This window comes from Oncorhynchus clarkii, chromosome 19 (genome assembly GCF_045791955.1).
Source record: "Oncorhynchus clarkii lewisi isolate Uvic-CL-2024 chromosome 19, UVic_Ocla_1.0, whole genome shotgun sequence".
In the NCBI taxonomy this organism is placed as follows: Eukaryota; Metazoa; Chordata; class Actinopteri; order Salmoniformes; family Salmonidae; genus Oncorhynchus; species Oncorhynchus clarkii.
Genome location: NC_092165.1, coordinates 29373082 through 29517260, shown reverse-complemented (window position 1 = coordinate 29517260; position 144179 = coordinate 29373082).

Here is a 144179-nt window from a genome sequence, read left to right as displayed (position 1 = left end):
AAGAGGCTACAGTGAATCACTACTGTAGTGACTCTCTGAATAACGCATGGGAAATGGTTTTGCTGTGAACTCATGAGATGCGGCATGTGTTGGCAGCAGATGTAGGCTCCGTCTCAAATGATACCCTATTCTTTATAGTGCACTACTTTTAGCCAGGGTGTTCTATAGACCCCTGATGTTCTATAGACAGACAGCAGTGGCTGTTTCCATGTCAACAGAGAATGTCTATCTCTCTCCCACCCCTGGTGTGTGTGTGTAGTTGTAGTTCCTGTCTCACGAGATCTTTCTGTCCCTGGTGTACATGGGGTTCGTGACATGGTAAGCAGTAGTAATCACCCGTAAATCTGTGTCACTGTGAGATCAAGGGAAAGTTGTGAAAGCCTATTGTGAGGGATTAGACGGTCAATACAGAGGGCCGTCTGTGTGTCAACCTGTCGCTCCGATAACACCACTCTTTGATTCACACTCCTGTTTACATTGGGGCGTGTGTGCAGGGGTCTCTCTCTGTGTGTGTGTGTGTGTGTGTGTGTGTGTGTGTGTGTGTGTGTGTGTGTGTGTGTGTGTGTGTGTCTGTGTGTGTGTGTGTGTGTGTGTGTGTTCACGCAGCTTTATCACTAACACCACTGATCGTAATGCACGCCACAGTATAACGCTTCCATAACATGTTGGTCATCACTTGGTCCTAGCTGAGCACATTTGTGATGGCTTAAAGCAGTCAAGCAGTAGAGGGAGGGAGAGGGAGTGCAAGATGGATAATGGAGACAGAGGTTGTGTCCCAAATGCCACCCTATTCCCTATATAATGCATTACTTTTGACCAGGGCCCTAGTCAAAAGAAGCAAACCATAAAGGCAAATGGGTGCCATTTGAGACACAGAGTGATACAGCTGGACTGTAAAAAGAAGCCCACTACACCCTCCTGTCTGTCTGTCTGCCCTCCAGCTCTGGCTTCCTCCCTGACTCCAGCTCTCCTCTCTAATTTCCCTTATGGTTTGGGATTATTGGATCTTTATGAGCAGGGTCTCTGTCTACTGATTTGGTCATTTTTGCCTCAATATCTGGAATGGCCAGGGGAGAGTCCTTGGGGAGGATTCTAGAATTCCTTTAAACTTATTTTGTTCTTGTTCATTTTTGCTCCTTCAACCTGGTGAAGAAAAAGGACTTGCTATAAGTATAATTCAAGTTGTTGCTCTAAATGAAAGATTGACTGTCAACATCTATCAGGGATCAAGGTAAGACCCAAGTGCAGACTGTGTGAAGTAACAATGTTTATTGTAAGCACAGGGGCAGGCAAACGACAGGTCAAGGCAGGCAGAGGTGGATAATCCAGAGCAGAGGCCAAGGTACAAGACAGCAGGCAGGCTCAGGTCAGGCAGAGGTCGATAATCCAGAGGTGGAGCAAAGTTACAGCATGGCAGGCAGGTTCAGAGACAGGCAGTGGTCAGGCTGGCGGGTACAGGGTCAGGACAGGCAAAGGTCAAAAACCAGGAGAATGAGAAAAGTGAGACGAGGGAAACCAGGAGCTGAGCCAAACCGCTGGTAGGCCCATTGAACAAACAAGATGAACTGGCCACAGACAGACAGAAAACACAAGTATAAATACACAGGGATAATGGGGAAGATGGGCGACACCTGGAGGGGGGTGGAGACAATCACAAGGACAGGTGAAACAGATCAGGGCGTGACAACATCCTTTAACAATTTGCTTTGAATGTTTGCAATCCCTGTTAATTACTGTACCGTAACAACTTTGATTGGGGAACAAGTGAAGAACTCTTAGTATTGTCTTCAGTCACAAAACCAATTAATGCATTCAGTCAGTAAAATAAAAAATAAAAAAATTGTCTTCAGTCACAAAACCAATTAATGCATTCAGTCAGTTGGGAAAAAAACAAGTGAGTCTCGATTTAACATGACCTTTTCTCAAAGGGAACTCATAGTTGTCTTTAATTGAATTAATCTTGGTTGAACCAACAGAATAATCACACACATGGTTGGACTGATATTAATCTACGTTAAATGAATCTATTTTACACACAGCAAACTGTGACCAAGTGCCACTTTTCAAAGAGAATACATTAGCAGAAATGAAAAGAAAGAAAATAGATGATAGCGTCCTTTAAACGTTCACCCTGCTGCACGAAATGCCCTCGCATTGATCTTTGTTTATTTATCTATTCATGTATTTTTTCATACCTCGATTCACTCTTCAATTTAATGTCAGTTCACATTTGGGGTCAGGGTGGATGGAATACAGTAGATAGAATGGAGTGTATTTTTGTGTGTGTGTCTGCATGATTGCGTGCGGGTGTATCCGTGTGTGTGTGGTTGATAATTGATTTGCATAGAAATCATGCGAGGTGTCCTAATTCCTCTCCCCTTTGCCTTTCATGTTATGAGTTATGGGTCAGTGAAGTCATGCAATTTATTATTTCAGTACCCCAAGGAGAATGTGAAAAGGGCACAGAATATCAGCCGAATGTTCCGGAGCCCTGTGGAATGACAGCACCCTGGAATGGTGTGAAAGCCTGGGAAATATAAGTGCAATTATGTATATAATGAAGCAAAGTTATCCCATCCAGGTAATGGACTTTTGTACTATGAAATGGAATGCATAATACCTCTTATTTTGGCCACTTGGCTTAAAGGTGCATTTGTTTACCGTCTTGTGTTTTCCTGTAATGTCACAAAGCATTCTTATCCCAGCCTCACACGGACGTTCACACACACACACTCACACACACACACACACACACACACACACACGCACACACACACACACACACACACACACACACACACACACACACACACACACACACACACACACACCAATCCTACTCAGTATCCCGGGCCCATTGGTAATTGAAACAAATCGCTTATTAATATGTTTTTAAATTAATCTGGTCGTACGACCTTGACTTGGCTGTGAGGACTGAGGAGATGGAGGTGGCAGCAGTGCCGTGACGATGTATGTATGTGAGAGAGTGTTGGCTACATTAAGGGAATGGTGGCGGAGGCCTGGCATTACACTCTACTGATCCCAGACCAGAGGGACAGTTAATAACGCCGTGCTGACACTATCCATCACTCCTAATAGAGATATTGTCATAGACTGCCATTCCCAGCCCAGGGTCACGACCAAAATTGCACCCTATTTATTATTTAGTGCACTACTTTTTACCAGGACCCATAGGGCCCTGGTCGAAAGTAGTGCACTATGTGGGAAATACAGTGAGCTCCAAAAGTATTGGGACAGTGACACATGTTTTGTTGTTTTGGCTCTGTACTCCAGCACTTTGGATTTCAAATGATACAATATCTATGAGGTAAAAGTGTAGACCGTCAGCTTTCATTTTAGGGTATTTTTATTGATATTGTTTGAACCATTTAGAAATTACAGCTCTTTTTGTACATAGTCCCCCTATGTTAAGGGACCAGAAGTACTGGGAAAAAATATGTCAAATCAAATCAAATTGTATTGGTTGCATACAAATGTTTGGCAGATGTTATTGCAGGTGTAGTGAAATTATTGTGTTCAACAGTGCAGTAATATATTAACAATACACAACAAAACACACAAATCTAAAAGTAAAATAATTGGAATTAAGAAATATGAAATATAGAACTATTAGGACTAGCAATATTGGAGTCCGGAATATAAATATATATACACTACCATTAAAAAGTTTGCTGTAACTTATACATTTCCTTGTTTTTTAAAGAAAAGCACATTTTTTTGTCAAATAAAATAACATCAAATTGATCAGAAATACAGTGTAGACATTGTTAGTGTTGTAAATGACTATTGCAGCTGGAAACATGAGATTCTTAATGGAATATCTACATAGGCGTACAGAGGCCCATTATTAGCAATCATCAATCCTGTGTTCCAATGTCACATTGTGTTAGCTAATCCAAGTTTATAATTTTAAAAGGCTAATTGATCATTAGAAAACCCTTTTGAAATTATGTTAGCACAGCTGAAAACTGTTGTTCTGATTAAAGAAGCAATAAAACCGGCGTTCCTTAGACTAGTTGAGTATCTGGAGCATCAGCATATGTTGGTTTGATTACAGGCTCAAAATGGCCAGAAACAAATAACTTTTTTCTGAAACTCGTCAGTCTATTCTTGTTCTGTGAAATGAAGGCTATTCCATGCGAAAAATTGCATGGAATAACAATTGTGTACTACCCCCTTCACAGAACAGCGCAAACTGGCTCTAACCAGGTTAGAAAGAGGAGTGGGAGGCCCCGGTGCACAACTGAGCAAGAGACAAGTGCATTAGAGTGTTTAGTTTGAGAAACAAACGCCTCACAAGTCCTCGACTGGCAGCTTCATTAAACAGTACCTGCAAAACACCAGTCTCAACGTCAACAGTGAAGAGGCGACTCCGGGATTCTGGACTTCTAGGCAGAGTTGCAAAGAAAAAGGCATATCTCAGACTGGCCAGTAAATTGAAAAGATTAAGATGGGCAAAAGAACACAGACACCGGACAGAGGAACTCTGCCTAGAAGGCCAGCATCCCGGAGTCGCCTCTTCACTGTTGACATTGAGACTGGTGTTTTGCGGGTACTATTTAGTGAAGCTGCAATTAGTCGTAGGGCCGTACGCACTAGCCTCTGTAGCGCCTTACGGTCGGATGCCGAGCAGTTGCCATACCAGGCGAAGATGCAGCTGGTCAGTATGCAGCCGTATATTTTTTTTAGGATCTTGGGAACCATGCCAAATCTTTTCAGTCTCCTGAGGGGGAAAAGGCTTAGTTGTAGGAATCAGGATGATATCGTTATGGTCAGATTTGCCAAATGGAGGGCCGGGGAGAGCTTTGTACGCGTCTCTGTGTGTGGAGTAAAGGTAGTCTAGAATTTTTTTCGTCTGGTAGAAATGAGGTAAAACGGATTCAAGTTTGCCTGCTTCTAGAATAGCATTTGTTTTGTTTTCTTATGGCCTTATACAGCTCATTGAGAGCTGTCTTAGTGCAAAACTCTAAACTGGTAACACTTGTAACGCAGACAGTCTTAAATTCAAAACTTTTCATTGTGTATTCATTTTGTTTGTAGACATCTTTCACCACATAACCATTGATCCAAAATATGAGTTTACTGTGAAATATAATGAGTACATTGATTTAATCACTAAAATACTGTATCTGATCTCAATATCAGATTAAAAATAAAATAATCATCATCATCATAGTAGTACATTTGAGTATGTATTATACATTTTTCTACTTTACAGTCACGTTTTCATTAGGTACTTCTCAAAATCTGTAGGAGACAAACATGTCAAATCTATAGGTTTACAAAACATTTAATAGATAATCAATTAAGAGCAGATTAATTAAAATGGCATCAAAGTGATAAACAAAATCTGTAATACACATTTGTAAGGGTGCATGACTGTTTTAACAGGCTGTGTATTCAGGCTGTCCATTATTTTGGAAGTAAATACAATAAAGTGTTTGCTGGAGAGATATGAGGCCTCTGTGGCCATGTTCTGAGAGTCCTGCCTAGAATCCATCTGTGTGTGTGTGTATGTCAGAAAGAGAGAGAGAGAGAGAGTCCTGCCCAGAATCAATCTCTGTTTAATGGTGGCAATCTTCTCTCTAAATAATCATCTGCCTTTTATTACAGGAGCTCACGCTCGGAGCTCAGGGGGCCGTTGCCTCAATCACTTTACAGTCCCCCTGTCTGCACTCTCTAAACTAAACCTTTCCTCTCCTCTGGTTTGGAACATGGAGATGAGGATCATTTACTGCAGTGGGCTTTTATGATGTTTCTGAGGATTTGACTTTTGATTTGTTTGCACTGTTACAAGAGCTTTATGTGACAGAAGGACACTACTTATCTTTGGAAACAAATCTGTTCCTCATTCTTTCATTTACTGCAACTATCAGAATTAGCCACGGAACACACAATACTCTTTGGGCTGCATAAGGTCAATTTAAGACTGATATATTGTTGGTCAGTAGCAATATCTCATTCAATATGACAGTGTAGAGAAAGCTCTCATCTCCGGCTTGTTATGTGTTACTGTAACCTGATGTCAATTAAGCAATGAGTTTTCCCTGTGTTCTCCTCAAGAGTGTGTTTGTCATGGTCATTGTCCCATCTGCAGCTGCATTGTTGGCAGGAAGGAGTTCCATCTCGTTATGGCCAACTGACAAATGCCAGCTTTATGAAAATCAAACAGATGACTAGCAATTTATGATGGTGTGTGTGTGTGTGTGTGTGTGTGTGTGTGTGTGTGTGTGTGTGTGTGTGTTTGCATTTGTACATGCATGCATGTTTTGCAGCAGCTTTTCCTCCCCAAAAGTTTCAGGTCCAGATAAACAGTGAATGACTTTCAAACAATGCAACCTCATAGGCTCTCTTGGAGTTACGTATTTGTTAAACTGTGTCTTAAAAGTAACAGTATTTTTTCTTGCAGTTGCATCCCAAAATGCTCTTTGCAAATCGAGGCCTTGTTTGTAAAGCTGTCAAACTGTCCCCTCTCCGCCTTTCATAGCTGCCCTTACAAATATGCCACTGTTTGCAGAACTGTCATGCCAAGCTGCAGTGTCTCTCTCTCTCTCATCTCCCGCTCCCTCCACTAAAGACATCCAGAGACATCCGTATTGACATTGTAGCTAGCCCGGCTGATTTCTTAGTTAAAATGCAGTCACAATGAATTTGTAATGCAGGGGAATGCGTGGTATGCCATGCTTACCAATGTGTGTTTAATGGTTAGACCTTAAATGAAGAGTTTGGCCCAACTTTCTCTGTCTATCAGTTTCTTTCTTAAAGGAGTGGTGGGAGGTATCAATACATTTCTCACTGATCATTTAATTATTATAGGACAATTAAAAGCTCCACCAACTGTTTGTTTAAAAATACATTATGACCTTGATTTAATTAGGCAAGTCAGTTAAGAAAAAAGTATTATTTACAATGACCCTAACCCGGTCAAATCCTAACCCGGACGATGCTGGGCCAATTGTGCGCTTCCCTATGGGACTCCCAATCATGTCTGGTTTTGATACAGCCTGGAATCAAACTAGGGTTTGTAATGACACCTCTAACAAAGAGATGCAGTGCCTAAGACCCCTGTGCCACTCGGGAGCCTGTTAACTGATACCTGCCTCTAAGTTGATCTAGATAAAAGTGTATGCCAAATGACTAAAATGTAAAACACATCTTTTTTTCAACATATTGAACAAATGGTGGTATTTCAGGAAAAATAAATTAAAGCTTTAGCATTGTAAAATAGATCAAGAATATCTGTTAACAAAACGGATGAACTTTTATAGGAAATCAACATGCTAACACGTGACTGTTTCAGTAGTGAAGCTCATATTATGATGCAAAACACTACGCGCAACATTCATATCTAAAATGTCATTGCAGTCATAATGTCATGTTGTACTAGTATGTCTTTCATCAAAATGCCATAACGTAGACCTTGAATACAGATGGTGACTGTCACGATGTCATAGGAGCGGCCATGAAGACATTCATAGTTTGGCAAAAATGATGTTGGGAAAAATGATGTTGGGAATTAACTCAGTCCTGTTTTTACTGCTACGCTGACACTTGTGTGTGCGTGTGTGTGATGTTTGTGTGTGTGTGTAAAAGGGCATGCCCACACACACACGCACACACAGTTAGACCGTGCCTCCTATTCACCCTTACAGAGGGAAATTATTAGTGAGATAGATTGATGGAGGTGGCTTCCACTTTCATAGTATATACAGAGCATTAGGAAAGTATTCAGACCCCTTGACTTTTTCCAAATGTTCTTACGTTACTGCCTTATTCTAAATCATTTTTCCCCTCATCAATCTACACATAAAGCCCCATAATGACAAAGCAAAAACAGGTTTGTAGAAAAAACAGAACACATTTACATAAATATTCAGATCCTTTACTCAGTGCTTTGTTGATGCATCTTTTGCAGAGATCACAGCCTCGAGTCTTCTTGGGTATGACGCTACAAGCTTGGGGAATTTCTCTCATTCTTCTCTGCAGATCCTCTCAAACTCTGTCAAGTTGGATGGGGAGCATCGAGGCACAGCTTTTTTCAGGTCTCTCCAGGGCATTCAGAGACTTGTCTCGAAGCCACTCCTACGTTTCTTGGCTGTGTGCTTAGGTTTGTTGTCCTGTTGGAAGGTGCACCTTTGCGCCAGTCTGAGGCCCTGAGCGCTCTGGAGAAGGTTTTCATCATGGATCTCTCTGTACTTTGCTCCGTTCATCTTTCCATCGGTCCTGACGAGTCTCCCAGTCCCTGCCGCTGAAAAACATGCCCCAGCATGATGCAGCCACCACCATGCTTCACTGTAGGGATGTGCCAGGTTTCCTCAAGATGTGATTCTTGGCATTCAGGCCAAAGAGTTCAATCTTGGTTTCATCAGACCAGAGAATTTTGTTTCTCATGGTCTGAGAGTATTTTGGCAAACTCCAAGTGGGCTGTTGTGTGCATTTTACTGAGGAGTGGCTTCCGTCTGGCCACTCTACCATAAAGGCCTGATTGGTGGTGTGACGAAGAGACAGTTGTTCTTCTGGAAGATTCTCCCATCTCCACAGAGGAACACTGGAGCTCCTTCAGAGTGACCATCGGCTTCTTGGTCACCTCCCTGACCAAGGCCCTTCTCCCCTGATTGCTCAGTTTGGAACCACCAAGACTCTTGCCAAACTTCTTCCATTTAAGAATGATGGAGGCCACTGTGTTCTTGGGGACCTTCAATGCTGCAGAAATGTTTTGGTATCCTTCCCCAGATCTATGCCTCGACACAATCCTGTCTCTGAGCTCTACTGACAATTCCTTTGACCTCATGGCTTGGTTTTTGCTCTGACACGCACTGTCAACTGTGGGAACTTATACAGACAGGTGTGCGCCTTTCCAGATCAAGCCCAATCAATTGAATTTTCCCCAGTTGGACTCCAATCAAATTGTAGAAACATCTCAAGGAGGACCAATGGAAACAGGATGTACCTGAGCTCAATTTCGAGTCTCATAGCAAAGGGTCTGAATACTTATGTAAATTAGGTATTTCTGTTTTTTTATTTTTATAAATTTGCAAACATTTCTAAAAAAAAATGGTTTTGTCTTTATGGGATATTGTGTGTAGATTGAGGAGGAAAATGTTTTATTTAATCCATTTTAGAATAAGATTGTAACATAACAAAATGTGGAAAAAGTAAAGGGGTCTGAATACTTTCTGAATAAACTGTAGATACAGTATCAGTCAAAAGTTTGGACACACCTACTCATTCAAGGGTTATTCTTTATTTTTACTATGGTCTACAGTGTAGAATAATAGTGAAGACATCAACACTATGAAATAACACATGGAATCATGTGGGAACCAAAACAAGTGTTAAAACAAATCAAAATAGATTTTATATTTCAGATTCTTCAAAGTAGGCGTCCTTTGCCTTGATGACAGCTATGCACACTCTTGACATTCTTTCAACCAGCTTCACCTGGAATGCTTTTCCAACCGTTTTGATGGAGTTCCCACATATGCTGAGCACTTGTTGGCTGATTTTTCCTCCAATCTGAAGTCCAACTCATCCCAGACCATCTCAATTGGGTTGAGGTCGGGTGATTTTGGAGGCCAGGTCATCTGATGCAGAACTCCATTACTCTCCTTCTTGGTCAAATATCCTTACACAGCCTTGAGGTGCGTTGGGTCATTGTCCTGTTAAAAAACAAATTATAGCCCCACTAAGGGCAAACCAAATTGGATGGCATATTGCTGCAGAATGCTGTGGTAGCCATGCTGGTAAAGTGTGCCTTGAAATCTAAATAAATCATTGTCACCAGCAAAGCACCCTCACACCATCACACCTCCTGCTCCATGCTTCATGGTGGGAACCACACATGCGGAGATCATCCGTTCACCTTTTCTGCATCTCACAAAGACACTGCGGTTGGAACCAAAAATGGCTAATTTTGTCTCATCAGACCAAAGAACAGATTTCCACCGGTCTAATGTTCATTGCTCATGTTTCTTGGCCCAAGCAAGTCTTTTCTTATTATTTGGGGTCCTTTAGTAGTGGTTTCTTTGCAGCAATTCACCATGAAGGCCTGATTCATGCAGTCTCCTCTGAACAGTTGATGTTGAGCGGTGTCTGTTACTTGAACTCTGTGAAGCATTTGTTTGGGATGCAATTTCTGAGGCTGATAACTTTAATGAACGTATCCTCTGCAGCAGAGGTAACTATGGGTCTTCCTTTCCTGTGGCAGTCCTCATGAGAGACCGTTTCATCATAGCCCTTGATGGTTTTTGCGACAGCACTATGAGAAACTTTCAAAGTTCTTGAAATTTTCTGCAAATACTGACCTTCATGTCTTAAAGAAATTATGGGCTGTTGTTTCTCTTTTTTGAGCTGTTCTTGCCATAATATGGAGTTGTGTTTTTTACCAAAGAGGGCTATCTTCTGTATACCACACCTACCCTGTCACAGCACAACTGCCTGGCTCAAACGCATTAAGAACACCTGTTAATTGAAATGCATTCTAGCTGTCTACCTCATGAAGCTGGTTGAGAGAACGTGTGAAGAAGTCATCAAGGCAAAATGTGGCTACTTTGAAGAATCTCAAATCTCAAAATCTCAACATTTTGATTTGTTTAGCACTTTTTGGGTTGCTACATGATTCTATATGTGTTATTTCATAGTTGTGATGTCTTCACTATTATTGTACAGTGTTGATAATATAACTATTGAATGAGTAGGTATGTCCAAACTTTTGACTAGTACTTTATACAGTAATCAAATCAAATCAAATGTATTTTTAAAGCCCTTCGTACATCAGCTTATATCTCAAAGTGCTGTACAAAAACCCAGCCTAAAACGACCAAACAGCAAGCAATGCAGTTGAGGAAGCAGTACTGTACAACTTTTTTGTGGAATATGCTTTATGGCTGCCCGAATGGGTAAGTGACATTTTGTCCAGATAAAAAATTAAATGTTGTCTTGAAGACAATGTTAATTTGCTTTGACTCTAATTTTCCATTTGTACATGTGCATTTATGGGGCAAAACAAACAAATATCACTCAGTTCATCTCCCTAAATGACCTTTCCCTCTGTCTTACTCACTGAATTGCTTTCCAACCAACCGCTCCCTATACACACAGGCACTCACACACTCAAGGCACTCACACACGCATGCTGAGTGCGCACACAAGCTCCCATTTAACCTACAGAAATACATGTCAATAAAAACGTAACTAACTGATGGGATACATAAGCTAAATTCCTTGTCAAGTGAGGTTTTAACACCAATTCAAAATGGACTGTTTGAAAATATGTAGGGAAATAAGTGTTCCAACAACAAGCTACGGTTTTGGAATAATTGCGTCCTGTCTATTTTCCACTTGGGCTACTTTGCAAACTGCTAGTGCCATTTAGAATTGGTTAGCCTAGCCTATAACCCCCGAAACATAGGCAGGTTCTGAAAATATGCTAAAACATTAGTTTGTTAAAGATAAAGAGCGTATTTTCTTCAGAATCATTAAGTCTAGGCCTACTCATCAAACTGATTTCATCACCATGCAGTGTTCAATGTGGTATTGTTAATCCATCTGGAAAATTCCAAATAACAGGCAGAATAAACTAAATCAAATGTCTGTACAGTATATCAAAAAGAAGATAGATTTTGGTTTGTAACCCTGAAAAAAAGTGTATTTCTACTCACCAAATTGAGCCCCGTTTCAAATCAGCACTCTTTGAGAAAAGCAGTTCCAGACGCGAGATGCACTTCACTTTGCACTGGCAACTTTTTTCACATATTCTGTTCTATTTTATTCTGTTATATTACATCATGTTTTTTACTATAACATAAGTGTGTCTTGACTGTGATAAGGACTCAGGAAATAAGAGTGTCTTGTCTTCTAAATTAACAAAACAAGTCTATGCCATTGCATAGCAATAGGCTTCCACAAGCAAGTGCCACTGCTGAGGTTACTGCCATTTTGAAGATTGTGTTACACGATGGAATATGACCTGTTTCAATAAATGAATCTTAAATGGAACAGGTTTTTTTATTGACTGAATTTACACTACTCAAAAAAATAAAGGGAACACTAAAATAACACATCCTAAATCTGAATGAATGAAATATTCTTATTAAATACTTTTTTCTTTACATAGTTGAATGTGCTGACAACAAAATCACACAAAATCACACAAAAATGATCAATGGAAATCAAATTTATCAACCCATGGAGGTCTGGATTTGGAGTCACACTCAAAATTAAAGTGGAAAACCACACTACAGGCTGATCCAACTTTGATGTAATGTCCTTAAAACAAGTCAAAATTAGGCTCAGTAGTGTGTGTGGCCTCCACGTGCCTGTATGACCTCCCTACAACGCCTGGGCATGCTCCTGATGAGGTGGCAGATGGTCTCCTGAGGGATCTCCTCCCAGACCTGGACTAAAGCATCCGCCAACTCCTGGACAGTCTGTGGATGGAGCGAGACATGATGTCCCAGATGTGCTCAATTGGATTCAGGTCTGGGGAATGGGCGGGCCAGTTCATAGCATCAATGCCTTCCTCTTGCAGGAACTGCTGACACACTCCAGCCACATGAGGCTAGCATTGTCTTGCATTAGGAGGAACCCAGGGCCAACCGCACCAGCATATGGTCTCACAAGGGGTCTGAGGATCTCATCTCGGTACCTAATGGCAGTCAGGCTACCTCTGGCGAGCACATGGAGGGCTGTGTGGCCCCCCAAAGAAATGCCACCCCACACCATGACTGACCCACCGCCAAACCGGTCATGCTGGAGGATGTTGCAGGCAGCAGAACGTTCTCCACGGCGTCTCCAGACTGTCACGTCTGTCACATGTGCTCAGTGTGAACCTGCTTTCATCTGTGAAGAGCACAGGGTGCCAGTGGCGAATTTGCCAATCTTGGTGTTCTCTGGCAAATGCCAAACATCCTGCACGGTGTTGGGCTGTAAGCACAACCCCCACCTGTGGACATCGGGCCCTCATACCACCCTCATGGAGTCTGTTTCTGACCTTTTGAGCAGACACATGCACATTTGTGGCCTGCTGGAGGTCATTTTGCAGGGCTCTGGCAGTGCTCCTCCTTGCACAAAGGCGGAGGTAGCGGTCCTGCTGCTGGGTTGTTGCCCTCCTACGGCCTCCTCCACGTCTCCTGATGTACTGGCCTGTCTCCTGGTAGCGCCTCCATGCTCTGGACACTACGCTGACAGACACAGCAAACCTTCTTGCCACAACTCGCATTGATGTGCCATCCTGGATGAGCTGCACTACCTGAGCCACTTGTGTGGGTTGTAGACTCCGTCTCATGCTACCACTAGAGTGAAAGCACCGCCAGCATTCAAAAGTGACCAAAACATCAGCCAGGAAGCATAGGAACTGAGAAGTGGTCTGTCGTCCCCACCTGCAGAACCACTCCTTTATTGGGGGTGTCTTGCTAATTGCCTATAATTTCCACCTGTTGCCTATTCCATTTGCACAACAGCATGTGAAATTTATTGTCAATCAGTATTGCTTCCTAAGTGGACAGTTTGATTTCACAGAAGTGTGATTGACTTGGAGTTACATTGTGTTGTTTAAGTGTTCCATTTATTTTTTGGAGCAGTGTATATGGGGCAATTTAATCATTAGGATTTGTTATCTGTAATGGTTATGATAAATCAGGCATTGTTGTGCACTGTTGGCATAGATAATACTGCAGAACTTATATTCGCACCCCCCCCCCAAAAAATGTATGCAAGTACTCAAACACTCAATTTAAAATGGGGGATGTCTTCCACATTTAACCCAACCGCTCTGAATCAGAAAGGTGTCGGGGGCTGCCTTAATCACTGTCATCAGGAGCAGTTATTTTGGGGGGTTAACTGCCTTGCTCAAGGCCAGAATGGAAGGTTTTTTCACATTGCCGGCTCGGGGATTCAAACTAGTGACCTTTCCGGTACCGGCCCAACGCTCTTAACTGCTATGCTACCTGCGCCCCATCCCTCTGAAACTGGATTCTGTACTTCCTGATGAGTCACCCCCAGGTAGTAAGGGTAGGCAACAACACATCTGCCATGCTGACCCATCACGGGACCCATCAAGGGTGCACTCTTAGTACCCTCCATACTCCCTGTTCACCCACGAATGCGTGGCTGCGCACGACTCCAACACCATCATTAAGTTTGCTGATGACACGATGGTGGTAGGCCTATTCACCAACGACAATGAGACAGCCTATAGGGAGGATGTCAGTGACCTAGCAGTGTGGTGCCAGGGCAACAACCTCTCCCTCAAAGTCAGCAAGAGAAAGAAGCTGATCGTGGACTATAGGACATGGAGACGCCCCCATCCACATTGCGAGAATGTAGTGCAGTGGGTCGAGAGCTTCAAGTTCCTCGGTGTCCACATCACTAAGGAATTAACATGGTCCATACACGCCAACACAGTTGTGAAGAATGTACAACAATGCCTCTTCCCCCTCAGGAGGCTAAAAAATATTTGATTCTAAAATTGGATCAAAAAAAAATCCTCAGCAATCTACCTACAATACCCCATAATGACAAAGCAAAAACTGTTTTGGGGAAATTTTACCAAATGTATTAAAAATAGAAAACAGAAATACCTTATTTACGTAAGTATTCAGACCCTGCTATGAGACTCGAAATTGAGCTTTGGTGCATCCTGTTTCCATTGATCATCCTTGACATGTTTCTATAACTTGATTGGAGTCCACCTGTACTAAATCCAATTGATTGGACATCATTTGGAAAGGCACACACCTGTCTATACTTTATGTCAGAGCAAAAAACAAGCCATGAGGTCAAAGGAATTGTCCATAGAGGTCCAAGACAGGATTGTGTCGAGGCGCAGATCTGGGGAAGGGTATCAAAACACTTGGTCAACTCTTTGGACTGAATCCCAAGCGTCACGTGGAAACCTGGCACCATCCCTATGGTGAAGCATAGTGGTGGCAGCATCATGCTGTGGATATGTTTTTCAGCGGCAGCGACTGCGAGACTAGTCAGTATTGAGGAAAAGATTAACAGAGCAAAGTACAGAGAGATCCTTGATGAAAACCTGCTCCAGAGCGCTCAGGACCTCCGACTGGGGTGAAGGTTCACCTTCCAACAGGACAACGATCCTAAGCACACAGCCAAGACAATGCTGGAGTGGCTTCAGGACAAGTCTCTGAATGTCCTTGAGTGGCAGAGCCAGAGCCTGGACTTGAACCCAATTGAACATCTCTGGAGAGAAAATAGCTGCGCAGCTATGCTCCCCATCCAACCTGACAGAGCTTGAGAGGAGAGAAGAATGGGAGAAACTCTCCAAATATAGGTGTGCCAAGCTTGTAGCGTCATACGCAAGAAGACTCAATCCCTGCTAAAGGTGCTTCAACAAAGTACTGAGCAAAGGGTCTAAATGCTTATGTAAATGTGATTTAAATGTTTAAAATATTTAATACATTTGCAAAAATGTATAAACACCTGTTTTTGCATGTAGATTGATGAGGGGAAAAATCAATGTAAGGCATTTTAGAATAAGGCTGTAACACTTTCCGAAGGCACTATCTACCTCAATTACCCCATACCCCTGCACATCGACTCGGTATTAATACCGCGTGTATTTTGCCAAATTATCGTTACTCATTGTGTATTTATTCCTCGTGTATGATATCCACCTTGTCATAGAACGGTCTAACATAGGACTGCTGCTCTTCACCAGCGACAATGCCATACCATCATTTACTCTGCAGAGCAAGGGAAATGTGTTTTTGAAATATGATAATGAGTTTCAGATGCTTCTGCGGGGGTGTTAGATGCACTATCAAGTTTGTGAATGATTGTGTGGACTGTGTTATACCAACAGTGTTGGTATAAAAGTTATTAGTGAAACAACTTCCCTGCACATTCTGTCTAATCATAAAAAATGGAGTCTTGGCAAAAGAACTCAGGTGTCAAAATGGAGTTACAGCGCAAGAAGTCATGCACTGTAGCGTGTTGGAGAACAAATTATGTTCCCATCCTGCCTAGCAACTTCTAAAATGATGCATCAGGGGCCTGGTATTCCAAGGTGGAATACATAGCTATTCACCGCCCATCCCAAATGACACCCTATTCCCTACATAGTGGACTATGGGCCCTGGTCAAAATGTGTGCATTATAAAGACAATAGGGTGCGCAACCAACTCCATCCCCTAGCAGCGTAGCGGCTTGTCATCGCTGGCTGGAAATGTAGGTGTGGACAGATGCTGCCTGTAGAGGTTCTCCCCGCAGAGCCAAGTTCAAGTTCCCCCAGATCCCAGACGATCCACGTCTGGCCACACTATTCCAGTAGATGCATATTGGCACATATGGGGAATGGGGCATCTGTTTTGGGGAGATGCTGGGTTATCGCATATCCGATTGCAAAATTTCCTTTCGTAAGAAACCCGGAGACAAAGTGGCACCTTAGGATACTAGATCAATAACTATTGATCAAGTGAACTTTGTCTAATGCAAATTAATGTTAGATTTAAATAATGCAGATGGGCAATGTGAAATATTGTGAATAATATACAGTATCTGCATAATCAAATATTGTTGCCCTATTATGTGGTCTGAACGTAGTGAAAAGTGTATATTTTTGTTCTGTAAAATTAGAAACCGGAAGTCCTGCCGCATGCACAGTCAGTGTATTACAGCTGTGAAAGTGTTGTGATGTATTTTGGAACGCTAATGTTGAGTGTACCAGCTGAGATTGAAATCAACATGGTAATGCTTTCAGCGATTGCACATAAAGGAAGATAGTTCCTAAATGATAGAGAGCTTGCGTTCTTATCCAACTGAACTTGCGTCCTTTCAGTCATCCTGTGAACCCCATAAATACAGTAACACAGTGTTCAAGTGTAACAAGCATTGAGGAGTAACCACCATGATATCATCCTCATTTTATAGGTTATTTGGTAGCTATTTTACAATACAGAAAATACCAGGTATTTAAATTCCCTTTAGAAAGTACTCATACCCCTTGACTTATTCCACATTTGTGACCTAAAGTGCCTTGCAAAAGTATTCCCCTTGACATTTTACCTATTTTGTTGCATTACATCCTTGAATTAAAATATATTTTTGGGGGTTTGTATCATTTGAATTACACAACATACCTAGCACTTTGAAGATGCAAAATATTATTTTTTTGTGAAACAAACAAGAAATAAAAACTGAAAACTTGAGTGTGCATAACTATCCCCCCCCCCCCCAAAGTCAATACTTTGTAGACCCACCTTTTGCAGCAATTACAGCTGCAACTCTCTTGGGATATGTCTCTATAAGCTTGGCCACTGGGATTTATACCCATTCTTCAAGGCAAGACTTCTCCAGCTCCTTCAAGTTGGATGGGTTCCGCTGGTGTACAGCCATCTTTAAGTCATACCACAGATTCTCAATTGGTTTCAGGTCTGGGTTTTGACTAGGCCATTCCAAGACATTTAAAAGTTTCCTCTTAAAACACTCAAGTTTTGCTTTAGCAGTATGCTCAGGGTCATTGTCCTGCTGGAAGATGAACCTCTGTCCTAGTCTCAAATCTCTGGAAGACTGAAACAGGTTTCCCTCAACAATTTCCTTGTATTTAGCGCCATCCATCATTCCTTCAATTCTGACCAGTTTCCCAGTCCCTGCCGATGAAAACCTCTGTACCGGTACCCCCCTGTATATTGTCTCACTATTGTTATTTTACTGTTGCTCTTTGATTATTTGTTACTTTTATTTCTTATTCTTATCCATATTTTTAAACTGCATTGTTGGTTAGGGGCTCGTAAGTAAGCATTTCACCTGTTGTATTCGGCATGTGATGAAATACAATTTTATTTGATTTGAACTGCAGCACGCAATTCAGGACTTTGCTTCATGTGGTGATTCCTGCATCTGCAGGAACCAGAGTATGTGAGCTGAACAGAGTGGAGCGACGAGCGGAGCGTGCCCAATTTGACTGGAGCATGGCGTAAGATTCCCAAAGGCTGGAGCGGCAGCCTTCTCGCCCACTCCAATTGTGCTCCAGTAGCTCTCACTTCACGAGTTCAGGGCATGCCCATCCCAGCATGAATTTCCCATTATACTCTACCTACAAGATAGCATACTCCAGGGAACAACACTGTAGTATACCCTAACCATACCATTATTTTTTTAGTTTGTTAATATATGTTCCAATCAATAAGAATGAACCTAGTGGCACTGCAGAAACATCGATGCACTCCCAACCAAGAAGCTTTAAATAAAAATTCCCAAAGAATTCATGTATGACGTTAAGTGTACTTGAGCACTGCTAGTTAATGATACTTTGGTGGTCATCAATGGACAATTATTTACTTGATTCTGGGCCGCTTTTAGCAAAGTGCAGAAAAACATTATTTTCAATACGTCTGTGGCCCATATCTCTTTCACGCTCTCAGATCTTGTGGTGTAGCTGCACTGTAGCAGGATATTTCAGGTTACAAGTTCAAATCCCATTTAAGATTAAGTCCCAAATGTGGTCACAATACATTATTTAGCATTAATTGAAATCAGAACACAGCAGCATAGTGTCATTTTATAGAAATAACACGTTTCAAGTTTTTGTTTTTATTTACTTTGATATTACTGCAACTTTAGGCAAAATGTAGACGTGTGTTCTTGGCAATAAATATATAGCTAATCTTCATTATGTCCAAAGAAATGGTAGCACAGCAGGAACTTTAGGTAGCTAGTGAGTTAAAATTCCAAGTGAGGTTGAGTCCCAAGCGTACAGCATCATACTTGTCCTTGCGCATTACCACCTTAATTTGGCTGTAAAAATACAGTATCATATTCATGGTATGCAGTGGCAATTTTTTGGCGATGGCATGGCCATTCTATTTCTAATGTTAAACATAGAAAGAATGTAGTCAGCGACATTTCCTACCATTTTGTTTAAAGTTAATCTTGCATTTCACCTGAGAAAAGTAGGCTGCACCTAAAAGTACCAGAGAAAAGTAGCTACACGTCAGTCAGAGCCTTCTGCTGATAAAACGCCATTTAGTGAATTCTCAGCCAAGTGGAGAAGTGCAACTAAAGCACAAAATCAGTCTGATGCCAAGCAGAAATTATAATAAAGAAGCATTTTAGATCTGCATTTCCAAAACACAACAAGATATTTCTTACGCGTGAAAAATTGAACTCTAGACTCCACAGACACATAGTTTGTACACATGCTGCTCCAGTGACAGTACTGTTCTTCCTAACAGACAAGCATGGGTCAAAACTTTGTTCATTTGCATAATGTCTCTTGTTCACATTTACTTGTAAATGTCCAAACTCACCAAAAATGTATTAGATAGCTCTTACCTATATATGTATAACTTATGAGATGGATTACCTGTCTTTGCAATTTGTTTATTTTCTTATGACGGTATGAAAATCTGTATACCGCCCAATCATAGTCCATAATACAGTAACACAACTCATATACACAACAGTATGTGGACACCCCTTAAAATTAGTGGATTCAGCTATTTCAGCCACACCAGTTGCTGACAGGTGTATAAAATCGAGCATCAAATTTCTGCTCTGCTAGAGCTGCACCGGTCAAAAAGTCGCTGTGAAGTGGTAGGCTACACAAGCTCACAGAATGGGACCGCCAACTGCTGAAGAGCGTAGCATCGGTTGCAACACTCAGTACCGAATTCCAAACTGGCTCTGGAAGCAACATCAGCACAATACCTGTTTTCTCCGGGAGATTCATGAAATGGGTTTTCATGGTTGAGCAGCCACACACAAGCCTAAGATCACCATGCGCAATGCCAAGCGTCGGCTGGAGTGGTGTAAAGCTTGCCGCTATTGGACTCTGTTGCAGTGGAAACACATTCTCTGGAGTTTTGAATCAGGCTTCACCATCCACCACCAGTCCGATGGACGAATCTGGGTTTGGCGGAAAGCTACCTGAAAGCTACCTGCCGAATGTATAGTGCCACCTGTAAAGTTTGGTGGAGCAGAAATAATGGTCTGGGACTGTTTTTCATGGTTCAGGCTAGGCCCCTTAGTTCAAGTGAAGGGAAATCTTAATGCTACAGCATGAAATTACATTCTAGAGGATTCCAACTTTGTGACAACAGTTTGGGGAAGGCCCTTTCCTGTTTTAGCACGACAATGCGAGGTCCATGCAGAAATGGTTTGTTGAGATTGTTGGAAATAACTTGACTGGCCTGCATAGAGCCTTGACCTCAACCCAATCAAACAACTTTGGGATGAATTGGAACCCTGACTACTAGCCAGGCCTAATCGCCCAACATCAGTACCCAACCTCACTAAAGCTCTTGTCGCTAAATGGAGGCTGTTATAGCCGCTAAGGCTGTTATAGCCGCTAAAGGGGGACCAACTCCATATTAATGCACATGATTTTGGAATGAGATTCATTCTACTTGTAGCCCTGCCTGTCCTGGAAATTAAATGGTTAAACATGTCAATGTGAGGCTAAATACAAGGGCTATACAAGCAGATAAAGAAGGCTTGGGACTAATGAGGTTAAAAGCTCATTTGACGTGTCATAGTGTTGGGTTGTGGTGTATCTTATCGACACAGTAAGGCCTAAACCTGGTTCGATACATTACCACCGTTTCAACAGTTTGATACCTGTAGACCTAAAGTATATAAAAGTCAGTATTTAAAAGCATCTCGGGGGTATCAAATCCATAGAGTCACAGACATCTGCTGCCAAACCTGTCTCTAATGGCACCCTATGCCATGTATAGCGCACTACCTTTGAGCAGAGCCCTATGAGGGCTCAAACATGTACTAATCCCAGTACTTGTGTATCTAAACACCATATATGATTTGGATGAATATAGGATTAATGCCATTCACTTGTTATAAAAGTGTGGTTAACTATCTGGCACAATTATGAGGTGAATTTCCCTAGTCTATTTGGTCCTTCTATGGATAACACAATACCATAGAGCACAACAACTCAAATTGAGGAAGGGTGCATTCAAACATGCAGGTTTGTTTTAATATTCAGAAAACACAATTAGCTCCTGTGTTGTCTGGGTTGACAAAATAATTAGTTTATCCTCTCCTTCCATTCAAGGCACACAAAGCAAGCATTTAATGACCTTCCGGTCAAATGTGTCTTAAAGACAAAAACAATGCCAAACTTTATTCATTAGATGACCTCTGTAGACTCCCAAGGTCAAAGTGATGGTCAGGGAAACAGGAGATGATGCTAGTGTCTCTGCTCACCGTGGTAAACACTGAACACTCAACATTCATGGCAACTGCTCAGCCTCCGACCACAAGGCACTATAGACGGAAGTGTGTATGGCCCTGTACATCACCGGGGCCAAGCTTCCTGCCATCCAGGACCTCTATACAAGGCGGTGTCAGAGGAAGACCCTAAAAGACTCCAGACCATTATTCCTCCTGTCAAAGACTCCAGCCACCCTAGACTGTTCTCTCTGCTACCGCAAGCAGTACCGGAGCACCAAGTCTAGGTCCAAGAGGCTTCTAAACAGCTTCTACCCCCAAGCCATAAGACTCCTGAACATCTAATCAAATGGCTACCCAGACTATTTGCATTGCCCCCCCATTCTATGCTGCTGGTACTCTCTTATTATCTATGTATAGTCACTTTAGTAATTCTACCTTCATGTACATATTACCTCAATTACCCTGTACCGGTACCCCCTGTATACAGCCCCGCTATTATTATTTACTGCTGCTCTTTATTTATTTGTTATTCTTATCTGTTACTTTTTAGGTATTTAGGTATGTGAGCATTTCACTGTAAGGCCTGTTGTATTTGGCACATGTGACAAATACAATTTGATTTGATTTGATTCAGATTGTCACGCCCTGGCCGTAGATTGCTTCGTATGTTTCTATTTTTCGTTTGGTCAGGGTGTGATGTAGGTGGGCATTCTATGTTGTATGTCTAAGTGTTGTGTTTCTATGTTTATGCCTGGTATGGTTCCCAATCAGAGGCAGCTGGTTATCGTTGTCTCTGATTGAGAACCATACTTAGGCAGCCTGTCTCTGTACCAGACAGAACTGTTTCGTGTTGGTCTATTTTTGTTATTTTGGTCGTAGTGTTCTGAGTTAAAATAAATATACATCATGAACACATACCACGCTGCACTTTGGTCCTCTTCACCTTCTTCAACCCATGACAGCCGTTACACAGATATCATTAAAACAAGGTACATTGGTGAATGCAATGTACACTAGTTACTTAGTCTTGCTCGTCAATGGGCGAAACAAGAAGGAAGGCGTGTGTTGGTTCGTAAACAAAGCAGACATTAAATCAGACCAATTCCATGGAATTTGGAACAGATTCTACTCCTTTAATACATACGTCTGCGTCTCAAGTAGGATCAAGAAGTTAATGAAATGTATGTATGGCCTTGGTATTGCATGATATATATAAATATGCCTAGCAATGGATTTTTATGAAATGTATGACCTTGTATCAATTGAGAACGGTTGACTAAGTCAGAAGATCTCAATTCTCTCCCAAGGGTCATGTAGCTGTCCAGAGCTAGCACAACAAATTCAAATTCATGTTTTTAATAATCCCAGTAAGAAAACCTATGGAAATCTAATAATATACCCAAATAAAATAAATAACAACCTGTGTCTTTCTACTAATAACCTTTGAGATTGAGAAAGATTATCCATAAAGGTTCTGGGTTCTTCTGTAAAGAACAATAAAAAATGGTTCTATATAGCCCCAAAAAGGTTTGTAACCATAGTGGAACCCTTTGTTGGTGTTATATAAACAAGCTCTCACAGTCTCAAGTCAGAATTAGCCGTTCATCCACATTTCTCAAACATCAAATGTTTTAAGTGTTAAGGTTAAGTTTAGGTACTAGAGTTGAAGTCGGAAGTTTACATACTCTTAGGTTGGAGTCATTAAAACTTGTTTTTCAACCACTCCACACATTTCTTGTTAACAAACTATAGTTTTGGCAAGTTGCTTAGGACATCTACTTTGTGCATGACACAAGTCATTTTTCCAACAATTGTTTAGACAGATTATTTCACTTATAACTCACTGTATCACAATTCCAGTGTGTCAGAAGTTTACATTCACTAAGATGACTGTGCCTTAAATCAGCTTGGAAAATTCAAGAACATTATGTCATGGCTTTAGATGCTTCTGATAGGCTAAATAACACAATTTGAGTCAATTGGAGGTGTACCTGTGGATGTATTTCAAGGCCTACCTTCAAATTCAGTGCCTCATTGCTTGACATAATTGCAAATTCAAAAGAAATCAGCCAAGAACTAAAAAACTAAATTGTAGCCCTCCACAAGTCTGGTTCATCCTTGGGAGCAATTTCAAAATGCCTGAAGGTACCACGTTCATCTGTACAAACAATAGTCCACAAGTATAAACACCATGGGACTACGCAGCCATCATACCACTCAGGAAGGAGACGTGTTCTGTATCCTAGAGATGAACGTACTTTGGTGAAAAAAGCGCAAATCAATCCCAGAACAACCGCAAAGGACCCTGTGAAGATGCTGGAGGAAACAGGTACAAAAGTATCTATAGCCACAGTAAAACGAGTCCTATACCGACATAACCTGATAGGCCGCTCAGCAAGGAAGAAGCCACTGCTCCAAAACCTCCATAAAAAGCCAAACTATGGTTTGCAACTGCACATGGTGACAAAAGATCGTACTTTTTGGAGAAATGTCCTCTGGTCTGATGAAACAAAAATAGAACTGTTTGGCCATAATGACCATCGTTATGTTTGGAGGAAAAAGGGGGAGGCTTGCAAGCCGAAGAACACCATCCCAAACGTGAAGCACGGGGGTGGCAGAATCATGTTGTGGGGGTGCTTTGCTGCAGGAGGGACTGGTGCACTTCACAAAATAGATGTCATCATGAAGATTGGAAAATTATGTGGATATATTGAAGCAACATCTCAAGACATCAGTCAGGAAGTTAAAGCTTGGTTACAAATGGGTCTTCCAATTGGACAATGACTCCAAGTATACTTCTAAAGTTGTGGCAAAATGGCTTAAGGACAACAATGTCAAGATATTGGAGTGGCCATCACAAAGCCCTGACCTCAATCCCATAGAACATTTGTGGGCAGAACTGAAAAAGTGTGTGCGAGCAAGGAGGCCTACAAACCTGACTCAGATACATCAGCTCTGTCAGGAGGAATGGGCCAAAATTCACCCAACTTATTGTGGGAAGCTTGTGGAAGGATACCTGAAACGTTTGACCCAAGTTACACAGTTTAAAGGCAATGCTACCAAATACTAATTGAGTGTATGTAAACTTCTGACCACCATCCACAACACCCTAGCAAAACCAAAACCCACTTGAAGGTAACAGCACTTACTGTTGATTATATTAATTAACAATAACTTCAATATGATTGTGTAAACTGCACAGGAAGGTGGATCCTTTTAATTATGCTATTGGACCATAAACATATTTGGCTCATTAGCTTAGATATAAAGACCCCTGTTTAAGGAACCTGCTTGGTTCTGGTACTGGTTCCGACTGACATTTTTTATTAGAAATTAAGGAAATGGCTTGAAATGCCTTGCACTGAGAGATAGCTCTGGTTCCCATGGCACAGTGTGACATAGGATGTGAAATCTGAAACCACTTGAAGCTGGGATGTCCCTCATACTATTTAATTTGCTCTTCCAACTGTCCATCAACTCCTGGCTTAACCCGACATCTCAGCCATTGACAAAGCATTGTAGCGCAGCAGGAGAGAGTGGTTCCATCACTACAGCACATTCAGAGATAATTTTAAAATAATTCATAGATTTTAAACAAAAGACACTTTCTGTTTGTCATATACTTATAATTTTGTACGCCCAATTTTTCAGTTTTTGATTTGTTAAAAAAGTTTGAAATATCCAATAAATGTCGTTCCACTTCATGATTGTGTCCCACTTGTTGTTGATTCTTCACAAAAAAATACAGTTTTATATCTTTATGTTTGAAGCCTGAAATGTGGCAAAAGGTCGCAAAGTTCAAGGGGGCCGAATACTTTCGCAAGGCACTGTATGGACAATAATACTATGAGATGAAAAGCGAGTTCCGGACGAGTTCATGAAGCCAAGCTAGAGCTCTGTGTGACATTCACAGCGGTGGGGGCCGATGTTTTGATCAAGAGAGACCTTTAGAAAATACCGTCATTTTCTCTAACAATAAACATACCTCGTGAGATATACAATGGGGAGAACAAGTATTTGATACACTGCCGATTTTGCAGGTTTTCCTACTTACAAAGCATGTAGAGGTCTGTCATTTTTTATCATAGGTACACTTCAACTGTGAGAGACGGAATCTAAAACAAAAATCCAGAAAATCACATTTATCACATATTTATAAAGCCATTTTTAGATCAGCAGATGTCACAAAGTGCTTATACAGAAACTCAGTCCTCTTCTGACTGTGCCGGGTGGAGATTATAAGAGTACATGGCAATTAAGCCCAGATTGTTCTTCAAGATGTTCAAACGTTCATAGATGACCCACAGGGTCAAATAATAATCACAATGGTTGTAGAGGGTGCAACAGGTCAGTACCTCAGGTGTAAATGTCAGTTGGATTTTCAAAGCCAAGCATTCAAGTCGAGACAGCAGGTCACACTTTACCTTATATAGTACACTACTTTTGGCCAGGACCCATAGGCCAGGCTGTCATTGTAAATAAGAATTTGTTCTTAATTGACTCGCCTGGATAAATAAAGTTAAACAAAAATTGGAATAGGGTGTAATTTGGGACACAGTCTTTGCAGCTTCTGTTACCCTGAAGAGAACCAACCTAGGAGTGTTAGAGTGTTGTGCCCATTACAGGTAGCCAAGCCAGCAGTGTTGGAGTGTTGTGCCCATTACAGGTAGCCAAGCTAGGAGTGTTATATTATCTAGAGCCATTACAGGTATGAAAATATGTTTTACTGACCTTTCTCCTCGCATTTGTAGTCAGTGAAATTTGAATCTAGATGTATTATAGCTGCCTCTTTACCAGCTCAATACAGACAATACATACATGATAGCTGATGTGTGGTGAGCATTCTGGCACAAAATGGCTGCTTTACTACACTGAAGTGGGTGCTACCCATTGGTATTGGAAGAGGTGACATTCATCCTTTTTATGTAAAGCGCTTCGAGTGCCTACTGTAGGTGGAAAAGCGCTATATAAACGCAGTCAATCAATCAGATACATAGCTCATTGTACAATCAGCCCTATACCCATATCTTGATAAGGTAATGTTTTCACACCCTAAGACAAGGACTACTTTAGGTACTATAACAAGTCCTCTGTTATAGTACAACATGTGACTTTAATACTGGCTCTCCATTGGGAAGCCTGTTTTTTCCTTTTAAATGGCGTTCCAAAAGACAGAAACAAACATTCAAGCATACAAAGACTAAAAATGTCAGCAACAAACAGAAACAAATTCAACAGCACTCACTGTTGCCCCTAGTGCCCGGTTTCCACGTGATCTCCTGACGTCCTCAGATATGAATGGATGTCGAATACGGACTTGTATCACAGGTGACCTGCCTGTTACATAGAGCCTTTTTTTAATGGTTCTTTATAGAACCTTAGGAAATGTTCTTTATAGCCCCATACATGTTCCATTTAGAACCTTATGAGCATGGTTCTTTATAGAACCTTCAAAAAAAGGTTCCATATAACAAAAAGGGTTCCACTATGTTTACAAGCCAAATTAACCTGATGTGGCACTATATAAAACCATTTGCTTTTAGTGTGTAGTCTGTTGAGCCAGTGATGAGTTTATCAAGGTCATTACACAGACTTTCTGAATATGTATAATTCTGTAATCATCCGTTGCCATGGCAAGAAATAGATGCAGTTCTTTAGTAAAATCATTGCACAGCGTGAGTTTCCCATTTAACATTTCAATAGAGCAAGGAGGACAAAACCCAAATGCATTTACTAAGAGAAAAGGCCAACCTCACTGTGGTGGGTAATGTAACCTTTACAGACACCCCAATAAATAAAATGTCAGTCGGAGAGGAAAATGTTCTTGGTTTCCACAGAGACAAAAGGAGCATTGATAGTCCATGTAGGTGTGCAAAAGAATGACACAGAAAAACAACACTACCAGAATAATATAGAAAAGGTGATTCATTAATAGTTAGTGGCCATTGGATGCATCTCTCCCTTTGTCTCTAGCTGTCTCTCTCTAGCCTAGTGGTTAAGAATCCCCAAGCCGACAAGGTGTAAAAATCTGCCGTTCTGCCCTTAAGCAAAGGCAGTTAACCCCCAACAACTGCTCCCCGGGCGCCGATGACATGGACGTCGATTATGGCACCCCCCTTTAAATTGTATGCCTTTTCCTAGAGTGACCCCAAAATTAGAAAAAGTTTAACATCGCCTTTGTTCATATTTCTATGAAAGCTGTACACCACCAGGGTACAAAGATTGCATTAGGGTCATTTTTGACCAGGCAGCTATAAAATAATTTACACAACACAAAAACCACAAAGACACACACACACAAACACACACAATGAAACATTTAGATTATGTGTGCTACTGATTGAAAACTAGAACTTTCTTGAGCATGTGCAGCATCTCCCCTCCACGACCCCACACATGACTCAAGTTCACAGACAAAATAAAAACATTTTCAGAGAAAATACACATTTCTTGAAAGCATTGTTTACTAACGGGGAATGCAGTCAGAGTCTATAAAGGTGCTGCAGATGACAGTCCCCCCAGTTCTCTCTTTGCTGAAGCCATGAGTGCACGTTTCAGTGTCCAAAAGGTCGTAGATCTGGTTTTTCAGATGTCCAATAGGAACAATGATTTTGAAGAGGAGGAGGTATCTGAAGAAGAAGATGGGGAAGAAAAAGAGAGACATTTTTGTCAAAGAACAGCAAAATAACATGGTCCTTGTCACCATATGACAACAAGGGCAGGATGGCAGCACAAAATATCATAAGGATGGGGCCCACAAGACATGCAGTTGCCCATGCCCAAGACATCGCCTCCACATTCTACATGTCCATCACACCAGCCATCGAAAAAATAATCCTAGAGAATACAAATTTATGGCATCAAGATATGGGTGGCCTGGCACACACAATCCAGCTATGCTTGGAAGATGCAAGTCTACACAGGAAAGCTGACCAGTGGAGGCCCAGGGAAGAACCAGTAGATGTGGGTTGTGCTTGATGTGACAGATGGACTTGACAAAGTCAATTCTGCCCCCCAAAGAAGGACTGTAAAACAAATACTATGTGCTGCACGTGAGAAATATATCTGCAAAGTGGTGGCTATTCAGCAGCATGATGGTCTGAGGATAGAAACTATTAGCCAGTCTTTCAGTTTTTGCCATGATGCTCCTGTACTGCTCGCATCTGAGTGATTGAAGCGGGGAGAACAGGGCATGGCTTGGGTGGCTGTAGTCTCTGATGATCTTCTTGGTCTTCCTGCAACACCTGATGTTATCGGTGTCCTGTAGGGCAGGCAGTGTGCACCCAATGGTGTGTTAGGCTGCATGAAGAGCCTTACATTCTGCGCCGGTAGAGTTGCAGTACCCGGCTGTAATGCAGCCCGAACACTGTGAGGGCTCTTGGGAACAGGCCACATTTCTTCTGCATCCTGAGATTGAAGAGTCACTGTCGTGCCTTATTCACTACCGTATCTGTTTTGTTAGACCATTTCGCTTCTGTGAGGAGTTATTGACCATGTCCACGGTACTCCTTTGATGGGGATGGGGATGTGTCTAGTTTGGTTCCTCCTGAAGTCCACAATCAGCTCATTTGTTTGGCTAATGTTGAGGAAGAGATTGTTTTCCTGACACCATGCCGTCAGAGTGCCTAGCGCCTCCCTTTAGGCTGTCTCGTTGTTGTTGGTGATCAGGCCTACTACTGTCATGTTGTAAGCGAACTTGATGATGGCGTTTCTATCAAATCAAACTTTATTTGTCACATGCGCTGAATAAAAGTGTAAACCTTACCGTGAAATGCTTACTTACAAGCCCTTAAAGTTCTTGCTCACATCGGCTAAAGAGAATTCCACACAGTCTTCCAGAACAGCTGGTGCTCTCATGCATGCTTCAGTGTTGCTTGCCTCGAAGCGAGCACAAAAGACATTTACCCCGTCTGGTAGGTTCGCGTCACTGGGCAGCTGGAGTCTGGGTTTTCCTTTGTAGCCCGTAATAGTTTTCAAACCCTGCCTCATTCGACGAGCATCAGAGCCTGTGTGGTAGGATTCAGTCTTAATCCTGTATTGACGCATTGCTTGTTTGATGGTTCGTCTGAGGGCATAGCAGGATTTCTTATAAATGTCCGGAGTAGTGTCCCACTCCTTGAAAGCGGCAGCTCTAGCCTTTAGCTTGATGCGGATATTGCCTGTAATCCATGGCTTCTGTTTGGGATATGTACCTACGGTCTCTGTGGGGACCATGTCGTCGATACACTTATTGATGATGCCGATGACTGAGGTGGTATAGGCAATGCCATTTGGATGAATCCTGGAACATATTTCAGTCTGTGCTAGCAAAACAGTCCCGTAACGTAGCGTCCGCGTCATCTGAACACTTCCGTATTTAGCGAGTAACTGGTACTTTCTGCTTTAGTTTTTGCTTGTAAGCATGAATCAGGAGGATACAATTATGGTCAGATTTGCCAAATGGAGGGCAGGGGAGAGCTTTGTATGCATCTCTGTGTGTGGAGTAAAGGTGGTCTAGAGTTTTTTTCCCTCTGGTTGCACATGGTGAAACTGATTTAAGTTTTCCTGCATTAAAGTACCCGGCCACTAGGAGTGCCGCTTCTGGATTAGTATTTTATTGTTTGCTTATAGCCTTATAGAGTTGGTTGAGTGCGGTCTTAGTGCCAGCATCGGCCTGTGGTGGTAAACAGACAGTAAAATATAAATGTAGGATAAAAAATTATCCTTCTCGTCGGACTCGATAAAGGAAAAAGCTTCTTCCAGTTCGAGGTTAGTAATCGCTGTTCTGATGTCCAGAAGTTATTTTCGGTCATAAATAACGGTAGCAGCAACATTATGTACAAAATAAGTTAAAAAAAATCATTTACAAACAATACAAAATAGCACAGTTGACTAGGAGCATGTAAATCGTCAGCCATCCTCTTCGGCGCCATCTTATCATTCATTGGAACTGTATGAGGCCATGCAGTCGTCGGTATACAGAGAATACAGGAGGGGCCTGAGGACACACCCTTGTGAGGCCCCCGTGTTGAGGATCAGTATCGAGCAGGTAATGTTGCCTACCTTCACCACCTGGGGATGGCCCATCAGGAAGTCCAGGACCCAGTGTCATAGGGAGGAGTTCAGGCCCAAGGCTTTGAGCTTTGTATTGACCTTATAGGGCACTATGGTATTGAAGGCCGAGCTTTAGTTAATTAACATCATCCTCACATATGCAGTTTTTATGTCCAGGTGGGTAAGGGCAGTGTGCAGTGCAATTGCGATTGCGTAGTCCGTGAATCTATTTTATTTAATTTTTATTTATTTCACCTCTATTTAACCAGGTAGGCCAGTTGAGAATAAGTTCTCATTTACAATTGCGACCTGGCCAAGATAAAGCAAAGCAGTGAAACAAAAACAACAACACAGAGTTACACAAACAAACGTACAGTCAATAACACAATAGAACAATCTATGTACAGTGGCAATAAATAGGCCATAGAGGCAAAATAATTACAACTTAGCATTAACACTGGAGTGAAAGATGTGCAGATGATGATGTGCAAGTAGAGATACTGGGGTGCAAAAGAGCAAGAAGATAAATAACAATATGGGGATGAGGTAGTTGGGTATTACAGATTGGCTGTGTACAGGTACAGTGATCGGTAAGCTGCTCTGACATCTGATGCTTAAAGTTAGAGAGGGAGATATGTCTCCAGCTACAGTGATTTTTGCAATTCGTTCCATTCATTGGCAGCAGAGAACTGTAAGGAAAGGCGGTCAAAAGAAGTGTTGGATTTGGGGATGATCAGTGAAATATACCTGCTGGAGCGCGTGCTATGGGTGGGTGTTGCTATGGTAACCAGTGAGCTTTACCTAGCAAAGACTGAAAGATGACCTGGACCCAGTGGGTTTGGCGACAAATATGTAGTGAGGGCCAACAAACAAGAGCATACAGGTTGTAGTGGTGGGTAGTATTTTACGAGGGTATGTTTTACGAGGGTATGTTTGGCAGCATGAGTGAAGGAGGCTTTGTTGCGAAATAGGAAGCCGATTCTAGATTTCATTTTGGATTGGAGATGCTTCATTTGAGTCTGGAAGGAGAGTTTACAGTCTAACCAGACACTTAGGTCCAATGAACATCTTTGAAAGCCTTTTTGGTGTCTGTTTGGGGCAGGTTGAACACAGCCATGGTAATAACATTTTATGACCATGTACTCCAAGTCGATGGAGCAGAAACTCGCAAGTTCCTGTACGTTTCCCCCGTCGTGTTGTGCAACTGACGAGGTATCCTAGGTTTCTTTCTCTCCCTCTCTCAACATCTATTTCCACATTTATTAAGCTTTAATGTTCAAGTTTCATTTCCATGGAGAACCCTTCCACTAGTTTTATCTTAGTTACAAAAGTTTTCCCAAAATCAATCAAGGTTACTCTCTTTCATTTTATTAATCCTAACTCATTAATTTACCTTCCATCCATTAAATGTAAATTCACATTAGAATGACGCACACAGTCCAAATTCTTATACATCCCAGTTAAAGAATGGAATTACGCTAATAAATGGGCTGTTCATGTTCAATTTCAAAGCCTGTGGTGATACCTCTCTTGCAGAATCATCTTTGACTGCGGTTAATTTCAAAATGGATATTCACTCATTTCGAATACGTCTCATCATCTAGGGCATTTCCATGGCTTCAATGGCTGTACTTAGTTAAAGGTCCTTTGCAGCTGTTTTTTTCTTCTTCTCAATATCAAAACATTTCTTAGTAACAATTAAGTACCTTACGGTGATTGTTCTCAATTAAAATGGTAAAAAAAAAAATCTTAGCAAAGAGCACTTCCTCAAGCAAGAATGTTTCTAGTATTGTCTAGGAGTGATTTGATTAGGGAGGGGAAAACTGAAAACTAGCTATTATTGGCAAAGATGTCGAACTCTCATTCTTATTGGTCTATTAACCAATAAACCGCCTGATGATGTCAGGCCAAAACTCCATTCCAAAACAGGCTGAAATTTCAGGCGGTCTATTCAAACAGCTCTCAAACTTAAAGGGCATTATCATCATTTTCACATTTTCACAGTATTATTCCAAACTCATGATGTGGAAATATATATAAAACACAAGGAAATCACTTTTTTGAATGAACTGGGACTTTAATTAGAATGAGCAAGGATTTATCAGCCGTGATGTATTCTCTGTGGTGGGACTGGGGAGTCGTGTGTTCAATCAAATGGCATATTGGGATGCAAAAACATCTTGCTTCCATCCAATCACAAATAAATTATGTTTGAAAGTATCATATTGATATTAATACCAACATTATCTAAAATTCCCCCAGAGGAGAACAATTTACACCGATGACTGTTTTCTTATTTCATTCAATAAATTGCATATTCGATCACTTTTCCTACAGCATTACCACATGGCAAATACTGTTTATTTCCCTAATTAGTTCCTCTTCCCTGTTCCCATCCTCTCTTCTCTTATCCTGTTTGTCGTCCTCTCATACCAGGTTGATCTTGTTACGAGGCGACGAGAGGTTAAGTAGATTTCATCGCTCACTAATCTGAGGCGCTGCAGACATTGTCTTTATAATACATGTGTTGTCAGGACACCTGAGGGGGATGCATACACATTCTATTATTAATGGTGGCATACAGTATGAATAATTTATAACACTCACCGTGCCACTGAGCCCTCAGCACTACCACTATAATCTATACAGTGTCTTTCAAAAGTATTCATGCACCTTGACTTATTCCACATTTTGTTGTGTTACAGCCTGAAATCAAAATAATTACAATAGATTATTTTCTCACCCACCTACACAAAACACCCCATAATGAAAAAGAAATACAGAAATATCTCATTTACATATGTATTCACACCTCTGAGTCAATACATGTTAGAATAACCTTTTGCAGTGATTACAAGTCTCTATGAGATTTGCACACCTGAATTGTACAATATTTGCACCTTATTATTCCCCCCAAAATTCAAGCTGTGTCAAGTTGGTTGTCGACCATTACTAGCCAGCCATTTTCAAGTCTTGCCATATATTTTCAAGCCGATTTAGTTCAAAACTTTAACTAGGCCACTCAGAAACATTCAATGTCGTCTTGGTAAGGAAATCCAGCGTATATTTGGCCTTGTGTTTTAGGTTATTGTCCTGCAGAAAGGTGAATTTGTCTCCCCGTGTTTGTTGGAAAGCAGACTGACCTTGGTTTTCCTCTAGGATTTGACCTGTGCTTAGCTCTAGTCTGTTTCTTCTTATCCTAAAAAAAGCTCCCTAGTCCTTGCCGATGACAAGCAAACCCATAACATGATGCAATCACCACCATGTTCGATAATATGAAGAGTGGTACTCAGTGATGTGTTGTGTTGCATTTATTATTCAGGACATAAAGTTAAATTCTTTGCCACATTTTTTGAAGTTTTACTTTAGTGCCTTACTGCAAACATGATGCGTGTTTTGGAATATTTTTATTCTGTACAGGTTTCCTTCTTTTCACTCAGTAATTTAGGTTAGTATTGTAAAGTAACTACAATGTTGTTGATCCATCCTCACTTTTCTCCTATCACAGCCATTAAACTCTGTAACTGTTTTAAAGTCATCATTGGACTTTAATGGTGAAATCCTTGAGCAGTTTCCTTCCTCTCCGGCAACTGAGTTAGGACGCCTACAGTACACCTTTATAATGACTGGGTGTATTGATACACCATCCAAGATGTAATTAATAACTTCACCATGCTAAAAGGGATATTCAATGTCCACTTATTTTCTTTTTAACGATTAGGTGCCCTTCTTTGCAAGGCATTGGAAAACCTCTCTGGTCTGATCTTGATTTCAATTTTAAATTCATGCTGTAACACAGCAAAAATTTGGAAAAAGTCAAGGGGTGTGAATACTTTCTGAAGGCACTGTAGTCATTCCGTGACCACAGGAGGAATAATATCACATACACACACGCAAGCACACACAGAGATTATATTTATAGGCCTCATGCAAACAACATAAATCTTTCATAAAAACCTGAAACTCTGGAAAAACGTTTCCTTTAACTCTGCTTGCGAGAGACCAAAGGCATCGGTATGATACGTCCAGGTATTCCATGGAGGGCCTGTGAGAGTCAGTGAGGCTTGTCTTGTCGGCTGACTTGTCATGGGACCAGGAGTCTGAGTTATACATGCAGACAAACTGAGGAGGAGCATTACAGAGGGACCATACTGCAGTCCGATAGAGGCATAAAGACACATGTAGTGGCCACGATGTAATGAGAAGAAAGAAGGGATACTTCAGCTTAGGTACAGCGCAACAAAGTCCTGTGGAGTGATTATCCTCTTTTGGATTGAGTTATTTGAAGTGGGTTTATGTCACCGATTGTGGCATAAAGTCAAGTAGGAGTTGAAGACAAATTGGAGACATGTTGGTAGATGAACTGAATACACACTGAACAAAAAAAATTATGTAACAAGTCTTGGTCGTGACTTTACTTTCATGAATTTGATGACTGTTATTTATCTAATCAATTAACTATGTTTGATTGTTACCCTATTAAATGAATCATGTAATAATCAACTAATTAGGAATTGGGGCACCACGAGAGTGGTTCTTTAAAGAGTTACCATCTCCCAAATTTAAGGTCTTAACCTATCACATCTATAAACAGTCAACTTACAGTGCCTTGCGAAAGTATTCGGCCCCCTTGAACTTTGCGACCTTTTGCCACATTTCAGGCTTCAAACATAAAGATATAAAACTGTATTTTTTTGTGAAGAATCAACAACAAGTGGGACACAATCATGAAGTGTAACGACATTTATTGTTAATACTTTGTAGCGCCACCTTTTGCTGCGATTACAGCTGTAAGTCGCTTGGGGTATGTCTCTATCAGTTTTGCACATCGAGAGACTGACATTTTTTCCCATTCCTCCTTGCAAAACAGCTTGAGCTCAGTGAGGTTGGATGGAGAGCATTTGTGAACAGCAGTTTTCAGTTCTTTCCACAGATTCTCGATTGGATTCAGGTCTGGACTTGGCCATTCTAACACCTGGATATGTTTATTTTGAACCATTCCATTGTAGATTTTGCTTTCTGTTTTGGATCATTGTCTTGTTGGAAGACAAATCTCTGTCCCAGTCTCAGGTCTTTTGCAGACTCCATCAGGTTTTCTTCCAGAATGGTCCTGTATTTGGCTCCATCCATCTTCCCATCAATTTTAACCATCTTCCCTGTCCCTGCTGAAGAAAAGCAGGCCCAAACCATGATGCTGCCACCACCATGTTTGACAGTGGGGATGGTGTGAGCTGTGTTGCTTTTACGCCAAACATAACGTTTTGCATTGTTGCCAAAAAGTTCCATTTTGGTTTCATCTGACCAGAGCACCTTCTTCCACATGTTTGGTGTGTCTCCCAGGTGGCTTGTGGCAAACTTTAAACAACACTTTTTATGGATATCTTTAAGAAATGGCTTTCTTCTTGCCACTCTTCCATAAAGGCCAGATTTGTGCAATATACGACTGATTGTTGTCCTATGGACAGAGTCTCCCACCTCAGCTGTAGATCTCTGCAGTTCATCCAGAGTGATCATGGGCCTCTTGGCTGCATCTCTGATCAGTCTTCTCCTTGTATGAGCTGAAAGTTTAGAGGGACGGCCAGGTCTTGGTAGATTTGCAGTGGTCTGATACTCCTTCCATTTCAATATTATCGCTTGCACAGTGCTCCTTGGGATGTTTAAAGCTTGGGAAATCTTTTTGTATCCAAATCCGGCTTTAAACTTCTTCACAACAGTATCTCGGACCTGCCTGGTGTGTTCCTTGTTCTTCATGATGCTCTCTGCGCTTTTGACGGACCTCTGAGACTATCACAGTGCAGGTGCATTTATACGGAGACTTGATTACACACAGGTGGATTGTATTTATCATCATTAGTCATTTAGGTCAACATTGGATCATTCAGAGATCCTCACTGAACTTCTGGAGAGAGTTTGCTGCACTGAAAGTAAAGGGGCTGAATAATTTTGCACGCCCAATTTTTCAGTTTTTGATTTGTTAAAAAAGTTTGAAATATCCAATAAATGTCGTTCCACTTCATGATTGTGTCCCACTTGTTGTTGATTCTTCACAAAAAAATACAGTTTTATATCTTTCTGTTTGAAGCCTGAAATGTGGCAAAAGGTCGCAAAGTTCAAGGGGGCCGAATACTTTCACAAGGCACTGTATTAATCATAACCTCATATCATTCTGTACAGTCGAAACCCAGGCCTTACTTATGATTCAGTACTGCACAAATTGATTTAATTATTTATTTACTAGCTAACTAAATGGTAACACAGTATAAACATACACACATAATACGTCCCTAGTGGACTGACACAATATGGCAGCTTGTTACAAAAGAGATGGGGGGCAGAGTGGGACAGAGATGTAATACTTCGGTATATTTAGAAACTACTCTCACAGTAATCATACACTTTGCACACAAACTGCCACCCTCTTTGAGTAAGAAATCATGAATGTATTTATGTGAAATGTCTTGGTTCTTGGTGTATTTTTGTCTTAACCATGCCTTCTTGGAAAGGGTGTTGGACCTTTTTGCGGCACGCTTGATAGGCTCTGATTGTCCAAAAGGGACAATATTCTACAATCTTCTAAGTATCCAGTAACTTTTCGTGTAGTCCTGAACAGAACTACAGAGTTGATTCTACTTCTTTGAAACTAGGCTAGCCAGCCGTGTCAATGGTTCCCAATGAGGTGATGAGAGTAGAAGAATACGATGGTTTGAACAGAGTAGTGGAATGATCCCACTTAAATGAGCTTTTCTAGATACTTTACTTAGGACAGCTAATCAGCCGTACCAGTGATTTTCCGAGAGGTGACTTTATCGTCTCTACTGTGTATTGAAATTCAAAGTTTAAACCACTTTTAACATGAGCTGCAGCTCAATGTTTTTTTGGTCTGATATGTTCATTCTTAACCCATCATTATATACAGTATAGGGGTGGTTCCGTCAGGCTGAGACGCTCTAGGACCTCACTAAAGGGGGCGGTGACTAGTTACTTTACAAAGTTATAGAATCCATTTACTCTTCTAGTTTCTAAGATCACATCCCTCTCTTAACTTCTTATGGTATAGGGACGGTTGCGTCCCACTTGGACAAAAAACAGGGAAAATGCAGTGCGGCAAATTCAAAAAAGTTATATAAAATCTAACTTTCGTTAAATCACACATGTAAGATACTCAATTAAAGCTTACACTCGTTGTGAATCCAGCCAAAATGTCAGATTTTAAAAAGGCTTTTCGGCGAAAGCATAAGAAGTTATTATCTGATAAACAAAGAGGGTAGCATATTTCAACCCTGCAGGCGCTACACAAAACATAGAAATAAAATATAAAACATGCATTACCGTCCATATATATCCAAATGTCAATTTATAAAGCGCGTTTGATCCAGAAAAAAACAGCTTCCAAAAAACGCAACGTCACTACAAAATATTTCAAAAGTTGCCTATAAACTTTGCCAAAATATTTCAAACTACTTTTTTAATACAACTTTGGGTATTTTTAAATGTTAATAATCGATCAAATTGTAGACGGGTCTATCTGTGTTCAATACAGGAAGACAACAAACCATGCTACTTTTCACGTCTTGCGCACTCTCAACAGTGTTACAGTTCCCAGATGGCCTACTTCTTCATTGCACAAATGAATAACCTTAACCAAATTCCAAAGACTGGTGACATCCAGTGGAAGCGGTAGGAACTGAAAACAGGTTCCTAAGAAATATCATTTGCCAATGAGAACTCAGTGAACAGACAGAGACCCCCCCCAAAAAAATTGAACGGTTAGTCCTCGGGGTTTTGCCTGCTACATAAGTTATGTTATACTCACAGACATGTTTCAAACAGTTTTAGAAACATCAGACTGTTTTCTATCCAAATATACTAATAATATGCATATCTTATATTTCTGGCATGAGTAGCAGGAAGTTGAAATTGGGCACGCTATTTATCCAAAAGTGAAAATGCTGCCCCCTATACCTTAAGAAGTTAAATGTTTGCATATCTATTACAAATAAACAGAAAACGTATTAACATAAGTATTAAGACCCTTTGCTATGAGACTCGAAATTGAGCTCAGGTATATCCTGTTTCCACTGATTACGTTTTAGATGCTTCTACAACTTGATTGGTATCCCACCTATGGTAAATTCAACTGATTGGACATGATTTAGAAAAGGCACACATCCATATAACGTCCCACAGTGCATGTCAGAGCAAAAACCAAGCCATGACGTCGAAGGAATTGTCCGTAGAGTTCCGAGACAGGATTTTGTCGAGGCACAGATCTGGAGAAGGGTACCAAAAAATGTCTGCAGCATTGAAGGTCCCCAAGAAAACATTAGCCTCCATCAGACTATTCCTAGAGCTGGCCACCCGGCCAAACTGAGATATCGGGGGAGAAGGGCCTTGGTTAGGGAGGTGACCAAGAACCCGATGGTCACTCTGACAGAGCTCTAGACTTCCTCTGTGGAGATGGGAGAACCTTCCAGAAGGACAACCATTTTTGCAGGATTCAACCAATCAGGCCTTTATGGTAGAATGGCCAGATGGAAGCCACTCCTCAGTAAAAGGCACATGATAACCCACTTGGAGTTCGCCAAAAGGCACCTAAAGACTCTCAGACCACGAGAAACAAGATTATCTGGTCTGATAAAACCAAGAAGGAAGTCTTTGGCCAGAATGCCAAGTGTCACGTCCAGAGGAAACCTGGCACCATCCCTATGGTGAAGCATGGTGTTGGGATGTTTTTCAGAGGCAGTGACTGGGAGACTAATAAGGATTGAGGCAATGCTGAACGGATAAAAGTACAGAGAGATCCTTGATTAAACCCTGCTCAGGAACTCAGACCGGGGCAAAGGTTCACCTTCCAACAGGACAATGACCCTAAGCACACAGCCAAGACAGTGCAGGAGTAGCTTTGGGACAAGTCTCTGAATGTCCTTGAATGGTCCAGCCAGAGCCCAAAATTGAACCCGATTGAAACATCTCTGGAGAGACCTGACAATAGCTGTGCAGCAACTCTCCCCATCCAACCTAACAGAGCTTGAGAGGATCTGCAGAGAAGAATGGGAAGAATTCCCCAAAATATGTATTTATTTCATTTAACCTTTATTTAACTAGGCAAGTCGGTTAAGAACAAATTCTTATTTATATTGACCAAAAGTCAACAGGCCTCCTGCAGGGACTGGGGCTGGGATAAAAAAAATAAAAAAAAAGGAATATAGGACAAAACACACATCATGACAAGAGAGACAACACAACACTACATAAAGAGAGACTACATAGCTACCCAAATACAGGCGAGCCAAGCTTGTAGCATCATACCCAAGAATACTCAATGCTGTAATCGCTGCCAAATGTGCTTCAACAAGGCACTGAGTAAAGGATTTGAGCGTTACCTAATGACCATTAGCTTGGTAGCCATTTTCTATGTTAATCTCTCTATGTTAATCTCTATGTCTATCTCTTGCTGTAGTAGATAATGTTAGTTACTGACTATTGTCGTGACGCTAGCTTACTGAAGTGTTGTTGCATAATATAACTAAATGTACGTTTTTTTAACGTTTGGGAAGTTAGCTTGCTAACTGACAGTGTCTGTATCGGTAGCTAGCTAAAGTTAGCCAGCTAGTTTCCTTAACTAGGTAAGTCTGACACTTCTTCTGGACTGTCTCGTACACTGTTTCACTCGTTAGCTAAGTTACCATGGAAAGATTTGACTTGTTCTACATCTGGGTTAATTTAATCAAGCTATTTGGCAGGCTTGCATGATTGATTGAGTTAGCTAGCTAGCGTTACTGCACTGGTTCTTAATGGTTTCTGCCAGTGGCAGCTTTAGTCAGACGAGTGAAGTTGAGGAGGATTAATGCAAATTCTGTTAGCTAGCTTACATTAGAGCTTACCTTAAATTTGATGTAGTCAAGTTATTATAGCTAGCTTGATATGTTTCCAACATTTCTTTATTGCTGTACTTAAATGCAGAGGTCAAGGCCAATGAATGGACAGCTTTTTAATGGATACACTGAATGAGTGGAACCTGTTCTCTTTGATTCCAAAGTTGAGGGACACACACACTGATGTTCATTGACCCTGCGTAAAACAGCATCTAAGTCTTCCACATTGTCATTGATAACCAATAGTACAACATTAATGGAAACTTGAAAGACAACTTCACCAGAGCCTTTTAGAACCATTCAGCCAATTTGGGACCAGATACACTTGCTTTATTGGTCATTTGCACAGATTTTGTCTGACACCAACCTGACATACAACCAAAAAATTGGGGGATGCATCCCAGCAAAGCCACTACACTACACTAAACAATGCATTAAATGAACTCTAACGGTGGCAAGTGGTGCCCACAAACATTTAGGGCCTACATGAAGTCCCAACACCTTAACGTTACCACTACCACACCAGCCGTCATCGGAGCCTTGTCTGACAGCAAAACAGTTGATTCAGAGTCATTTACTGCCTTTTTAGAAAACATAGCTGATATAACTTGCTTAAAAAATGTGGTTCATACTGACAATTGAGATGTACAATCTATGGCATAAGGGAACGACAAGCAGATAATAGGCAATCTGTAATTCGATTAACTTCTTTGGGACTGGGGGGCAGTATTGAGAAGCTTGGATGAGTAAGGAGTAAACTGCCTGCTACTCAGGCCCAGTTGCTAATATATGCATATTATTAGTATATTTGGATAGGAAACAATCTGAAGTTTCTAAAACTGTTTGAATGATGTCTGTGAGTATAACAGAACGCATATGGTAGGCAAAAACCTGAGAAAAAATCCAATCAGGAAGTGGGAAATCTGAGGTTTGTAGTTTTTCAAGTCATTGCCTATTGAATATACAGTGTCTATGGGGTCATATTGCACTTCCTTAGGCTTCCACTAGCTGTCAACAGTGTTTAGAACCTTGTTTGATGCTTCTACTGTGAAGGAGTGGGGAATGGGAGCTGAATGAGTCAGAGGTCTGCCAGAGTGGCATGAGCTGATCACGCGTGCTCACGTGAGAGCGACCTGCGTTCCATCGCATTTCTACAGACAAAGGAATTCTCTGGTTGAAACATTGAAGATTTATGTTAAAAACATCCTAAAGATTGATTCTATACTTCGTTTGACATGTTTCTACGAACTGTAATATGACTTTTGTCTGAACTTTCGCCTGGACTTGCCCGCGCGTCGTGAGTTTGGATTATGTACTAAACGCGCAAACAAAAAGGAGATATTTGGACATAAATGATGGACTTTATCAAACAAATCAAGCATTTATTGTGGAACTGGGATTCCTGGGAGTGCATTCTGATGAAGATCATCAAAGCTAAGTGAATATTTATAATGCTATTTCTGACTTTTTGACTCCACAACATGGCGGATATCTTTATGGCTTGTTTTGTTGTCTGAGCGCTGTACTCTATTGTACTCTATTTCTGCTTTTTGTGACTCCTCTCTTTGGCTGGAAAATGGCTGTTTTTCTGTGACTAGGTACTACCCTAACATAATCGTTTGGTGTGCTTTCGTCGTAAAGCCTTTTTGAAATCGGACACTGTGGCTGGATTTACAACAAGTTTCTTTAAAATGGTGTGAAATACTTTACTGTGTTTGAGGAATTTTAATTATGGGATTTCTGTTGTTTTGAATTTGGCGCCCTGCACTTTCACTGGCTATTGTTGAGGTGGGACGCTACCATCCCGAATATCCCAGAGAGGTTTTAAGACAATAATGAGCGAGCTAGGATGGACGTAGTCAATATAACTATTTATTCAGCACTTTATTCAGCGAATGAATTCAGAACATGGGCCGTTCTTACAGTGTTCTCCTTGTACACCAAGTCAGAACCATAGGATAAAGAAAGGGGGCATATAAGCAGACAATGAAAGCTCTTACAATATTCGATAATTACATTTCTATTAAACAGGTTATAGGCTACATGTGCACCACCAAGTCAGAACAGTAGGCAAAATTAAGGGGGACAATAGACCAAATTATTAGGGTGAGGCACATGGGTTACTAACAGCTTACTACACAACATACACTTAGTATTACTTTCTTAGCTACAGTATACATATCCCCCTGGTATATTACATAATTTATGCAGCAGCATGCAAGACATTTTTGAACTCACCTTGTTGCGCTCATTTTGTCATCAAACTTTGTCAAAGTCTGGCATTTTCTGGATTTATGGTGCTTTCAAGACAACTGGGAACTCAGAAAAAAACAAATTTGAATCATGATGACGTCAGTGATCTTCAGGTCGTAGCTCTAGAAAGAGGCCAGAGTTCCCGACTTACACCTCCGAGATGGATGAAAAATGTATTTTGCCAGTCAGAGCTCGTTTTCTTCCCCGAGTTCCCAGTTGTCTAGAACTCACTGAAGCCAGATTTCCCAGTTCCGAGTTAACAGTTGTTTTGGTCGCAGCAGAAATCATGCTGGATTGTTGAACGTTTATAATGTTAAGCTCGGAAAATAGACCCTTAAACCCAGAATTGCTACCACACACCCACTTCTCTGAATAGCAGGCTAGCGATTGCTTTGCATTGCTTGCAGTTAGCCACTGATTCCTTCCAAACCACTCATTCTTGAATTTGAGATTTCCAACTTGTGTAATGTTTATGTCCAATAGCCAATGAGCACTAATACATTTTATGTATGATTTATATGTATTATTTCGACATGATCAGTCCAATCATAGCTACTGTAGATATAACATGATTTGATATAATTTTGAGTCTTCTTGGATGGGCACTTCTAATGTAACTGTTAAGTTTGAGAAACAGACGCCTCGCAGCACCCAAGGGGCTTGATTTTTCTAGCTCTACCCTTAGATTTGGCAGTGATGTAGTGTCCCCATGAGGCACAGAACACTGAGCCAATCATGGCGCAAATAGAGACCATTACCAACTTCTACGCTCCCTATTTTTGGCTGGCTGCCCCACCTCCACAGAAAGCACCAGGCTAGGATGAAACACCTGCATTTTGGAGCTGCCTTTCTCAAGAAAGCAAAAAAGAGACCCTGTTTGTATGGAGGCTTTATTAACTCATTCAGGGCAGATGGCTCTGCACACAACAGACACATCACAGGCAGGGACCAGCTCATGGGCACTTAGGGGTAAAGTGCATTGTCAAGGGCACAACAGCACAAGGTAGTATACAGAGATGACGTAGCTGGTAAGCATCTCGCTGACAGATCACTCCCTGCAGTTTTCCCCCGCAGGCAGCTCGGGGGTTTGAAAATCGGCCTGCCTTTCTAACCTCAAATCTACTGCTGTCCCTATTAATTTAGCTCTTTCCTCACTCCCTTGCCTTTGTTCAACCATTTGAACTGGCTTATTAACCCTTCCATCAAAGTATGCTGTTGCCTACCCTCACCACCTGGAGGTGACCCATCAGGAAGTCCAGAATCCAGTTTCAGCGGGAGGTGTTCAGTCTAGCGATGGGGTGGCAGGTAGCATTGCAGTTAAGCGCATGGATCCAGTAACTGAAAGGTTCAAATCTTCACGCCAGCTAGGTTGAGACCTCTCATTATTTGGCTTTTCAAATCCAACCATTAGAACAGAAGGGGGTGGCGCTCGGTGTCTGTGGGTGTTTGAGTGAGAAAGACACAGAAGAGAGCCAACCAGTAAAAGCACAGCTTCCTTCATTCTTGACCCATGTGCCAACAACATCAAATAGCCATTCCAGGTTCTGAAGTCAGGAGGACTTTGAGAATTAGGTGTTTGCCGGACTAGTGATGAACTCTAATGGAAAATTAATGGTTTGTCTGGCTACAAGATAACATATTTTAAAATCACATGAGGCAGCTTTTCATAAGCATTAGAAATAGCATTGGGTGTGGATACGGTGGAACATGTGGATCTGTGTAACGGGATTCTTCCTGGGAAGGAGAGGAGGACCAAAACGCAGCGTGGTTGAAGTTCATGGTTCTTTAATAACTAGAAAATATACATGAACAAACTACAAAAAAAACTAGAAACGTGAAACCCGAAACAGTCCCGTGCGGTACAAACACTGACACAGGGGACAACCACCCACAAAATACCCAAAGAATATGGCTGCCTAAATATGGTTCCCAATCAGAGACAACGATAAACACCTGCCTCTGATTGAGAACCACTCCAGGCAACCATAGACTTTCCTAGACAACTCTACTAAACACAACCCCATAAATCTAATAAACCCCTAGACAAGACACATAAATCACCCATGTCTCACCCATGTCACACCCTGGCCTAACCAAAATAATAAAGAAAACACAGAATACTAAGGCCAGGGAGTGACAATCTGAGCAAGTGTGATTTCATTCATGTTTGTGGATATGTAAATGTTAAATTGTCTATTGTTTTTGTCAATGTACACAACCGTTCAAAAGTTTGGGGTCACTTAGAAATGTCCTTGTTTTTGAAAGAAAGTTACATTTTTTGTACATTAAAATAATATCAAATCGATTACAGTAGACATTGTTAATGTTGTAAATGACTATTGTAGCTGGAAATTGCAGATTTTTATAATGGAATATCTACATAGGCGTACAGAGGCCCATTATCAGCAACCATCACTCCTGTGTTCCAATGTTACATTGTGTTAGCTAATCCAAGTTCATAATTTAAAAAGGCTAATTGATAATTAGAAAACCCTTTTGCAATTATGTTAGCACAGCTGAAAACTGTTGTCCTGATTATAGAAGCAATAAAACTGACCTTCTTTGTGGGTTCGACTACAGGCTCAGAAACATAGACCTTTCTTCTGAAACTCATCAATCTATTCTTGTTCTAAGAAATTAAGGCTATTCCATGCGAGAAATTGCCAAGAAACTGTAGATCTTGTTGTGTACTGTGTACTACTCCCTTCACAGAACAGCGCAAACTGGCTCTAACCAGAATAGAAAAATGTGTGGTAGGCCTCGGTGCAGAACTGAGCAAGAGGACAAGTACATTAGAGTGTTAAGTTTGAGAAACAGACGCCTCACAAGTCCTCAACTGGCTGCTTCATTAAATAGTACCATCAAAACCACACACTCAGAGGAAGTCCGCCTTGTGTAGTGTATATCTGCTAGGTTGCTTGTGGGTGGCCAGAGTAGCTTACCAAGCAAGAGGGGCCGAGGCACTCTTTTTGAACTTCCAGATCCGTTGTTATACGCCTGTTTACAAATACTAGTTACATGTCAGGCTAGTCTGGTATTCTGTGCTTTTCAACAGTACTTTTTAGCCACAAAAGCAAACATGTCTCTTTTTGATTTGCAAATGCTAGAGCTTGAACAGCAAGAGCTTGAACTGCTATTACTACTCAGGACGGAGGAGAAGAAAAGAATGTCTGAGAAAATGGCAAGTTTGTCCACTGAACACTACAAGAGGGGAGATGGAGAATACACTCCAACCTAAGCGAAGCATTGACAAGGAAAGACATTTTTCAATACTTTCGGATGTCGGTTGCCAGATTTGACAACTTGCTTCAGCGGCTTGCCCGTCATCTCACACAAGAGAATTCACAGCTTGGCCGTAAGTGCTGCAGAAAGGCTGTCTGTGACCTTTCGGTTTGTGCTGAGTGGCAGCACACAGCAAATTACCTCGACAGTTTGTGCAATCTTCACGGAAGTGTGCCAGGCTAAATACAGTAGCTCATGTACAAAGCAGCACATGTTTACTGAGTGACTGTTTTAAAACAAATAACCAGACAAATAAATCTGCAGACCTTTTAGATCTTTTTTTTACTGTCACAAGAGGAAAATAGTGCAATGTAAAACAATGTAATACACAGGTGAAAAGTGTAATGAAAGGGACAATAAGAGAAAAAAACTAAGTAAACACAAGTAACATGAATGAGGAAATAAGTATTAAAAACAGGCACACAAAAACTGTAAATTACACATCCACCCTAACGTATAAATAATAATACTTTTTTTTAAAGCACACAAAAAATGGTTTTTGGGGTGAGACAAACAGGAGACGATCAACTTCCATGACACCATGACGTCGTAAATGGCCTTTGGACACTACTGCTGTTTCTGTAACTCCTGCTGTTGTTTCTTTAAGTCATCCACCCGCTGCATAATGTCAGTGTTCAAAGGATCCTCAGCTGTCTTCCTCTTCCAGCCATTGGAGCTGGGTCAGGGAGATGGCGTCAAGGTTGATGGAGTTGCCCAAAATAACTTAGTTCATAAACATCTCAATCTAATTAACACACACACACACACACAGTCTATATTCTGATTATTGAAATAACCCTACTAATAATTATGATAAGACAAGCACTGAATACTTCCCACTCTCAATTTCTCCCATCCAGAAAAGAGATGAATTCACGTGTTCTAACTAGGTCTGTGAAACATAAGATCACGAACACACACACACTGACTGTATGAAAGGACTCGGCTGCATGATGAGTATATACCATCTGGTATCTGTCTGATGTTTCACGTGAACATGAATCCAATGCAATTGTCTGACAATCAGGGGGACACATCAGCGGTAGCCCCACTTCTCGTATCCTCACCCTTTTGAAATTGCGAACATATTGGTTCCGAATCTTTCTCAATGTTTCTTTGATATCAGTATTGGAATTCAACTTTTGTGATATCTCTCTCCAGATGTTGTCTTTTGCTTGCTTTTCCAAATACAATGGCATCGAAGGGTTGTAAAGGTTCTCGTATTGTCTCACCAGCTCTCACAGACGCTCCTCCGAACTGAACATAGACATAATTAGGCTGAGGAAATAAAAAGCACAAAAAAAACAGTTTGCCAGAAGTTGAAGCGAAGTAGCAGAATGTCAATCTAATCTGTGTTTCTACCAGAAGAGATACCAGAAAAGATGTGATATAGACACAGGGGCAGGACTTCCATTGCAAAACTCACCCAATACTGCCCCTCAGTCGTCGCAAGAAATGATACGTCGGGTCTCAATTTCCAGATAGGAAAAAACTGTGTCAAATGACGGGGACGTATTGCAAGGAGTTGCCAGTTTTCTCACAAACAAATAGAGTGAGAGAAAAGTTACGTATTTACCTGATTTGTTTGATATTAATAATGCAATTATGTACTTAACAAATAGTAAGATATTTCTGTTCTACTAATGCTGTATTTTTGAAGGGATGGTCTCCACTCTAACTCCCTGCAGCTAATCTGGGCTGCAGGGTCAAGGAAATGGGTTTTACTAGAAATTGCTTAGGAGTAGAACAATCCCTCTTTGTTTCTAAATAATCCTTGCATCTGGGAGACTAAGCCGGGTTGGGGAGTAAAAGAACACCAGGTGCAGATAACCACAAGATGAACCCAAGGTGGCTTATGATATCCCCCATCTGCATGGGAGGGATGGAACCAGACAAGAATAAGCATTTTTAGTGTCAGCTGTATAAGAACCAGGATTCCTCTGTAAGATTAAGCTCTCGACAACACACACTTCAGAGTGTGTGGTCGACCAGGTTCATTATTGCAATAATTAATGGATGTTAAAATAAAGATAGATTTTTTTAAATAATTGTCCAAGACTCTCTCAGTATACATTAATTTCCACGACAATACATTGCAATCCCCCGCAGTAAGACTGTTGCGAGCATGTCTTTTTTCCCAAGTAACAATAGTGGATAAGTATCTGCTCTTGTATGTAGTGTGAGAAGTGACAAAGGGAAGCACAGTCATCTGGCTGATGTGTTCCCGTGAATTAATAGCTTAGTGGATGGATGAGTCTCCTTCCATTGCTAATATGCTCTTAAATCATTATTTATAGCACTCTTAAATTGCCTTTTATTTTGTTATTTTTAATGCATTTGTGCCTGTTTTTTGCCTACAGTATGGTATGTGGCTCATTTGCCTTTAGTTCAAGTATTGAAGCGCGTTTTGGTACGCTTTCATTCTATCACAACAATTTATTTTGAATACAAATGTTACATTTTGGGGATTATGAAAGTGCTTTATGAATGAAATACAGTTATTACTTAATAACCTCTTTGGGCTAGGGGGCAGTATTCAGAAGTTTGGATGACTGACGTGCCCAAAGTAAACTGCCTGTTACTCAGGCCCAGAAGCTAGGATATGCATATAATTGGTAGCATTGGATAGACATCTCTCAATTTCTAAAACTGTTAAAATAATGTCTGTGAGTATAACAGAACTGATAATGCAGGAAAAACCTGAGGAAAATTCATCCGGAGGTCACAGGCCATTCCAATGCTTGTCTATGAGACAAGGAATTCCTCCCAGATTGCAGTTCCTATGGCTTCCACTAGATGTCAACAGTCTTTAGAAAGGATGTCATGCTTGTTTTTTGAAAATGAGCTTGTAGTTGTAGTTTTTAAAGGTGTCTCTCATTAGGACTGTAGTCTTGTGGCGCGAGTGGATAAGGGCTCGCACTTTGTTACTAATCTCCGGTATTGAACATACTACATTCCATCTTAAGTTGTATAATTTATTTACATATTAGGGTACCTGAGGATTGATTAGAAACGTTGTTTGACTTGTTTGGACAAAGTATTTATTTATTTTCTACACCTTTTTTTCTCCCCAATTTCATGGTATCCAATTTTTAGTAGTTAGTCTTGTCTCATCGCTGCAACTCCCGTAAGGACTCGGGAGAGGCGAAGGTCGAAAGCCATGCGTCCTCTGAAACACAATCCAACCAAGCCGCACTGCTTCTTGACACAATGCACATCCAACCCAGAAGCCAGCCGCACCAATGTGTCAGAGGAAACACCGTACACCTGTCGACCTGGTCAGCGTGCACTGCGCCCGGCCGGCCACAGGAGTTGTTAGTGCATGATGAGACAAGGATATGCCTGCTGGCCAAACCCTCCCTAACCCGGATGATGCTGGGCCAATTGTGCACCGCCCCATGGGCCTCCCGGTCGCGGCTGGCTGCGACAGAGCCTGGGCTCAAACCCAGAATCTCTGGTGGCACAGCTAGCACTGCGATGCAGTGCCTTAGACCACTGCGCCACCCGGGAGGCCTTGTTTGGACGAAGTTTACTGGTAACTTTCGGGATTCCTTTTTCTGCATGTGGAACGGTGGATTACTGAATCAAACGCACCAACTAAACATACTTTTTTGGGATATAAAAGGACTTTATCATACAAAACGACAATTTGTTGTGTAGCTGGGACCCTTGGGATTGCAAACAGAGGAAGATCTTCAAAGGTAAGTGATTTATTTTATTGCTATTTCAGATTTTTTTTGACGCCTCTGCTGGTTTTGAAAATGTTTTTAATGGTGTATGCGGGGCGCTGTCCTCAGATAATCGTATGGTATGCTTTCACCGTAAAGCCTTTTTGAAATCTGAAAACGCGGTTGGATTAATGTTATGTACGCCTCTAGGAAGAGGGAACGCAACACCCTGCTACAACTCAACTCCCCGTGGAGTGAAAGATGAATGGGACTGTAGGTGCGGGTAAGGATGACAAAGGCAGAGAATTTACTGTTTACTGGGAATTTATTTATTCCTTCACACAAATTTTTGGGGGAAAGGGTCTGGACAGAACCAAAGCAAAGAAAGTAAAAGTTAGAGACCCCGCTCCTACCTTACCTGCCTACCCACTACTTACCTAATTTTTTAGCACCACCTGGTGCGCTAACCAACATACAGGGAGGGGGTGGTCCACCCAGGCCTTACCTAGTGTGCATAGACAGTAAATACTATGGGTTATGTATGCCCGCATGCCTCTTGCCTAAACACTCCCTAGGTGGCTTCCCCTTCCCGCCTGGGAACAAAACCAGAATAATACAAACAATTTCAATAGTCAAAACAATCCTTTGGACATAAACAAGACCGGCTACAAAATACTTCACAAAAAAAAGAGAAACAACTAACAGGATTTCAAAGAAGCTCTCTCTGAGCAACAACCAACAAAGAACACAATCTCTCTGAGCAACAACCAACAAAGAACATAACAATCAGCTCTCTCTGAGAAACAACCAACACAGTATATATATAAACTCTCATATAAGCTCCATCAGCTCTCTTTTGAGCAAAGGAACAGTGGTTTATATACAGCTGGAGAAGGAGTCTGTTATGGGATACAGCTGTATCCTCTGACGAGAGGGCGGGGTCAGCTCCAATTAGCAATGGGGCCGACCAATCAGCTGCTTGGGGGAATCCAGGAAGCCATACATACAAATCCACAACAACACAGAAACCGGGGAACTAACAAGAAGTTAAGCTTTTAAACGATGTAAGACACTTGTATTTTCATGAAAGTTTAATAATACGATTTTTGTATTTTGAATTTCGCGCTCTGCAATTTTATCAGATGTTGTCGAGGTGGGACGCTAGTGGCACACCTATCCCAAAGAGTTAAGTAATGAGTCTTTAGTCCATGTCCTTTGTGGATTCACCTTCAAATGTAATATTTTACACTTGTTCTATGTATATTGCAAAACAACATGATTTGTGTGTCTGTGCTGTCATCTAAGATAGCTGAAGTGTGTCACTGAATGTGAATATCTATTGACTAGCTATGGCACTGTCTGACAGATCTGTGTTAATACCACTTGAGGCAGACCGTGTTACAAGCATGCATACTTTGTTTTTCTCAGATTGCAATCTGAGTGTGCACATCAAGTTCAGCTGAGGCTTTAGTCTGATGTTTGGACTGTTTGTTTCATGAAATAATATAGATACATTTTAATAATCAATTCTATCTTATAAAATAATATATTTTGAAATAACACACTTAGACAATAATCCTTTGTTTCAATGTGCTGTTTAACAAATTAATATTATTTGTGTACATTGTGGACAATTCTCTGACAATGTATGTTCTGAAATGCAGGCAATAGATATTCATCTTTTTAAATTCAACATTGTATCTTGATTGTGTGTAGGAAAGGGGGGGATAGTAGAGAATGCAAAATTTAAATTAGGGTGACACTGAATATAACCCAAGGATTACATAAATTGCCCAGCTGCTGGGTCAATCCCCCAACCCAATGTGCTGGGTTTATGTCACAACCTAACACACTGGGTTTGTTTTAACCCAGCAATATAGTCTAATTTACCCAGCAGTTGGGTCAAACCCAATTCTGTGTTTGGCCAATATTGACCCAGTGCTGGGTTGTCGAAGTCAATCAAAATGGAGAATTTTTAACACAGCATTTCTTTATAGTAACAATAATAATTGCCATATTAGACATAACTCAAGTTCTTCATTTTTAGATACCAAAATATAAATTGTTTTCAGTGTTCTAATTTTGTTTGATTTGTGTTTTCTGATTGTTTCATTGCATGAATTCAACAAGCATTGGACGAAGTACTTCCACATGGCCTCCATTTCCAAAATATACTCAAAAAGGCAATAGTTCTGAACTGTGTTTTGAATTAGTTTTTGTTGTTTTAAATATAACATTTGTATAAATTATTTTAAACTTCCATTGGTTGAAATCTATTTCTCAGTTATCACTTGGCTCATGTACAGTTGAAGTCAGAAGTTTACATACACTTAGGTTGGAGTCATTAAAACTCGCTTTTCAACCACTCCACAAACTTCTTGTTAACAAACTATAGATTTGGCAAGTCGGTTAGGACATCTACTTTGTGCATGACACAAGTAATTTTTCCAACAATTGTTTATGGACAGATTATTACACTTATAATTCACTGTATCACAATTCCAGTGGGTCAGAAGTCAACATACACAATGTTGATTGTGCCTTAAAACAACTTGGAAAATTACAGAAAATGATGTCATGGCTTTAGAAGCTTCTGATATGCTTATTGACATCATTCAAGTCAATTGGAGGTGTACCTGTGGATGTATTTCAAGGTCTACCTTCAAACTCAGTTTCTCTTTGCTTGACATCATGGGGAAATCAAAAGAAATCAGCCAAAACATCAGAAAAGCAATTGTAGACCTCCACAAGTCTGGTTCATCCTTTGGAGCAATTTCCAAATACCTGAAGGTATCATGTTCATCTGTACAAACAATAGTATGCACGTATAAACACCATGGGATCACGCAGCCATCATACCACTCAGGAAGGAGACGCGTTCTGTCTCCTAGAGATGAACGTACTTTGGTACGAAAAGTGCAAATCAATCAAAGGACCTTCCTAAGATGCTGCAGGACACAGGTACAAAAGTCCACAGTAAAAACGATTCCTATATTGACATAACCTGAACGGCCACTTAGCAAGGAAGAAGCCACTGCTCCAAAACAGCCATAAAAGAAGACTATGGTTTGCAACTGCACATGGGGACAAAGATCGTACTTTTTGGAGAAATGTCCTCTGCTCTGATGAAACAAAAATAGAACTGTTTGGCCTTAATGACCATCATTATGTTTGGAGGAAAAAGGGGGTGGACGAACACCATCCCAAACGTGAAGCACGGGGGTGGCAGCATCATGTTGTGGGGGTGCTTTGCTGCAGGAGGGACTGGTACACTTCACAAAATAGATGGCGTCATGAAAAAGGAAAATTATGTGGATATATTGAAGCAACATCTCAAGACATCAGTCAGGAAGTTAAATCTTGTTTGCAAATGGTTCTTCCAAATGGACAATGACCCCAAGCATACTTCTAAAGTTGTGGCAAAATGGCTTAAGGACAACAATGTCAAGGTATTGGAGAGGCCATAAAAAAGCCCCGACCTCAATCCCATAGAAAATGTGTGGGCAGAACTGAAAAAGCTTGAGCTAGCAAGGAGGCCAACAAACCTGACTCAGTTACACCAACTCTATCAGGAGGAATGGGCCAAAATTCACCCAACTTATTGTGGGAAACTTGTGGAAGGCTACCCGAAATGTTTAACCCAAGTTAAACAATGTAAAGGCAGTGCTACCAAATACTAATTGAGTGTATATACACTTCTGACCCACTGGGAATGTGATGAAATAAACAAAAGCTGAAATAATTAATTCTCTCTACTATTATTCCGACATTTCACATTCTTAAAATAAAGTGGTGATCCTAACTGACCTAAGACAGGGAATTTTTACTCTGATTAAATGTCAGAAATTGTGAAAAACTGAGTTTAAATGTATTTGGCTAATTTGTATGTAAACTTCCGACTTCAACTGTAAATAATTCTGTAGTTGTTCCTTTAAACATCCTAAAGTCAACATCCCCAAAGTGTTCACATTTATCGCATGTAAATATTGTAGCTACATCAAAATCTTAAACTATTTATTTGAGAAATACCCAATCTTGGCTATTTTCTATTAGAAGCAGTTTTTTTCATGTAATGGTAAACAATGTGTGTATTTGTCAGTGAAGGGTGAAAATAGAAGGCATATATGACTAACATTTTTTTGACACCTCTTGATAGTGTTACTTTCTCCACGCTTGTCCTGGCAACGGTAATGCACACCATGTAGAAATATATTTGAGAGTGCCATTTTCTTTTTACTTTGACATATGCACTGAAGCAATTGTATAATTATTTAACATATCCACATCATACATTGTTTCCTGAAGAATACACACGTTGACAAGAACATTGAGTTAAACAAGAAACTTGTTGTGATCCACAACACCTGTCTGTGGTCAATATCAGTGTTGTGAAGTACTTAAGTAAAAATACTTTCAATTAGTACTTTAGTCAAAAAAAAATGTTATCTGTACTTTAGTATTTATATTTTTGCCAACTTTTACTTTTAATTCACTACATTCCTAGAGAAAATATTGGACTTTTTACTCCATACATTTTCCCACCCAAAAGTACTTGTTACTCGTTGACAGGAAAATTGTTAAATTCTCACACTTATGAAGAGAACATCCTTGGTCATACCTACTGCCTCTGATCTGGTGGCTTCACTAAACACAAATGCTTAGTTTTTAAATTATGTCTGAGTGTTGGAGTGTGCCCCTGGATATCCATTAAAAAATATAAAAATAAAATTGTGCAGTCTGGTTTGCTTAAAATAAGGAATTTGAAATTATTTATATTTTAGAAATTCAATTTACTTTTGATGCTTAATGTAAATTTAAAACCAAATACTTTTAGACTTTTCCTCACATTTACTTGAGTCATTTTCTGTTATGGTACTTTATCCACCACTGGTCAATATCTGGTCTTATTTTTTAACACAGAACCTGCTGGTCCTAGTTCTGTCCTAAATGAAAGCCATGTATGACACATTAGAACAAAGCTCTCTCTGTCCTCTGCCATGCTGTGTCTTTGTGTGATTCAGAAGGTGGCCAAGGGAGAGAGGTGAGAGAGACCAACATGCTAACCCCAGATTAAGGTCATTCTATACGTAATCATACAGGGACCATCTCTCAAGAGATAAATCACACAGGGAACTACATCTGTTAAGCTATATGGAATTGTTTTAAGAAGGTAATACCAAGGATCCTTTTGCTATTTGATTTAAAATGTTAAGACCTCTATAATTTGTTTTGCTTATGAACATTTTTATTTGGCCTTATTGCTATTAGCCATACAAATGCATTGAATAACAGATTCACTACATCGATCAACAGATTGTTCCCTCAAAAAACAATCTGAAATCAGTTTGTTCCAAGGTGTCTGCTCAATATCTAAAAGATTCAAGAACTTTGTAAGTTTGTTCAAGTGCAGTCACAAAAACCATCAAGCTCTATGATGAAACTGGCTCTTATGAGGACCGCTACAGGAAAGGAACACCCAGAGTTACCTCTGCTGCAAAGGATAAGTTCATTAGAGTTACCAGCCTCCGAAATTGCAGCCCAAATAAATGCTTCACAGAGTTCAAGTAACAGACACATTTCAACATCAACTGTTCAGAGGAGCCTGCATGAATCAAGCCTTCATGGTCAAATTGCTGCAAAGAAACCACTACTAAAGAGGACACTAATATGAAGAAGAGTCTTGCTTGGGCCAAGAAACAATGGACAATAGCCTGGTGGATATCTGTCCTTTGGACTGATGAGTCCAAATTTGAGATTTTTGGTTCCAACTGCAGTGCCGTTGTGAGATGCAGAGTAGGTGAACAGATGATCTGAAAATGGCGCTGGAAGAAATGGCAGCAGTTTTACGGGCACCCAACCAATTGTGCTATTATGTGTTTTTTTTACGCATTATTTGAAACTTATTTTGTACATAGTGTTTCTGCAACCTTATTTTATGGAAAAAAAAGAGCTTGTGGATCTGAGGACAGTGATCACTTACCTCGGATTAGAAAAAAAAAATGTAGTCAACAAGCCGGAAGCACAGGACATTCTCCAAACACCCGACAGGGCCAACATCCCTGTTATTTGCAAGAGGAGGAGGCATAGGTATAGAGGACACTGAGCGGGATCCCTCGTGAGGACCCGCAGGAGGCGAGTGGGAAAACTGCCGTTACCGTCAATATTACTCACCAACGTGCATTCATTGGACAATAAATTAGACGAGGTACGATCACGAATATCCTACCAACGGGAAAACTGTAATATCCTATGTTTCACGGAATCGTGGCTGAATGACGACATGGATATTCAGCTAGCGGGATATCCGCTGCAACTGCAAGGTAGAACAGCACACTCCGGTAAGACGAGCGGGGATGGTCTGTGCATATCTGTAAACAACAGCTGGTGCACGAAATCTAAGGAAGTCTCTAGATTTTGCTCGCCTGAAGTAGAGTATATTGTGATAAATTGCAGGCCACACTACTTGCCTAAAGATTTTTCAGCTATACTTTTTGTGGCTGTTTATTTACCACCAAAAGACAGATCCTGGCACTAAGACCGCACTCAGTCAGCTGTATAAGGAAATAAGCAAACAGGAAACCACTCACCCAGAGGCGGCGCTCCTAGTGGCCGGAGACTTTAATGCAGAGAAATTTAAATGATTTCTACCAAATTTCTATCAACATGTTAAATGTGCAACCATAAGGAAAACATTCTATATCACCTCTACGCCACACACAGAGATGCGTACAAAGCTCTCCCTCGCCCTCCATTTGGTAAATCTGACCACAACTCGATCCTCCTGATTCCTGCTACAAGCAAAAATTAAAGCAGGAAGCACCAGTGACTTGGTCTTCAAAAAAGTGGTCAGATGAAGCAGATGCTAAACTACAGGACTGTTTTGCTATCACAGACTGGAACATATTCTAGGATCCTTCCGATGGCATTGAGGATTACACCACATCAGTCACTGGCTTTATCAATAAGTGCATCGATGACGTCGTCCCCACAGTGACTGTACGTACATACCCCAACCAGAAGCCATGGATTACAGGCAACATTCGCACTGAGCTAAAGGGTAGAGCTGCCGGCTTTCAAGGTGCCGGACTCATACAAGAAATCCTGTTATGCCCTGCGACGAACCATCAAACAGGCAAAGCGTCAACACAGGGCTAAGACTGAATCATACTACACCGGCTCCGACACTCCTCTTATGTGGCAGGGCTTGCAAACTATTACAGACAACAAAGGGAAGCACAGCTGTGAGCTGCCCAGTGACACGAGCCTACCAGACGAGCTAAATCACTTCCATGCTCGCTTCGAGGCAAGCAACACTGAGGCATGCATGAGAGCATCAGCTGTTCCGGATGACTGTGTGATCACGCTCTCCGTACGACCTTTAAACAGGTTAACATACACAGGCTGCGGGTCAGACGGATAATCAGAACGTGTGCTAAGGGCATGTGCTGACCAACTGGCAGGTGTCTTCACTGACATTTTCAACATGTCCCTGATTTGAGTCAGGGACATGTTACCAACATGTTTCAAGCAGACCACCATAGCCCCTGTAACCAGGACCACAAGGGCAACCTTCCTAAATGACTACAGACCCGTAACACTCATGTCAGTAGCCACAAACTGCTTTGAAAGGCTGGTAATGGCTCACATCAACACCATTATCCCAGAAACCCTAGACCCACTCTAATTTGCATGCTGCCCAAACAGATCCACAGATGATGCAATCTCTATTGCACTCCACACTGCCCATTCCCACCTGGACAAAAGGAACACTTATGTGAGAATGCTATTCATTGACTACAGCTCAGCGTTCAACACCATAGTACCCTCAAAGTTCATCACTAAGCTAAGGACCCTGGAACTAAACACCTCCCTCTGCAACTGGATCCTGGACTTCCTGACGGGCCACCCCCAGGTGGTGAGGGTAGGTTGCAACACATCTGCCACGCTGATCCTCAACACTGGAGCTCCCCAGGAGTGCGTGCTCAGTCCTCTCCTGTACGCCCTCTTCACCCATGACTGCATGGCCAGACACGACTCCAACACCATCATTAAGTTTGCAGACGACACAACAGTGCTAGGCCTGATCACAGACAACGACGAGACAGCCTATAGTGAGGAGGTCAGAGACCTGGCCGGTTGGTGCCAGAATAACAACCTATCCCTCAACGTAACCAAGACTAAGGAGATGATTGTGGACTACAGGAAAAGGAGGCCGAGCACACCCCCATTCTCAAACGACGGGGCTGTAGTGGAGGAGGTTGAGAGCTTCAAGTTCCTTGGTGTCCACATCACCAACAAATTAGAATGGTCCAAACACACCAAGATGGTCGTGAAGAGGGCACGACAAAGCCTATTCCCCTTCAGAAAACTAGAAAGATTTGACATGGGTCCTGAGATCCTCAAAAGGTTCTACAGCTGCAACACATCTACTGCCTGGTACGGCAATTGCTCGGCCTCCGACCGCAAGGCACTACAGAGGGTAGTGCGTACGGCCCAGTACATCACTGGGGCTAAGCTGCCTGACATCCAGGACATCTACACCAGGCGGTGTCAGAGGAAGCCCATAAAAATGGTCAAAGACCCCAGACACCTCAGTCATAGACTGTTCTCTCTACTACCGCATGGCAAGCGGTACCGGAGTGTCAAGTCTAGGACAAAAAGGCTTCTCAACAGATTTTACCCGCAAGCTATAAGACTCCTGTGTTGTATATAGCCTTGCTACTGTTATTTTTCACTTTCTTTTTACTGTTGTTTTTTTTTCTTTACTTACCTACTGTTCACCTAACACCTTTTTTGTACTATTGGTTAGAGCCTGTAAGTAAGCATTTCACTGTTGTATTCGGTGCAGGTAACAAATAAAATTTGATTTGATTTGATCGCCGCATGTGTGGTTCCCACTGTGAAGCATGGAGGAGGAGGTGGGATGGTGTGGGGGCTTTGCCGTTGACACTGTTGGTGATTTATTTTGAATTCACGGCACACTTAACCAGCATGGCTACCCCAGTATTCTGCAGTGATACACCATCCCAACTGGTTTGCGCATAGTCGGACTATCATTTGTATTTCAACAGGACAATGATCCAACACACTTCCAGGCTGTGTAAGAGCTATTTGAGAGTGATGGAGAGTGATGGAGTTCTGCATCAGATGACCTGGCCTCCACAATCACCCGACCTCAACCCAATTGAGATGGTTTGGGATGAGTTGGACCACAGATTGAAGGAAAAAAATCAGCCAACAAGTGCTCAGCATATGTGGGAACTCCATCAAGACTGTTGGAAAAGCATTCCAGGTGAAGCTGGTTGAAAGAATGCATAGCTGTCATCAAAGCAAAGGGCGGCTACTTTGAAGAATCTCAGATACAAAATCTATTTGGATTTGTTTAACACTTTTTGGTTACTACATGATTGTATATTTGTTATTTTATAGTTTTGATGTCTTCACTTTTATTCAACAAAAATAAAGAAAACCCATGAATGTGTAGGTGTGTCCAAACTTTTGACTAGTACTGTACGTGTTCGTGAGAGTCTTACCTTTACACAGAGTGGTCAATTTTTGTTGCCCAAACTGTTCAGACTTTGCAGATAGAAGCCAACAGATTGGCTGTACCGACTTCAGATATCTCTAGTTTAAAGGATTTGTATGCAAATGTTTGTATTATACTAATTAGATGTCCGCAGGAGCGCAGACATCGACCTTTGGGGGTTTAATATTCCCGAGAGGATAATTGTCTTAGACACACAGTACTGCTGTATACAAAATAGACATTGGTCAATACATTCTCAACATAATACATACTGTACATCCAACATTACCCTTGTCCTGCGCATTGTACAGTATAGCCATATTCATAATACATACGGCACATTTCCCTTACACATTCTGTCAGTGGTGCACTAACACAGCTCAGCTTTAATTAATGCTGTCCATGTGTTTAATAGACAAGTGAGTAGACACTCTAGTGTGTACGGTAAGGTTCAATAGGAGTCGTCTTTCTCTGAAGTGGCACAATAGATATCCTCATGAATACAGAGCGGTTTTCACATTGCATTGCCATGCTTCACTATGCTATCCATTCTGTTTTCCCTGAGCCATTTTGTAATTCCACATAACTTTATGTAAACGCTATGACTCATGTGTTCTTAGGCACAGCCATTAATCAAAGGAAATATGGTGCGAAAGAGAATATGCATTTCAGCTCTTTAACATGCAATTGACCCAAGAAGAGAATACCACCAAGAAAAATTAAACTGCTGTTATGAATAACCTCTAAACAAACAGCTATTTAGATTAGAAACAGATCATAATATTGCTTTGGCACCATAATTAATACTAGTAACACAATGTTTTTGTTGTTCTGTCATTTTACTCTACTCACTCTTCTCATACAACTATGTAAGCGTTCCATTTGCATTTCGCTACACCAGCAAATTCGTCTGCTAAACACGTGTGTGTGTGTGTGTGTGACCAATAAAATTTGATTTGATTTACTATTGTATACGCAACATCAGTGTACAAGTGAGGCTTCAAGCTGTATCTCTTTTCGTTCTAGTCATTTTCTTCCATCCACTTTTCCAACCTCCATCATTATGACGTACGAAGCTAAATAAAAGCTTATACATTTTTATACATGCGACCCTCACACAGCCATTTACTCAAAGGTCGTTGGAGGCTAGAAATGACCAAGATCATAGAACAGAGAAAATGATCCATACTGCAGAAAGCACACCGCAACCTGCCTTTGGAGTAGCTACTATGTTATGATTTCATTTGCAACATACTTTTTTAACACTGCGTGATCCCTCCCTATATTAAGATAATTTAAATTGCAGCTGTAGCTGAAGATTTTATTCAGATTCAGTATTCACCTTCGTTAGTCAACCCTCTGGTCTAATTTTAATTAACTAAGTGTTTGCTTTCCAGCTTTGCAGTATGCAGATACCCTTTCTTTGCCCTCCACACAACACCCACAATTACTGCAATATCACACAGCCCATATGTGTGAAATAACCATATTCTAATATGCCTTCTTAAAAGCGGCGGTGGGTTCCGCTTGAGATAATTCAATTAATATTTAGATCATGTCTTTACATATCTTTACATTTACAGTGCAAATTAATGATCTGTTATTCATTTATTCAGATTATGAGAGTATGGTAAGACTTGACCATAAAAGATTGCATGAGCTCTTTTGGTTTTATGTCCAAATTTATGTGCTGGCTTGTGTGTGTGTGTGTGTTTGTGTGTGTGCCCCCCGCCTCCCACAACACAAGCACACACACACAAAATGCTTGGCAGTGGCACACAGCAAGGTCACATCTGCTGAAGTGAATATATTCTCTTTGTGCTTGGCTCCACTGACCGACTCTCTCTTACAGAGAAAACCAATACATGTGGTCAGTGCATTGGTCAGCTCTCCAGGCACAGGCAATTAGGCTAGAATGATGTTGAGGCTGAGACACATACACATTCACATTTGTTCCACACTCCATATTGGTTGTCATTTATTGTGCTTTTCTAACAAAGGGAGAGGAAATGGGTCAAGCTGTGCACAGATGAGTGCACAAGGCTCCTGCTCACAAAACTGATAATTATCTTCTGCTTAATGCAATCATAGGCTGTTCATCATTGCTTCAGCTGGCATCTACTGCAAGCATGCACATCACTACCTAAAGTACCTGACACTGTTGTTTCCATGGACACATCAATTACATTATGGGCTGTCAGTCAGGTTAGGTACGACAGCTACTGTAGCTCTCCTCCTGGGCCAAATGGCACTCTATTCATAGAGCTCTGGCCAAAAGGGATATATAGGGAATAGGGTGCTATTTGGTACTCAGACATTGGTTTGGCTAACAGACAACATCGCTGACTAAATCCTATAGGTCAGGCCTTTAACAATCTAAAACAAATGAATATTTTTGTTAGATAAATAATGCAGACTGAGAGAGAATTTGTCACGTTCTGACCTTAGTTCCTTTTTTATGTCTATATTTTGGTTTGGTCAGGGCGTGAGTTGGGGTGTGTATTCTAGTTTTTGTTCTATGTTTTGTATTTCTGTGTTTGGCCTGGTATGATTCCCAATCAGAGGCAGCTGTCAATCGTTGTCTATGATTGAGAACCAAACTTAGGTAACCTTTTCCCACCTGTGTGGTGTGGGTAGTTATTTTCTGTTTAGTGTGTGTTGCACCTGACGGAGCTGTTTCGGTTGTGCCTTTTGTTACTTTGTATTTAGTGTTCAGTTATATTTAATAAAATGCCGAACACGTACCACGCTGCACCTTGGTCCTCACCTTCTTCCACCAACGGCCGTTACAGAACTACCCACCACCAACGGACCAAGCAGCGTGGCAAAAAGGAGGAATGGACTTGGGAGGACATTCTGGACGGGAAGGGATCCTGCACATGGGAGGAGATCCTGGCTGGAAGGGATCGCCTCCCATGGGAACAGGTGGAGGCAGCCAGGAGAGCGGAGGCAGCAGGAAAAGGGAGCCAGCAATTTGAGGGAACACGGCTGGCAAGGAAGCCCGAGAGGCAGCCCAAAAAATGTATTGGGGGGGGGGACACGGGTAGATTGGCGGAGTCAGGTAGGAGACCTGAGCCAACTCCCCGTGCTTACCGGGTGGAGCGTCGTACTGTTCAGGCACCGTGTTATGCAGTGGAGCGCAAGGTGTCTCCAGTGCACGTTCACAGTCCGGTATGTTACATCGCAGCTTCTCGTATCGGCCGGGCTAGAGTGGGCATCGAGCCAGGAGGGATGAAGCCGGCTCAGCGCATCTGGTCTCCAGTGCGTCTCCTCGGCCCGGGTTATTCTGCGCCAGCTCTGCGCACTGTGTCTCCAGTTTCGTCTGCACAGCCCAGAGCGTCCTGTGCCTGCGTCCCACACGTGCAGGGCAAAAGTTACCAATCAGCCAGGACGGGTTGTGCAGGCTCTTTGCCCGAGACCTCCAGTGCGCCTCCACGGCCCAGTGTATCCTGTGCCTCGTCCAAGGACAAGGCCTCCTGCATGTCTCCCCAGCCTGGTGAGTCCTGTGCCTGCTCCTAGAACCAAGTCCCACTCCTGTCCGGAGCTGCCAGAGCCGCCCATCTGTCCGGAGCTGCCAGAGCCGCCTGTCGGTCTGGAGCTGCCAGAGCCGCACGTCTGTCCGGAGCTACCAGAGCCGCCCGTCTGTCCGGAGGCGCCAGAGCCGCCTATCACTCCGGAGCCGCCAGAGCCGCCGTCACTCCAGAGCCGCTAGAGCCGCCCGTCACTCCGGAGCCGCCAGAGTCTCCCTCCTATTCGGGGCCTGCAGTAAGGGTCCCCAGTCCTAGGTCGGCGGCGAGGGTCGCCACTCCAGAGGCGCCACATAAGCGGGCAAAGACTAAGGTGGAGTGGGGTCTATGTCCCGCACCAGAGCCGCCACTGCGGTGAAATGCCCACCCAGACCCTCCCCTATAGGTTCAGATTTTGCGGCCAGAGTCCGCACCTTTGGGGGCGTACTGTCTTGTTCTGACCTTAGTTCCTTTTTTATGTCTCTATTTTGGTTTGGTCATGGCGTGAGTTGGGGTGGCCATTCTAGTTTTTGTTCTATGTTTTGTATTTCTGTGTTTGGCCTGGTATGGTTCCCAATCAGAGGCATCCGGCAATCGTTGTCTCTAACTGAGAACCATACTTAGGTAGCCTTTTCCTACCTGTGTGGTGTGGGTAGTTATTCTCTGTTTAGTGTGTGTTGCACCTGACGGAGCTGTTTCGGTTGTGGCTTTTGTTACTTTTTATTTAGTGTTCAGTTATATTTAATAAAATGCCAAACACGTACCATGCTGCACCTTGGTCCTCACCTTTTTCCAACAACGGCCGTTACAGAATTAAATCCGATGGTATACCCTAAACAGCTGGTGCAATAAACCACATGCTGAGCCCTAACTGAATTGTAAAGGAACAGATGTGGGCAGAAAGTAAATGTATTGTGCAGATACACACTGTCAAAACAATGTATTTTAGCCCAAATTCTTCACAAACTAATATCATCTAATAACTGTTTTCCCCTGCAGCAGCAGACCTAAAACCAAATAGAACAGTGCACAAATAGGCCAAGAAGCATATTCATAAAGCCATCAGATGAATTGTTCTGATATTTATTCAATTGAACCTTTTATTTAATATTGATATGAATAGTGTTGCATCCCAATTGGCATGCTATTTCCTATAAAGTACACTCTTTCTGGTGGCTGGTCAAAAGTAGTGCACTATATAGGGTGCCATTTGGAACACAGTCCTGGTCTCTCCTAAAACATCCATCCGTTCCCTCTCCTGTGAAGAGAAAAGAAAATAAGCTTCTAATTAGTTTCTGCTGGCTCTGTTCTGCATATCCATGAGCTCTAATTGGCTAAAGGACATGACACAGACACCTGTAGGGCAGGTGTGGTCACAACCTTTCAGAGCACCGTCCTCTGGACATCCTCCCTAATGGACACCTACACAGCAGGAGGGCTGGGACCTGTGGTTCCAGTTGTGACCTTTCCAATATGTGTACGTCGGTAATAAATGGGCCAGTCATACGCCCGCCACACACCCAAGATGTGCGTTGTATGTTCACCTAGCGTTTGTACCTTATGATTGGCATGTTTAGTATTCATTTTGCTTCTCAATCTCTGCAAATGTGGAACTGTCATCAATTTACAGGGTATTTTGTTGTGGTATGCAAGTGAACTCCAAAAGTATTGGGGTAGTTGTTTATTTGAAATGATATCATGACTATGAGACACACAAATATCATACCACCCACCCTCAAATTTAAGCTGACAGTCTTCACCTTAACCTCAAAGTCATTGCATCATTTCAAATTGCTGGACTACAGAGCCAAAATTACCAAAAATGTGTCACTGTCCCAATATTTTGGAGCTCACTGTATGTACTGTAAGGTAGACATGTATATGGTTATAAATTTAACACGAGAACAAAGAAAGCATGTAAATGTGTGAGTGTCGGTGCATGTACAGTATATGAGTGTTTGCCTCACAATATTTTCCCTGTATTTCCATTTTTGTGTCTTCCTGCGAGACACCCTTCATCAGTACACTGTGGTGTGCAGTATAGCACAATACAACAGTCAAATTCAACATCTTGTGCTTTTAAATATTCTGAGCATCAGACGCATGGTAAATGAAGGCCTCCCGTCTGCCCCATGCTGTGTGGCTCTGAGGAGAAGCATTGATCCACAGCTTTGAAGCACTGTCCTCCACATGGGACAGGCAGAAAATAGAGATCGGGAAGTGTATCATTCTTTCTCCTCCAGGTCCAAAGTCGTCCATTATTCCAATGAGACCAGCTTTCAAAGGCCTCCACCGGCGCCCAGTCCGACGCCCTTATCGTAGTGGGCAGCAGGTAGCCTAGTGGTTAAAAGCGTTGGGCCAGTAAACGAAAGGTCACTGATTCTAATCCCCACAGCCGTCTAGGTGAAAGATCTGTTGATGTGCCCTTGACCAAGGCACTTAACCCTAATTACTCTTGTAAGTCGCTCTGGATAGGAGCGTCTGCTAATTTATTTAAATTAAGTGGTGGATAGGGGAGTGGAGAGAACTGAAGTCCTAAATATGATAATTTGGAACGGAACCTCCTTTTATTGACATTTAGACTTCACATTTGAGATGAAAAGTCTCTTTACAAAGGCACCATGTAGCTATTCCACATTTCAAATGTAGCAGCACAGAGAAATGGATTGACAAGAAACTTATATTTTTCTTTTCGATAATACAGAGATCACATAAGTTTTTGCATATTTAATCGTGTAGGTTTGTGTATCAGGCCAATGGGTGAATGAGTGATTTCCTTATAAATTCACATGTTTACTGTCCAATTGAGATTTGCAATTTTTCATTCATTTCTTATTTTTCAAGCAAATAATGAATTGAGAAATGGATTTAAAAAATGATATAAAATGATATAAATCAATCTAATATTTTAAACTAGAGGTAGGGATTACTGTGAGGTGTTCCATTTCCCTTATACTGTTTGTGGTAGTTTTTGAGATCATCCTGATCAGGGCAAGACAAAATGTACTGTAGGAAGGAGTAGGAGTTCAATTACCATCTGGCCAGAAACTACCGCCACTGTGGAGCTACATGTGTGCTAAACACAGCAGTATGAACATCTTATCCAGAGCAATTTACAGGAGCAATTAGGGTTAAGTGCCTTGCTCAAGGGCACATCAACAGATTTTTCACCACGTCGGCTAGGGGATTCAAACCAGCTACATTTCTGTTACTTCCCCGATGCTATTAAATGCTAGGCTACCTGCCGGTGTGTGTAGCCCCCCTGACTGCCTGATCAATCAAAGCCAGCTACCCAAAAAGAACAACGTGGTACTACCAATGGGTAATGTGACCACTGAAGATATGTGAAATTGTTTAATCTACAGTGAACAAGTGGTGGCACAAGGTCAGCAGGAATGCTGGACAATGTGGGAAATGTTTTGTCAACAAGACTGTCACCTGGTCAGACGTGTGGAAGATCTCACAGGCTCGTATCATCTTTCTGATAAGATCCACCTACGACACCTTGCCATGCCCTTGGAACCTGCACCAATGGTATGGCACAGAGACAGCCTGCCAGCTCTGCAGCAACACCAACGCAAATCTCCAGCACATTCTGTCAGGCTGCAAGACCATGCTGACACAGGGTCGATACAGGTGGAGCCAGGTGTGCAGGAAGTTGGTGGAAGTGTTGGAGGCTAGGAGGCAGGACAAGAATAGGGCAGATCAAACAAGCAGATCAACTTCGTCAGGCGGGGAATGGAATCCAAGTTAAGCAGCTATTGATGTCTGACACTGTTCTGGCATTCCCTAGGTATGACAGTGAATTCACACAGACTGTGGATTGCAGGGAGGGGTTCATGACATCAGTGTTGACTCAGAGACACAGAGGGAAGAATAAGCCGGTGGCCTATTGTTCCTCCCGTCTTGATGAGGTGGCGCAAGCAATGCCCCTGTGTTTGCAGTCAGTGGTGGCTGCAGCACGGGCTGTGGAGGACTCAGCCTCTGTAGTACTTTACCATGATTTGACATTGAGGGTACCACATGACGTCTCAATCTTATTATTAGAACATAAAATGGCGTACATGTCACCAGCTAGACACCTGTCTTGTATGATTATTTTGTTAATTATGCCAAATCTAACTATTGAGCGATGTACTACCTTGAACCCCTCCACTCTAATACCCATAGCTACCGATGGGTGTCCCCATGATTGTGTAGCAGAGACAGAGAAAGTAGTTCTCCCCAGACCAGATCTAACTGATCTGCCTTGGCCAGATGCTGAAATAACTATGTTTGTTGGTGGGTCTTCCAGAAAGAACCCAGATGACTCAAATGCTACGGGTTATGCAGTAGTGACTCTCACTGAGGTGCTTGAAGCTGAAACTTTACCAACTGTCCCTGCTGAAGAAAAGCAGGCCCAAACCATGATGCTGCCACCACCATGTTTGACAGTGGGGATGGTGTGTTCAGCTGTGTTGCTTTTACGCCAAACATAACGTTTTGCATTGTTGCCAAAAAGTTCAATTTTGGTTTCATCTGACCAGAGCACCTACTTCCACATGTTTGGTGTGTCTCCCAGGTGGCTTGTGGCAAACTTTAAACAACACTTTTTATGGATATCTTTAAGAAATGGCTTTCTTCTTGCCACTCTTCCATAAAGGCCAGTTTTGTGCAATACACGACTGATTGTTGTCCTATGGACAGAGTCTCCCACCTCAGCTGTAGATCTCTGCAGTTCATCCAGAGTGATCATGGGCCTCTTGGCTGCATCTCTGATCAGTCTTCTCCTTGTATGAGCTGAAAGTTTAGAGGGACGGCCAGGTCTTGGTAGATTTGCAGTGGTCTGATACTCCTTCCATTTCAATATTATCGCTTGCACAGTGCTCCTTGGGATGTTTAAAGCTTGGGAAATATTTTTGTATCCAAATACGGCTTTAAACTTCTTCACAACAGTATCTCGGACCTGCCTGGTGTGTTCCTTGTTCTTCATGATGCTCTCTGCGCTTTTGACGGACCTCTGAGACTATCACAGTGCTGGTGCATTTATACGGAGACTTGATTACACACAGGTGGATTGTATTTATCATCATTAGTCATTTAGGTCAACATTGGATCATTCAGAGATCCTCACTGAACTTCTGGAGAGAGTTTGCTGCACTGAAAGTAAAGGGGCTGAATAATTTTGCACGCCCAATTGTTCAGTTTTTGATTTGTTAAAAAAGTTTGAAATATCCAATAAATGTCGTTCCACTTCATGATTGTGTCCCACTTGTTGTTGATTCTTCACAAAAAAATACAGTTTTATATCTTTATGTTTGAAGCCTGAAATGTGGCAAAAGGTCGCAAAGTTCAAGGGGGCCGAATACTTTCGCAAGGCACTGTTTTTGCAGCTCAGTGAAGAAACAGGGGTATGGTCACCACGGCGGGTAAACCCATTACCCATGCGAAGCTAATTTTGAATTTACTAAAGGCAGTTTTATTACCAAAGATAGTAGCAATTTGTAAATGTGAAAGGGCATATGAGGAAACAAAGAGAGCGGTCAGAAAACAACACCCATACACAGAATCTCACTTGAAAGAGGAAGTTAGTATTGACACAGAATTACTGTGGAAAGTCAGGAAAGTCAGCTTAGAGCTCCGATTAAGGAAGTTACTAGATGGGTTAAGATGGGAGCCGCTGATGAAGGAGGATTTTGGCACAAATGGTACCTACCTATTTTACCTTGATACCTGGGCAGAGCCAGGTATCAAAGGGGGGATGGGTAGTTGTGGTCTAGGATAGGACACTTTGTGGCCTATTGGATAATAAACTATTAAATAAAAAATTCTAGCTAACAAGTAGGCATAGAAGTTAAAGATATCATCAGACAGAACAAATGAGAAACTGTTTGGTAACCAAACCTGTATGTCCAAGATTTTATGCACTACAGGTGAATTACAGGAGAAGGCGATTCACTCAATCCAGTCCCTGAGGAGAATAGACGGGAAGCAGCCCTGTTGGGAGGGGCCATACCAAGTATTCCCGTTGACAGCCTTTGCGTTGAAAATAGCTGAAAGAGCTACCTGGGTGCATATCACACATTGTAGGAGGGTAAGAAACACTAACACTGTCGAACAATCACAGGGGTAGGAGGAGAACCGAAACCAACAGGGTTCGGGAGTTAACTCTCTACTGAAGATTCCCTTATACCCAACCTTTCCCCGCTGTGAGCGTTCATAGAAGTGAAAGTACGGCTTGGCCTCTGGCTGATGATATGTTCTCTGGGAAAGGGTGGGGCTTTACAGGAGTGCTGGTTGGTCTGAGCTGTCTTATTGTGGGAGCAATATTCCTTAATACACCATGACCCATCCGAGAATTCAGAAGATGGTAACTTGATCCATAGTTAGACGATGAGGATTTTGTATTAACCAAGCATAAGAGATCACTTAATCTGGATAAACAGGAAGTGAGAGTGGAGATTGGGAAGGATGTCTCAGTGGAGTCCTATGTAGACCAAATGGGGTCTCTGACTCCTTGGCAGTCTAGGACTATGAGCCATTATGGAAAATATCTGTACAGGTCCTTGTGTAGTTCATGGACACAGGTCATAGCTGACACAGTGAGAGAGGTCTATATGAATCCACATACCCAGTATGGAAGGAGGTGGAGTATAGTGAAGGTAAAGGTTTCAGTTGACACCCTAGTGCCATTCCTGGAAGAAGAAGTTAGGGCAGATGATAGCTCTATAGTCAGCCAGAATACAAGCAGAGCCCCAGAAAAAAAAACAGATACTGACAGCAGAGTCGTCCTGAGCCAAGGGCTGGTGCGGATAGTGCAGACAAAAGATCTTAAGGAAGTGATTGAGGTGGAAACTGGTTATGGGGTTCTAACCTATGGTTAGAATGGTTTCAGTATACAGCCAGATCAGTAGCGAAAAAAGAATGTTAGGCCTGCGCCACAGCAAAACCTCAGTTGACAACCATTCCCTTTCCATTTGATGGAATATATGCACCCAGGGGAATGGCCGGTATGGTAAAGCTGTTCATGAGGGCAGGGAAGCCAGACAGTGACAGTTGCATTATCTATATCCCTATGTGCCGATTACAGTCAGACTTCACCCTTTCACAGTTACAGGAGGACATTATTATTGTATGGCTCACTACATCACACGGATGGGACGTAGGGGAAGTAAGAACATGCAATAGGACAGAGAATGTTACAATTGACAGGACAATGAGGGACATGACTGGCAGACGAAAGGCCTAACGTGGATGTCTAGTGGTTTGTGGAGGTGTAAGACTGTGGCCTAACCTGCCTCCCAATTGGACCGGCAGTTGTGCACTGGTGCAGTTAGGCATGTCCTTCACCCTTACCCAGAGCCAGGTAGAAGAGAGAGGAGTGCTCCACCAGGATCTTTTGCCAATAGAGTTTAAATTAATAGCATTGGAGTTCCAAGGGGGTTACCTGATTAGTTCTGGATTGGATTCAAGCATCTCATGGTGATAACTGCTGCAACTAGGTTGATGGGATGTCAGGATAGAATAGCCTTGGATATGTTACTGGCTGAAAAGGGTGGGGTGGGGGGGTGTTTCGTCCCAGAATGACACAGCTCCAGACAGATCAGTGACCAAGGCCCTGGCAGAGAACTCTGGGGTAGATAATGCTCTAACAAATTGGTTTGATAGTGTGTTTGGGAAATGAAGAAATGTCATGATCACTGTGTTTTGGGCAACCTTCACCTGTGTGACTGTGTTAGTTTTGTGCGGATGATTCCAGTGTGAAAGGTTCTCATTTCCAGGACTCTGGGGAAATCGATGACGCAACAGATGGTGAGATACGGGCCGATTCCGAACTCTGACCAGTGGAATGAAAAATACATGACTCTAGACCTAGCAGATGGATCCGGCTGGCAGAGAAAGGGGAAGGACAGGAGTTGGGGAACGAAGAACTAACATCTAGTGCAGGGGTGTCAAACTAATTTTCGTCTTAAACGAGTTCCAGAGGGCTGCACTGAAAATATGTTATATTTTCTTGCCGTCAGAAATTCCAAAGCTCCCTGATTGTCTCGTGAACTGTATGAACGTCAGCCCATTATTATTTCGACACAGTTTAGATTTGGTTTTAGTCATTTTCAAGTATATTGAGCTCGTGTCTCCCCCCCGAAAAAATAATAATTCCAAAAATAAATTTACTCAAACAACCTGCCGGCCGGATTGGAGCCCCTCGCGGGCCGAATCCAAGCTGGTTTACGGCACCATTGAAGGTGTGACAGGCAGCGATGCCCAGCAGGTAACTACTGCACCTACCTACCTGTATAAAGTATGATCTTTAATGTAGTTGTTTTCTCTTCCTCCCTTACTCCTCTCTTTGCCTCTTTCAGCATCAGCTGAAAGATGAACAGATGTTGTCATAGGGACAATTCAGGCAATTGACTGACATATAAACAGCATCTCAGAACAATCTCAACAAAAATACATTCAGTTCCATTCAATGAAGATTAATTCATATTTTCGTTAACCTGATATTCAGGCTCCCAAAGAGAACAACTCAGAACAATGTTGACAAAATTAATTACTTACAATGGAAGTGAAGACACAGCAAAATTGATGAATGTTGGTATGAGTCTTCACAATACACCCTGTACTTGTTTTTAATACTTGCTTATTGGGTAGACTTCACTAGTACTCTATAAAACACTCCATCATAAGAGTCCATGTGCTGACTGTATAAAGCCAGTTGTTAGTAAGTGTGAATTACGTCTCTGTAATCTTAATTCAGTTGAAGGTGTGTGGACTTGGAGATCCCCTTGGCTCCTGTAACAATTCAAAGGGTGGCGTAGTCTGGCACCACCTATTGGTGGCCTATTACATAAGCTTGATGACTGTCTTCACAGTGTTTCTCAAACTCGGTCCTGGGAACCCCAAGGGGTGACCATTTTGGTTTTTGCCCTAGCACTACACAGCTGATTCAAATAATCAAAGCTTGATAAAGATTGATGACTTGAATCAGCTGTGTAGCGCCTTGGTAAAAAACTAAATGTGCACCCCTTGGGGACACCAAAAACGAGTATGGGAAATGTTGGTCTATGACATCTGTTAAAAACCTGTTAAGTCTATATGGGCGCTATTTCATTATTGGATTAAAAAAAACGTGCCCGTTTTAAGCGCAATATTTTGTCACGAAAAGATGCTCGACTATGCATATAATTGACAGCTTTGGAAAGAAAACAGTCTAACGTTTCCAAAACTGCAAAGATATTATCTGTGAGTGCCACAGAACTCATTCTACAGGCGAAACCAAGATGAAACTTCGAACAGGAAATGAGCAGAAATCCTGAAGCTCTGTTTTCAAATGTCTCCTTATATGGCTGTGAATGCAGCAGGAACGAGACTGCCCTTTCTGTCGTTTCTTCAAGATGTCTGCAGCATTGTGACGTATTTGTAGGCATATCATTGGAAGATTGGCCATAAGAGACTACATTTTCCAGGGGTCCGCCCGGTGTCCTTTGTCTAAATTCGTGCGTAATCTTCAATTGCGGTCATTTTCTCCTGGGATTCAGAACAGAAAGCACACTTCCACAAAGGATATATCATCAAAGAGATATGTGAAAAACACCTTGAGGATTGGTTCTAAACAACGTTTGACATGTTTCAGTCGATATTATGGAGTTAATTTGGAAAAAAGTTTGGCGTATTGATGACTGGATTTTCGTTTTTTTTTGGTAGCCAAACGTGACGCACCAAACGGAGCGATTTCTCCTAAACAAATAATCTTTCAGGAAAAACTGAACATTTGCTATCTAACAGAGTCTCCTCATTGAAAACATCTGAAGTTCTTCAAAGGTAAATTATTTTATTTGAATGCTTTTCTGTTTTTTGTGAAAATGTTGCCTGCTAAATGCTAACGATAATGCTAATGCTAAATGCTACGCTAGCTAGCTACTGTTACACAAATGATTGTTTTCCTATGGTTGAGAAGCATATTTTGAAAATCTGAGATGACAGTGTTGTTAACAAAAGGCTAAGCTTGAGAGCTAGCATATTTATTTCATTTCATTTGCGATTTTCATGAATAGTTAACGTTGCGTTATGGTAATGAGCTTGAGTCTGTATTCACGATCCCGGATCCGGGATGGGTAGATCAGAGTTAAAATGAGAAATGATGGTTTAGCAGACATCATTGGGCAATGGAAACAGATAATTGTAGGCTACTAGGTAGTTGTAATCTAGCTAGGATGGAGGACAGCAGTGTCCTCTCAAAGATGCTTGATAAAGTAATGCTACTCGAACCCTCTGTCAGGGCTACAAAACAATGTTATACTAATAACTTATTAAAGCAGCCTTTGTTTTATGAGGTAAACACACCCTTTATGAGGGGATCAAATAAAAGTCTGTGTAAAGTCAAGGAAGGTACCAATGTTTTCCTTGTAATAGACCGTCTCTATCAATGCACATCACTGTGCATTTTTTATGAGGGTCACCATCTTCACATCCCAGTGATTTAACAAGTAAAAAAACAAAAACCGTCAGACGAGGTATCAAATAGAAGATGAGTGATTAAATCTAGTCAGACTGGGCGATGCTATATATATATATATATATATATATATATATATATATATATATATTTCAGAAGATTGCTGCTCCCTTTCAAGCCCAATTTAAAGTTAGAAGAAGTAAAAAGGAAGTAAAAGTTGTTCCACCAGTCTCCTTCTTTTGATCTGTCACAGTTAGAGCTGTTAGTGCCGTGAGATACCGTGATTAGAGAGAATTGCTCAAATTCTGAGGAATCTATAGGAAACTAAAAAGCATTCTGAAACCACCCTATGAGCAAATAGACTTATTAAGGTATGAGAGACAAGCTATCCCTGCTATGTTCAATTCTTCATGTGATGGCTTGTTATAGTACACTGAACAAAAATATAAGCTCAACATGCAATAATTTAAAAGATTTTACTGGGTAATAGTTCATATTAGGAAATCAGTCAATTGAATTAAATTCCATGGGTGGGGAGCCAGGCCTAGCCAATCAGAATGAGTTTATTACAGACAGCTGTCCGGGCGGTTGATCTCAGATGATCTCGCAGGTGAAGAAGCCAGATGTGGAAGTCCTGGGATGGTGTGGTTACACTTGGACTGCGGTTGTGAGGCTGGTTGGACATACTGTCAAATTCTCTAAAATGATGTTGGAGGTGGCTTATGTGTCACGGTTTTCTTCCTGGGAAGGAGAGGCGGACCAAAACGCAGCGTGGTTGAAGTTCATGGTTCTTTAATAAGAAAATTCAAACATGAACAAACTATTAAACAATAAACATGAAAACCGTAACAGTCCTAACTGGTGCATAAAACACAAAGACAGGAAACAATCACCCACAAAATACCCAAAGAATATGGCTGCCTAAATATGGTTCCCAATCAGAGACAACAATAAACACCTGCCTCTGATTGAGAACCAATCTAGGCAACCATAAACTTACCTAGACACCTAAACTGAACACAACCCCATAAATCTACAAAAACTCATGACAGACGGGAGACTCTGGCGGCTCTGGACAGACGGGAGACTCTGGCGGCTCATGACAGACGGGAGACTCTGGTGGCTCATGACAGACGGGAGACTCTGGCGGCTCATGACAGACGGGAGACTCTGGCGGCTCTGGACAGACGGGAGACTCTGGCGGCTCTGGACAGACGGGAGACTCTGGCGGCTCTGGACAGACGGGAGACTCTAGCGGCTCTGGACAGACGGGAGACTCTAGCGGCTCTGGACAGACGGGAGACTCTAGCGGCTCTGGACAGACGAGGCACACTGTAGGCCTGGTGCGTGGTGCCTGCGCTGGTGGTACTGGGCCGAGGACACGCACCTCAGGGCGAGTGCGGGGAGGGGGAACAGGGAGTACTGGGCTCTGGACACGCACAGGAAACCTGCTGCCACCGGAGGGCTGGTGCATGGAGGTGGCACTGGATAGACTGGACCGTGCAGGCGGACTGGAGCTCTTGATCACCGAGCCTGCCCAACAACGGTCCAGAGCCGCCAGAGTCTCCCGTCTGTCATGAGCCGCCAGAGTCTCCCGTCTGTCATGAGCCGCCAGAGTCTCCCGTTGAATGCTCCCGGTCACCCTGCCAGAGCGGCAAGGTGGAATAGCCCGCACTGGGCTGTGCAGGCGAACCGGGGACACCATGCGTAAGGCTGGTGCCATGTACGCCAGCCCAAGGAGACGCACTGGAGACCAGATGCGTAGAGCCGGCTTCATGGCACTTGGCTCGATGCCCACTCTAGCCCAGCCGATACGAGGAGCTGGTATGTACCGCACCGGGCTATACACCCGCACTGGGGACACCGTGCGCTCCACAGCATAACACGGTGCCTTCCCAGTCTCTCTCGCTCTCCGGTAAGCACAGGAAGTTGGCCGCAGGTCTCCTAACTGGCTTCGCCATACTTCCTGTGTGCCACCCCCCAAGAAATGTTTGGGGCTGACACTCGGGTTTCCAGCCCTGCTTCTGTGATGCCTCTTTAAACCGCCGCCTCTCCGCTTTGGCTGCCTCCAGCTCTGCCTTGGGGCGGCGATATTCCCCCAGCTGTGTCCAGGGTCCATCACCATCCAACTCGTCCTCCCATGTCCACTCCTCCTTGCACTGCTCCTGCTGCCGCTTCTCCTGCTGCCCCTTGGGGCGGCGACACTCCCCTGGCTTTGCCCAGGGTCCTCTCCCGTCAAGGATTTCCTCCCACGTCCAGAAGTCCTGATTGCGCTACTCCTGCTGGCGCTGCCTGTCACCACGCAGCTTGGTCCTGTTGTGGTGAGTGATTCTGTCACGGTTTTCTTCCTGAGAAGGAGAGGCGGACCAAAACGCAGCGTGGTTGAAGTTCATGGTTCTTTAATAAGAAAACTCAAACATGAACAAACTACAAAACAATAAACGTGAAAACCGTAACAGTCCTAACTGGTGCATAAAACACAAGACAGGAAACAATTACCCACAAAATACCCAAAGAATATGGCTGCCTAAATATGGTTCCCAATCAGAGACAACAATAAACACCTGCCTCTGATTGAGAACCAATCTAGGCAACCATAGACTTACCTAGACACCTAAACTGAACACAACCCCATAAATCTACAAAAACACCTAGACACGCTAAAACACATAAATCACCCATATCACAGCCTGGCCTAACCAAAATAATAAAGAAAACAAAGATAACTAAGGCCAGGGTGTGACATTATTGTAGCGAAATTAACATTAAATTCTCTAGCAACAGCTCTGGTGGACATTACTGCAGGCAGCATGCCAATTGCACGCTCCCTCAAAACTTGAGACATCTGTGGAATTATGCTGTGTGAAAGAAATTCACATTTTATAGTAGCCTTTTATTGTCCCTGGCACAAAGGTGCACCTGTGTAATGATCTTGATATGTCACACCTGTCAGGAGGATGGTTTAATTTGGCAAAGGAGAAATGTTCATTAACAGGGATGTAAACAAATTTGTCCCCAAAATTTGAGAGAAATAAGATTTTTGTGTATATGGAAAAATTCAGGGATCTTTTATTTCAGTTTATGAAACATGGGACCAATACTTTACATGTTGCGTTTATATTTTTGTTCAGTATGTGATACTGCCATTTCTGTTGAGAGGCACTCAAACACAGAGTGCCACTTAGATGTTTGTTAGGCTGCTGGGGTTCTGTTAGCAGGGCTAGGGGTTTCAACATACCTCTTCCATTACAATATTCATGATATACAACATCCTGTGGTGTAATTGTTTTGTCCTAAAAATTTTTGGTCCTCAATTTTTCTTTCCATTTCTCCACAAAGCCAGTTTGATTTTCTAGTCAAGTCTCTGCAAACTTTTTCGCAAAGTAACAACCAAGTAAGCAAGCAAGCAAAGCCCCAAAGACCACGCAAGCCACAGTGCCTGATGCTCCAACATGTTACCAGCCTTTACCATGGTGCAATTAATTGACATTCTCAAATCCTTCAGTAGAACCTTGTTTATCTCAGAAAATGAAGCCCTCTTGTTCTGAATCAGTGACTGTACACTTACATCATTGTAATTGTTAAATGTAAAAGACACTAAAAAGAAGTGGTGAGAAGATTTAAACAAATTAAAACCATTGATGATTCACAGCTTTTTAATCAACACATGGCCTATGTAATCTGGCCATACCCCTTTTACCACAATGACCACCATAGTAGAACCATGATGAATGGCAAAGCATTATTAAGAATATCTTTATAACCCTTGGCTTCAGCCTGTGAAGTGAACCTGATATTACAACGTTTATCCCTATCAATAGGAATCAGATTCATATGCCAGTCAAGATTTACATAACTCGCTTTCCAGACCCTATTAAAATTACTCAAGAACAAACTCCAATGACCTTTACATCGTAATGTGTTACTGTTGTTTGCTTCAAGAGACACGGTGATACAATATATGGCATATAAATGACATATAATGAATAATACTGTAGGACTTCTATAGTATATGGAGATAGAAGATGGGTTGTGAGAATAAAGATACATTTCCGTTCTCTGCAAGTTAATGGACAATAAAGTGTTGTTCTTCTTCTAAGACAAAGGCAGCAGCACAATAAACATGAACAGAATAACGGACGATGACAATGCACTTTGAGTGATATTGTTTTTCCCTCCTCCAGTGGAAGATCATTATCACTCAGTTGTTTCTTATTATGTGGCTCAGTGGACCCTCACATTAGCAAGCGTTCTGAACAGCGTTCAGTATCAGCTAAACAGGCTGAGAGTGAGAGACTGTAGTGTACGCTTCAGCAGCCTAAAGCACTCTAATACATACAGGAACAGCCTTCCACTTATACATTACCACTCAAGTGCTTCTGTTGGAGAGAAGCGCAATAGAGGCATCCATTCTGTAGAGTTCCAGAACACGAAGGTAGAGAGGATGATTAGAATGTGATTTAGAAGCACCAGTCCAGTGCACTCCAGAATGCTTTAAAAGACAATTAAGCTGTCTAGTCACGAAAACCGACTATCACAACTCAATCGATTTAAATCAGAGGATTAATTTGGTGTATTAGTTGTCTGTGACTAAAGCCCACTAGAGTAACCCACAGATCCATGCACAAACTACAAATCTGCTTTCATGAATTCTAAAATGCATTTTTGTAATCCCCCTGAGTGGAATAGACAAATAGATTTGTCAATATGTCAGATTGTGTGGTTTGCTTACACCAGATGGCCGTCTTTCATATGTTCTCTCTGACTTGGTGTAAAATGCTGATTAATGCAAAGAGATCCTGGCCCGCTCCCAGTGTGTGTGTGGGTGTGGGTGTGTGTGTGTGTGTGTGCCAGCCAAGCTCACCCTTCGTTAATTGCTTCCATCCTCTGCTGAAATAAGAGGCTCTTGTGAGCCATGCTCTGCTATCCACCCCCATTGAAACAACCAGAGACAGAGCTGTAGGAATTAATGCAGAAGAATTCAAACCCCTGAAATAGAGGACCTGTCATACATTATTCAACAGACAGACAGGCAGGCTGTGTGTGTGTGCATACGTGTGTGTGTGCGTCCTTTCGTGCCTGTGTGTGTGTGTACATACCTGAGAAAATATTACTACTTTACCCCCAGTATATAACACAACGGAAGCAGAAACAAGTAAACCATGGTAAGTCAACCTTGGGGCCAGTCGATAACCAAGCCTCTGCATTGGTCTGTCTGTGGTCAGACAACCATGGTTTAAAATTGTAATCTGGGATTAGGACTTTTTAATTAGTTATACAATATATTGCCATATATTAATGAAGTATATAACTTAAAAATTCCTCAGTTCAACTGTCTTAACCCATTAGAAACCCCGAATAAAATATTGTTTTACTCCAACACACAAAGGAAAAAGGCAAATCAAAGGCTAAAAAATAATTTTTAAATGACACTATAAGGATTATGGGAGAGTGTTATTCCAAGGGTTGGGATTGAATAAAGGCCGGGATTCTATCCAATCTCCAGTTTTCAGCTATGCAAGGAGAGACGGAAGAGAGCAGAGAGCTGAGGAGAGGACTGAAAGGAAAAGAGGAGAGAAGGGGAGAGTTGAGAGAAGAAAGGAGAAGAAATGAGAGGAGGATGGATGAGAGAAGAGAAAGAGAGGGGAAAGATTGAGAGAAGAGAAGAGAAAATAGGGAGATATGGAGAGCTGAGATTACAGGAGAGGCGCTGGCAGGGAGAACTGATTTCCTGTCTTGCGTTCTCCAGCTTGCAATGAATGCATACGGCCTCTCATTGATTTGACTTTGCAATTCGAGTAGAATCATATTGCAGAGGTGGGGAGAGGGAGGGGGCAGGGGGCATAAAGGATGCAAAGGCAAGACAGAATTAAAATCATGGCTGCCACTCATTATACTCTATACCAGTGTCATGCCCTGACTTTAGATATCTCTGTTTTCTATATATTTTGGTTAGGTCAATGTGTGACCAAAGGGTTGTTTGTATGTCTAGGGGTTTTGTATGTCTATGTTGGCCTGATATGGTTCCCAATCAGAGACAGCTGTTTATCGTTGTCTCTGATTGGGGATCATATTTAGGCAGGCCTTTTTCCCACTTTCTGGTGTGGGATCTCGTCTATGTGTAGTTGCCTGTCAGCTCTATATTGTATAGCTTCACGTTTGTCATTTTGTTCGCTGTTCATTCTTTTAATAAAGAGAATGTACGTATACCACGCTGCGCCTTGGTCTCCTTCATACGACGAATGTGACAACCAGGTTGAAAGTGGAAAAGTAAGATTTTCTCCACTTATTTTCCTTTACCCTCGGGCTTGAAGCAAAGTTTAAACATCTTGTTAATTATGGTCCATTCCAGTGTTTGATCACAACTTGATTGCTGTGAGCTGATCAATGTTGGATGTGTCTCCCTTTGCTTTTAAACTGAGATCATTTGTTTTCTCAAATCCATCCACATTACAAATTATTACATTCAATGGTTCTATTGACAACTACACCATGAAGCTTAATGATCATAATTAAGGGTTCAAAGCTATTCTTAGATTTTGTTTTTGTCTTGACATGGTTAAGCATAGATTGGTAACTTTTTCTAATTTGGAACACAGAAACTAGAGGCCATGAGTACCTTGGTCAAAAGGAATGGCACCGATTGGCCTTTACAGTAGGTGGTGCTGGTATATCTCACTTAAACCCTCATATCCGCCATCCCGTTTGACCTAGAGACTTGAAACTTTGAATGTAGGTGTCGTTACTCATGCTGAACAAATTTTCCCTAAGGTCCATCAGGATAGATTTTCCTACATATTGGTCATTTCTGAAAACCTTTGAAAAACGTATTCTCATGAACCTTAAGTCTAAATTCGGTATGCAGGCCCATGGTGCATCTCTTAACTTAATTTGAGAGCTAAGGGATTGGTTAAGAGATGGCTGAGTTATTGATACATTTAATATCCATTTAAATCCTTTGTAAATCCACTTCACCAGTGGAGTAAAGTCCTTCAGTAAAAGTACTTGAAAGTACTACTTAAGAAAAGTCATTTTTGGGGGCTATCTGTACTTATCTATTTACATTTGATTTTTACTTCACTACATTCCTGTAGAAAATGTTATACTTTTTACTCCATACTTTTTCCTTGACAGCCAAAAGTACTCATTACATTTGGAATGCTTATCAAGAAATTTAAATGAGAAAATTCACACACTTATAAAGAGAATCACTGGTCATCCCTACTGCCTCTGATATAATGGACTCACTAAACACATGTTTGTAAATGATGTCTGAGTGTTGGAGCCTGCCCACGGCTATCCGTAAATTAAAATAAACAAGAAAATTATGCTTTCTGGTTTGCTTAATATAAGGATTTTGAAATGATTTACGTTTGTACTTTTACTTTTGATACTTAAGTATATTCAAACCAAATACTTTTACTCAAGTAGTATTTTACTGGATGACTTCACTTCAGTCATTTTCTATTAAGGTATCTTTACTTTTACTCAAGGATGAGAATTGGGTACTTTTTCCACCGCTGCACTTCACAATAATGTCCTATCAACTTTAAACGTTTTAGGGTCATCAAAGTCCTTACCATGATGGACCATGTTAATAAGTTTGGCATTAACATAAAAAAACAAGAAAACTATTAAAACTCATGTTTTTGACTATGTAACGCTAATGCTTAAAATAATCTTAAAATAATCTTCTTTGCATGGACTAAAAGTCAGATTCACACCAAATGTGGTCTTTGGACTCCCTAAAGAGTTTGAGAAAATAACATTGATGCAAGCGAAGATGGCCACATTATACCAGTAGATGCATATTAGCAGTTACGCCAATATGCTAAAATATGCTAACTACTTTGCTTCCGGGACGGGCATCTGTTTTGGGGAGATGCTGGGTTATCGCATATCCAGTTGCAAATGTTCCTTTAGTAGGATACCCGGGGGCAAAGTAATTCATGTCCGTCTGGTGATTGGTTGAGGCTTCTTGGGTGCATGGCTCTTCTGAGGAGATTTTTGTTTGTGTTTGTAGGTCCCTAGCCAGATGTGATCAGAAGTAAGTTGCCCATTACTTACCTTCTACCTATGTAGCTTATACTATATCTTTCTGAAGTATTTCTTATATGTAAACCTACTGTCGAAATTGTGTGTGGGCAAGTGTAAATGAAATGGCTAGTTAGGTAACCAGCTTGCTTAGCTATCTGACAGACAAAGTTTCAGCTCCCCATGTTTTTAGCTCTCCATGAATGCTCTCTGCTAGTTGGCTTACTAAAATAGCCACCTTAGTAATCAGATGTTTGTAGAAATAGCTAACTAGCTAGCTGTCACATTAGTTTGCCACTCTAACGCTTCTTGTTCACGTTGCTCGTTCCGTAGGTAAGCGAATGCTCCTACATCTGTCTCTCCCAAGCATCTTCGACTGGTGTTTTGGTTTACTGCCCCGCATACTGCTTGTATCCACAGCACTAACCTCCAAGTCGGTGATCTCCCGCTTGTTTAGTAAGTGCATCCAGGATCCATACAGTGTGTAAGTCCTCAGCCTTCTCTCTGTTTATCGTACTGGGGCATGTGTGATGAAGTCTGTGTTACTTGTGCGTTTATGCCATTTCACTGACGGAGCTTGTTTTCGGTAGGCGTGGTGTGGGTTGTGTTTGCAAACTTATTTTATCTCACAACAAGCTTGTAGCATGGCTAATACAAGAAAGTAAAATGCTGCAAAGCTCACTGAGGAAGAGGAATACGTATCAAGCACTACACTTCATGAACTACTCAAGCAAAAAAATAGCTATAAAGATCTAATAGATCTGCAGGAAAATAACTAAGTCCTCCCTGCAACTTTTTATCCATTCTACCAACAAAGGGGTTGATGATCTATTTAAGAATGTAATGGAATTTAAACACAGTTTGGAGTTTATGCAGTCAGAAGTTTACGCAGTCAGAAGAATTTACGCAGTCAGGAGTTTACGCAGTCAGAAGAATCCCTAAGCTGACAAGGTAAAAATCCATTGTTCGGCCCCTGAACAAGGCAGTTCCTAGGCCGTCATTGAAAATAAGAATGTGTTCTTAACTGACTTGCCTAGTTAAATAAAGGTGAAAAAAAAGAATGTATACCTATTTCCAATTGTTATGAAAACTTGAAATAGGCCCTAATTAATCGTCCATTCCGATTAATCGGTTGACCTCTAGTTGTCATGTGTTGCTGCCTTGCTATGTTGCTGTCTTAGGTCTCTCTTTATGTATTGTTCTGTCCCCGACCCCGCAGGAGGCATTTTGCCTTTTGGTATGCCGTCATTGGAAATAAGAATTTGTTCTTAACTGACTTGCCTAGTTAAATAAATAAATAAAACTATAATGCAATAGTATTTCCAGGCACCCAGGACACAAGCACTGTTGTGGAAAGCTGCTGCCATCCCATGACTGTCACGTTGTATAATGTTGTATAATGATAGGAGACATGTGCTTCTTGTCAGTGACAAACAACCACATCATCAACATTCAGGGACATGGGCAGCAATGAGGAGAAGGGTTTGTTCTCCAGGTCTTTAAAATTTAGTTTCCACCTGACTGACGTGCCCAAAGTAAACTGCCTGTTACTCAGGTCCAGAAACCAGGATGTGCATATAATTGGTAGCATTGCATAGAAAACACTTTGAAGTTTCTAAAACTGTTCAAATAATGTCTGAGACTATAACATAATCGATATGGCAGGTGAAATATCCAAAGAACATCCACTCGGAATTGTTTTTTTTTTAGGTCCCAGGCTCTTATTATGGAAACCTATTGTTTCTTTGTGAATACGTCTCCTAGAATGCAATTCCTATGGCTTCCACTAGATGTCAGTCTTTATTCAAGATTTCAGCCCTCTTTTTGAAAAACGAACAAGTATTTGGAGTCTTGGTTAGGAGACCACCTGAACAATATCAGTCGTTTGGCGCGCGAGGGAGAGGGCGTACGCTTACTAATTTTCCTTTCCTATTTAACATACCACTTTCTGTATCAAAATATTATAGTTTATTTACATTTTAGAGTACCTGGGGATTAAATAGAAACATTGTTTGACTTGTTTGGACGAAGTTTAGCAGTAGCTTTTTGTAGCTTTTGTTTTCAGGTTGAAGGAGTGGATTACTACCAAAACAACCATTCTGGGACCCATGGGATTGCAAAGAGAGGAAAATCTTCAAAATTAAGTGATTTATTAAATCGCTATTTGTGAATATTATGAAGCCTGTGCTGGTTGAAAAAATATGTTGATGTGGGGCACCGGCCTCAGCATGGTATCCTTCTGCCGTAAAGCCTTTTTGAAATCGGACAACGCAGTTCGATTGACAATCATTTAAGCTTTTAAATGATGAATGTTAAATATTACAATTATTTATTGGAATTGCACACCCTCCGAATTCACCGGATGTTGTTGGCTTGTGTCCCAAGATCACGGTCTAACCAGGGGCTGAACCTGTTTTTAATTCTCATTTTCTTTATGGGGGCGTGTTTGTTAACAATACCACTGAAAAAAAAAAAAAAAAGATTGTCCAAGCGTCTTCGACAGAGGGGATCAAGCTGATTCTATACCATTTTAGAGGCCACTTCATGAAGGAAGGCTTGATCATTAACGTTTTTTAGCAAGTGTCTATGACAAATCAAGACATGTGGTTTCACTGTGCTGCCCTTACGAACACAGGCTGTAAAACAGTGATCACTAAGGTCATTACAGAAAACACCAGACTGATACCTATCAGGATTATTTGTGAGGATAACATTGAGGAGATTAGCCTTTTAGGCAGTCCCATTGCTTTAGGACTTGGTCAGGTGGTTTAAGCATGACCCAGTTTTGGTCACCTAGAAGGACAAATTCATACTTAGTGTAAGGGGCCAGGAGAGAGTTTATGGCAGGTAGGGTACAGGCCGGTGCTGATGGAGGACGATAGCACCCAGCAACAGTTAACCTCAAAGAACTATTTGCAAGTTTAATGCTTAAAACCAGCAAATCAAATTATTTGGGGAAAGACTGGAGACAACTGAGCACTGAAGATGATCCTTGGTAATGATTGCCATTCCCCCACCTTTGGAAGATCTGTCTTGCCAAAAAAGGTTATAACTAGAAAGGTTAACATCTGTGTTATGTTCTGTTAATTACTGATGTCCCCTGTAAGGATGGAGCACCCTTGGTCATGCGCAGTATTGTTCTATGTTAGTCTGGTACTAACTAGTTTTGAGTAAATGTGAAGCTCCAGTTCAATTGCTTGTATTCCGAGTCTTTCTTATTACATAAATAAGTACTACGTGTTAAGACACTACAATGGCGACGAGGATGATTACCTGCAGTGTGCATCACGAATACAAATGGAGTTCGTAGGAAGAGAGGAAGATTTTGACCCTGTAGCACAACAGCTAGCAAGCAGTGAAGACGAGGGGAGAGCTGACGAGAACGAGGCGGAAGATCAAAGACCCGTGGAGCCGGAGGTAAAGAGAATGGCTAGCATCGGGAAAATAGATGTGTTTGATGACACGCAAGAAAACTGGGCAACTTACATTGAACGACTGGAACAGTACTTCATTGCAAACGACATTGCTGATAACAAAAGAGTACCAGCGTTGTTGAGTTTAATTGGCCCAAAAACATACAGTTTGCTAAGAGATCTGACTGCCCCTCTGAAGCCCTCAAATAAAACATTCAGAGAGATTGTGGAGATATTGCAAAATCACCTATCACCTAAACCACTCCTCTTTGCGGAACGTTTTCGTTTCCACAAGAGAGATCAGAATGAGGGGGAGGGTGTTAGTACATATGTAGCAGTGTTGAAGAAACTGTCTGAACATTGCCAGTTGGGAGAGAACCTAAATGACACATTAAGGGATAGATTTGTGTGTGGACTGAAACATGAACACATTCAAAAACGTTTGCTCACAGAATCAGAGCTCACGTTTGCAAAGGCTGTTGAAATTGCTGTGGCTATGGAAATCGCGACTAAAGATGCATTTGAGTTGCAAAGTAAAAGAAGTACTGACCTGTCACAAATTTCCCTGCACAAGTTTTCACGCAGTCGACAGCGCCCCCGTGTGGCCGAAAAATGCAACAGGTGTGACAGAGATGGTCACAGAGCAGAGGACTGCCGTTTCAAAGACGAAATTTGTCACAAATGCAGTAGAAGGGGGCACATTCAAAGAGCATGCAAATCAAAATTCAGTCACAACAGTAAAACTGAGAAAATTAAAGGGTTGGTGAATGCACTAGCAGAGAACAGTGGCAGTGATTCAGATGAACGATTAATTGGTACAATGGAGTTAAACACAGTGACTTCTCCCAGCAGTAGCATAATATGGGTGACACCAGATATCGAAGGCAAACCCCTCAAAATGGAGCTGGACACAGGATCTGCAGTGTCTATAATTTCCACTACTGTCTACAATGAGCATTTTAACGCTATCAAGCTGAAGAACACAAATGTGTTGCTGAAGACATACTCAGGAGAGAGATTGAGCCCAATGGGGGCGTTGCAGGTCAGAGTGCATTATGGGGGGCAAACACAGCAGTTACAGCTGTATGTGGTGCCTGGAACTGGCCCCCCATTATTTGGCAGGGAATGGCTTTCAAAAATAAAGCTGAATTGGTGTGACTTGAAAATGCTCCACACGTTCCAGTCCAAAGAGAAAGGCACAGACCAAACACTGGAACACTTGCGGAAGAAATACAACACAGTTTTCAGTGATCAGATGGGAACAGTAAAAGGCTTCACAGCAAAACTTGTACTAAGAGATGACGTAACCCCGAAATTCTGCAAAGCCAGATCTGTTCCATACTCCCTGAGACCAAAGGTGGAAGCGGAAATCGATCGCTTGCAGGATACAGGGATCCTGACGAAAGTGGACAGAAGCGAATGGGCCACACCCATAGTTCCTATTGTGAAGAAAGACGGGTCTGTTAGAATGTGTGGGGACTTCAAGGTAACTGTGAATTCAATGTTGCATGTGGACCAATACCCCCTACCACGTCTGGATGACATCTTTGCTGCACTAGCTGGTGGGAAACACTTCAGTAAAATCGATCTGAAACAGGCTTACCTGCAGCTACCGGTTGAAGAGAGTTCCAAACAGTACCTGACAATAAACACACACAAAGGTCTATACAGGTATAACCGCCTGGTTTTTGGCATTGCATCAGCCCCAGCCATTTGGCAACGAACTATTGACCAGATTTTGCAAGGAATCCCAGGAACCCAGTGTATCCTGGATGACATGATCATAACAGGACGCACCGACAAAGAGCACCTGGCTAACCTGGAAGAGGTCCTGAAAAGACTGAAAGAGTATGGTCTACAGGCAAACTTAAAGAAGTGTGAGTTCTTCAAAGACAAGATTGTCTTCTGTGGACATGAGATTGACTGCAATGGATTGCACAAAACACAGGACAAAATCGAGGCAGTGGTACAGGCACCACGACCACAAAATATCACAGAAGTAAGATCTTTCACGGGACTGATCAATTACTACAGAAGATTCCTCCCAAACCTTTCAGCAGTACTCCAGCCTCTAAATCAGCTCCTGGAAAAGAATAGGACATGGCGGTGGACAGAGCAGTGTGAAAATGCATTTCTGGAGGCAAAACGGCTCATAACATCTGAACAGGTCCTGATGCATTACGACCCTGAAATGCCAGTGAAGTTGGCTTGTGATGCGTCCCCTTATGGATTAGGGGCAGTCCTTTCACACACACTGAAAGATGGGTCAGAGAGGCCAGTTGCATTTGCGTCACGAACATTGAATGATGCAGAGAAAAACTACTCACAAATCGACAAAGAAGCACTGGTACTAGTGTGGGGCGTCAAGAAATTCCACGCATACCTATATGGCAAGCGTTTCACACTGGTTACAGATCACCTGCCGTTGCTTTCCATTTTCAGTCCAAAGAAAGGCATTCCGGCAAAGACAGCAGCCAGGTTACAGCGATATGCCCTGTTCCTTGCCAGTCATATGTATGACATTGAGTTTAAGCCGTCATCCCTCCACACAAATGCAGATGGATTATCCAGACTGCCGTGTACAAGAGAAAGACAAAGGAGGGTGGATGCAGTGGACATGTTCCATACCGCTCAGCTCGAGGCCCTACCAGTCACAAGCACAGTTATCAAACAGGAGACAAGGAAAGATGTGACCTTGTCAAAAGTGTACACCTACACCATGTCAGGATGGCCAGCTACTGGCAGAAAGGAGCTGACTCCGTATTTCCAGCGGAGAAACGAAATTACAACGTACCAAGGATGTTTGATGTGGGGAATGAGAGTCATGATACCCCAGAAATGCCAACATCTAGTCTTGCAGCAACTACATGAAGGTCATGTTGGAATTGTCAAAATGAAGCTGCTCGCAAGGAGCCACTTCTGGTGGCCAGGTCTGGACCAACAGATAGAAAATATGGCAAAGAACTGTAGTGGGTGTTTGGAAACCCTTCACATGCCTGCTCCTGTCCCAGTCCACCCATGGGAATGGCCCGCAGAGCCATGGCAGAGAATTCATGTGGACTACGCTGGTCCTTTTGAAAAGCACATGTTTCTGGTTATAGTTGATGCCATTCCAAATGGCCAGAGGTGTTTTGCACTACTGACTCCTCCACCTCAGCTCAGATAGAGTGTCTCAGAACAACGTTTGCACGCTTCGGTTTGCCACTGCAGCTGGTAAGTGACAACGCGCAAGCTTTTGTAAGTGACGAGTTTACAAGATTCATGTCAGTAAATGGAACCAAACACTCAACCTCAGCTCCGTACCACCCTGCCACCAATGGGCTGGCAGAACGCTTTGTGCAAACCCTAAAGCAAGGACTCCGTGCAGCAAAACGAGACGAAGGGACTTTGCAAACAAAACTGGCCAAGTTCCTGGCCTCCTACCGAAACACCCCACATGCCTCGACAAATGAAAGCCCAGCCGCACTGATGTTCGGGAGGCCTCTCCGCACACAGCTGGACATCATGAAGCCAAACAGGCGTAATGAAGTGCTGAACAAACAAGCCAAGATGCTCTCCGGTGGCCGGGAGCGCCATCTCGAAACAGGACAGGAAGTGATGGTGCGAGACTACAGAAGAGGAGGGAAATGGACAAGAGGGACCGTACACACACAAACGTGACCCAGAACTTACCAGGTTCAAGTGAGCCCAGACATAATGTGGCGGCGTCACATTAACCAAATGCATTCCAGGGAAAACAGCACAACAATTGAGAGAGAACAGGCACAGAGAGCTCCTGAGAGTGACACACAGGGAACTGTAGAGGACGGTGGGGCAGTAGAGAGACCCCAGGCTGAAAGAAGGGAACGTGTTGATGAAGGTGCTGCTATAGCAGACGCTATAATGGAACAAGCACACACTGAGGATGTTCAGGAGCCTCCAGACAATCTGAGGCACCGTCCACCAGACAGACTAGACTTATAAACAAACAAACAGTTCAAGTTCAAATTAAAAGATGCAAAATAACTACAACAAGTTCTGGGAAATGTTTCAGTTGTGGTTTGGTAAAAGTAACTCTGATTGTATAAGAGAAGGAATGTTATGTTCTGTTAATTACTGATGTCCCCTTTAAGGATGGAGCACCCTTGGTCATGCGCAGTATTGTTCTATGTTATTCTGGTACTAACTAGTTTTGAGTAAATGTGAAGCTCCAGTTCAATTGCTTGTATTCCAAGTCTTTCTTATTACATAAATAAGTACTAAGTGTTAAGACACTACAATCTGTATTCAAAACAGTCTTCCTTAACCACGTCTCAGTAATGACCAACACATTCAATTGATCCATTTTAGGTAATAAGCTTCTAGTGTTAACATGCAGACAACTCAGGCTTTTACGAGAGCAGAAATCAGTGAAGCAGATATCAGAGCACTAGTCAGAATTGGGCCTAGCAACAGTAGATGGGCCATGGTGTACATGCACATTTACAGATATCATCAGCAGTAATATAATCAAGGCACAGCAGAGGACAGGGAGAGAGCTCTACAGTGTTGACCTATTACATTTGGATGTGCATTAGATGGCAACAAGATCATATTGTACAGCAGTTTCATCAGGTAACATGAATACAAATCCGGCAAGAGGTGGTTAAAATAGGATTGGAGGCCAAAAGTCTGTGTAACTAATATATAGTCAGAGTCCCGAGTATTATTCTCTGCGTTATTGTTGAAGTTCACCACTCGCTGCAAGTCCTCATGCTTCAGGTGTAACCTGTGCTTGCTTGGGCCAGCTCTCTTTTTGAAGGGAGGCATTATTTAACCATTCTCCTTGTATGACTGGTGGAGGAGAGTCAGGCGAGTTCTACTGATGCTGAAAGACACATTTCAGATACAAATATTTTAGCGTTATTATACAATAGATAGCCGTAATCACTGTCAGACACACCTGGCTAGCAAGCTAACATTAGGCTATAACTAGCAATGCGAAATGGTTTTTTGAGCTAACACCACACACAATTCGTACATGTAATGTTAGCTAGCAAGCTAACCATCTAACATCAGCTAGCAGGCCAACCATCTAGAGTCAGCTAAGCTAGCTAACAGTAAGCTTTAACTTGCAATGAAAATAACTTTCTGACAAAATTAGAAACATATATCTGAAGCTGTAGCTGAAAGCTTCAAGGCAGACTGCAAGCCCTTTCATTAAATAAAATGTCCTGTGTCGTTTCCATTTTGTTTGTACAGCTTGCTTGGCCCGTTGTGTGAAGTCTCTCTTGTTCACACTGACCATGTCCAATGCCATAAGAATCATCTACAGCTTTATCCCCCACTCAAACTATTACCCTTTTACTCGTCCTAGCAGAACTGGTTAGGCTGTTTTCAGGTCATCCTGAGCATTTGTGATTAACTGTGCTGCTGGCAACAATTTAATTACGCTTTTTGGCAACGTGTACTGACACCGGCCATATTCAACAGGTGTGGAGTGTTCTTAAAATCCTCAGTTATTCTGCGCTCACACTCAGATGAGAGTGCTCTGATACAGTTGTTGCAGTGACATTCTATTGAAATGGATACTTGCGTAGTGGAGTCTTTTGTTAAGTTTTACTACACTATACATTGAAAATAAAGCAGACAGGATTACCTACACATACTGACCAGCTCAAATAGACAGAAGCCAGCTATATGGCATACCAATCCAAACTGATCTCTCGGCATTTCCAGCCCACTCATTATCTCAGCCAATCATGGCTAGCGGGAAGGTTGCTGCTTTTTCTGTGGCTTAACCAACTAAGCTCGTTATTTAACCATTTTATTCCGATTTACAGATGGCATACAAGTTTGTTATTAAAGGGACATGAACGTTCACATGTTCAAGAAGGTGTTTCTGTCAAACAAACGCCTTTGATGAAAGAAAAACACACATAGCTCTAAATGTCATAACCCTCTGAAGTCTTCAGTGGTGTTATGTGGACTGTGTCAATGTGAGTTCCATAGGAAGTGCACCCCTATTGATAAAACTAACAAAATGTACAGTGGTTCCTCCTTTAAAAGTTGCAAGCTTACACCACGGGACTTAGAGGTATCCAGCATCAAGGCTTCATTGCTCCAGACCACCACAAAGGAGAGTTAGAGCACTCATTATGCATTTGGGTCCCAAGGTTTATAAATGACCAATCATATCGACTGGTTCCAATGACACATTTGACGTGAGCCACCCGTCCCTGGTGACTTTCCTCAACAAAGATGGCTGACAAAACATTATGGGAGAATCAAATGTAAGTAATTATAACGTTATAACGATTCAAGAAAACATGTACTATTGAGAGGAATATGTTAGTTAATATAGAGACAAACAATTGTGCATATTTTTTGGTCATAAAGTTAATTTATGAAAATCGCTATTTAGCAAGTTAGTTGAATAGCTAACATTAGCCAGCTAGCTAGCTGATGTAATGACATGAGAATTACATGAATTAACCTCTCTAGGGTACGTGGGACGCTAGCGTCCCATCTGGCCAACATCCAATGAGATTGCGGAGCGACAAATTCAAATACAGAAATGCTCATTATAAAAATTCAGAAAACAAAACATTACATTGGTTTAAAGATGAACTTCTTGTTACACCAACCACAGTGTCATATTTATAAAATGCTTTTCAGGCAAAAGCATACCTAGCCCAGAATATACCTAGCCCAGAACATAGCCCAGTTGACAAATTAGTACAAACAGTAACCAGCAAAGCAGAAACGTTACAAAACTCAGAAATAGAGATAACAATTAATCCCTTACTTTTGATGATCTTCATTTGGTGGCAATCAGAAGACATTCATTTGATGAAGTCTCTTTATATCCAAAAACCTCTGTTTTGTTAGCGTGTTTTCTTCAGTAATCCACAGGCTCAAACGCAGTCAAAACAATCAGACAAAAAAATCAAAATTGTATCCGTAAAGTTCATAGAAACATGTCAACCGATGTTTATATTTAATCCTCAGGTTGTTTTTTAGCCTAAATGATCTATAATATTTCAACCGGACAATAACGTCGTCAATATAAAAGTTAAACAAGAAATGCATTTGCGCATGAAAAAGCTCTGCGACACGGTAGGGTCCACTCGTTCAGACTGGTCTTACTCCCTAATTTATAAGAATACAAGCCTGAAACGATTTCTAAAGACTGTTGACATCTAGTGGAAGGCATAGGAACTGCAAATGGAGTCATAAGTCAATGGATACTGTAATGGCATTGAATAGAAAACTACAAAACCAAATAAAAATACTACTTCCTGAATGGATTTTTCTCAGGTTTTTGCCTGATAAATCAGTTCTGTTATACACAGAGACACTATTTTAACAGTTTTGGAAACTTTAGAGTGTTTTCTATCCAAATCTACCAGTTATATGCATATCCTATCTTCTGGACCCTAGTAGCAGGCTGTTTAATTTGGGCATGCTTTTCATCCAAAATTCTGAATGCTGCCCCCTACCCTAGAGAAGATAACAAGTTCTTATTTACAAGGACAGCCTACTCATTCCTCCCCATAGGGGAATTGAACCCCGGTGTCCCGCGTGCCCTCCCTGTCTCTGGAAATGCCAATATGGAAGACTATGAAATGCTTCTCAAAGATGCCCTCTGGTGGTCAAACTAGCACTAACTTGCAGTAACAGAAAAATGGCTGACAATTAAACGACGTGCCACAGAATGCTGCGGCAGCCCACAAGGTGTGCTGCAGTACGACACAACTTATATAGAAGGAACCACGGTATGGTTGCATTAGACATGAAGTTAACATACACTTAGGATGACGTCATTAAAACTCGTTTTTCAAATACTCCACAAATTTCTTGTTAACAAACTATAGTTTTGGCAAGTCGGTAAGGACATCTACTATGTGCATGACACAAGTAATTTTTCCAACAATTGTTTAAAGACAGATTATTTCACTTATAATTCACTGTATTACAATTCCAGTGGGTCAGAAGTTTACGTACACTAAGTTGACTGTGCCTTTATTAAACAACTTTCCAAAATTACAGAAAATGATGTCATGTATTCTGATCCGCTACTTGACATCATTTAAGTCAATCGTAGGTGTACCTGTGGATGTATTTCAAGGCCTACCTTCAAACTCAGTGCCTCTTTGCTTGACATCATGGGAAAATCAAAAGAAATCGGCCAAGACCTCAAAAACTAAATGGTAGTCTGGTTCATCCTTGGGAGGAATTTCCAAATGCCTGAAGGTATCACGTTCATCTGTACAAACAATAGTATGCAAGTATAACACCATGGGACCACGTAGCTACCATACCGCTCAGGAAGGAGATGCATTCTGTCTCATCGAGATGAACAGTACTTTGTTGCGAAAAGTGCAAATCAATCCCAGAACAACAGCAAAGGACCTGGTAAAGATGCTGGAGGAAACAGGTGCAAAAGTATCTATATCCACAGTAAAACGAGTCCAAAATCAACATAATCTGAAAGGCTGCTCAGCAAGGAAGTAGCCACTGCTCCAAAACCGCCATAAAAAAAGCCAGACACGGGTTGCAACTGCACATAGGGACAAAGATCGTTCTTTTTGGAGAAATGACCAATTTGTGGTCAGAACTGAAAAAGCGTGTGCGAGCAAGGAGGCCTACAAACCTGACTCAGTTACACCAGCTCTGTCAGGAGGAATGGGCCAAAATTCCCCAAACTTATTTTGGAAAGCTTGTGTAAGGCTACCTGACACGTTTGACCCAAGTTAAACAATTTAAAGGCAATGCTACCAAATACTAATTGAGTGTATGACCCACTGGGAATGTGATGAAACAAATTAAAGCTGAAATAAATGTCTCTCTGTTATTATTCTGACATTTCACATTTTTAAAATAAAGTGGTGATTCTAACTGATCTAAAACAGCAAATTTTTACGAGGACCAAATGTCAGGAATTGTGAAAAACTGAGTTTAAATGTATTTGGCTAAGGTGTATGTAAACTTCCGACTTCAACTGTATACACCTATGTTTCCGTTCCACTCTCTGGATGATTCAAAATGTGTATCTCTCTTAGTTGGGCAGGATATCAACCCTCCAGCTATCTGTATCCCCTCATCTATCAGTTCATCTGCCACCTTTATTGATTTTTTTTGACAAATTCTTTTAATAATATGACTTATAAAGGCATACTGTACACTGACATTTCTGATCACTTTCCAATTCCCACTTCTCTTTGGCAGCTGGAAATTAATAGATGGTAATGATTAATAGCATTAAATGTAGAATATTCAACAAAAGTAATTTTCAGCGCTTTAAGATGTTGATTGATGATATTTCATGGGGAAGTGTTTATAATTAGGCCAATGTGTTGTCTTCTTACCAGACATTTCTCATATCTTTCAATTCTATATTTCACCACTGCTTTCCCTTAGTTAAATCACTTAAAACAAATGGTTTTGGAAACCTTGGTTTACAACCGGTCTCAAAAAATCCTCAGTAAAAAAAGTCCCCTGAATTCTACAAATTACAAAAAGTATGATAACAAAAGTACTCACCTACTTCAGATATCTCTCAAAATATATTTTCATAACAAATTCCAAGAATCCTTAAATAATACAAAGTCAACTTGGAAAATAATCAATCACCTGTTGAATAAGATAAGGCATCTACAACTATTCCATCTAAATGTATTGTTGGAAATCAGACAGAGTGATCCTGATGTTATTTCATGTCAATTTAATAACTTCTTTGTGATTGGGGGTTCCACTCCCTTGGATTACATGAAGGGACATTTCCCTTCTCTGCTTCAGTTTGATCCTCCTGATGTAATGGAGGTGATGGTGGTACTTGGTAACTTAAAGATATTAGCAGCAGGTCATGATGAGATTGGTGCCTCAAGTGAAATCAGTGTCTTCTAAATTACAGTACCAGTCAAAAATGTGGACACACCTACTGAGGGTTTTTCTTTATATTTACTATTTTCTATGTTGTAGAATAGTAGTGAAGACATCAAAGCTAGGAGATAACACATATGGAAATAACCAAAAAAGTGTTTTATATTTTTGATTTTTCTAAGTAGACAGCCCTGATCTGTTTCACCTGTCCTTGTGCTTGTCTACACCCCCCACACCATCACACCTCCTCCTCAATGCTTCACAGTGGGAACCACACATGCGAATATCATCAACCTACTCTGCATTTCACAATGACACGGAAGTTGATACCAAAAATCTCAAACTTGGACTCATCATAGCAAAGGACAGATTTCCACCGGTCTAATGTCCATTGCTCATGTTTCTTGGCCCAAGCAAGTCTCTTCTTGTTATTGATTGTTCTTCGTAGTGATTTCATTGCAGAAATTCTATGATGAAAGCCTGATTCACACAGTCTCCTCTGAATAGTTGATGTTGAGATGTGTCTGTCTGTCTGAACTTTTTGGAGCATTTATTTGGGCTGCAATTTCTGAGGCTGGTAACTCTAATGAACTTATCCTCTGCAGCAGATGTAACTCTGGGTCTTCCTTTCCTGTAGCGGTCCTCATGAGAGCCAGTTTCATCATAGCGCTCGATGATTTTTGCTACTGCAATTTAAGAAACTTTCAAAGTTCTTAAAATCTTCCGCATTGACTGACCTTCATGTTTTAAAGTCGTTTCTCTTTGCTTATTTGTGCTGTACTTACCATAATATGCACTTGGTCTTTTACCAAATAGGGCTATCTTCTGAATACCACACCTACCTTTTCACAACACAACTGATTGGCTCAAATGCATTAAGAAGGAAATTCCACAAATTAACTTTTAACAAGGCACACCTGTTAATTGAAATGCATTCCAGGTGACTACCTCATGAAGATAGTTGAGAGAATGCCAAGAGTGTGCAAAGCTGTCATCAAGGCAAAGGGTGGCGAATTTAAAGAATCTCAAATATAAAATATATTTTGATTTGTTTAACACTTATTTGGTTACTAGGTCATTCCATTTGTGTTATTTCTATCACGTTTTAGGGAAGACCCAGATGAATACTGTGTCAAAGTAACAAAAGTTTATTACTAGAACAGGGGCCAGGCAAAACAACAGGTCAAGCGCAAGCACAGGTCAGTAATCCAGATTAGAGTCCAAAAAGTACAGAACGGCAGGCAGTCTCAGGGACAGGGCAGGCAGAGGTCAATAACCCAGTGTGGTGTGACAAGGTACAGAACGGCAGGCAGGCTCAGGGTCAGGGCAGGCAGAATGGTCAAAACCGAGAAAGTTACAAAACAGGAACTATAAACAGACAGGCTCAAGGGGAAAATGCTGGTAAGCTTGACGAACTGGCAGCAGACAAACAGAGAACACGGGTATAAATACACCGGGGATAATAGGGAAGATGGGCGGCACCTGGAAGGGGGTGGAGACAATCACAGAGACAAGTGAAATAGATCAGGTGTGACAATTTCATAGTTTTGATGTCTTCACTATTATTCCACAATGTAGGATATAGAAAAATAAAGTAAAACCCTGTAGGTGTGTCCAAACTTTTGACTGGTACTGTATATAGCCTAAAGGATGAGAAGCGTAGGCCTATCCCCAGGGAGATCGAGAAAGAGAGAGATATGCCGGCAGCATGCTACTACATCGACATGCATTTAATAATGTCAGAAGGCTACTGCATCTGCTATCCAGATATAGACTTAAAGAAGGTTAATTTGTAAATGTTTTATCTGTATATTTTGTATAAAGATGAGCAATATATTGTTAGATTATAGGAGTTACTCTGGCCTACCTGAGAGATTCTTCCTTACTTCAAGTTCAACTGTTGGAGTCAGTTGGAGCATCAGTGCCCACTGCCTTTAAATCATAGGCTTGCATTAGCTAACGCTTAATAATAGCTACCCCACAACAAACATTCACAAAAGTTTCTAAATATTATTGGGGTAATATCAAATTAAGTCAAGAAATTGTTTGTAGGTATTATAAGAGCAGGCTATTATATTGCAGAAAACACAACATTACACTTGACAAGGAAATGGCTCAACAGAATGAAATAAAACAATAGCGAACTGGTTTAAAACTCCACAAAAGTTTTGAACAGGCTATGTTGCAGCAATTACCAACAAAGGCAAGTGCATACCTTCCCCTATAAATGACAGAAATAGGCTAATGCTATTTATTTCATAACAGGTTGTAAGTAGGTCTATCTTAAACTAGCCTAAATATGGAACACACAATTAAAAAGACAGATCCAATTTTATTTGGCTAAATAAAATGTATCAGCAGAATAAAAAAACAAACAGGTTTTGCATATTTAAAAAACTGGTTTCGATAAATATTCTTACAATAATAACAATGATACACAATGATGATGATAATAATAATAATAATAACGATATAACAAATTATTATAATTAAATGTAAGTTCCAAAATTGCATCCTACCCGAATAGGAAGTGTTGTTTGCATTTGGCCATGCCAACATTCTTCTCATTTTCCAATACAACAGCTTGCAGATACAGTGCAGGCATAGCCTACTACATGATTAGATTATTATGGACAAAACTGTGAGATTCTTTTTATTTGTGAAATGGCAGCCAAGCTTCGATCCTCAAATCATATCACATAATATCATCATAAGAATCTCCATATTTATTGACAGGAGCATCAACCTCATCACTACGCACTTTCACCACCCTGTGAAGTTCATTATAATGTATTTAATCTGTAGCCTAATAAACTGCATGCTTTCCCATGATGTCATGACATTTATTTATCTGACATTTAGGCTGCTTTACTGCATAAAAAGGTTTGATGGAAATCTGGTTAATGTCAAGCCATTTTGACGATAACATATATTTTGGATGAATGTGCACATGGCTACAGGAGACTTGTGAAGTAGCCTAATAAGACTGGTTATGTTTATGCCACATATAAAAGGTAATGAATTTGAAAAGTTAAATGATACATATTTTGGCTATATTGAAGCATTATGTTCTAGGTACACAAGGAATAGTCAATTGGATTGGAGAGGAGGCAGTGCATGTGTTAAGCTTTCCTGAATAACCGAGTCTGCCAGGAGCATATGTGACCACATTATTATAGAACGACTTGGGAGACTGATGATCTGAAACAGACAGCGGATTCAGTATCAGATGTAAAAATACAGCCAGACTGGCCTGCTACTGTGCCTTTCTAGACCTTAAAAACTGTCGAGAGTAAACCCACAACTGTCACATCCTGATCTGTATCCTGTCCTTGTGATGGTCTCCACCCACCTCCACGTCTCGCCCATCTTCCCCATTATCCCCTGTGTATTTATACCTGTAGCTCCTCAGCGACTCAGCTGCTAGCATTTCTGTCTCGTCAGTCACTCCACCTTCTTCAGAGCCCCGCTTACCTCCTCTGGAAAGCTTCAATGGAGAACTGAGCACCTGTCGGGCGTTGCTAGCTCAGTGTGCCCTCGTCTTCGAGCTTTAGCCCTCCTCCTTCCCCTCGGATCGCTCAGAGATAGCCTACCTCATCATGCTGATTTCTGGGAGGATTCTCACCTAGGCTTCTGCCGTGTGGGAACAACAGCCGGCCATGTGCACTAGTCTGGAGGAGTTTGTGGGAGAAGTGAGGAAGGTTTTTGATGCCCCGTTCTCCGTGCAAAAGGCCTCCCGGAAGCTAATCCAGCTTTGGTAGGACTCACGCAGAGTAGCTGATTATGCGGTGGATTGCCCCACTTTGGAGGTGGAGAGTGCTTGGAATCAAGAGGCACAGCGTCTCGGAGGTCGTCAAGGATGAGCTTGCAGCCCGGGAGTTACCTACGGAGTTCGATTCCCCCATCGCTTTGACCATCGGTATCGATGGGCGTTTACGGGAACGAAGGAGGGAGAGGCAATTGGATTTTTCTCGCACGCCCAGGGATCCCACCTTGCCTCTGAGTCAGCCTGGAAGTTCCTGATGGTCTCAATGCCGAGAGAACGCGAGTCTTCCTGACCTGCCCCGAGGGTTGCCGAAGATGGCAGAGTCACCGCTTCCTGTGCCTATGCCACTAGGCAGAGTTGGCTGTCTCCAGAGGAACGGCAATACAAGATCGGCACGAAGCGTTGTCTGTATTGCGGGACTCTTGGTCATTTCGTGTCCTCTTGTCCTATAAAGAAACCAGGCTCACCGGTAGGAGCAAATACTCTGGTGGCCCATATGGAGAATGTTCCTGCTTTCCCTGCTCGCAACCCTTTTCGTGCCATTCTACTGTGGTGAGACCAGTCCAAATCTCTTCGGGTTCTCATTGACTCTGGGGCCGATGAGAGCTTTTTGGACGCTACCCTGGCGTCCGAGCTGAACATCCCCACTCAGCCCCTCTCCATTCCAACCTACATGTGTCAGGGAACCACAGCGAGACTATCCAGTTTCTGCTCATCCAAGTCCCCTCAGATTCCTGTGGTATTGGGATTCTCCTGGCTCCAGCGACACAATCCCCTCATTAACTGGTCTACTGGTGCCATCATGGGCTGGAGCCCATTCTGCCACACCCACTGCCTGAAGTCAGCACAACTTGCCCCGGGACATTTTCCTGGAGCTCGGAAGGGTGCTCCCGTCGCACCGACCTTATGACTGCGGGATTGACCTTCTACCTAGCCCGACTACGCCCAGGGGACGACTGTACTCTCTGTTGGGACCAGAGACCAAGGAGATGGAGACTTACATTGGGGACTCATTTGCCGCAGGATTAATCCGCCCTCCTTCTCCCGCCGGCGCAGGGTTCTTCTATGTGGAGGAGAAGGACAAGACCGTTAATGCGATTAATGTGCCCGTGCATCGACTACCAGGGCCTCAACAACATAATGGTGAAGAACCGCTACCCGCTATCACTCATCTCCTCGGCCTTCGAGCCGCTCCAGGGGGCTACCGTGTTTTCCAAGCTGGATCTACAGACGCCTACCACCTGGTGTGGATATGGGAAGGGGACGAGTGGAAGACAACCTTCGACATGTCCAGCGGTCACTATGACTATCTGGTCATACCATTTTGTCCTTGCCAACGCCCCTGCTGTGTTCCAGGCTCTGGTCAATGATGTTCTCTGCGACATGTTGAACCGGTTTGTCTTTGTCTACCTACTAGATGACATGCTCATCTTCTCCCACTCAAGAACATGTACTCCACATCCGACAGGTTCTCCAACGCCTCCTGGAGAACCAGCTTTTTGTAAAAGCAGAGAGGTGTGCGAGTTCCATTGTTCAAACATCACTTTTCTGGGTTTCATCATCGCCGCAGGGAGTGTGCAAATGGTTCCGGGGAACGTGAGAGCGATTGTGGATTGGCCCCAGCCTACTTCCATTGTGCAGCTGCAACATTTCCTGGGGTTCGCCAACTTCTATCACCGCTTTATCCGGCACTACAGCACCCTGGCTTCCCCCATCTGCACTCACCTCGCCCAAGGTTCCGTTCACGTAGTCTCCAGCTGCTGACCTGGCATTCCGGGACCTTAAACATCGCTTCACCACAGCTCCCATCCTGGTTCATCCGGACCCTTACCGTCAGTTCGTGGAGGAAGCTGATGCTTCTGATGTCCGTGTGGGGGCGGTCCTGTCCCAGCGTTCTGCCCTGGACTTCAAGCTACATCCCTGCGCCTTCTTCTTCCACCGCCTCAACGCCACGGAAAATAACCATGATGTGGGGAATCGTAAGCTTCTCGCGGTGAAGATGGCGTTGGAGGTATGGAGGCACTGGCTGGAGGGGGCGGAACACCCATTCATCGTGTGGATCGACCACAAGAACCTGGAATTTCTCCGCACTTCCAAGTGCCTCAACTCCAGGCAAGCCAGATAGGCCCTGGGCCCAACTTCTCCTACTCGTACCCGCCGGGATCCAAGAATGTCAAGCCGGATGCACTGTCCCGATGCTATAGCCCCATGGCTACCACCCCGGAGCCTGAGACCATCCTTCCCACCTCGTGCCTGGTGATGGCAATCAAATTGGGTATAGGGAAACAGGTCCGGGAGGCGCAGCGATTCCAGCCGAACCCTGGGGGGATGGATGTTCGTGCCTGATGCTGTCCGCTCTATGGTCCTGGAGTGGGCCCATTACTCCAGGTTTGCTTGCCACCCAGGCTCCCGTCGGGCCCTGGCCTTCGTGCGACTACGCTTTGATGGCCTACGATGGTTCCGGATGTCATCGCGTTTGTCTCCACCTGCACGGTCTGTGCTCAGAATAAGACTCCTCAGCAAGCTCTGGCTGGTCTTCTGCAACCACTGCCTGTCCCTCACCATCCCTGCTCAATCAATCAAATGTATTTATAAAGCCCTTCTTACATCAGCTGATGTCACAAAGTGACAAAACTCCCTAGAAAGGCCGGAACCTAGGAAGAAACCTAGAGAGGAACCAGGCTATGAGGGGTGGCCAGTCCTTTTCTGGCTGTGCTGGGTGGAGATTATAATAGCACATGGCCAAGATGTTCAAACGTTCAGAAATTACCAGCAGGGTTAAATAATAATAATTGCAGTGGTTGTAGAGGGTGCAATAGGTCAGCACCTCAGGAGTAAATGTTTGTTGGCTTTTCATAGCAAATCCTTCAGAGTATCTCTACTGCTCCTGCTGTCTCTATAGTTGAAAACAGCAGGTCTGGGACAGGTAGCACGTCCGGTGAACAGGTCAGGATTCCATAGCCGTAGGCAGAACAGTTGAAACTGGAGCAGCAGCACGACCAGGTGGCCTGGGGCCAGCAAGGAGTCATCAGGCCAGGAATTCCTGAGGCATGGTACTAGGGCTCAGTTCCTCCGAGAGAGAAAGAAAGAGCGAAAAGGAGAGAAAGAGAGAATTAGAGAGAGTTTACTTAAATTCACACAGGACACTGAATTAGACAGGAGAAATACTCCAGATATAACAGACTGGCCCTAGTCCCCCGACACAAACTATTGCAGCATAAATACTGGAGGCTGAGACAGGAGGGGTCGGGATACACTGTGGCCCTGTCCGACGTTACCCCCAGACAGGGCCAAACAGGCAGGATATAACTCCACCAACTTTGCCAAAGTACAGCCCACCCACACCACTAGAGGGATATCTTCAATCACCAACTTACCATCCTGAGACAAGGCCGAGTATAGCCCACGAGTATAGCCTTGGTCCCACATATCCTTGGATTTTGTCACGGGTCTCCCCCTGTCTGAGGACAACACTGCCATCCTGACTGTGGTCGACCGGTTTTCCTAGGCCGCTCACTTCATTCCTTTCCCCAAACTACCATCGGCCAAGGAGATGGCCCAGCTCATGGTGCAGCACGTCTTCCGGATCCATGGACTGCTCATGGACATGGTCTCCGACCGAGGTTCTCAGTTCTCATCCCGGTGAAGGCGTTCTGCACACTCATTGGGTCATCGGCCAGCCTGTCCTCTGGGTTCCACCCCCAGTTCAATCATCCTCAAGACCACCTCCAGGTATCCTTTGTGTATTCATACCTGTGTTCTCTGTTTGTCCATTGCCATTTCGTCTTGTTGTCAAGTCAACCAGCATTTTTGTTCTCAGCTCCTGCTTTTCCCAGTCTCTCCTTTTTCTCGCCCTCCTGGTTTTGACCTTTTTCTGTCCTGACTCTGAGCCCGCCTGCCTGACTACTCTGCCTGCCCCTGACCCTGAGCCTTTCTGCCATCCGGTACCGTTGCCCCACTTTTGGTTTAGTGACCCCTGCCTGCCTTGACCTGTCTATTGCCTGCCCCTGTTGGAATATTAAACCATTTTCAATTTGACGTGTCTGCATCTGGGTCTTACCTTGATTCCTCATAACAACTGATCCTAATTCAATTAAACATTCAAATTAAATGACTTTTTCGCCATTATTCATATTACTTTTTCACTGCAGCCTAGAGTAGAATTTTGAACTCATTGCTTTGTGGTGTAGGCTATAGGGCTAATGACTATAGTCTAGGTTACTGACTATAGTCTAGGTTACTGACTATAGGCTACTGACTATAGGCTACTGATTACAGACTACTGACTATAGGCTACTGACTATAGGCTACTATAGTTAGTAGGATAACTGTATTGTCCCTATCAAGATCAATAGGGGAGCTTTTTGAGCTGTGTGTTTCATGTCTTCACTGTTCTATCATGCACAATGACGCATCTGGCCTGTCCGCTGCCTATCAGCTATGCCTATTCCTATTTGTTGTTGTCAATTCACATTGTAAATTGATCCAGCTTTCAATGCATATAGTATGATTGCTAGTTAGCCTATTGCAGATCTGGACAAATTATCCACCTACCACTATTGTCACTATGAATGGATAAACCATTAGACTGGTAGACTATACTGAAAAGTAAAAGTAAAAGTAAAGACACGGAAAAGCGTAGTGCATAAGGGAGGCATATGCAAGCAGATGAGGAAATTAGGCTGGGATGGAAGAAATTATATAGTAAAATCTGCAAAAGAGTGAATGCTAACTAGGAAAAAAATGCAACACTAGATTAACAATGTGAAATATTGTGATTAGTATATCTGTATAATCACATATTGTTGCCCTATTATGTGGTCTGAATGTAGTGGAAAGTGGATATTCTATTCTGTAAAACTGGAAGTCGTGCTGCTTGTGCAGTCAGCGTATTACAGCTGTGAGAGTGTATTGAAGTATTTTGGAACGCTAATGTTGAGTGTACCAACTGAGATTTTAATCAACATGGTAATGTTTTCACTGATTGCACATCATTTTAAAAATGTTTACCTTTATTTAACTCGGCAAGTCAGTTAAGAACAAATGTTTATTGACAATGACGGCCTACACCGGGCCAAACCCTAACAACACTGAGCCAATTGTACGCCGCCCTATGGGACTCCCAATCACGGCCGGTTGTGATACAACCTGGAATCAAACCAGGGTCTGTAGTGACGCCTCTAGCACTGAGATGCAGTGCCTCAGAACGCTGTGCCACTCGTGAGCCCATATAAAGGAAGATGTTTCCTACATGAGTGCTTGTTTTGTTATCCAGAATATCTTGTGTCCTTTATGTCATCCTGTGAACCCTGTTCATTGCTGCTTGAAGATATATAACATTTTCTTGCTGCTTGTATCTCTCAGGATTTGATATGACAGTGAAAATAGCAGTGCTATTCTATGGACCTCTGTATGGAATCCCAATTCTCACTAAGTATGCAGCCTTACATTGTAGTCTGAAATATGGGGCTCCTTTCTGTGGGCCTTCGCACAAAGTAGCATTCCAAATACTCATACACCTGTTCTTATACCACAGTTACAAAGGCAAGATATTGTCATATCTTATCATTATTGCTAAAACGGAAAAAACTAATTGAACATGACTGGTGTTAATTCGTTCCCACTGCACACACACACACACACACACACACACACATTCTTTCTTCCCTCATCTGTGTGCTGCTTCAGTGGTAATTTTCCCACCGAGTTGCAGTGACTGGTGACCATATGTCTCCCAGTGGAGCGTGTGTGTGAGTGTGTCTCCCAGTGTAGCGTGTGAGAGGGGAAACTCAAGCAGGTGTTCAGATGCCCACTCTCTTCAGAGCTGCCTCCAGTCTCTCCCTGCTCAGGTGAGGGGAAAACATCATTAGTCAAATAAAGATCTGACCGTGAGCAAGGAGAAAAAAATACAGTCTGAGAATGAGCTCCTCATCCAACATCTGTGGCCCCCTGTAGCAGAGCTTCAGAGACTGACTGTCGGTTGGCTAGGCATCTAGAATATGCCTGGGGATTTCCTTAGAGTAGCTATAGTTACAGTGGAATGGGGTAACACAACTGTAATTCTTCCAATATTCCTGTTTGGCCTCCTCTATAGCCTCTGCGTGACAAATATGTGTCCCAAATGGCACCCTATTCCCTTTGGGACTGAGCTGAAGTGTCAGGTGATTGGATCGAGTGAGTGTCTAATTTCACTAAGAGACTCAGAGACTCAAATAGTCTGATTAGTTATAGCTGTTGATAGAGGCTGATAACTAAGAAAACAAAAATTGCATCTCTCTAAAACTATTTTTTTTTGCCGTTTAATCCGCTGGAAATATATGTGTTCGACAGCCTCGATTCGGTCTTATGTAATACAATTTGATACATCATACACTGCATTTGAGGAACAATGGGAAAGTAATTCTGTTTTGAAAGTTGCTAAACTTGTAATCTCGCTTCTGAGAAAATTGCCTTTGAATGTTTTGGTACCTACTGGAGAGGTCTTCTTTGTCTACACCCATTCAGCGCTGTTCACACCCTCTTAAGCTTTAGCCCCATCCATTTCTTTAAGGGTTGATCCAAGGTTTCTGTCCCATCAACAACAGTCAAGCACCCAAGCGAACTGGCTAACAGTTGTTGCAGTGACATTCTATTGAATTGGATACTTGCATAGTGGAGTCTTTTGTTAAGACATGTAGCTAGCTAGCTAAACAATGAACCATAATCCCAGCTCATGACGTTACTATCCTGCATAAATCTGCAGGTAGCTAACCAACCAGGTTCAACGTTAGCTGTATAACTATTCAAGCAAATGGCTCTGAGATACGAATAATAAGATCATACATATGTTAATTAGCGAGCCAGCCAACACATTTTGATTTAAAAAAAAGATTACGTTCAAATGGCTCTCGTGTGAAGTAGTGACCCTAGTTTCCCTATACACCTAGTTTCCTGAAATGGTTTACATATGAGCAGGGACAATAATTATCTAGGCAATTAAAAATTCTGCCAAGGCTATGTGATTGGTATTTGTTGTATGATAAAATACAGTTAAGTAGTGGACTATTCACACATTGTACATATTTGTCTGCCAGGCCAGACATGATCTTCAATTAGTGTCTCAACGTGTGAATTGGCACTGTTGAAGGGGCATAAGAACTCATTATTATAAGTCTCAGTCTGGGTCTGGTCTGTTGTTATAGTGCCTGAACCGTGTGCGTGTGTGTGAGTGTGAACCCACATTTCAAGCCGTGCTGCTTCTGTCTCTCATTAGGGATGTCTACACTGCTCTACCAAGCAAAAAGGCTAATTTGGTTCAAACATTTTTGCTACATTAAATACATGCTTAATCATGTGGACAAGTATCCTGCCTCTTGCATTGTGTTGTGGAGAACATGGGGGTCATGTTAGCAGTAACTGCATAAAGTTACTGTGAAACCAAGGTAAATAAAATAAAAAATCCTCAGGTCCATGCTATGAGCAGTTACTTTTCACCACTGCTCCCACTCTCCCTCTCTGGTGCTCGAGGGCGCCAAGCTGCCCTTCATAACGTACACCTTTCACCATCATTACGCACAGCTGCGCAATATTGGGCTCCCCTGGACTCCATTACCTTGTTGATTACCCCCTCTATATCAGTCTGCTCCTCAGTTTGTTCCCTGTGTCAGCATTGATTGTCATTATTTTCCCCCTGTCCAGGCGTTGTTCCTGTTCCGTTTCATGACCATTGTTTATTAAAATGTTCTCCCTGTTCCGTATAGCTCCGCATTTACATGATTGGTTGACGGTAGGTGTGGGCGGGAGGTCCATTATAAACACAAATTCACTTCCTTGATAACAACCTTCACAACAGCTTTGCTCTGCGAAGTGCAAGAAGTATAAATGCCCTGACTTCTGAAGAACCCATATTGCTGTAAATGTTGTATGGCCACTGCAGAATTCAGATTGTCCAGGCAGTGCCTCTAAGACTTGTGTGTATGAGGTTATCCTACCATTTCTCAAAATAATAACATTTTTTAAAAAGCACACATTTATACTGTTTTACTACCACAATCTTGGCAGCAACTCCTCTTCAAACCTTATGACAATATAACTCATCCTGGTATCAAAGCATTTCGTATTATTCTGTACGGTAAAACCGAAACACTCCATATAGTATGATATGTTACGTATTGTATGTATTAATTTGTGGATGTCCATCACTCATTTCGTATGATATGTTATGAAATATAAATTACATTATATGTTACGAATTTGTAAAACATGATATATTACGTCTACCCATCCACCCCGACCAACCACCCTATTTTTGTTTTTGCCTTAATAACAATATGAATCATGTAAGGGAAAATATAACATTTCATGTGGTAGGCCAGGTTTTTCTTCAATCTATTTCTAACTTTTCCTATACTCCTAACCATACAAATCTGACAATCATCCTTCAAGTGATGTATTTTCTCTATGAAGGACTTTTAGTGATGTTGCTTCGTGCTCTATAGGCAGTTTCCCACACATGTTGTTGATGTCCTTGTCACTCAAACATCCATCTGGTTTAAAGCAGCAGTGACATATTGTGGCTCTGGCAAGTGAGTTTCTCTGGGGAGGTTTAAATTACGTCTAGCTATCAATTAAAACAGCACAGTGTATCTGCCATGTGAATTGACTTACAGGGGTAAGTGTTCGGCAAGGTTCTCTGTCTGTATGACTCCTAACAGATTCTGAAAGCTAAACACAACCCCAAGGACAAGCAGGATGACATCATTTTGATTCACTTTAGACCCAGGACTCATGTATAAAATGTGATACAGGTATAGAATGTGATACAGGTGTCAAATATGACACCGGTATAGAATGTGTGTCACGCCCTGACCTTAGAAAGACGGTTTATTTCTCTATTTGTTTAGGTCGGGGTGTGATTTGGGGTGGGCATTCAATGTTGTCTAATTCTTTGTTTTTGGCCGAGTATGGTTCCCAATCAGAGGCAGCTGTCTATCGTTGTCTCTGATTGGGAAACATACTTAGGCAGCCCTTTTTCCCACTTTCTGTTGTGGGATCTTGTTTTTGTTAATTGCTGGTTTAGCACTACTATACTTTGTGTCATTTATCTTTCTTGTTTTTTTGGTGTTAATTTTAATAAATTCAAAATGTACGCCTACCACTCTGCACCTTGGTCTCATTCCGACGACAGCCGTAACAATGTGATACAGGTGTAGAATATGATACAGGTGTCATGACTCTCTCTCCTGGGTGAGTATCAAAGGTGCTGGATCAGCTAGGCCAATGGCTGACAGATAGCCAAACTCTCTCTCTCTCCTGGGGTAGCTGGCCCGGATTTAGGACTTAACAACAGGATCGTAAATAATTGCAGAAACTCTGCCTTTGGCTCTGCAGTATTGAGAATGTAATGTCTGAGTGTTACACAGAGAGACGTCAACATCAAAAGATTGGACATTGGCACATTAGTTTTGAAATCCAAATGTTTGGAATGGTTGTTGGGTCCCAAACAATAATCATGTCAAATCATTGTATTTTGTGAAGCCATTAAGGATGGTATAACAAGATAACTGAGAGTGTACACATCTGAGTTGTAAGGTTTGCATCTAAATGTTGTATAAAATAAATTATTAAGTATAAGAATACCTTTGTGAAGTTAACTTGTTATGGCTTGGGGGCAGTATTTCGACATCTGGATGAGAAGTGTTATTCAGGCCCAGATAGGATAGGAAGCTAGGATATGCATATAATTGGTAGATTTGGATAGAAAACACTCTACAGTTTCCAAAATTGTTAAAATGATAGACAGAATAAACAGAACTGATAGGGCAGGTGAAGACACTTGTATATTTTATGAATGTTTATGAGTATTTCTGCATTTTGAATTTGGCGCTCTTCAATTTCAACGGATGTTGAGGGTCGCTAGCGGAACGCCTGCGCCAGAGAGGTTAAAACCTCTTACAGCTCCCCCCTACTTTGTGCAATTTCCGCCTGAAGACATACCCAAATCTAACAGCCTGTAGCTCAGGCACAGAACCAAGGATATGCATATTCTTGGTCCATTTGAAAGAAAACACTCTGAAGTTTGTGTAAATGTGAATTGAATGTAGGAGAATATAACACAATATATCTGGTTTAGATAAAACAATGAAAAAAAAACATGTTTTTTATTATAATTTTTGTATCATAAAATGAACAAGATAAAACAAACATTCAGATAGGATGATGGGGACAATTTCAGTGAAAAATATAAGAGGGCAATAGTACTTGTGCAAAGTTTCAGAATGATAACTTCCAAAATGAGTGTGCTACATGTCATTTATCATGAAGTCACCCAGGTGTCCCACACAAGTAGCCCAAATGTACCCAAGTGGCCAAATTGGTGAAGGTATACATTTTGAAACAAATAACTATATACAAAATACCAAAATGGTATTCTAACACACACCCCCCCCCCAAAAAAAAAAAATGGAGGGGAAAAAAAGAAAAAAAAGAAAAAAATAATAATTATTGATTAAAAAATACATGAAAAAAAATATATATATACATTTACAAAATAACATGGGTAACTATTTGCACACTTTCAATATTTGGAAGACCCTCAGTCCTCTATCAAATCAAATCTATTTATATAGCCCCAGCCTAAAACCCCAAACAGCAAGCAATGCAGGTGTAGAAGCACGGTGGCTAGGAAAAACTTCCTAGAAAGGCAAAAACCTAGAAAGAAACCTAGAGAGGAACCAGGCTATGAGGGGTGGCCAGTCCTCTTCTGGCTGTGCCGGGTGGAGATCACAGTGGTTGTAGAGGGTGCAACAGGACAGCACCTCAAGAGTAAAAATGAACAGTTTACGGTTCCATAGCCGCAGGCAGAACAGTTGAAACTGGAACAGTGGCAAGGCCAGGTGGACTGGGGACAGCAAGGAGTCATCATGCCAGGTGGTCCTGACACATGGTCCTAGGCCTCAGGTCCTCCGAGAGAGAGAAAGAGAGAATTAGAGAGAGCATACTTAAATTCACACAGGACCCAGGATAAGACTCCCATTCGGAGTCAGTGTCACTGCGAAAGAAAATGTTCAGTTAGAATCGTTTCACATATGAGCCCTGTATCAACAGGTATAATAAACAGATATATAGAGAGAGTACAGGCAACATAAGGTTGAATATATTATTATGACCTGCTAGATCTACTGTCTCTTTTATATTATGACATTTCAGCTAGATCTACTGTCTTTATTATATTACAACAGACCAGCTGTATCTACTGTCTCCATTTCACTTTGGCCATTGAAGTGGGCCCGCCTTCCCCTCAACAGCCTCAAATAGGCTATTTCATGTGGGTTGGGGACAAACGCATCTCACATTTCATGACATTACATGTTTATATATTGCTTCTAAAATAAATTAAAAAATCACAAATAATATTTTATATTATTAATTTCAAACAAGGGCATTAGCATGATAAGATCTTACCAGTCCAAAACAATGTCCTCTCCCATTCACAAAATATTGCTCCACAATCGCTAAATGAATCGTCCTACAACAATCTCTGTCTCACCTTCCCAATCAATTTATTCTAAAATTGTGTGTATATTTGTATATATAGACTTAGATTTAGCTTTGCCTGACTTAGTCGCCATAATGATTGATATATAAACAGCTGAAACTGCGCGTTTACCAAACAATGCAGTGCGTAATATGTGTTTCTCCTTCCGGCATGAAACTTCAATAGCGAATGACTCAATTTACGCTAGAGCTTACTACATGGGTTGGTCTTGCAACACATAAACATGGCCTATTGCCGTTTACCTCCGCTCATTGGCTATCTACCCAGCTAGATTTCAAGACGATCAGTGGTCGTTGGGTTAAAAGACAGTCAATCAGCGAAACAGCGGGCAAATCATTGGTGCACAATGATGTCATGACTTGTTGTCTTCAAATCGTTTTTTTTCAGTCAATACGTCCCGCGAAATGGCCCGTCAGGTTTGATTGTGTTACAAACAAACCAGTTGATTGCAGTGAAACCAAACATGTCTGGAAAAGTTACGTTCTGTGTGGGTTATTTACCTGGAATGTGTCATCGAAAATGGAATGAGACGGAATTCACGACACAAGCGGTTCACAAAATGTTTTGTGTTAGGTTATAAAAACGGATTTGATCCAACAAAAGATCATTCATCGTGTAACAATGAGCATTGGAATTGCAAACAGACAAAGGTTGTCAATGGTAAACGATTTATTTTAATGCAGTTTGTGATTATGTTACGCCAGTGCTGGTTAAAATTGTTTTTTTATGGGGCTCTATGCTCAGATAATCGCATCGTATTCTTTCGCAGAAAATCCTTTTTTAAATCTGATGACGCAGTTGGATTAGCAAGATTCTAGGCTTTCGATACATGTGAGACACTTGTATTTTCAGGAATGTTTAATATCACTATTTATGTAGCGATCACCATGTGTTCGCAGAGAGGTTAAACAACACATACAGAATCATGTAGTAACCAAATAAGTGTTAAACAAGTAAAAAAAATGGTAATGGCTGTCGTGGGAAGAAGGTGAGGACTGAAGCGCAGCGTGGTAAGTGTTCATCTTATTTAATGAAAACTGAACACTGAATAACAAAACAACAAAGAAACAACTGGAACAGTTCTGTCTGGTGTAGACACACAAAGACTGAAAACAACCATCCACAAAACACAATGGAAAACAGGCTACCTAAATATGGTTCTCAATCAGGGACAACGATTGACAGCTGCCTCTGATTGAGAACCATACCAGGCCAAACACAGAAATAGAAAATCATAGATAAACTAACATAGACAACCCACCCAACTCACGCCCTGACCATACCAAAAGACAAAACAAAGGAACGTGACAAAAATATATTTTATAATTGAGATTCTTCAAAGTAGCCTTGATGACAGCTTTGCACACTCTTGACATTCTCTCAACCAGCTTCAAGAGGTAGTCACCTGGAATGCATTTCAATTTACAACTGTGCTTTGTTAAAAGTGAATTTGTCAAATTTATTTCCTTCTTAACGAGCTTGTGCCAATCAGTTGTTGTGACAAGGTAGTATACAAGGTATACAGACGATAGCCTGATTTGCCCAAATGTTTGATTTTTGCTTCCGCCGTGTCTTTGTGAGACTCAGAGTAAGTAAACGGATTATTTCATCATGTGTGGTTCCCACCTTGAAGCATGGAGGAGGAGGTGTGATGGTGCAAACCAGATGGGATGGCGTAATGCAGCAGAATGCTATGGTAGCCATGCTGGTGACACTGTTGGTGATTTATTTAGAATTCAAGGCACACTTAACCAGCATGGCTACCATAGCATTATGCATGCAGCATTACACCATCCCATCTGGTTTGTGCTTAGTGTGACTATACTTTGTTTTTCAACAGAAAAAAACACCTCCAGACTGTAAGGGCTTTTTAAGGAGAGTGATGGAGTGCTGCATCAGATGACGTGGCCTCCACAATCACCCAACCTCAAACCAATTGAGATGGTTTGGAATGAGTTGGAGCACAGAGTCAAGGAAAAGCAGCCAACAAGTGCTCAGCATATGTGGAAACTTCTTTAAGGCCGTTGGAAAAGCATTCCTAATGAAGCTGGTTGAGAGAATGCCAAGAGTGTGCAAAGCTGTCATCAAGGCAAAGGTTGGCTACTTTGAAGAATCTCCAATATAAAATATATTTTGATTTGTTTAACACTTTTTTGGTTAATACATGATTCCATATGTGTTATTTCATAGTTGTAATGTCTTCACTAATATTCTACAATGTAGAAAATAGTAAAAAAAAAAAAAAAAAAACTTTAATGTGATAGTGTTTCCATACTTTTGACTGGTACTGTATGTTTTAACAAAGTAAGTACCTGCTACTTTTAATGTTCGCAATACTAACTTTTAGACTAGAAATATACTATATAATGACATTTTGTTACTTTGCATTTACTCAGTTAGTAAGTAGTACTTGCTTGGGTCCTAGTAAGTACGCTTAGGACTGAATAGTTTATGTATTTACATTTTGTTACTAGGTATTTACCTAGTTATAACCTAGTAATTATCGGGCTGTAAAATGAAGGGTTAATTGCTAAAAAAAAATTTAAAGGAAGTGTGACAAATTCCAGTTTGAAACAGGCATACAGAACAAGACCCACAACAGATCTCCATACCAGTTTTATCCACTTGACTTCTCAGCGCAGAATATTCGAATAAAAACATCACACCACAGCAGAATTGCATAATTCTTAACATATAGACTGTGTCCCACATGGCACCCTATTCCCTAAGTAGAGCACTACTTTTGACCAGGGTCCATAGGGCTTTGGTTGAAATGAATGCCTTATATATTGAAAAGGGGCCATTTGGGACACAAGCATACAGTCATCTAGCAGTAGGAGGGTAAGCTCACAAATCATGTTTGAATTCAACACCATGAATCAGTGTCAAAATAATATGTTTCAAGGGGGCGAAAATCATTTTGTTTCTCATTGAATGAGTACACAAGTATGGATGTAGAAGAAATAAACCGCAGGAGATAACAACACAACACAGCGAAACAGGCTTTTCACCTCATTGGATGCACATGAACATGACCCACAGGGCATTTGTGCTGTCGAGCAGAGAGAGAAGTACATGTGTGTTGTATCTGAGAGTGTTGTAAGCTGAAGGCATGTTTGTTGCCTCTGAGTAACATGACTGGATTTGCTGGGATGAATAGAAAATAATGTATCAGAATGATAATATCTGTTGTAGCGTTGCATGATACTGCTCTGCCAATATTTTCAAAGACACGAGGAACCGATAGATATTCTTGAGAAATACATGTCTTAAAATATAAGTATGTATTCTGTTTGGAGGATTTAAACAGGGTACGAATGAGAGTTCAGTGCATCTATGATAATATGGGCCTGTATTCATAAAGCTTCTTAGAGTAGGAGTTTTGCATTTAAATCATCACAAATAAAAGGCGGACCTGATCCTAGATCAGCATTCCTATTGTGAGACGCTTTGTGAATACGAGGTCTGATCATAATAGTTACCGTAAAACTTCTACTTTGCTTTTATTTGCTTAAATCACTGAACACAACAGGCCCTTGTTAGAGACAGGCTTCTATTTGAGCCAGGTGTCTATTTCCTTATTGCACACAGCTTTTGCTAATTTGCATAGTTAATTGTTTAATTCCAGCATTCACTTCCATACTTTTAATTAATGAATACATTTCTTACACTAATGTGTCATCATTTAAACACTGTGTCACGTTTCCTTTGTCTTAGTATGGTTCCATTTTGAAGAAAATAAACTTATCCTTAACAGAATAATTATTCTCCTCTTCGACTGTGCATTTTTGGCAGTTCTTTGATTTCTGAGGATCTGTACTCTCAGCTGTTAGCAGCCATTGGCTAGCAGTTTCTGACTGGCAATAAAAACGAATGATTGCCGTCATTTTCTCGAGTCATTTCTGACTTATTTAATGTAAAATATCTAACATTAAACAATTCATGGTAACCATTGTTCGGCTATTAAAAGGGACAGGCGGTTATTTGAGACAGCCATTAATTAAAGTTTTACAGTATGTGGTATAGGAGAATCTTAAACCCCTTGTAGCAGAATGAACAATCACTATGTGGCTCGACACATATGACAAAAAAATGCTGTATACCCCTCACAATATCAGCAAACTGTCAAACTTAAAGCATTATCGTGTAACAATATGCAGGGATTTTTGCTTTCAGCAATACAAGCCCATGTTTGTGATTTTCAAATTGATTTTCAGACCAACATTGTTATTCCTGGACAGAGTGAAATCTTTAATATCGATCCAAAACCACTTGGATTTCTGTGGTGTCTTGTTTCTTATCTCTTTCTCATCCTTTTCAAAGATTAGAACGTCACAATAGTTTCATTTTGTTGTTCAGAAATGGGCCAGTTCTAAAATGTATAATAAAATAATCCATAGTCCTGAAGCTCCTGGAGATGCATCACAGATAGTCACTGTCTTGTCAGCTGCTTGACAAAGTGTCTCTTCCTGCTGGCGTTTAAGCACTGATTGTAAACTATCCAAAATCCTGTAGACGTTTTATGAATACAGGCCCAGATAAGGAAAATTGTGATATAGGAGAATCTTAAAGCCTTGGGGCAGAAGGCACAATCAGTGTCATGGATGTGTGGTTTGACACCTATAACTATGACATTACTGTATAGGCCCTTACAATATCAGCAAGATGTCAAACTTGAAGCATTATCGAGTTACAATATGCCGATACAGTATCTGTGCTTGCTGTGATACAAGCCAATAATGGTGATTTTCAGATTTTGAGACAAACATTGTTGCTCCTGTCCTGGACAACATAGTCCTAAAGCTGAAGCTACACACACACAAAAAAAGGTTATATATAGTGCCAAATAAGAGTTATTTGACTTGTAACCATTATTTGGCTTTTTAGTGCTATATAGAAGCCTTTTTTAAAGTTACAGTAAATAAATAACCATGATCATAAGGTTCTAAATGGAACATTGGAGTCAAAATCCAAACTTTACAAAACAAAATAATAATAATAATGAGCAAGCTATCAGAGGGGGTGCCCCCTATTCCCCCGGTAATAAGTGAACCATCACCGATGGAAAGATTGATCGCTGACCTCAGCAACTAACTATGCCAAAGGGCTAAGAATGTAGATCACAATGCCATAAGCAAAAAAACTGCAGAAATTGAGAGTAACACCCTACAAAATAAACCATCAGGTGTAGGCCCTGTAAAGGTTCTCTCCAGTTAAGCCATGAAGTATGGCGGCCATCGGTCCTGTACCGCAGTGCACAGCAGAATGAAGGGACAGGTAGAGAGAACCGGGAAACTAATGACAAAAGCCAAAAAATAAAAGATTAAGCTTGCCGAGGAACTGTGTTTGAGAAGGGAACATTTAAAAGTCACCGAAAAAAACGAGCACTAACTCTTGAACTAAATCGTCTTCTACAGGAACAACTCGATTTAGCCAAAAATAAATACGACCAAGTCCACACCAAATTAGATAAATCTAAGTTAGCTACAAACAGAGTTAGCTACAAACAGAGGCGTGCAACTTGATAACATGCATGCAGATTTGATGAACGTCACTCAAAGCAATGATGTTCTAGTCCAAAAGCTGCCGACCAAGACGAACAGGTAATGAACACAATGATCAAGTTGGATGACAAAACAACGGAACTCATTGAAGTCTCTGACCAAATGAATGACGAGAGAACTCAGGTGAGGAAGATAATCTCCAATCAAATGAGGAAATCTCATCACAGAATCTCTTGCTCCGCACTCAAGACCTCTCCCTGCAGACCATGACATAAGTATGAGGCCGAACAGAGACAGTGCAACATTCATCTGTCTAAATGAAGTACTCTAAGCGCCCAAGTGGACTCCACTATGCAGCAGAATACCACCCTTAGGTGCCACCTGGAGGAACTCCAGAACAGTCACACGCTACCCAACAAAGCAACCATGCTCACATCCGGAGCTTGGTACACAAAGGAGTGAAGATGACAGAAGGTTTCAGACTTTAACTCTGTCAGATGTCCCTCAGTCTTTTCCTCTTGGCCATTCGGGACAGAGTAATATGGCGCCTCCTCGCCAACAAAGCCAAAGCTTTGTTTCTCCTCTTGGCCTGTCGGCCAAAAATTGGTGGAACCAACCCTCTCCGCATTGTTAGCATGGAACGCCTTGACAAAATCGTCAAAAACATCCACACCTTTGAACCCGTTCCAGAGAAGCCAAACATAACTTCTTAGCAGACATAGAGGATGCCTTGGATGGCTACCCAAATGGGGTACTGACAGGCTTTACATGTTGAGGTGAACGTTGAATACAAAAGCGCCAAAAGTACAGAAGTACAAAAGCGCCAAAAATTTGACAAAGAGGAAAAAGATAAGTCACCATGACTAGGCGAGGAATTGACAGAGAACAGGGACTAAAATGAAAATGAACTGAAATTAACACTATTAGCGAGGCCGAGGCCGTAAACAATCCAATAACCACTGCTCTCACTCAAAACCCAATCCAGTGCCAGCTCGATCCAGAAACAAGCACAGAGGCTTTGACAATAAACTCTGATACAAATGTCATAACACGCGAGGTAACCCACATCGCAATAGCCAATTCCACTCGAACTCTGATAAGTCAATCTGTTTTCACCATGAACACAAATGATATGTCATGCCATTGCGAACATTCACTCCACTTTGTGGGGAATATGACCACAAAATGCAACTCTGAAAGTTGCTACCTGGAAACAGTTATGGAGAACTGCCTGTGATGCGCTAATTGAATCGGGCTCGACAATATCACTAGTTTCTCAAACATTGTGTCAATGATCTCAAAAGGGCTGTGAACCCTAATAAACATTGATAAAAAAAAACTGAATGATGTGACACTAAACTTAGAGGTTTCACTCAGACTACCTTGCCTCTCACAATGCGATTCATGCTGAAACTAAACTATTGCTTGTTCACCCTGTGTATGTTACCAGCCTCGACACTGAACACCTGCTACTCGGAGTAGACTTAATGGTTAATTTGGTCCCACTGATGGATTGGAAAAACATCCAATCATGGTCACAAGTAACCGTGCCATCTCCACTGACCACACTGTCTTCTCCTAACGCTGGGTGCAACACAGTCATCCACAAGGAGTATCTGTCGACAGGACCCCTTGGGAAACAGACGTTTCGATACCTCTTGGTGCAAAATTTGACTCAAGCAGATATTAAGATATCTCAGCACATACAATCAGCAAACCTGATAGATTATTATTTTCATGATTTTGAGCCAGCAGTCTCTGTGAGTGAGCAACTTCACTCCATCTTGGAGACAATACTTGGAGCAATACTGTAGCTAAGATTAACTTATCTTGTTCTTCAGACACTTCTGCGAAGCATCAATGTTCATCAACTCTGCTTCCAATGATACATTTTCCACTTTGAGGGGGACTGAAACACCTTACAATGCAACTACCGGCATCAGTCCTGGATACCGGACAACTACAAAAAAGGACAACAGTAGAAGACTTGTTGGAATCATTTTGGACAATCAGAGCATTAAAAGCTTGCCGCGAAAAGGCCCAAACCATTTTCCAGGGCTGCCCTGTTCACCGAGAGATCCCCGGCGAAACCAGGCATGTCACGTAAATACATTTATGATTTCTACTCAAAGCTGGCGGCGGTTTGTGTTCAAAGTAAACTCAGCAAAAAAATAAATGTCCTCTCACTGTCAACTGTGTTTATTTTCAGCAAACTTAACATGTGTAAATGTTTGTATGAACGCAACTGATTGTATCAACAACTGAGACATAAACTGAACAAGTTCCACAGACATGTGACTAACAGAAATTGAATAATATGTCCCTGAACAAATGGGGGGTCAAAATCAAAAGTTAGTCAATATCTGGTGTGGCCACCAGCTGCATTAAGTACTGCAGTGCATCTCCTCCTCATGGACTGCACCATATTTGCCAGTTCTTGCAGTGAGATGTTACCCCACTCTTCCACCAAGGCATCTGCAAGTTCCCAGACATTTATGGGGGGGTGGCTCTAGCCCTCACCCTCCGATCCAGACGTGCTCAATGGGATTGAGATCCGGTCTCTTCTCTGGCCATGGCAGAACACTGACATTCCTATCTTGCAGGAAATCACGCATAGAACGATCAGTATGACTGGTGGCATTGTCATGCTGGAGGGTCATATCAGGATGAGCCTGCAGGAAGGGCACCACATGACGGAGGAGGATATCTTCCTTGTAACGCACAGCGTTGAGATTGCCTGCAATGACAACAAGCTCAGTCCGATGATGCTGTGAAACACCGCCCCAAACCATGATGGACCCTCCACCTCCAAATCAATCCCGCTCCAGAGTACAGGCCTCAGTGTAACGCTCATTCTTTTGACGATAAACGCAAATCCGACCATCACCCCTGGTGAGACAAAACTGCAACTCGTCAGTGAAGAGCACTTTTTGCGTTTGTGTCCATAGGTGGCGTTGTTGCCTACAAGTTCTCAGTCCAGCCTCACTCAGCCTATTACAGACAGTCTGAGCACTGATGGAAGGATTGTGCGTTCGGGCAGTTGTTGTTTCCATCCTGTACCTGTCCCGCAGGTGTGATGTTCGGATGTACCGATCCTGTGCAGGTGCTGTTACACGTGGTCTGCCACTGCGAGGATGATCAGCTGTCCGTCCTGTCTCCCTGTAGCACTGTCTTAGGTGTCTCACAGTACAGACATAGCATTTTATCGCCCTGGCCACATTTGCAGTCCTCATGCCTCCTTGCAGCATGCCCAAGGCACGTTCACACAGATGAGCAGGGACCCTGGGCATCTTTCTTTTGATCCTTTTCAGAGTCTGTAGAAAGGCCTCTTTAGTGTCCTAAGTTTTCATAACTGTGACCTTAATTGCTTAACGACCGTTCCACAGGTGCATGTTCATTAATTGTTTATGGTTCATTGAACAAGCATGGGAAACAGTGTTTAAACCCTTTGCAATGAAGATCTGTGAAGTTATTTGAATTTTTACGAATTATCTTTGAAAGACAGGGTCCTGAAAATGGGAAGTTTCTATTTTTGCTGAGTTTGTATGGTTACTGTAGGTGAAAGTAATTTCTGAATGTACCAATGTTATGTGTCTCTGTCCCTCTCTCTCTCCATCTCTTCTTTAGCAAGCAGCCATGTTGTCATTTCACTGGGAACCTGTTTACAGTGTATTACGTCTCCAGACAATAACCGGTGCAGAGTGTGTATGTTTATCCTGTGTTCCCATGTAATTAGCTAGTAAATAAATAATTAAACCAATTTGTGTAGTACTGAATCATAAGTAAGGCTTAGGTTTTTGCAGATGCAATGAGGTTACGACTGTTCAGAATGATAATGACTGTTTATACATGTGATAGGTAAAGACCTTTTAGATTTTAATTCGGGAGATGGTAGCTCTTTAAAGGACCTCACCTGTGGTGCCAGTAACGTTTGTCGTCTTCCTCTGATGAGGAGTAAGAGAGGTCGGACCAATTTGCAGTGTGGTAAGTGGCCATTTTAATAAGACAAACTGAACAATACAAAAATACAAAATAACACATTGAAACAAACAAAACGGTCCTGTGTGGAAACAAACACTAACACGGAAAATAATCACCCACAACTCAAAAGTGAAAACAGGCTACCTAAATATGGTTCTCAATCAGGGACAACGATAAACAGCTGCCTCTGATTGAGAACCATACCAGGCCAAACACAGAAATCCCAAAACATAGAAAAAGGAACATAGACAACCCACCCAACTCACGCCCTGACCATACTAAAAAAAAGACATAATAAAAGAACTAAGGTCAGAACGTGACAGTACCCCCCCCCAAAGGTGCGGACTCCGGCACAAGTCGGCACAAAACCTAAACCTATAGGGGAGGTTCTGGGTGGGTGTCTGTCCGCGGTGGCGGCTCTGGCGCGGGACGTGGACCCCACTCCACCATAGTCCTTCTCCGCCTCTTTACCCACCTCCGTGGCCTCTTTAACATGGCGACCCTCGCCGCCGACCTCGGACTGGGGACCCAAGCCACGGGTCCCGAATGGACGGAAGATTCCCGTCCATTCGCCGGCGTGACAGGCGATTCTGGCAGCTCCTGGCTAACGGACGGCTCTGGCAGCTCCTGGCAGACGGGCGACTCTGGCAGCTCAGGACAGACGGGCGAATCTGGCAGCTCAGGACAGACGGGCGACTCTGGCAGCTCAGGACAGACGGGCGACTCTGGCAGCTCAGGACAGACGGGCGACTCTGGCAGCTCAGGAGAGATGGGAGACTCTGGCAGCTCAGGATAGACGGGAGACTCTGGCAGAGCTGGGCAGGAGGGAGACTCTGACAGTGCTGAGTAGGCGGGGAGCACCTGTAGGAAGGAGACGGAGAGACAGCCTGGTGCGGGGTGCTGCCACCGGAGGGCTGGTGGGTGGTGGTGGCGCCAGATAGACCGGACCGTGAAGGCGCACTGGAGCTCTAGAGCACCGAGCCTGCCCAACCTTACCTGGTTGAATGATCCCTGTAGCCAGGCCAGTGCGGCGAGGTGGAATGGCCCACACTGGGCTGTGTTGGCGAACCGGGCACACCATACGTAAGGCTGGGTTACACGTACCCTGGTCCGAGGAGACGCACTGGAGACCAGATGCGCTGAGCCGGCTTCATGGCACCTGGCTCGATGCCCACTCTAGCCTGGCCAATACTGGGCGCTGCTATGTATCACACCGGGCTATGCCTGCGCACCGGGGACACCGTACGCCTCACGGCATAACACGGTGCCTGCCCGGTCCCTCTCTCTCCATGGTAAGCACAGGGAGTTGGCGCAGGTCTCCTACCTGACTTCGCCACACTCCCCGTGGGCCTCCCTCTCGGCTTTCTCTGCCTCCAGCTCAGCCTTGGGGCGGCAATATTCTCCAGCCTGTGCTCAGGGTCCCTTTCAGTCCAGAATCTCCTCCCATGTCCAGGAGTCTTGAGATCGCTGCTGCTGCCCTTTACCACGCTGCTTGATCCTTTGGTGGTGGGTGATTCTGTAACGTTCGTCATCTTTCTCTGATGAGGAGTAAGAGAGGTCGAACCAATTTGCAGCGTCGTAAATTTCCATTTTAATAAGACAAACTGAACACTACAAAAATACGAAATAACAAAGTGAAACAAACAAAACGGTCCTGTGTGGAAACAAACACTAACACGGAAAATAATCACCCACAACTCAAAAGTGAAACCAGGCTACCTAAATTTGGTTCTCAATCAGGGACAACAATATACAGCTGCCTCTGATTGAGAACCATACCAGGCCAAATAACAGAAATCCCAAAACTTAGAAAAAGGAACATAGACAACCCACCCAACTCACGCCCTAACCATACTAAAACAAATACATAATAAAAGAACTAAGGTCAGAACGTGACAGTGCCCCAGATCCTAATGAATTAATTGTTGCATGATTAATTTAATCGGGTAACAATTAAAATAGTTAATTAGATAAATAAAAGTTCACAGATTAAAGTTAAAGTCAAGTCATGACATGGCATAACACAACAGATGAGATCAACTGGAATGACACTCTGGCTCATGGTCACACAAAAACAGCTGTGAGGAAACCACCACCCTAAATATTCCAATGAGCCACCGTCCGTACATTTACATTTTCACTAAAACAGGAAAGAACCCTTTTCTGAACTGCAAAGATCTATTGCGTGGCTCAAATGGTTATTTGAGTCATTATGCTTCCACATAGAACCATTACCCTTCCCAAAGAACCCTTGAGGAACCCTCTTTTATTAGTGTGTACTGAAGATGTACCATAGGCAGACACTGTCCTGTCAGCTGCTTGACAAAGTGCCTAGTCCTGCTGGCGTTTAAGTACTGATTGTAAACTATCCGAAAGAGGCAATTATGAAACATCTCTCACCTCTCGGTGGATTGTGGCCCAAATGTTGCCCTTTAGGAATATAATGAGTCACATCCCCAAGTCAATAAATTATCAGAATTGTTCTCCATCCATCACTCCACAGAGGTTAAGATATGTACATCTCAATGAGATCCATTAATTTTTAGCCTCGGACATCATATTTCCCTGTGATGCACATCAAAGTAGTAGGGATGCAAGTCTGACATTTGATGCAAGTACAGCTGTAGAGGATGAAGGATTGGCTTGGCCAGACAGGTCAGAAATAGCAGGTCACTGTGTTCTTAGCCTCTGCTTTAGACACGTTTACAGGGTGGTGCCTAAAAATGTCAACCTGCTTCCCATATAATGTGCTTTGGACCTTTTTAGTGAAATAAGTGCACTAAACAGGGAATAGGAATATTTTTTTTAAATATTGAGGTGGCTGCATCACTGATTATACTCTCATTCATTCTCACTCTCATATTCTCATTCAGTGCAGCATCATATTCACAACAAAATTAGTTGGGATGAGACAGGGTTATGGGGGGGGTGATCCTCAGATGGCTGTCAGATTTAAGATATTATCACAGGCCCAGCTGGTGTGTGTGTTTCCTCCTTGCTGAGTCTTTTCTCATCGATTTTCTGTCTTTATTTCAGGAGTGACTGATAAACTGGGCCCTTTCTTCCCTGACGCAGATACACGGTTGCACTACACACACACACGCACACAGCTGCGTTACCATTGTCTACTCTGGGAGGCTGGAAGGAAGGAAGGGGAAAATAGAGACAGACAGATAAAGTCACGATGAAAGGCAATGGCACTCAACTTCAACTGATATGCTGCAGTATTGTTGTCCCAAACCCTATTTGTAGTGCACTACATTTGACCAGCACTGTCCCAAATGGAAAAATTAATGCCATGCACTATAAAGGGAATAGGGTGCCATTTGGGATGTAGACAAACTCTTCTCTGGTGTTTAGGAGATCATAACCTAATGTGAAAATGACAGCTTCAGTTGTGTGCATGGTGGCCTTTCACCGCTGCCAGCCTGAGTTTCTAAAACTTCTGCACACACGCACGCACGCTTGAACGCATGCGCACACACACACACAGACACACACACACACACACACACACACACACACACACACACACACACACACACACACACACACACACACACACACACACACAGAGTTACAACTTAAATAAATTGGCTAAAGCCCTCAAACGCCCACTCTGAAAGGCATCTATTGTGTTGTTGCACTGTGACTTATGACTGGGTTATGAATTTTGCATCGAGGCTAATTATCTTCCGTGGAGGGTTTGAAGTAAATTTGTGGATTTAATTGCACCATTTGGGTTAATTAGCATAGAGGATGTGAATGAATAAGCGTCTTTCTTCTTAATATGTTAATTGTGACATTAATGCATCAATGAGCATGTCAAGACTCTGACAGTGATGGGCTATGCTCTTTCTATCAGACTACACAATCAGCTAATGGATAAAATAAAAGCATCAATGGACTTTGAGTCGCTTCCCCAGGCTGATATTATGAGTAAACTATCCTCAAAATGGTTGATATCCTAATCAAAGCTACATTCGGAGTGCGTACCAAATAGCACCCTATTCCCTATATAGTGCACTACTAGGCCTTCTACTGGACCCTGGTCAATAGGAGCCTTAGAGCAGAGTATCTGTCCTCATCTGTTACCATGGATATCCACCATTATAATGCATGTTGTTGTCTTCCTCAAAACTCCTAAGAAGTTATATGTTATCATTAAATCATAAATCATATGAGGGAAGTATAGTGACTAAGACATCCATTATCAGACATTGCTGGCACGGGTTTCTCTTATGGAATATACTTTACAGTAGACTGTACTTCCTCTTCATAATTCTCACTCAGCACCCTGCATCCTCCTAAGCTACAGTCTATCTCTGGCAATCGTCTAATAGGACAGGAGAGGTAAGAGAGGAGACCCAGACTGTGTCCCGAATGGCACTCTATTCCCTATGTAGTCGTAAAGCCCTATGGGATGTAGTGCACTATGTAGGAAATAGGGTACCATTTGGGATGTAGACAGAGTGGAAGCAAGGCCAAACCTTTAATTGCTCCTCTGGCTTGACTCTGTGAGCTATTGTTGTCCTCGTAATGAAAATGTATTAACCTTCCTGACTCTCATTTTCACTCTTGGAACTGAAGGCCAAATAGAATTTGCAGAGACCAACCTAGTGTAAAATATATAATGTCTTTTTTCTACAGCAAAGTTCATCTAACCCAATCTAGCCTCTTTTCTTCTGTTCATTTGTGTGAGGCCATAATTAATGCAGTGTAATTGCAGGGCAGATGCATGTAATGTTTTGGGTTAATTGGACTTGGAGAATAACAGAGTGTTATTGTTTGGATCTTTCACCTTCTGCTAGTTGGATATAAAGGGTTGTTTGAAAAGTCAACTTTTCCATTGTGTTTTTGTACCAATTCTACCAATTAACTAGAACCAACCTCAATCCACGTCTATATTGAATGGTCCAAAGCACAGTCTATTAGATTCATTTTGAAATTATATCACATACTGTAGATTTCAAAATTGGTGCCAAACATTAGCGCACCTTTCACACTGAAGTACCTGTTCACTTCGATCAGTTGGGGTTAAAACGTTTTATTGACTTTCACCAGAACAGAAATATCTCATCTGAGCCAACCCAAGGACAAGTTTTGTGTACTGTTTAAAAATAATACACACACAGGAATTTCACTTGTTTTTGCTAATCGTATTTGTTTGTTTTAAACAAGGTGATTGCCTCTCAAAGATATAGTAAAATAATAACCACAAATAACAAATGGAGTATTGATGGATTAGTGCAGTAGGCTACACAATACTGTATCCAGAGGTGAAACTAGTATTATTTTCTTCTCGTTGCGGGACATTCTTTATGGGCCTAATCGTAGATTTCCATATAGAGACCCTATTAATTCAATAGGATCTCTGTGGGCCTAGTCTTAAAGGTTTGTCATTTAACTTTTAAAATGAATGACCTTTTATTGTGGCATAAACACAACCAGTCATGATGGTTTCATCTGATTGTCAAACGATCCCATTAAAGGGCTCCTTTACTAGGCTACTTCGCGTATGTTCATCCACTCGCAACATATTTCCAGCCTCCAAACAGTGATGAATGGAAAGAGACATTTGGTGATTGTGCATCCACTGCTGTCTCGGTATCGGCCACTCATCTCTGCCTCATCTGACCACAGAGCATTTCGGAAAGTTCGCTGTACCACCCGTTTTCAAGTCCATTCGCACATTTTTTATGCCTCTGACATGAGGTAATGCTAAAAAGTGATGTAATAGCCTAAAGTTTTCTTGACATTTTGTTCGAATTACTGTGATAGGGTCATGTTTTACCGGTACGACATACCCCCACTATTTATTTTGCAGGGACGCTGTACCGGACCAGCCTGCCTTACTTTCACCTCTGACTGTATCTCATATACTTTCTTCCCTACCCTTTGTGTATTACAGAAGGCTAGTGTTCTCAGCCAACTAAGCAATATTCAGGAGTGTGTATTGGAGTGCATCCAAAAATCCATTCACCTGTCATTCTAAATGGAGGCAGAGAGCACTTGTAGAGCAGAGCTAGCTGGCTGGCTATCACACTGACTCTCCTCTTTCACTGTGTTTTCGCTGGTCAGCGGGGGAGGTGTTAAAAGATCTGATTGACAGGCGGAGCAGCTTTAATCCTGAAGGTAACGTGGTCAAAGTCTTCTCTCTCTCTCTCTGTTTACATTGACACAGCTAATAAAGAAAAGTGAAATGAACAAAACAAAATTAACAGTATACATTACACATGCAAGTGTCAAAAGAATAGACACATTTAAAATGTCATATTATGGTTAGGTACAGTGTTATAATGATGTGCAGATAGTTAAAGTACAAAAGGGAAAATAAATAAACATAAATATGTGTTGTATTTAAAATGGTGTTTATTCTTCACTGGTTGCCCTTGTCTTGTGGCAACAGGTCACAAATATTGCTGCTGTGATGGCACACTGTGGTATTTCACACAACAGATATGGGAGTTTATCAAAATTTGATCAAATTTTAATTATTTGTGGATGTAATCTGATGTAATATGGTCATACATTTGGCAGGAGGTTAGGAAGTGCAGCTCAGTTTCCACCTCATTGTTTGGGCAGTGTGCACATAGATAGGCCATGCTCACTGAATCTGTACATAGTCAAAGCTGTCCTTAATTTTTGTGGTCAGGTATTTTGCCACTGTGTACTCTTTGTTTAGGGCAAAATAGCATTCCAATTTGCTCAGTTTTTTGGTAAATTCTTTCCAATGTGTTAAGTAATTATTTTTTTGTTTTCTCATGATTTGGTGGGCTCTAATTGTGTTGCTGTCCTGGGGCTCTGTGGGGTGTGTTTGTGTTTGTGAGAAGAGCCCCAGGACCAGCTTGCTTATGGGACTCTTCTCTAGGTTAATCTCTCTGTAGGGGATAACTTTGTTATAGAAGATTTGGGAATCACTTCCTTTTAGGTGGTTGTAGAATTTAAGGGATCTTTTCTGGATTTTGATAATTAGCGGGTATGAGCCTAATTCTGCTCTACATGCATTATTTGGTGTTTTACGTTGAACACAGAGGATGTTTTTGCAGAATTCTTTATGCAGAGTCTCAATTTGGTGTTTATCCCATTTTGTTAATTCTTGGTTGGAGAGTGGACCCCAGACCTCACAACAATAAAGAGCAATGGGTTCTATAACTGATTCAAGTATTTTTAGCCAAATCCTAATTGGAATGTCGAATTTTATGTTCCTTTTGATGGCGTAGAAGGCCATTCTTGCCTTTTCTGTCAGATCGTTCATACAGTAGCTTTGTGGAGGTTACCTGTGGGGCTGATGTTAATGCTGAAGTAGGTACTGTATAGTTTTTTTGTGTGCTCTAGGGCAACGGTGTCTAGATGGAATTTGTTTTTGTGGTCAGGCAACAAGACCTTTTTGCAACACCATTATTTTTGTCTTACTGAGATTTTCTGTCAGGGCCCAGGTTTGGTGCTGCTGTAGGCCTTCTTCGGTTGGGGACAGAAGCACCAGATCATCAGGAAACAGTACACATCTGACTTCAGATTCTAGTAGGCTGCTGCAGACTATTCTAGTGCACACGCCAATTTGTTGACAAATACGGTGCCTTGCAAAAGTATTCACCCCCTTGGCATTTTTCCTATTTTGTTGCATTACAACCTGTAATTTAAATAGATTTTTATTTGGATTTCATGTAATGGGCATACAAAAAATAGTCCAAAATTGGTGAAGTGAAAAAATAAGTCAATAACTCAAAATCAAAAACAGAAAAGTGGTGCGTACTCACCTCCTTTAGCTATGAAGTCCCTAAATAAGATCTGGTGCAACCAATTACCTTCAGAAGTCACATACAGTGCCTTGCGAAAGTATTCGGCCCCCTTGAACTTTGCGACCTTTTGCCACATTTCAGGCTTCAAACATAAAAATATAAAACTTTATTTTTTTGTGAAGAATCAACAACAAGTGGGACACAATCATGAAGTGGAACGACATTTATTGGATATTTCAAACTTTTTTAACAAAAACTGAAAAATTGGGCGTGCAAAATTATTCAGCCCCCTTAAGTTAATACTTTGTAGCGCCACCTTTTGCTGCGATTACAGCTGTAAGTCGCTTGGGGTATGTCTCTATCAGTTTTGCACATCGAGAGGCTGACCTTTTTTCCCTTTCCTCCTTGCAAAACAGCTCGAGCTCAGTGAGGTTGGATGGAGAGCATTTGTGAACAGCAGTTTTCAGTTCTTTCCACAGATTCTCGATTGGATTCAGGTCTGGACTTTGACTTGGCCATTCTAACACCTGGATATGTTTATTTTTTAACCATTCCATTGTAGATTTTGCTTTATGTTTTGGATAATTGTCTTGTTGGAAGACAAATCTCTGTCCCAGTCTCAGGTCTTTTGCAGACTCCATCAGGTTTTCTTCCAGAATGGTCCTGTATTTGGCTCCATCCATCTTCCCATCAATTTTAACCATCTTCCCTGTCCCTGCTGAAGAAAAGCAGGCCCAAACCATGATGCTGCCACCACCATGTTTGACAGTAGGGATGGTGTGTTCAGCTGTGTTGCTTTTACGCCAAACATAACGTTTTGCATTGTTGCCAAAAAGTTCAATTTTGGTTTCATCTGACCAGAGCACCTTCTTCCACATGTTTGGTGTGTCTCCCAGGTGGCTTGTGGCAAACTTTAAACGACACTTTTTATGGATATCTTTAAGAAATTGCTTTCTTCTTGCCACTCTTCCATAAAGGCCAGATTTGTGCAATATACGACTGATTGTTGTCCTATGGACAGAGTCTCCCACCTCAGCTGTAGATCTCTGCAGTTCATCCAGAGTGACCATGGGCCTCTTGGCTGCATCTCTGATCAGTCTTCTCCTTGTATGAGCTGAAAGTTTAGAGGGACGGCCAGGTCTTGGTAGATTTGCAGTTGTCTGATACTCCTTCCATTTCAATATTATCGCTTGCACAGTGCTCCTTGGGATGTTTAAAGCTTGGGAAATCCCAAATCCGGCTTTAAACTTCTTCACAACAGTATCTCGGACCTGCCTGGTGTGTTCCTTGTTCTTCATGATGCTCTCTGCGCTTTTAACGGACCTCTGAGACTATCACAGTGCAGGTGCATTTATACGGAGACTTGATTACACACAGGTGGATTGTATTTATCATCATTAGTCATTTAGGTCAACATTGGATCATTCAGAGATCCTCACTGAACTTCTGGAGAGAGTTTGCTGCACTGAAAGTAAAGGGGCTGAATAATTTTGCACGTCCAATTTTTCAGTTTTTGATTTGTTAAAAAAGTTTGAAATATCCAATAAATGTCGTTCCACTTCATGATTGTGTCCCACTTGTTGTTGATTCTTCACAAAAAAATACAGTTTTATATCTTTATGTTTGAAGCCTGAAATGTGGCAAAAGGTCGCAAGTTCAAGGGGGCCGAATACTTTCGCAAGGCACTGTATTTAGTTAAATAAAGTCCACTTGTGTGCAATCTAAGTGTCACATGATCTGTCACATGATCTCAGAATATATACACCTGTTCTGAAAGGCCCCACAGTCTGCCACACCACTAAGCACAAGCGGAACCATGAGGACCAAGGAGCTCTCCAAACAGGTCAAGGACAAAGTTGTGGAGAAGTACAGATCAGGGTTCGAACATCCCACAGAGCGCCATTAAATCCATTATTAAAAAATGGAAGAAATATGGAACCACAACAAACCTGCAAAGAGAGGTCCGCCCACCAAAACTGGCCTAGCGTAGTCAGGGTTAGGGAGGGTTTGGCCGGTAGGGATAGCCTTGTCTCATCGCGCACTAGCTACTCCTGTGGCGGGCCGGGTGCAGTGCACGCTAACCAGGTCGCCAGGTGCACGTTGTTTCCTCCGACACATTGGTGCGGCTGGCTTCCGCTGTGTTGGGTGGTGTTTCAGAGGACGCATGGCTTTCGACCTTCGTCTCTCCCGAGCCCATACCGGAGACAAGATAGTAACTACTAACAATTGGATACCAGAAACCAATATACACAGGCAGTTAGAAAAGGCTATCTTTTTCAAGCAGAAATTTGCTTCCTGCAACACAAACTCAAAAAAGTTCTGGGACACTGTAAAGTCCATGGAGAATAAGAACACCTCCTCCCAGCTGCCCACTGCACTAGGGATAGGAAACACTGTCACCACCGATAAATCCACTATAATTGAGAATTTCAATAAGCATTTTTCTACGGCTGGCCATGCTTTCCACCTGGCTACCCCGGTCAACAGCACTGCACCCCGCACAGCAATTCGCCCAAGCCTTCCCCATTTCTCCTTCTCCCAAATCCAGTCAGCTGATGTTCTGAACGAGCTGCAAAATCTGGACCCCTACAAATCAGCCGGGCTAGACAATCTTTGACCCTTTCTTTCTAAAAAAGAATCTGCCGAAATTGTTGTTACTAGCCTGTTCAACCTCTCCTTCATGTCATCTGAGATTCCCAAAGATTGGAAAGCAGCTGCAGTCACTCCCCTCTTCAAAGGGGGGGACACTCTTGACCCAAACTGCTACAGACCTATATCTATCCTACCCTGCCCTTCTAAGGTCTTCGAAAGCTAAGTCAACAAACAGATTACCGACCATTTCGAATCCCACCATACCTTCTCCGCTATGCAATCTGGTTTCAGAGCTGGTCATGGGTGCACATCAGCCACGCTCAAGGTCCTAAATGATATCTTAACCGCCATCGATAAGAAACAATACTGTGCAATCGTATTCATTGACCTGGCCAAGGCTTTCGACTCTGTCAATCACCACATCCTCATCGGCAGACTCGATAGCCTTGGTTTCTCAAATGATTGCCTCGCCTGGTTCACCAACTACTTCTCTGATAGAGTTCAGTGTGTCAAATCGGAGGGCCTGTTTTCCGGGCCTCTGGCAGTCTCTATGGGGCTGCCACAGGGTTCAATTCTTGAACCGACTCTCTTCTTTGTATACATCAATGATGTCGCTCTTGCTGCTGGTGAGTCTCTGATCCACCTCGACGCAGATGACACCATTCTGTTTGCTTCTGGCCCTTCTTTGGACACTGTGTTAACAACCCTCAGGACGCACTTCAATGCCATATAACTCTCCTTCCGTGGCCTTCAATTGCTCTTAAATACAAGTAAAACTAAATGCATGCTCTTCAACCGATCGCTGCCTGCACCTGCCCGCCCGTCCAACTTCACTACTCTGGACGGTTCTGACTTAGAATATGTGGACAACTACAAATACCTAGGTGTCTGGTTAGACTGTAAACTCTCCTTCCAGACTCACATCAAACATCTCCAATCCAAAGTTAAATCTAGAATTGGCTTCCTATTTCGCAACAAAGCATCCTTCACTCATGCTGCCAAACATACCCTTGTAAAACTGACCATCCTACCTATCCTCGACTTTGGCAATGTCATTTACAAAATAGCCTCCAATACCCTACTCAATAAATTGGATGTAGTCTATCACAGTGCCATCTGTTTTGTCACTAAAGCCCCATATACTACCCACCACTGCGACCTGTACGCTCTCGTTGGCTGGCCCTCGCTTCATACTCGTCGCCAAACCCACTGGCTCCAGGTCATCTACAAGACCCTGCTAGGTAAAGTCCCCCTTATCTCAGCTCGCTGGTCACCATAGCAGCACCCACCTGTAGCACGTGCTCAAGCAGGTATATCTCTCTGGTCACCCCCAAAACCAATTCTTCCTTTGGTCATATAGAGGGAGGGTGCTGATAATCAACAACCTGGTGGCATCTTCCCTGTGGCATAAACTGGCTGTGGCATAAACCCTGGAAGTCCTGGCACAACAAAGGAATAATGTCTCTTAGGCTGCTGGAGAGATTCCTGGAGGAGGTTCTCGAGGCACTGTCTGTGTCGGTAAGGGGGGGGGGGGGGTGTTTGAGCAGCCAAAGGGGGAGGGGCCACCAATGTTTTCGCCACTGCAGGTCAATCAATCGATCAAATGTATTTATAAAGCCCTTTTTACATCAGCCGATGTCACAAAGTGCTATACAGAAACACAGCCTACAACCCCAAACAGCAAGCAATGCAGATATAGAAGCATGGTGGCTAGGAAAAACTCCCGAGGAACCAGGCTCTGAGAGGTGGCCAGTCCTCTTCTTGCTGTGCCGGGTGGACATTATAACAGAACATGGCCAAGATGTTCAAATGTTTATAGATGACCAGAAGGGTCAGATAATAATAATCACAGTGGTTGTAGAGGGTGCAACAGGTCAGGACCTCAGAAGTAAATGTCAGTTGGCTTTTCATAGCCAGTCATTCAGAGTTAGGGACAGCAGGTGTGGAAGAGAGTTCAAAACAGCAGGTCCGGGACAAGGTAGCACCTCCAGTGAACAGGTCAAGGTTCCATAGCCCCAGGCAGAACAGTTGAAACTGGAGCAGCAGCATGACCAGGTGGACTGGGGACAGCAAGGAGTCATCAGGCCAAGTAGTCCTGGGGCATGGTTTTAGGGCTCAGGTCCTCTGAGAGAGAGAAAGAGAGAGAGAGAAAGAGATTAAATTCAAATTATTCAAATAAGGAGAAGGCCAAATGTGTTTCGTTGAATTTTCTGTTTGCTCAGGCAAAGTTGTCTATTTGGCTAACAAGGAGGAACAGGGTCAAATGTGGGTAGATAACAGACCCTTTTCTATTATTTAATGGGATGGTCTCTGCGTACCTTAGGATGGAATTTGAGTTCTACAAAATTATAAAAATGTGTGGAGATGTTTCAGGAGATATGGTGTGTCAGGGGGCAGTCTGTACAGCTGGGGAAGATGTTTTGTATATACGGTTGTAGAAGTGGTGAGGTTTTCATTATTGTGATGTGTGGTGTTGTTTTGTATCGTGGGGTAGAGGGTAAGGTGAGTATGGTATGGTATGCAGTACTGTGGTACAAGATATATTTTGGTGTTATTATTTTAAGGGGGGGGGTAAGGTTTTAATGAAATGAGAATGTTTAATTAAAGAAAGACAAAAATTCCAAGTCTCTCTCTCTCTCTCGTTAATTAACAAAATCAATAACAACATAATTCAAAATATTCAAGATTGTGACAAACAGGACAGTCAGTAACAACAATTATTTTGTCAAGGGTGGTGGGATGGGGTTTTATTAGAAATAAGCAAGAAAATAAGTAAATAAATAGGTAAATAACAAATAATCAGCTAAGTTCAAAATGAACTGCTCCTCCAAAACCAACTGTAGATTTCAAAGTCTCTGGCAAGTAAATGCAGAATGCAAAATGCATTTCCTCGAATCCTCACGACTTCAAAAGCTATCAGATTTATTTTCATTGGTAATGGAGGGAGGAGAAGTAGTTTAAACACCTCTCCAAAGAATGATTATGTTTCCGCCGAACCACCACTCTGCCAGGGAAACTTAATCCAAACTGAATGATGCTGTATCATGGACGGATGCCTGCACAACAGTCAAATGACTTCCATTCTCCCTCTGCTGCCAATGTGGCACACACACATTCTAATACTCTCGCATGCTCACACAATCTTGAGCCTCTGCTTTAAACCAGGATATTGAAGTCGGAAGAGCGGCCTCAAATGTATGATTGATCTCTGTATGTGAGGGGGAACTTTAAATTGATTATGTTGTTTAGCAGTAAATAACACAAGGGAAGGCAGAAGGACTCACACACAGCCCACGTTTATTGATCTGACCACTCAGACACACACACACACACACACACTCTCAGATCAATGTAATTCATGGCCTGTCATTGTCGTGCTGCTGTCTCCCACCAGTGAAAGGAAACTGATAGGATTAGACGTTGTCTCATGCTCTGTTCTCTATTATAGAGATGTACCTGAGGATTATGACCCCTAGCTCTCCCATAGCAGAACCTCAACTATTTAGTATGACATTACTTTGACAGAGGGTTCTGACATTTTCATAATCCCTGTGTGTGTCCCAAACGCCACCCTATTTCCTATTTTGGTGCAATACTTTTGATATTTTGACATTGGCCCATGCAATAAATAGGGATTAGGGTGCAATTTGGGATGCAGACATAATCCCTGTGTCTCATCTCTTACTATACAATAAATACATGTCTGAAAATACCTATAGTGTGTTCCTGTAATGCAAGTATATGGTTTCATGCAGAGAACTATAGCGGTTATAGATATAGACCTAGTTCAGGTCTTTGAGACAAACCCTCAGTGCCTTATTTCTGTTAAAGCACCATTCTTGTCTGTGGCCCCAATGGGGCCTTCCTGGGTGTGTAGTGTGGCCCCAGAATGAGGCTCCTAAGAGGGTCCCCTGCTCCTCAACACCCAGACACATTTATCAGCCTCCTCCTTTTCTCCTCTCGTTACGTCTCACCTGTCTGAGAGGAGGCACCATCTCAAAACTTTGTCAGCTCTTATTGAAGGCGCAATCTGGGATTCAAACAACAAAGTAGTCATCTCTCCACTTTGTTAAGGCAAACAGCTGAGGGATGGAGCTAGGGAAATGTAGCCACTCTCAAAATGCATAGATGGAGCTATGGATTCAAGGACTGACCATCTTTAAGATCAAAATTATTGTTTTAACCATATTCACTGAGGCATTTATAAGTTTGATTCTTTTAGAATCAATGACTATACGTAATTTATTTAGAAGTAAAAAAAAGTAATGTACCAATCCCAGATTGCCCCTTTAAAAAACCCATCCAGGGCTCTCTCCATCTCTTCTCTCTACAGTACATCCCCATGCTGAACCACACACTCTGTACATTTCTCAGTAGCACCCGGCGGCGGTCGCTCTAGGCACTATTACAGGTTATGCAGGGCTGACAACATGCACCAGATCCACATACAGGGACCAGGACTGGATAGGAGCACAACAGGGGACTTTCCTGGGACAATTCAGGTGAAGGATTTGACGTCACTGAGGATGGGAAGTCCCACTTGGGTCGGTTGATCCAAATTTAAGGTCTAAACCCTGCTACTCAACTGAGCTATGATTGTCTGTTGTTTACACGCCTGTGAATATGAGCATATTTATAATGCGTGTCACAATGTGTTTCTCAAATCTGTGTCTCAAATTATAATAATTTTTTACCTGCCTTATCAATGTGTGTCACTAAAGATGGCATACATTTTCCTTTCCTTCACAGTAAATATTATGTGGACCTTCCTCATTTTTCTTTTTATAACGCATAATTGTTTGCTTTCACACCTGTATCCCGGGTTTTTAATGGGACAATCTGGGATTGGTACATTTCTTTTTTTTATCTACACACCGCAAATACCACAAGAATCCACAACCACATGTGCAATGCATTTTCCCTTTTTCACTACCTACTATGTTTCACAATAGTCCATCCAATTCAGTAAATAGAAGGTCCCCAACCCCTCTTTTTTACGCATCTGCTACTCTCTGTTCATCATATATGCATAGTCACTTTAACAATATCTACATGTACACACTACCTCAATAAGCCTGAATAACAGGTGTCTGTATATAGCCTTGCTACTCTTTTTTCAAATGTCTTTTTACTGTTGTTTTATTTCTTTATATACCTACACACACACACACCCACACACACACACACACACACACCTTTTTCCTTTTTTTTCTCGCACCATTGGTTAGAGCCTGTAAGTAATCGTTTCACTGTAAGGTTTACACCTGTTGTATCCAGCGCACGTGACTTATAAACATTGATTTGATTTGACATCAAATTAGTGTTGTTTTTTTTTGGACACTAAATAACCAGGTTTCCATCCAACCGTTTTATGCGAGTAAAATACATGCAGTATAAAAAAAAGGCTTCAGGCCTGACGGAAAAAGCTAATTTGCTGGTAAACTTTCTAAATGTAGACAAAAACAAAATAAGCTAGACAAGGTGGGATATTTTGTGTAGGTAAAATTAATTTTGCGAGAAATGTCCATGGAAATGCTTTTATGTGCAAATATTGATATAATAACCATCATGTCGAAGTTGACTTGGAGTCACGCGATGACATGTTCTGTGATCCTTCCAGTACGACTCGGGAAAGGATACAGTTTATTAAGCCACAGATGAAATAAGTTATGATGAACTTCACAGGGTGGTGAAAGCGCAAGGTGATGCTCCTTTCCAATAAATCATCTTATTCTGGTTACATGATGATTTTTGCTTGGCTGCAGTTTGACAAATAAAAAATAATCTTGCTCACTTTGCCATAATAATCTCATCACGTAGGCTATACCAGAGATATGTATATAATGAAGATATGCTCATGTCTGTCCCAAAGGTGGGAAGACAGGCCAGCACATACAACTCTGTTGCCAATTAGATGGAAACCTAGCTTATGAAACTGCTTTTTGAGTCAACTCCTAAAGCATATGGTGTTGCTATTATCTAGCTTCAGCCTGTACAGACTTGGGGATAAAAGACGAAGACAGTGATAGAAAGAGCATAACAGACTAGCTCTTCTCTTTCAAAGTGACATATTCCCATTTCAGTCTGGCTTTGAACTCTCTTTGAATTGCATTGCACATTCCCTCTGAACTAATATTGTCTCAAAGCAAAGTATCAGTTGTCAACGTGTTTCCTATAATAAAAAGAGCACAGAGATGAGCAGTACACATTCACGTTAACGTTGTTATTCAAATGTAAGGCCAGTTTGTGTCAGAAAATTGGTTATACTACTCTGAATGACCAAACATGCAATTTCCCCACTGTGCTAATTTGAATCAGCTTTGGCCTCGTACACACTTAAAGCTGAAATCATAGGGTGAAACTGTCACGTCAGTTTGGAATACTAGAAGAACAAAGGAGTACCATTTTATTTTTAGCACGCTGCCATATGCTCCTCTCCTCCGTTTCATGAAAAGAACCAAACCAATAACAATGCAGCTGGGGGGCGAACAGTGGCGCTTTTCACTGTATGTGGATTTCAGCTTTAGGCTGTACAACGCATTTGGCACAATGTTTTTTTTTTTTTTTAAATGTGTCCAGACAAACTCTCAGTTGTATCACAGACATTGTGTAAAATGCATTGTACAACAGTTGTACAACCTGAGTGTGTACAGGGCCTGGTACTGTAATATCCACCATCTCTCTCTGGCTGATTGAACGGCTGGAAATTGTTGTGCGTTAGTCCTCATGTCCCCAGACATCAGTATAGACCTGTAGACCTGATTGTAAATGAACGATCTCAAGGTAACCATTCAGCTAAATCACTACAGCCATTTAAATCTGTTATCCCCACAATGGAATTGATTAATGTAGTTAACAAATTAATAAACAGATTGCCTTTACATGAAAGGACCCAGTATCGCTACACTGGTAGACTGACTGTACAGTATTACCATATTATTGATTGACCTCTTACTACTAAGTAGTAAGTAAGTCACACACAAACGCACGCACGCATGCACACAGTATTTACTTTTTATTTTTTTTATTTCACCTTTATTTAACCAGGTAGGCAAGTTGAGAACAAGTTCTCATTTACAATTGCGACCTGGCCAAGATAAAGCAAAGCAGTTCGACACGTACAACAACACAAGAGTTTCACATGGAGAAAAACAAACATACAGTCAATAATACAGTAGAAACAAGTCTATATACGATGTGAGCAAATGAGGTGAGATAAGGGAGGTAAAGGCAAAAAAAAAGGCCATGGTGGCAAAGTAAATACAATATAGCAAGTAAAACACTGGAATGGTAGATTTGCAGTGGAAGAATGTGCAAAGTAGAAATAAAAATAATGGGGTGCAAAGGAGCAAAATAAATCAATAAATAAAATAAATACAGTAGGAAAATAGGTAGTTGTTTGGGCTAAATTATAGATGAGCTATGTACAGGTCCAGTAATCTGTGAGCTGCTCTGACAGCTGGTGCTTAAAGCTAGTGAGGGAGATAAGTGTTTCCAGTTTCAGAGTTTTTTGTAGTTCGTTCCAGTCATTGGCAGCAGAGAACTGGAAGGAGAGGCGGCCAAAGAAAGATTTGGTTTTGGGGGTGACCAGAGAGATATACCAGCTGGAGCGCGTGCTACAGGTGGGTGATGCTATGGTGACCAGCGAGCTGAGATAAGGGGGGACTTTACCTAGCAGGGTCTTGTAGATGACCTGGAGCCGGTGGGTTAGGAGACGAGTATGAATCGAGGGCCAGCCAACGAGAGCGTACAGGTCGTAATGGTGGGTAGTATATTGGGCTTTGGTGACAAAACGGATGGCACTGTGATAGACTGCATCCAATTTGTTGAGTAGGGTATTGGAGGCTATTTTGTAAATGACATCGCCGAAGTCAAGGATTGGTAGGATGGTCAGTTTTACAAGGGTATGTTTGGCAGCATGAGTGAAGGATGCTTTGTTGCGAAATAGGAAGCCAATTCTAGATTTAACTTTGGATTGGAGATGTTTGATGTGGGTCTGGAAGGAGAGTTTACAGTCTAACCAGACACCTAGGTATTTGTAGTTGTCCACGTATTCTAAGTCAGAGCCGTCCAGAGTAGTGATGTTGGACAGGCGGGCAGGTGCAGGCAGAATAGTATAGCTACTCGGCTACATCCCTACACGTATAATAACATTGTTTTAGGTTGGTACCATTCTGTGACTCTCAATAGTCACCTTGTAAAAAAAGCCAGATAAAAGTATACACTACACAACAACAATACTCCACTGTTGCAGTATTATCCACGTTCAAAGAGTCTGACTGAAAGCAATACAAAGTTCTTTAAAATAGCAAATACATGAAGGGAACTGAAATAGTTGGAGTACTCACACTGACATCAGGAACAGCACCTAACCCTCAGATACAGACACAAAATGAATAGTGTCTATGAGGATAAACTTTTCCTTTATTTTAGGCTGGAGGGATCAAGTTGGCACCCTATTCCCTATGGGCCAAAAGTAGTACACTATTAAGGGGAAAGAGTGCTATTTGGGACACAGACAATGGTTTAACTCAGTTTAGGAATATGGAGAGGTTGGGTTGGTCACCTCTCAGTGGATCAGGCTCTAATACCAGGTATTACAATGGCACATCTCTTGAAATAATGGGGTTATGGCTCTCTTTGCTTCAAAAGCCATCATAAACCTGCATAATATTAAACATCTGCTGAGATTACGCTGCGTAAAGATATTAGCATTCACGTGTTACATTCTATTCTGCCTGATTGTTTTTTTTTTTTGTCTTTGTTGCTTGGGATATGGAAGGTTGGGGACTCAGGACGATTCTGGAGGTAAATGAAAAATGAAATGGTAATTAAGTGTGAGATGAAAGTAGCGGGGTTGTCAAAGGAGAGAAATTGAGGAAGTGGGGGCATTAGGTGTTTTAAAGGAATTCTGCTGCTGTGGGGGCAGTGAGTGAAAGAGAGAGGCTGCAGCACTGGGATGGAACAGTGGAGCCATTGTTTGGCCACAGACAGATCTCAATAAGGCCCTGCTAATTTATTACACAACTCTCATTACTGAGAGGCTTTGGCCCTCACAGGTGTTGCTCTATTAAAACGTGATGCATTACCATTAACTCTGCTTGGGAGCTAGGGTTCCACTCTGTCCGACTGGCTCCATGAAAAACTGCACACTCTTAGATAAAAGGGTTCCATAAGGGTTCTTTTAAGAAGGATAGGGTTCTACCTAGAACCTTTAACATCCTAAGAATTGTTTTTGGAAGAAACGGTTATTTGATAATTCTTTGGAAGGCAAGAAGGGTTCTACATAGAACCATATATCATATTTCCCAGCATGCTCTATTGCAAGGTGATTTTCAGAATTGCTTGGTTTAATATCGGTTTTGAAAGTACATTGATTGATTCATACATGTTATGCTACACAAAGAACAAATGTATACATTTTTATAAACTAATCAAATCTGTTAGTAGTTTAACTGAGATGGTTGTTCCAGTTTAGATGATTGAGCTAGTCTCCGTATTCCATCTTCCCTACCCTGGCAGTCATTCTGAATTCAGGTTGTGGGTGATAAAAAAAATCCTGACAACCTGACAAAAAGGGTTCCCCTATGGGGACAAACTGAAGAACCCTACATGGTCTACTTAGTAAAGACAGCAGAAGGTACCATTTAAACAGGAGGGCTTGGTAGGTCAGTTCAATCTGGTGGGGGCCATTATATATTGGTTTGTTTGCAGAGATAATTGTTATCAGACAGATGGCATCTCTCGCTTGAATGTGATCAAATCGGATCCAAAGCTGATTTCAATAACGCATGTATGCTGTGTCTGTCTATCAGTGTGTTTTTGTCTTACGATATCCCATTGACTATCAATGAGTCTCTCTCTCTCTCTCTCTCTTGCCCTGTGTATGAACTGTGTGGAGTAAGTTAAATGCGTCATAGCAGTGTACCCTTGAGGGTGTGTACTAAACTCCACATGAAAAGAGCCACGACAATCGTTGCCTTTCTCCCCATTCATTCACCCTACACCATCTGTATGTACTCCGCATGATAATTTCTGACTTGAGAAATATGCTTTTTCCACGTGTGATGGTGGTACCACGGATGATGGTGGTGATGAGTGGCTTTTGCAATGCAGAGTGTAATGTAAAGATGACTTGCAGTAATGTATGATTTCAACTCAAGTGCTTTGGGCACAAGACAGATACACCTGCATGTGACTAAATCTATGGGCCGATGAGGTCTTTTGGAAGTGGTTGTGATGAGGAAATATGTGTCCCAAATCACACCCTATTCTCTATATAGTGCACTACTTTTAACCAGATCCTATGGGGCCAATCGGGCTCTGGTCAAAGGTAAGGCACTCTATAGGGAATAGGGTGCGATTTGAGAAGCAGCATATGCATAGAGATGCTGGTAGGAAGTATTTTGGGAGGGGTGATGATGAGGTAACACAAGGCATAGAGAAATGGGTCTCTGTTCTCTCTGCAGTGCAGCTGTAGTAAGTTACTTATTTGTGAGCTGTGGGTAATGCAGTGGGAGCAGCAGCAGCGGCCTGTCTAACCAGGCATCACTGGGTCAATTTACTGGACCGTGACAGAGGGAGCCCGGGAGGAAGGAAATAGCTTGGGTGGATGGCCTGCTGATTGCACAGCCCATTCCACACATCTTATTCTGTCACAACACAGTGACAGGATGCATGCACACACACACACACACACACACAAACTGACACTGAGACACGCACACAAACACACACTGTGACACTGAGACACACACTAACACTGACACATACACACACACTGATGCGGACACACACACAGCACAGCGTTAAAGTAACTTTAATGTATGTTATCACTCATCCCCTCTCCTCCCTTAGTCTCCCTGGTTATCAGTGTGTAATGAAACTGGACACAATCATTCGATCAAAGCAAAATTGTGGTGAAGATATTGGGGGGGAGTCCTTCCCCAGATTAAAAAAGAACAACATTTTAAAACACATTTCCTGCAATTCAAGACAGTTTGACATTACTTATTATGCCTTTTTGAGGAGTATATGGAGGGGTATTTTGAAAACAGTATAAGTGGAAGTTCTGTCTCGTATGACTGCTGGGTTTATCACTAACTTTGTTTAAAAAAAAGCAACAGTAAACATGTAGTCCCCCACGAAGGATACAGCGCCCCCCTTTGGGATAATCAGTGGAATTTTGTAAATTACGGATATCTATGGGCAAGACACATCATTCACCCAAGTTTCGTACGAACATATGTACGAATGTACACGCGTACGTACGAATGAACGGATCCACATTTCATCTTTATAGAAATCTGGAAACATTGGGCAGTTATTTTAAAGGTCGACTTTTGGCAATAACGCAAAACTAATGGCTTTAAACTGTATAACTGATCAATGCACCATTTATACCAGGTCATTTAATGCATACATATTTTTTAACGAATAACATATTTGGCTACAGAAGTGCAATTTCTTACCAATCTCTAAAATCCTGTGATATGATGTCAAAACATACTGAGTTACTGTCTAGCTACAAGTGGCTAGCTTAGCTGTTACGTCGGTCGTGGCACGCATGACCAGAATGACACATTGATTAACCACCAAAGACACACACCCCTTCTGTTTCAAAATTTAGAAAATGGAGGAGTTGGACAATTTTTTTGCGCCGAAAGTCAACCTTTAAAGCTAATTTCCTGCTATTCTACACATTTTGCGATTGCTTCAGACATGTTCATATGCTATCTGGGGGCCCCCAACCATGAGACAGTTTATCAGTGGCATCTCAATACGATGAACATATTTCAGTCGTTGGTTCATATCCGGCTCGAAGGACCATTTGCTCCAAATTGGTTGTGTTTTTAATCACATATGGTTAAATTCTTTATTTTTGCTGGGGAGTTGTGTTTTTCAGATGCTGTTTTGTTGTCTTGTAAATAACCTATTGTCTCTAAAAGCAACGTGTAAATGTGTACTTTCACATGTAACAAAAGAGCCCAGTTTACAGTAAACGTGTTTTAAAACTGCTGTACCCGTTGAGACCATTGAGACTCCTCCTGCTATAATTGATTCTATATATTACTCTGTCTTTATCCCTGGGAGATATTTGCATTACTTTTACACATATGTTTTATCGTATTTCCCTTTGTATAGTGAAATAAAAGGATATGATCAGTCTTTCCAGTCCTTTAATTTCCAGTCGTCTCTCTGTAGAGATAATCCTCTGCACTCTTCCACCCTCCCCTTCCCTCGCTCCGGATTGCTTTCCTTTGTTAAGGACCCCCTCTGGTGCAAGCCTGTGTCTGAAGGGAAGATGAATGGAGGGAGAGCAAAGGAAGAGAATAATAAAATATTGACAAAGTGAGAAAAACGAGAGAGAGAAAGCCACACTATAAATTGTGGAAAGAGAGGGATGAGGGATGCCCGTGTAAAAAAAAATCCCAGCAGAGGCAGGAAGTGATGAAGGCATCAAAGGGACATACTTCCACTGATAACTGGATCTCTTCCTTCTTTCTCCTGTTACAAATAGAACCCTATTCCCTAAAAAGGTTGGCAGGTAGCCTAGCAGTTAAGAGCGTTGGGCCAGTAACCGAAAGGTCACTGATTTGAATCCCCGAGCCGACTGTGAAAAATATGTCAATGTGCCATTGAGCAAGGCACTTAACCCACATTGCACTTGTGAGTCGCTAAGGATAAAAGCGTTGATGTAAGAATAAAATGTAGTCCACTATTTTGACCAAAGCCCTAAGGGGACATAGGGTGCCATTTGTGATATACCCTGTATTCTCAGGTAGCTTTCAGCTCAGCTGTAAATATTGTGGAATTCTGTGAGACAGCAAAACCACTATCATTTCTGGGCATGAAAAAAGTGATTTCAGAAAGACTAACTTAATTTTGTTTTCTCCAAACAAAGAGGCTTTGCATTTAATTTAGTTCATAGTTTTGAAGTAAATGTTAGATAAAGATGTCTTCCTCTAAATCTAAGACCAGGGAACCAGTAAAATAATAGTACTGTATATCCATATAAATCCTTACTTCATTAGGGGACGCTTAGTATTAACACACACAGAGGGAAATTATTTCCCAGGCACAGAGGAGATCTCTGTGACTGCAGAGCAGAGATGGTGATCATCATTTCTCATTACACCTCTCGTGTAAATAGATGGAGAATGAAGGAATGAAATATATGGAGGAGGGGAGAGGAGGTTTTAATGCAGTTCTGGAGTGTTCAAATCGGCAGGCCTCTGGACGACTAGACAGCTAGGAGAATGATCTCCCTGACACACATACTAATGGGAACGAATCAGAGGAACGGGATATGTCCAGGATTAAATCATTCCAGACTCTGACCCTAGGAAATGAAGCCTGTGTCCCAAATGGCAATGAGCCCTGGTCAAAAGTAGCGCACTATAAAGGAAATACGGTGCCATTTGGGATACAACCATACTGTAGGATGCTTTCATACTTAGACTGGAATTCAATAATGGCAGATAGTGGTTATTCAATGATTGAATTCCAGCAGTTCTCTCTCTCTCTCTCTCTATCTCTCTCTCTGTCTTCCTCTCTTTAAATTTCAAAATGGAATGATTCATGAACAATATCAACAACAAAAATACAAGTAAATAGGTGAATAACGTGAGGATGTGTGCAGGTTGGTTGGTCTGTCAGACACTGTCCTACATTTTAAGCCAGGCAGCAATGTAGTGCGCTGCCAACCCACAGTTCTCTGTGTCCTACAGTACCCCACCAGGTCTTGGAAACCTTCAATAATGATTTCAAATCTGGGGAAGCAAAATGCTGTAATTATTTACATGTTGTAATTTTGTCAGGAAATGCTGCTCTGTCCTCTACAGGGAGCAAGGTTTTCCCGTGTCTACCCTTCTCAATGGCAAAGCTGTGCTAAGTCTCACTAAGTCTGTACTTTGTCAAGGTTTTTCTAAGGTTTTGATCAGTAATTATTATCAAAGTTGAGTTGAGTGTGTTGGCAGCAGCCACTCAATGTTAGTGGTGGCTGTTTAACAGTCTGATGGCCTTGAGATAGAAGCTGTTTTTCAGTCTCTCGGTCCCAGCTTTGATGCACCTGTACTGACCTCGCCTTCTGGATGATAGCGGGGTGAACAGACAGTGGCTCGGGTGGTTGTTGTCCTTGATGATCTTTATGGCCTTCCTGTGACATCGGGTGATGTAGGTGTCTTAGAGGGCAGCTAGTTTGCCCCCGGTGATGCGTTGCGTAGACCTCGCTACCCTCTGGAGAGCCTTACGATTGTGGGCGGAGCAGTTACCATATCAGGCGGTAATACAGCCCGACAGGATGCTCTCAATTGTGCATCTGTAGAAGTTTGGGAGTGCTTTTGGTGACAAGCCAAATTTCGTAAGCCTCTTGAGTTTGAAGAGGCGCTGCTGCACCTTCTTCACCATGCTGTCTGTGTGGGTGGACCAATTCAGTTTGTCCGTGATGTGTACGCCGAGGAACTTAAAACTTACCTCCCTCTCCACTACTGTCCCGTCGATGTGGATAGGGGGGGTGCTCCCTCTGCTGTTTCCTGAAGTCCACAATCATCTACTTTGTTTTGTTGAAATTGAGTGTGAGGTTATTTTCCTGACACCACACTCCGAGGGCCCTCACCTCCTCCCTGTAGGACATCTCATCGTTGTTGGTAATCAAGCCTACCACTGAAATGTCGTCCGCAAACTTTATGATTGAGTTGGAGGCGTGCATGGCCACGCAGTCATGGGTGAACAAGGAGTACAGGAGAGGGCTCAGAACGCACCCTTGTGGGGCCCCAGTGTTGAGGATCAGCGGGGTGGAGATGTTGTTGCCTACCCTCACCACCTGGGGGCGGCCCGTCAGGAAGTCCAGTACCCAGTTGCACAGGGCGGGATCGAGACCAAGGGTCTCGAGCTTGGTGATGAGTTTGGAGGGTACTATGGTGTTAAATTCTGAGCTGTAGTCGATGAACAGCATTCTCACATAGGTATTCCTCTTGTCCAGATGGGTTAGGGCAGTGCGCAGTGTGGTTGCGAT